The following is a 140,394-nucleotide window of genomic DNA, read 5'->3' as shown; positions in this document are numbered from 1 at the left end:
AAATGAACACTGGATGGGTGAGGGTGAGGTGGCTCATGCCTGTAATCCCAGCACTTTGGGAGGCCAAGGCAGGTGGATCACGAGGTCAGGAGATCAAGACCAGTGTGGCCAACATGGTGAAACCTCATCTCTACTAAAAACACAAAAAAATTAGCCGGGCATGGTGGCACGCGCCTGTAATCCCAGCTACTCAGGAGGCTGAGGCAGGAGAATCACTTGAACCCAGGAGGCAGAGGTTGCAGCGAGCCGAGATTGTGCCGCCGCACTCCAGCCTGGAAAACAGAGCAAGACTCCTTCTCAAAAAAAAAAAAAAAAAAAACACTTCTGGAATAACTAAGGAGATTCCACTTCTGGAATAACTAAATAAGGACTTCTGCAGACCTGTTTCCCATCAAAACAACCATAACTGGTAAAAAGTACTTGAAAACAGCTATTTAAAAGCACTGAAAATTGTCCTTAGGGTATACAGCAAAAGAAGAAATATTCAAGAAAAATTTAAATTCATTAATAAAAGCAAAAACCTATCACTGAACCAAGATCATCTCCCACCCTCAGTTCAGCCTGATGGCAGCTCCACACTAGGTGGAGCTCCTGGCCAAGAATATTAGATTTCCTTTCCACTAACAAGGCCAGCTGGATAGGCTGTGAACATTCCTGGTGTCTTAAGGGTTACAGCAAAGGCTAAATTCCTGGTATACATCACTAAAATGTAGGGGGATCCCTTCCTTCACCGAGCTTCCATGCATAGGGCAGTCCAAGAGTACCAGGAACCCAATTACCCTTTCCCCAATTCATAAGGCAAAAGATATTTTATAGTGATAAAATGTTAATCCATCAGGAAGTTATCGATTATACCTAACAACAGAGCCCCAATATATATGAAACAAAGACACTTTAATGGAGAAATTGGTTATTCAGCAATAATAAAGACCAGTACTCCGTTTTCAATAATGGATAGAACAACTAGGCAGAAGATTGACAAAAATATAAAAGACATCAACACTATAAACCAACTAAGCCTAGCAGAAATCTATATGACATTCCACTCAACAGCAGAATACTGATACATCTGTCTCAAATGCACATAGAGCATTCTGCAGGATAGATAATATGCTAGGCCATGAAATAAAACTAAAAGTTCTGTAGTCATACAAAGCATGTTCTCTGACCACAAAGAACTCAGAGTAACAACAACAAAAACGGAAATTTACAAATATGTGAAAATTTAAAAACACTTCTTAATAAGCAATGGGTCAAGTAAGAAATCACAGAAGAAATTTTAAAATTGTTTTAGGCTGACACCACTTCCCAACAGCCACGTGAAGGTCGGCATCCACAGATAGTCAGCACCCCACTGCTGTGCTGCCATTGCCACTGACATGAACTAACAAGCTGGATCCTGCTGCCACCACCCGACGAAGTGCTTTGGCCAGAACCACCCTAAAAAGTGTTGTGCCCAGCGGTCTGGGAACACCTTGCTATTTCCAGCAGTGAGTTCACAACCTCAAAAGGCCAGAGAACAAAGTCAGGGGCCCGTACCCACCCTTCAGACTGAAGGGTGAAAAAAGCTACTAGAAACAAAGCTACTTGGCTTAACCCACCTTATACTACAATGAGGCCCCCAAGAAAATCAAAGAAAGAAAGAAAAAAGTCCCATCCAACGGACAAGAATTTCAAAGATTGAAGGAACATCACCTCACACAGATGAGAAAGAAGCAAGAACTATGGCAACTCAGAAAGCCAGAATGTCTTCCCTCCAAACAACTGCACTAGTTCCCCAACAATGGTTCTTAGCTGAAATGGCTGAAACGACAGAAATGGAGTTCAGAGCATGAATTGGAATGAAGATCATCAACATTCAAGAGATAGTTGAAATCCAGTCAAGCATTCAAATGAATACAATAAAATGATACAGGAAATAAAAGACAAAATCGCCATTTTGAGACAGAACTTAACTGAGCTGATAGAATAAAAAAACTCATTTCAAGAATTTCAGAATGCAACTGCATATATTGACAACAGAATCAACCAAGCTAAGGAAAGAATTCAGAGCTCAAAGGCCTGCTCTCCAAAATAACTCAGTCAGACAAAAAGGAAGAAAACTGATGAAGGACAGAATCTCTAGGAGATACGGGATTATGTAACACAATCAAATCTATGACTCACTGGCATCCCTAAAAGCCAGGGAGAGAAACCAAGCAATTTGGAAAACATATTCAGCATATCATCCATGAAAATTTCACCAGCCTTGCTAGAGAAGCCAGTATTCAATTCAGGAAGTGCAGAGAACCCCCGCAAAATACTAAACAGGAAGACCATTCCCAGTAAACAAAAGTCATCAGATTCTCCAAGACCAAAATGAAAAACAAAAAAAATGTTAAAGGCCGCTCAGGCTAACAGCAGACCTTTCAGCAAAAACTCTGCAAGTGAGAAGAGAAATGGGGGGCCTATATTCAGCATTCGCAAAGAAAACAATTTCCAATCAAGAATTTCATTTCCAACCAAACTAAGCTTCATAAGCAAAGGAGAAATAAGATTATTTTCAGAAAAGCAAATGCTAAATGATTGTATTACCACCAGACCTGCATTACAAGCAGTCCTGAAGTGGGTACTAAACAAGGATGGGAAAGACCATTACTAGCCACCACAAAAACACACTGAAGTACATAGACCAGTGACACTATAAAGCAACCACACAAACAAGTATCTATAATAACCAACTAACAAGATGATGACAGGAACAAATCCACACATGTAAATACAAACTGAATGTAAATAGCTAAATGCCCCCAATTAAAAGGCACAAAGGGGCAATAGTCTCTGGCCAAAAGCTCCTAAATCTGATAACTTTACCAAAGCTTCAGGATACAAAATACAAAAATCAGTAGCATTGCTATACACCAACAACATCCAAGCAGAGAGCCAAATTAAGAATGCAATCTCATTCACTATAGCCACAAAAACAATGAACTGCCTAGGAATACAGCTAATCAGGGAGGTGAAGGATCTCTAAAATGAGAATTATAAAACACTCTTCTAAGAAATCAGAGATGACACAAACAAATGGAAAAACATTCCATGTACATGGAAGGGAAAAAAATCAATACTGTTAAATGATTATACAGCCAAAAGCAATTTCTGTATTCAATGCTATTCTTATTAAAGTACCAATGTATTTTTCACAGAATTTAAAAAGGCTATTTTTAAATTCATATGAAACCAAGAAAGATCCCAAATATCCAAGGCAATCCTAAGCAAAAATAACAAAGCTGGAGGCATCGTATTACCTCACTTCAAACTTTGCTAAAAAGCCATAGTAACCAAAACAGCAAGGTACTTATATAGAAACAGACATATAGGCCAATGAAACAGAATATAGAGCCCCGAAATAATTCTATACAGCTACAACCATCTGATCTTTAACAAAGTTAACAAAAACAAACAATGGGGAAAGGACTCCCTATTCAGTAAATGCATATGGCTGGGATAACTAGTTAGCCATATGCAGAAGAGTGAAACTGTATCCCTTCCTGACACCATATAAAAAAAATCAACTTGTCTGGGTGTGATGGCTCACACCTATAATCCCAGCACTTTGGGAGGCCAAGGAGGGCAGATCACTTGAGGTCAGAAGTTCAAGACCAGCCTGGCAAACATGGTGAAACCACATCTCTACTAAAAATGCAAAAATTAGCTGGCATGGTGGTGCACACCTGTAGTCCCAGCTACTTGGGAGGCTGAGTACCTGGGACTGCAATAATTGCTTGATCCCAGAAGGCACAGTAATTGCTTGAACCCGAGAGGCAGAGGTTTCAGTGAGCTGATATTGAACCGCTGCATTCCAGCCTGGGCAACAGAGTGAGACTCTGTCTCAAAAAAAATTAAATACAGCAAAATTCAAATAAATAAATAAAAGGCAGGTAATAGTAAGTGTTGACAATGATGTAGTAATCGGAATCTTCATACACTGCTAGTGGGAATGTACAACAGTGCAGCCACTTTGGAAAACATTCTGGCATTTCTGCAGAAGGTTAAACATAGAGTTATTATATAACCCAGTAATTCCATCCATAGGTGCATATCCAGGAGAAATAAAAATTTTGTCCACCCAAAAACCTGTATGCAAATGTTAATAACAGCATTATTCAAAAGAACCAAAAGGTAGAAACAATCCAAATATCTATCATGTGATGAATGAATAATGAAAATGTGGCATATCCATACAGTGGAATATTATTTGGCAATAAAAAGAAATGAATACTGATACAGGCTGCAATATGGAAATGTCCAGAATAGGCAAATTTATAGAGACAGACAGTAGATTGATTAGTGGTTGCCAGTGGCTGGAAGTTTGAGGGAAAATGAACATTTAGTTTTTTGGGGAGGCATTGAATATACCAAAAATCAATAAATTATACATTTATATGAGTGAATTGTAGTATGTAAATTATATCTCAATAATTCAACAAGAATTTAGTATTTAAAAAATACACTAAAACTGTTGATTTCATACAAAAGAAGGGAATAAAGTAGGAACACAGGAATAAAACAATTTGAGAAATATAAAAAACAAATCATAAAATACCAGCTGTATATCCAATAATATCAATATTTATATTAAATATGACAGTCTGAAAAAGGACTTGGCAAGTGCAAGCTATAAGCCAAATTCTGTCTGCTGCTTCTTCTGGGAACTAAAGTTTCTTTGGAACACACCCATGCCCATCCATATATTCTATTGCTGCTTTTGTACTGTAATAGCAAAGTTAAATGATTGCAACAGAGACTCCCCCAAAAAGTCTAAAATATATATTATTTGGCCTCTTATGGAAAAAGTTTGCTGATTCTTGATCTAAATATGCCAGCTAATGAATGAACAGAGATTGTCAGATTAGCTTTTTTTTTTTTTTTTTTTTTTTTTTTTTGAGACAGTCTCACTCTGTCACCCAAGCCGGAGTGCAGTGGCACAATCCCAGCTCACTACAACTTCCACTTCCCAGGTTCAAGCCATTCTCCTGCCTCAGCCTCCTGAGTAGCTGGGATTACAGGCACGTACCACCATGCCCACCTAATTTTTTATACTTAGTAGAGACAGGATTTCACCATGTTAACCAGGCTAATCTTGAACTCCCGACCTCTGGTGATTCACACTCCTGGGCCTCCCGGAGTGCTGGGATTACAGGTTTGAGCCACCACACTGGTCCCAGACTAGATTTTTTTTTTTTTTTTTGAGACGGAGTCTTGCTTTGTCGCTCAGGCTGGAGTACAGTGGCACCATCTCTGCTCAAGTGATTTTCCTGCCTTAGTTTCCCAAGTAGCTGGGAGAACAGATATGCGCCACCACATTCGGCTCATTTTTTATTTTTAGTAGAGATGGGTTTCACCATGTTGGCCAGGCTGGTCTCGAATTCCTGACCTCAGGTGATCCACCTGCCTTGGCCTCCCAAAGTGCTGGGATTACAGGCGTGAACCACTGCACCCAGCCCAGACTAGGTTTTTTTTTTAAGTCAAGATTCAGCTATATTTTATCCATAAGAGACACATTTTAGACCCAAAGACACAAATTGGTTGATAGCTAAAAGATGAAAAAAGATAGACTAAGCATTCAGTCATTTTAATAATTCAAAATGAATCAATTAAGAGCTAAGACCATAAAACTTTTAGAAGTTTATGGCCCACTTCTTGGTATATATCCAAAGGAAATGAAACCAGTATCTCAAAGAGTTATATGCATCCCCATGTTTATTGCAGCATTGTTTACAACAGCAAAAGATAAAAACAAAATAAGTGCCCTTGGATGGATGAATGGATTTTAAAAAATGGTAGAATCAAACAAAATATTACTCACTCATAAGAAACAAGGAAATACACTCATTTTTGGCAATGTGGATGAATCTGGAGGACATTATACTGAGTGAAATAAGGCCAGACACAGAAAGACAAAAACTGTATTGACCTCACTTATATGTGGAATCTAAAAAAGTTGAACTTATAGAAGCAGAGAACATAATGGTGGCTGCTGGGAGGTAGAGGTTGGGGTAAATTGGGAGATGTTAGTTAACATGTATACGCTCTCACTCAAAAGATGAGTAAGTTCTGGGGATCTGATGTACAGCATGATTACTTTAGTTAATACTGTATTGTTTGATAAGAAAGTAGATTTTAAGCCTCTTCACTTTTCCCGAAACACACACTCAAAAAAGGTAGCTATGGATGATGAGGTTGTGTTCATTTGATTGTGATAATCAACATAGAATGTATATCAAATCATCACATTGTACATTTTGAATAATACAATTGTATTTGTCAATTAAATATTTGTAAATTTTAAAAAATGACAACGTGAAACAAAATCCTTGTGCCCTTGGGTTAGGCAAAGATTATTTCGACATTAAAAAGCATGATCCATAATGTATGGGCTGATCATGTACACCCAAATTCACATGTTGAAGTCCTAACCCCAAACACCCCTCATAATGTGACTATATTTAAAGAATGGGGCTCTAAAGAGGTCATTAAAGTTCAACAAGATCATATTGATAGACTCTAATCCAATATTACTGGTGTCCTTATAAGAAGGAAAAGAGATACCAGGATGTGCATGTATGTTGGAAAGGCCATGTGAAGGACAGGGAAGGTGACCATCTGTAAGCCAAGAATAGAGGCCTCAGAAAAATCAAACCCAATAATACCTTGATCTTGGACTTCTACCCTCCAGAACTGTGAAAAAACTGATTTCTGTTGTTTAAGCCACTCATTCTGTAGAATTATATTATGGTAGCCCTAGCAAACTAATACACATAAAATTGATAAATTAGACTTCATCAAAATTAAAAACCTTTGTGCCTCAAAGCACACCATTAAAAAAGAAAAGATAAACACAGACTGAGAGAAAATATTTATAAATTATGCATATGATAAACATTTATATCCAAAATATACAAAGACTTGTACAATTCCAAAATAATACTGCACAATATAAAAAGGGGCAAAATATCTGAATAAACATCTCACAAAATATATATATATGTAGCCAATAAGCACACAAAAAAGGTTATCGACATGAAAATTAAAATAAAAGTCAGATGCCATTTCATACCCACCCAAATGGTTTTAATGAAAAACACCAACAATAACAAATGTCAGCAGGGATGTAGAGAAACTGGAATGCACAGGGTGGGAGTGTAAGACAGTATAGTCACTTTGGAAAACAGTTTGGCAGTTTCTTTGTTAAGCAGAAATAATAATTCCACTCCTTGGACTCTGCTCAAGATAAAAACACATACCCACACAAAGACTTGTATGCATGTCCATAGAAGTGTCATTCGTAATAGTCAAAACTGGAAAACAATTCAAATGTCCATCAACTGGTAAATAGAAATATAAAATGTGATATGCTCACACAGTGGAAAACTACTTGGAAATAAAAAGAAACAAAGAACAGATACTGCAACACGGATGAACCTTGTATTAGTCTGTTTTCACACTGCTATAAAAAATTCCTGAGACTGGGTAATTTATATAGGAAAGAGGTTTAATTGACTCACAGTTCTGCACAGCTAGAGAGGCCTCAGGAAACTTATAACCATGGCAGAAGGCTACGAGGAAGCAAGGTACATCTTACATTGAGAGCGAAGAAAGTCACACATTTTTAATTCATCAAATATTGTGAGAATTTACTCACTATCATGAGAACAGCATGGGGGAAACCGCCCCCATGATCCAATTACTTCCCACCAGGTCCCTCCGTCGACATGTGGGGATCAAAATTAGAGATGAGATTTGATTGGGGACACAGAGACAAACCATATTAAACCTTAAAACCAGTACATACAGTGCAAGAAGCCAGATGCAACAGGTCACATATTACATGATCCCGTTTGTATAAAAGCAGATTCATGAACGACTGTGGCCAGAAATACAAATGGGGAGTGAATGCCTCCAAATCAACTAAAGGGATCTTTTTGGAGTGATGCTTTGCCATGGTGTTTGCACAAATCTGTAAATTTCAGGTCTATAAAAATAATTGAATTTTACACTTAAACTGTGGGTGAACTTTATGGTATGAAAATTATACTGCAATTTGCTGCTTTAAAAGTAACCATAAGAGCACTGGGTTGGCTATATTAATATTAAACAAACTAAATTTAAAGACAAGAAATATTACTAGAAATAAAGATGGACATTTCATAATGACAAAAGGTAAGTACATCATGAAGATATAACCATTATGTCCATCTAACAACAAAGCTACAAAATACCTGAGCAAACATTAAAGAGAAAACAGACCATTCAATAACTATATTCACCAGTGTCAGTGTTCCACTCTCAATGTCTCACAGAGCAACCTGAAGAAAATCAACAAGACTAATGAAGACTTGAACAATATCATAAACTAATCTGACCTGATATTTTATAGAGATCTCCACTCAAAGACAACGAAATATGCATTCTTTTTAAGTAGACATGTGCCATTATCCATCATCGATCATATGCTAGACTGCAAAACAAATCTCAACAGATTTGAAAAGATTTAAATCATACAAAGTATTATGTGAAACTACAATGTGGTTAAATTAGAAATCAAGCATGGAAAGAAATTTGAGACACACAAAAATATTTGGAAATTAAACAGTAAATGACTAAACCTATGAGTCAAGAAATAAAGAGAAAAGTAGAAAATATATTGAATTAAATGAAAATAAAAATAAAACAGCAAGATGTATAGGATACAACAGAGCAATGTTTAGAGGGAAATGTATAGCTTTAAATGCCCATGTTAAAAAGAATAATGGTTTCAAATCAATAAGTTAATCTTCCCTCTTAAAAAATCAGAAAAAGATGAGTCACTTAAACCTAAGAATGGCAATATTGAAGATCAGCACTAAAATCAATGAAATAGAAAACAAAAAGACAGTAGAGAAAAGCAATGAAGCCAAAAATTTGTTCTTTGAAAATATAAACAAAACTGATGCACTTTTAGTAACTCTGGGCAATAGAAAAGAGAGAATAAAAGCTACCAAAATCAGCTGGCTGGGTGTGGTGGCTCACGCCTGTAATCCCATCTACTTGGGAGGCTGAGGCAAGAGAATTGCTTGAAACTGGAAGTCAAAGTTTGCAGTGAGCCAAGATCACAACACTGCATTCTAGCATAGGCAACAGAGTGAGACTCCATCTCAAAAAACAAAAAACAAAAAACAAAAAAAAAGCACAAAAAATAAAACCCTACCAAAATTAGGAATAAAAAGGGAACAGCATTACTAACTCTAGACTCTACAGAATATATTAATCAGATGGCTTAGTTAAAATGAACAAATTCCTAAAAAGATGCAAATCACTGAAACTTAAGAAAGAATAGAAGATTTGAATCAACCTATAGCAAGTAAAGAAATTGAATTCCCACAAAGAAAATCTCAGGTCTAGACGGCTTTACTGGTAAATTCTGTAAACAGTGGTCACCAACCATTTTTTGGCACCAGGGATTGGTTTTGTGGAAGACAATTTTTCCACAGACGACACACAGTGGTTGGGATGTTTGGGGAATTAAAATGTTCCATCCCAGATTATCAGGCATTAGTTAGATTCTCATAAGGAGAGTGCAACCTATATCCCTCATGCACAGTTCACAGTAGGGTCCATGCTCCTGTGAGATCCTAATGCCTCCGCTGATCACGGAGCTCAGTTTTGCTGGCTGGTCCACAGCTCACCTCCTGCTGCGCAACCCAGGTCCCAACAGGTCACAGACCAGTAGTGGTCCATGGCCTGGGGGTGGGGACCCCTGCTATAAATGATATTAAAAAGAAATCAAACCAATCCTAGCTAAACTCTTTCTTTAAAAATTTATTTATATATTTTTAGACATTGTCTCACTCTGTCACTCAGGCTGGAGTGCAGTGGCTCAGTCATAGTTCACTGCTGTCTTAAACTCCTAGCCTCAGGCAATCCTCCAGCCTTGGCCTCCCAAAGTGCTGGGACTACAGGCATAAGCCATCACACCAGTCCTTAGCTAAAGTCTTTCAGAAAGTGGAGAAGGAGTGAACACCTCCAAGCTTATTCTATGTGGCCAGTAGTATGCTGATAATTTCTGGAAGCCGTAACTTAAAAATAACACCCGGCAATAAGTATCTCCCCAATATGTACTACCTGAGACACCTGTATCAATGGGATGGGCTGACTTGAATGGCTGGGACCACCTGGATTTCCTCTGTGAACCACGAAGATAAATGAGATATCAAATATCATCTCTGGCCATATTGCTGGTGGTAGATGGTTATGGTGCGTTTTCTCCTCTTTAATAGCTTTTTGTCCACAATAGGCACTGCCAAGTTAACTGCCAATGAGAACTTGTACCTTTGTGTGCTTTTCTGGATTGAATATGTTAGCATTGTTATCTTTTAACCCTTTATTCTTTGGTGGCTGACTATATTGGGGTCAAGCTATGTGATTTTTCATCAGCCTCTATATGGTGATTGGGTAATCCAGGGCAATACTTAGGGTTCAACCATTCTTTATCTACGTTGACTGCTGACAACCTACAAAATGATGTTTTAGAGACAATACCAACTTAGAATATTTATTTCTATATATTCTACACACAACATTTCTGCTTTACTTAAACCACCACTACAGAATGTATAGGCAACTCATTGCACTCCACCTGAAATCTATTTCAAGGTTATGGTAATTTATACCTAACTGCATTTAAACACTTGATATTTTTGTTTACTAGGAACAAGTACACTACCCAAGGACAAACCTCTGGGGCAAAAATGGGAAGCACTTTCATGTTAGAAGACCACTACTTTCGCTCTCCAGAATGATAGCAACACACAACTTCGTGATTTTGTCACTTTATGCTCTCTCAGATGTTATTTCAATCTATGCAGCACTGCTTCTTGTACCATCTAAGTCTTTAGACCCGTACTTGCTTTCTTATTATAAATGGTACTGTTTCCTGATGGCGAATTCCTTCCCCCAAGAATATCACTTTGCAAATATTTTAGAATTTGATAAATATTTTCTTTATTTCTTTTTTTTCCGAAGACAGGGTCTTATTCTGTCACCAAGGCTGGAATGCAGTGGCAAGATCTTAGCTCACTACAGCCTCAGCTGCCCCAGCTCAAGTAATCCTCTCATCTCACCCTCTTGAGTAGCTGAAATGACAGGCATGTGCCACGATGCCTGGCTAATTTTTATTATTTGTAGTGATGAAGTCTCACCATGTTTCCCAGGCTGGTCTTGAACTCTGGGGCTCAAGCAATCCTCCCTCCTATGCCTCGCAAAGTGCTGGGATTATAGGTGTGAGACATTGTGCCAGGCCTGATGAAATATTGTCTTGGAATGATTGTTCTCTTGCTATACAACCACCCTGCAAATGCCTTCAGTAGGCAGATTGCTCACAAATTTCTTCCGCGTTCCACTTTAAATTGGTATTTATAGAATTAGTCAATTCTATTCCACCCTATCCTCCCTGGTCCTCCACAACGTTTATTGTATTGTATTGCCAGGTTAAGAGTTCCATTTTTATACACTGTTAGCATTTCAACATTTCAATATAGTCTGATACCCATGTACATCCCCAAGGGAGAAAGAAAATAGTGGTATCCAGGGAGATTTTTACCATTTGAAGGAAGGACACCACTGTCCCAATTGAAATTCAGATCTGTAAGTGTATTTGATTTACTTCATATTCTACTTCTTATAATATGGGTTGTAATCTTTCCAGTGTCAATTTCTTTGGCTTTTGCTTCATGTGTGTAATATACCATCCCATGATCCCACTGGCAGTAAGTATGCATAGTCCTGTTATTTGATCCCCCATTGATAGGCCTGCTCTTTTAATAGAGTGTATATCTGGACCAGGAGCAGTATTCTGGTAAAAACAACATAATAGTGTGTTGTAACAGCTTAGATTTTGGCTATTCAAAGTGTGATCAGAGATTACGGAAATGCAAATCAAAACCACTATGAGATACCATCTCATGCCAGTCAGAATGACTATTAAAAAGTCAAAAAACAACAGATGCTAGCAAAGTTTTGAGAAAAAGGAACGCTTTTACACTGTTGGTGGGAACATAACTTAGTTCAACCATTGTAGAAACAGTGTGGTGATTCCTCAAAGATCTAGGCAGAAATACCATTTGACCCAGCAATCCCATTACTGGGTATACACCCAGAGGAATATAAATTATTCTATTATAAAGACACATGCCTGTATTATGTTCATTTTGGCACTACTTGCAAAAGCAAAGACATGGAATCAACCTAAATGCCCATCACTGATAGACCAGATAAAGAAAATGTGTACATATATACCATGGAATACTATGCAGCCATAAAAATGTCCCTGTTCTTTGCAGGAACATGGATGAAGTCAGAAGCCATTATCCTCAGCAAATTAACACAGGTACAGAAAACCAAACACTGCATGTACTCACTTATAAGTGCAGCTGAATGATGAGAAAACATAGACATGTGGTAGGGAACAACACACACCGGGGCCTGTTGAGGGATAGGACCATCTGATAGAGGGAGAGCATCGGGAAGAATAGCTAATGGATGTTGGGCTTGATACCTGGGTGATCAGATAATTTGTGCCGCAAACTGACATGGCACATGTTTACCCATGTAACAAAGCTGCACATCCTGCACATGTAGTCCTGAACTAAAAATAAAAGTTGAAGAAAAACAGCAAAGTGTGATCAGAGAACTGGGGCATTTATATCACTTGAGACCTTCTTAATTATGCAGACTCTCAGTCTCCACTCCAGAATTGTTGAATAAAAATCTACACTTTTATTTTTTATTTTTGAGGCAGAGTCTCCCTCTGTCACCCAGACTGGAGTGCAGTGGCTCCATCTTGGCTCACTGCAGCCTCCGCCTCCTGAGTTCAAGCGATTCTCCCACCTCAGCCTCCCAAGTAGCTGAGATTACAGGCCTGCACCACCACATGCAGCTAATTTTTTGTATTTTTAGTACAGACAGGGTTTCACCATAGTGACCAGGCTGCTCTTGGACTCCTGAGCTCAACTGATCAGCCCACCTTGGCCTCCCAAAACGTTGGAATTATAGGCATGAGCCACTGTGCCTGGCCAGAATTTACATTCCTAACAAATGCACTAGGTGATATGGATTTACATTCAAGTTTGAGTAGCAATGGCCTAGAGCTCTCTGCAGTTTACTTCGGCTGTGGCCCTTAGCGTTGAGTATGAAAACTAAAATTCTCATTAAATATCTACCCAAGATAAGACCCTTAGGCCTCTCTGCTGGCGAGCTCCTATATAGTTTTCTTACCAAATTTTGCCTGTTTTCATCTCCGATATACCCCTTGAGGGTGTGACTTCTTTTGCTGGTAAAGTGATTTTCCACAACAATGTCTATGCCACCTCATTTCACAAACATGTCATTACTAGTGCTGTTTGTATCTGAGTTTCATTTCATTTGAGGTACATTTCATGGCACCATTACGGTTGGATGGGTCCATGCAACTAGTTTTGGCCAATACATTTTTCACTGCAGACATGAAAAGAATCCTTTCTATAGCAGGCACCTTCTCTGGTTTATATACATACTGAGAATGAATTATAGTGGCATCAGTCTTATCTGAGGCTCACCCAATCAAAACATTCTTTTCCCATAGCAATACACTATAGCAGTTTCTTTAGACCAAGGGGTTGCTGTGCAGTTTTCCACCATGGTTCCTCCTTTACAAAACCTGGCCCAGGTTTTCTAAAGTCTAAATTTAGAAGAAAAATTGTTACATCTGCAATTAGACTAAATTTTGCCTTGTCTTCCTTCAAGGAATGTACCAACTGCAGTCATCATACACATAGATTAACTAAGCATGTGATTTATAGATGCAATGTGACTTTCCCCCCATTTCTTTAAACTTTTGGAATTTTTTTTTATTTAAACCTAATGAAATAGTTGCTTCTACAGCCTTCAGAATTCAGGGGTCTAGGTCCAATATCCTAAGAATCTTTGAAATATTTCTAGGATTTCAATCACAGCCTGGCAACATTAACTCTAGTAGACAATTCTTTCAACATGCTTCATGGTTATGATTCCTTCCCTCCTGCCCAGTCCCACCCTGCCATAATCTGCTCTTGTAGTGCCATGGTTTGTGTGTTCATCCATTTTTGTTGCTATAAAGGAATACCTGAGGCTGGAAAATTTGTAAAGAAAAGAAGGCTCTGTGGCTCACGAATCTACAGGCTGTAAAATCAAAGCTCCAGCATTTGCTTCTAATAAGAGCCTCAGGAAGCTCTGGTCATGACAGAAGGCAAGATGAGCCAGTGTGTCACACAGTGATTGACAAAGCAAGAGTGTGAGGAGGAAGTTCCAAGCTTTTAAAAATAACCAGCTTTTGAACTCAGAGTGAGAACTCACTCATTATCACTAGGATGGCACCAAGACATTCATGAGGGATCTGTCCCCGTGACCCTAACACCTCCCACCAGGCCCCACCTCCAACACTGGAGATCACATTTCAATATGAGATTTGAACGGGACGAAACATGCAAACCATATCAGCTTTCAATGGATTATTTTATTTTTGTTAAACTGTTTTTCATTTTCATCTACATACTACTATATTTGTTGGTAATGTACCTGTCTTGCTTTTAGATTCCGTTTTCTTAGGCTATGTCTCATTGAGAATAGGACATGATGGGAGACTTTGAGGATCTGCCTATACTACTTATTTCCATTGTCTTTAAACCTCTGGTGGTGTGAGGAGGGGCTTCTTGATTGTCATATGTTTTTTTTCCTGAATAATGCTGAAGAGAACATCGATTTGTAATTTAAATCCTGGAAAGCCCTTCCTAATCTCAGTATTAACAATGCTGGCATGCATTACCTATTATTTTGTAAACAATACTGAACTTACAAAATCCAGGTACTTGCTCTCTTTAGTGATACAATCTTCATAAAATTTTACAAAAAGGTAGAGTACAAGTCACTAAATAAAACTTAAAATCTCTCTGGTGTGTGAATTATATTTCTATGTATGCTCGACTGTAATCTGCATTTCCTGTTCCTACTTATAGGGTACAAGCTTCTGAAGACAAAGTCTATGCATTTTCTATCATATTGTTGTACCAAGCCTATCATGAGTAGGCAAATACTGATGATTTTTATCTTAACAAAAGGTTTCATAATTGTTGAAACTTATCTTTTTAACTTTTTCTAACCTAGAAAGTGCAGAAGACGGATGTTTGTATGTTGTAAAGTTTTGTTGTTGCTGTTGTTGTTGTTGTTGTTGTTTGAGACGGAGTTTCATTCTTGTTGCCCAGGCTGCAGTGCAACATGCTTCACAGTTCTGGCATGATCTCAGCTTACTGCAACCTCTGCCTTCCGAGTTCAAGTGATTCTCCTGCCTCAACCTCCTGAGTACCAGGGATTACAGGTGTGTGCTACATGCCTGACTAATTTTTTGTATTTTTAGTAGAGACAGGGTTTCATCATGTTGGTCAGCCTGGTCTTGAACTCATGACCTCAGGTGATCCACCCCGCCTCATCCTCCCAAAATGCTGGGCTTACAGGTGTGAGCCACTGTGCCCAGACTATATGTTGCAAGGTTTTGAAAGGAAAAATTGAAAGCTGTATTTTATTTTGACTAACTTAGATTACAGGAATGGAGTATTAGGGTTGATGTAGCAGCCTTTTGATGGAAATGTGTTAGCTCAAAGGGTATCTGAGAGTTGAAAGTTCCAACCGAATGATCACCAAATGGGCCAACAGACTTAGAAAATCAGTCTGCAGGGCTGAGCATGGTGACTCACGCCTGTAATCCCAGCACTTTGGAAGGCCGAGGCAGGCAGATCACTTGAGATGAGGAGTTCAAAACCAGCCTGATCAACATGGTGAAACTCCATTTCTACCAAAAATATAAAATTAGCTGAATGTGGTGGCACATGCCTGTAATCCCAGCTACTAGGGAGGCTGAGGCAAGAGAATCGTTTGAACCCAGGAGGTAGAGGTTGCAGTGAGCCAATATCATGCCATTGCACTCCAGCCTGTGAATCAAGAGCAAAACTCCTTCTCAAAAAAAAAAAAAAAAAAAAAAAAAAAAAAAAAAAAAAAAAATCAGTCTGTCATCATCAGTAAACAAATAAAATTGTGTTGGATTTTCTCAAATATTTAATTACTGGATTATGGCAAAACTTAAATTAAATTGATCCTGAATTGCTACAAAAATGGCATTTGTGAAATTCCACAAATGTTTGGATACTGTAAGTTTTATAAGCTGTGGTCTAATAAATCGTTCTATCTATTTCAAAATATTTAATCTCGCCCTATTAGTTCTGAACTACCTAAGGAGCTACACTTCCAAAACGCAGCTAAAAGAAGAAAATTTAATCAGGGGCATATAAACAATATTATGATAGATAACAGTATCTAGCCAACTAATCAGTGTAATTAATCTGAATTTAATAAAGGATTACTGTAATACAATGAAACATAGTTTAGTTCAGTTTGACTTTTTGTAAGCTTTCTTAAAACATAATAAAATTTTTGTGTAATCTTTTTTCTCTTTTTTTAATTGCATTTTAGGTTTTGGGGTATATGTGAAGAACATGCAAGATTGTTGCATAGGTACACACATGGCAGTGTGATTTGCTGCCTTCCTCTCCTTCACCTATATCTGGCATTTCTCCCCATGCTATCTCTCCCCAACTCCCCACTCCCCGCTGTCCTTCCCCTATTTCCCCCCACCCCCCGGACAGACCCCAGTGTGTGATGCTCCCCTCCCTGTATCCATGCATTCTTATTGTTCAATACCCACCTATGAGTAAGAACATTCGGTGTTTGATTTTCTGTTCTTGTGTCAGTTTCCTGAGAATGATAGTTTCCAGATTCATCCATGCCCCTACAAAGGATACGAACTCATTGTTTTTTATGACTGCAAAGTATTCCACGGTGTATATGTGCCACATTTTCCCTGTCCAGTCTATCATCGATGGGCATTTGGGTTGGTTCCAGGTCTTTGCTATTGTAAACAGTGCTGCAATGAACATTCGTGTGCGTGTGTCCTTATAGTAGAATGATTTATAATCCTTTGGATATACACTCAGTAATGGGATTGCTGGGTCAAATGGGATTTCTATTTCTAGGTCCTTGAGGAATCGCCACACTGTCTTCCACAATGGCTGAACTAATTTACACTCCCACCAACAATGTAAAAGTGTTCCTATTTCTCCACATCCTCTCCAGCATCTGTTGTCTCCAGATTTTTTAATGATCGCCATTCTAACTGGCATGAGATGGTATCTCAATGTAGTTTTGATTGGCATTTCTCTAATGACCAGTGATGATGAGCATTTTTTCATACGTTTGTTGGCCTCACGTATGTCTTCTTTTGTCAAGTGTCTGTTCATATTGGATTTTTTTTTTAAGACAGGTTCTCACTCTGTCACTCATGCTGCAGTGCAGTGGCACGATCGCAGCTCACTACATCCTTGACCCCTGGGATCAAGTTATCCTCTCACCTCCGCCTCTCTAGTGGCTGGGACTACAAGTGCGCAGCACCACACCAGACTACTTTTTGTTGTTTTTGTAGAAATGGGGTTTTGCCATGTTGTCCAGGCTGGTCCTGAACTCCTGGGCTCAAGCGATCCTCCTGTCTCAGCCCTCCAAAGTGCTGGGATTATAGGCTTGAGAGCCCAGCGAGGCATGAACACCTGGTCAGCTTTGACTTTTGTTGGAAAAAATTTTTAAGCCTGTATCAGAAATGGCACAAACAACTGGTGTAGGAATTCAGTCTTTTTAGAGGTATCTCCTTTATAGTCAAAAGGATACAGAAATCAAAGTTAGGTTGCAAAACTGGCCATTAGCAATATTAAAAAACTTTTGCATTATCAATCTCTGATCTTTGTTGATTTTTAGGAAAAATATATATTGCATTATTTTTCATTGTATTATTTGGTGTTTCACAAAGAGTGACTATGTTGTTCATGAGAATTATCTGAACTGTGAAAAATGCAGACTCACAGGTCACATTCTCATATCAAATGCTGATTTGATCCCTGGGGTTTGGATCCAATCATCTGCATTTTTAACAAACATTATAGACGATTTTTCTCCTAAGGTCTGGGAACCCCTGGTATATGTGATTTTTAGCTCTTCAGACAGAAGATTTTGAAGGCTAATTACAATGGCTGCTAATTTGTCAATAATTTCTATTTGAATACCAGGCAATTTAAAGACATGAAAAATTCACGGTGAAAAACACAAATAAAAGTGCAAAATAAATATTTAATTGACCTATTAGAATCACTAATAATATAATTGCTTTGTAGAAAACCTTTTAAACCTGAAATTTAAAAATATATATTTTTTCAAAATTACCAATATAGCTACTATAAAATATGATTACATGCCATGGGCTGAACTGTATCTCGCCAAAATTTGTATGTTGAAACATGCTACATGGTTATGATTCCTCAGTGTGATGGTATTTGCAGGTGGGGCCTTTGGGAGATGATTAGGTTTAGATGAAATTGTGAAGATTGAGCCCTCAGATGGAATTAGTGCCCTTATAAGAAACCTGAGAGTTTACACTCTTTCTCTTTCTCTCTGTTTCTCTCTCTCTCTCTCTTAGTGTGTGTGTGTGTGTGAGGACACAATGAGAAAGCCACAATCTGCCAGCCAAGAAGGGAGTCCTCACCACAGCCCGGCCATAGCAGCCTCCTGATCTTGGACTTGCAGCCTCCAGAGCTGTGAGAAAATTAATTTCTGTTGTTTAAGCCACCTGGTTGATGGTACTTTCTCAAACTAAGACACCATATAAGTACGAGTTTTAAAAATATAAATACATTGGCCGGGCGCGGTGGCTCAAGCCTGTAATCCCAGCACTTTGGGAGGCCGAGGCGGGTGGATCACGAGGTCAAGAGATCGAGACCATCCTGGTCAACATGGTGAAACCCCGTCTCTACTAAAAATACAAAAAATTAGCTGGGCATGGTGGCGCGTGCCTGTAATCCCAGCTACTCAGGAGGCTGAGTCAGGAGAATTGCCTGAACCCAGGAGGTGGAGGTTGCGGTGAGCCGAGACCGCGCCATTGCACTCCAGCCTGGGTAACAAGAGCGAAACTCTGTCTCAAAAAAAAAAATAAAATAAAAAAAATAAAAATAAATAAATACATTTAGTTTTATTAATTCCTGTCCCTGCTCATATAACAGAATGTTCTGTTTTCAAGTTAAAAACAAATTAGACTCTTCCTAATTCAGCATGTTCTAAGAAATAACTATTTGACAACAATCAACAAAATTAATTTGCAAAACTTGTTAACAATTTGTCCCATGTCAAATCACACAGATACAACCTTTTTCAGATACGTTGTTCGAAAGTGGTTGTATCGGCTGAATTTTTCATGTTTCACTTCAAATTTTCAATGTTAAGTTTTGATTATAAAATTATTTGATTAAAATAAAGGATATAATGAATAGGTTATTAACAAAGGTTATAAATAAAGGCCTGTGCCTATGATGTGTTATAAACGGTGCGTTCAGCTTTACTAGTTAATGCTGCTGTTGTATTTGACCTCACTTCAGTGACCCTTTTTAGTTCGTTTACTGTTATTTAAAATTAAGCAAAATCTTTCTTGCATGAAATTTTCTTGATTAATTACTGCCATAAGGAATTTTCATTCACCTAATTTTTTTTTTTTTTTTTTTTTTGAGACAATCTCACTTTGTCGCCCTGACTGGGGTAGAGTGGTGGATCTCGGCACACTGAAACCCCCACCTCTCTGGTTCAAGTGATCTCCTGCCTCAGCCTCCGGAGTAGCTGGGACTACAGGCGGGCACCACCAAGCCCAGTTAATTTTTGTATTTTTAGGAAAAATGGGATTTCACCATGTTGGCCAGGCTGTTCTCGAACTCCTGACCTCAAATGATCTGCCTGCCTCGGCCTCCCAAAGTGTTGGGATTACAGGCGTAAGCCACTGCGCCTGGTTTCATTCACCTAATCGTTATTGTCTACTATATTCAAAGTGTTGAGTGTGACACAAGTCATTTAAAATTTAGTCTGGATTCTCAAGAGTATGTAATATAATGAGGAGAAAACCCCAACAACTTTCTTTTACTCAGATCTCCACGATGTCATTTGCCATGAATGGTTTGGAATATCACTGAAGACCAAGGGCCTCTGACTGCCCAGTATTCCAAATACAATACAATTTGGTTCAATAAAGATATTAAGAACTTTGGTCAAGCACAGGAAAACTGGGATCTAGCGGCATGTCTTTGGCAATTCACAACCTCTCCCTCTACACCTGTTTCTCCATCTGGAAAATAAAGGCTTGGGAAAGGACTGACGAAAACCAGCCCTGAAACTCCACAATGCCTTTTCCCATACAAATATTTGCAAACGATGCTAGAGCTCGAAAAGAGCAAGATAGCAGAAACCGTCCAGTAAAAGTAAGTGACCGACCGCTGATCTCCTGCAGCCCTGCAAACTGAGCAGCCAACCAACTTCACGGCTCAGAAGCGTTTGGCCTCTGGGCATCGTGACTTTCTGTCCAGGTAAAAGTCTTTTTTCTTTCGTCTCCTTTTTTCCTTCCTCCCTGCTTTGCCGCGTGGGATCACCATTCCTCGGGGCAGCTCGCGAACGCCCGGGAGGCGAGTGTGAAACCCTCGCGCCGACGCCCCTCCTCCTCCTCGTGCTCTCCTCCTTCCTACAGAAAAATGTGTTTCTAGGCAACGGCGGGCGGCGCGTCACTTCCTGCCATTTAAACTCAGGTCCCCACCCCTCTCAGCCCCTTCTCGCTTCCACCCCCTCCCCCCTTGGTCGTGGGCCTCATTCACGCTTCCTTGGGCTTGGGGAGGGGGCGGAGGCCCGGGGTGACAAGCGGCCCCGGCTCCCGTGGGCGCCGCACACCTGTTGTTTGCAGCAGCCCGCGACCCGCACTGCAGCTCTCGGAGGGCGGGGAAGCGGCAGCGGCGGAGCCGACCCAGCAGGTGGCCGCGGGCGGGGCCGGCGAGCGAAAGTGCGCGGGGGCCCGACCACCGCGGGACCGGGACGCGATGGCGGCGGCGGAGCCCGCGAGCTCCGGCCAGCAGGCACCGCCAGGGCAGGGGCAGGGCCAGCGGCCGCAGCCGCAGCCTCCGCAGGCGCAGGCGCCCCAGCCGCCGTCGCAGCAGCAGCTTGGGGGCGCTGGGGGCGGCAGCAGCAGGCACGAGAAGAGCCTGGGGCTCCTCACCACCAAGTTCGTGTCGCTGTTGCAGGAGGCCAAGGACGGCGTTCTGGATCTCAAAGCGGTGAGCTCGGGAGGCGGGGACGGGGGCGGACTTCGGAACCCGTGGCCCCCGGGGAAGCCCAGCCCCTCGCGGCGTGGGTCTGGCGGCATGGTGTGGACGCGCCCTGCGGGGATCCCGGACCGGGCGATCCGAGGACCATGTGGCCTGCGCCCGGGTCCGGGACGCCGGGATGGGGGAGGGACGAGGGACCAGGATGGCCCCGAGCGGACGCGTAACCAATGGGGCCCGGCGCCACGCTGGACTCTCGACAAAGAGCCCTGCACCTCGAGCGCGCCCGCGTGGCTTCTGTCTCCCGGCGCAGGGACCTGAGGGCGAACGAATGTCTGTTGCTCCGCGTCCACCTGTGGCAGAGGCTTAGGGGGTAACGGGCGCTTTGCCCGGAGACACTGCGGATATCGATTTTGCTGTTAATAATTGATGGTTTTAATAGGCGATTCCAGTTGGAACCATGTTCCTTTAGTTTAAATAAAAAGGAGGAAAAAAGAATCCAGTCTGCCATCTCTACCGGATGAAAGGGGAAAAAATTTACTTCTTTCCATGCCCCTCCCCGATAAAATAATAATGCTAATAAAAAAATTTCCTCGTGCACTTCATCACCCTGATAGTTAGGAGGGGTATTTGATTTTTGACTTCATTTGGCATGTGTCTTTTTCTAAAAGTGAGATCTACTATCACACGAAAAAGGGTATTTTACAACTTTTCTCTCAAAGAGGTGGAAGTGCTCAGTAAACTCTCTCCCTGCCTCGTCCTTCACTGCGTTCAGATTTTTCAAACAGGAGCAAGCATCAAAAGCTGTTCTAGGCAGGATTGATCTTGGACTTCTAGCTTCCAGACTGTGAGAAAATAAATTTTTGTTGTTTCAACCACCCAGCCTGTGGCACTTTGTTTGGGCAGCCCTAGCAAAACTGATATAATGTGTATAAAGTTTCAGGTTTGCAGGATGAAGCGTTCTGATGATTGTTTGTCCAACATTGAGAATGTATCTAATACTAAACTGTACACTTAAAATGATTAAGATGATAAATTTGATGTTTTATGTATTTTGCCACAAACTATCAACAATGAGATACCATTGCATATTTATTAGAATGGTGAAAATCCAAAAGACTGACAACACTAAAAGCTAGCAAGGGTGTGGAGCAACAGGAACTCTCATTCATTGATGATGAAGAGCAAAATGGTATAGCCACGTGGGAATACAACTTGACAATTTCTTAGAAAACTAAATATACTCTTACCATACAATCCAGTAACTGTGTTGCATGATATTAGCCAAAAGAGTTGAAAACTCATGACTACACAGAAACCTACAGAATGACAACCGATCTAGGCAGGATTTGGAAGAATTCAACGTCGCTCAGAATAAAGAGAATGCGATCACTCTGTGCGCCAAGTTTAAGTAAGAGCCAAAGTTTTAGAAACAAACAAAAAACACTAACTGGTCAGTAATCACTGCAAACCCCTTTGCTGCCTAAATGTGGCCTTACTTGGAGGATTTACCCCAGCAGCTGGGGAGTGCCTGGACCACCTTACCTGGCTTCAGAGTGTCACTGCATCCTCCAGGCTCTGCATAAAGCAATGGAACCTCCCTGAATGTAAGGACTAGGCTTGCAAGGGCCAGCTCTCCCTCTCTTCTGCTAGGGGCCCTCCTCTAGTGTAACCCAAGGGGAAGTAGATCTTTCAATGCCTTCTGCTTTCCCTAGATGTAGTTGGTGTTCAGTCAGTGATTGTTGAATTGAATTATCTAAATTGTTAACTTCATGCAAGTGAGGCATGCTGTATATATTTTGTATTTTGGTAAGTAATTTCTCCTGTTTTCTTTTTGAAATGTTATTCCTGGAATTTTTTCCCACCTCTGGAAGTTCCTCGATCTCTTTTTTACCACAGGCCCTTCTTCCTTTCTCTCCCTGAAAGTGATTTATGGCATATGTAGTATTTAAATTTTAGTGAATTAAAATGGACTCTGTTTAAAGAATTTCAGAAAGTCATGAAGTTGTCAGAGAAAGCCAGAGATGTTACAAAGCACAGGTTGCAAACTGCTGTTCAAAATCTAGAAATTCAACTGTAGCCTGCAACTTTAGTGTAAGAAAATCAGGGAAGTTTGGGGTTTTCCAGATAAAACTGAACTCTGATGGCCAGATTTTGAGGGCTTCTCCCACAATTTGCCTCAGGGTATGGTGGAACTTTGCCCTTTCTTGACTTGAAATTCTTTAGCTTCCTCCTGTTTCATCTGTGGTCATGTAATGGCCCTACGGAAGTCACAGAGTCAGTGAGTAGGATGTACAGTTTGATATTTCATAACAAGTGGGCTAAGGATAGTCGTTGGCTGCTTTTTTTTTTTTTTTTTTTTTTGAGATGGGGTCTCACTCTGTCACTTCAGCTGGAGTGCAATACTGCAGTCTCAGCACCCGGCTAATTTTTGTATTTTTAGTAGAGACAGGATTTCACTCTCTTGGCCAGGCTGGTTTTGAACTCCCAACGTCATGATCCACTGGACTTAGCCTCCCAATGTGCTAGGATTATAGGCATGAGCCACAGTGCCTGGCCCATCTTCAGCTGCTTTCACAGGGCGAACCACGCCAATCGACCAAGACTCCCTCTCCATCATTACATTTATTCAATCAGATTTTATAACGGAGGTTCTAAGTTAACACACCGGTGGATAATTAACATGGTTAAAACAGTGGTTTTAGGAATGATAAAAGCTTTAGGTTCCAGGCCCAGAGTAAAAACTATTAACAGGTAATTCCCCTTTGATCTCCCCCTGAGATGACCATCCAGCACAAAATTTGCATGAGTAAACAGAGTAGAGACAAAGGGATTTGGGATAAACAGACTTAAACTGAGAAAGACTCTTAATGTCCCTATCTTCTCCCTATTTTAATGGACCGGCTGCCTTCAACCTGTTCCAGTAAAACCTTTAGGCCTTCCAAAAGGTTTGAGACCTTTTGAAATCTATAACTTTCCCTAATATTTTCCATAATAATTTGCAAGCCACCCTGAGTGAATCTCAACAGTATAACTTAACATTTAGGAGGCAATAAAAATTCACTGAAAGTGATTTGAGAAAAGTTTATTCATTATCTCTGCAGCTTCACCCACACCATATAGTCTCATTTACAGTAGCGGAGGTGGGCTAGTTATTTCTTTACTCCAGTGAGAGAAGAAATTATATTATGGTTATTTCAAGCTTTGTGGTTTGCCAGTTTATGCTGTTAATAGATAATATATATCAAGAGCTTACTGTAGCCAATACGTTTTCTGCAGAATAGCCCCATTTCACAGCTTAGAAACTGCTAGTTAAGTAGGCCAAGACAGGTTAGATAACTTGCCCAGTGTTATACAGTAGAAAGTGAGAGCTAGGATTTGAACCTAGACCATTTGTTGTTATTCTCTATGTTATGCCACTTTTCAGTAGTCTTCAAAAATAAATGTACATAGGTAGGTTTCCGTTTGTGTAAGGGCATGGAAAAATGCATGATTATTCTTACTCTTCTGCCCATGGTGGAAAAGAGGGAGATACTGTGCTCCTGCATTGAAAATGAGGGTATTGGTGGCAAATTCTATATTATTGCACAAATTAAACTAGGATTCCACTTACAGTTAAGAATTTGAACAACTGTTAAGACAGTCATGACTACGTATCTATGTTGTTTTGAAAATGTAAGTTAGAACTAAATTTCTACATTTTGACATTTTGGTGTCACCTTGAACTTTTTTAAGCATGAGAAAGATTGCTTATCTCCTTTATTATAATTGTTTAACTTACAAATTACCTGAATAACACCTGAGTTAATGTGATAAAGTATTTATGGTGCTTCTTATCTGACAGGTTCCTGACGCATATCCATTTATGATAGCCTGGTTTAGACATATCCTGCAATAAATAAATAATTTAAGACCTTAGTTTGTAATACCAGGCAAACATTTTAAGGTAGAATTAGCCTAAGGAGAGATATGTGGGTAGGATAGCCAGAACTTTAGTGCATGCTTACAAATTCTTGGGACACCTCCACTCCTGGGTGTATACCCAAAGAATTCAAAGTAGGGTCTCTAGGCCGGGCATGGTGGCCCACACTTGTAATCCCAGCACTTTGGGAGGCCAAGGCGGGTGGATTACTTGAGGTCAGGAGTTTAAGCCCAGCCTGACCAACATAGAGAAACCCCATCTCTACTAAAAATACAAAATTAGCCAGGCGTGTGGTACATGCCTGTAATCCCAGCTACTTGGGAGGCTAAGGCAGGAGAATTGCTTGAACCTGGGAGGTGGAGGTTGCAGTTAGCCAAGATCATGCCATTGAACTCCAGCCTGGGTAACAAGAGCAAAACTCAATCACTTACACACACACACACACACACACACACACACACGGCAGGGTCTCACAAAGGTAAGTATACACCTGTGTTCATAACAGCAGCATTCATAATAGCCAAAATGTGCATGCAGTTCCAATGTCCATCAATAGATGAGTAGCTTAATACAATGTGTTATATATACAATGGAATATTCTTCAGGCTTAGAAAGAAAGAAAATGCTGACATATGCTACAACATGGTGAACTTTTAGGACATAAAGCTGGTGAAATAACCCTGTCACCAAAAGACAAATACTGTATGATTCCACTTATATGAAGTACCTAGAGTAGTCAGATTCATAGAGGCAGAAAGTAGAAGAGTAAGTACCAGGTTTTGAGGGAAGAGAGAATGGAATTTATTGCTTAATGGATGTTATACACTGAAATGTGTCCCCCAAAATTCGTATGTTGAAGAACTTCCATACCTCAGAATGTGATTATATTTGGAGATAGGGCCTTTGAAAGATAATTAAGCTAAAATTAAGCCATGACCTGATCCAATCTGACTGGGGTCCTTATGAGAAAGTGGAAATTTGTACATACAAAGAGACACAACAGACGCTGCCACCCAGAGGAAAGACCATATGAAGACCCAGCAAGAAGGCAACTATCTGTAAGCAAGGAGCAAGGCCTCTGAAGAAACCGAATGGGCCAATGCATTGATCTTGGACTTCTAGCTTCCAGACTGTGAGAAAATAAATTTTTGTTGTTTCAACCACCCAGCCTGTGGCACTTTGTTTGGGCAGCCCTAGCAAACTGATATAATGTGTATAAAGTTTCAGGTTTGCAGGATGAAGCGTTCTGATGATTGTTTGTCCAACATTGAGAATGTATCTAATACTAAACTGTACACTTAAAATGATTAAGATGATAAATTTGATGTTTTATGTATTTTGCCACAAACTATCAACAATGAGATACCATTGCATATTTATTAGAATGGTGAAAATCCAAAAGACTGACAACACTAAAAGCTAGCAAGGGTGTGGAGCAACAGGAACTCTCATTCATTGATGATGAAGAGCAAAATGGTATAGCCACGTGGGAATACAACTTGACAATTTCTTAGAAAACTAAATATACTCTTACCATACAATCCAGTAACTGTGTTGCATGATATTAGCCAAAAGAGTTGAAAACTCATGACTACACAGAAACCTACACATGAATATTCATAGCAGCTTAATTCATAATTGCTAAAACTTGGGAAGCAACCAAGATATTCTTCAGTAGGCAAATGTATAAATGCTGTACATCCAGACAATGTAATATTATTCATGAAAAGATATGGAGGAATTTTAAATGCATATTACTAAGTGAAAGAAGCCAATCTGAAAAGGCTATGAACTGTATGATTCCAGCTATATGACATTCTGAAAAAGGCAAAACTAAGAAGACAGTAAAATATCAGTGGTTGCCAGAGGCTAGAGGGAAGGGAGGATGAATAAGACTATTTTTAGAGTAGTGAAGCTATTCTGTGTGGTACCATAATGATGTGTTGAGATTCCCTTGGGGTGGCTGGCAAAATATTAAAGAAAGATTAGGGAAAGTTATAGATTAGTCTCAAAACTTTTGGAAGTCCGAAAGGTTTTATTGGGGCAGACTGAAGGCAGCCGGCTCATTTACATTAGATAGGAAAGAGATAGAGATGATAAAAGGTTTCCCAGTTTAAGTCCTTTTACCTTAGATCCCTTTGTCTCTACTCTGTTTACTCATGTAAACTTTGTGCTGGATGGTCCTGGGGGAGGGGGCAGAGATCGAAGGGGAATTACCTGTTAGTAGTGTTTACTCTGGGCCCTGGAACCTAAAGCTTTGATCATTCATAAAACCGCTCTTTTAACCTTGTTAATTATCCACAAATGTGTTAACTTAGAACCTCTGTTGTAAAATCTGACTGAATAAATGTAATGATGGAGAGGGAGTCTTGGTCGATTGATTTCGCCCTCTGAAAGCAGCCAATGACCTTCCCTAGCCCACTTGAATCATTGTACAGTGTGCGAGTGCATTCATTCATCCATCAGTGGGTCAGGATCTGCAGGCCAGACCTCCAGAGGTGGTGTTTGACGTCTCAATGATGAATACATGTCATTGTGCATTTGTCAAAACTCACAGTGTAAAATAGCAAGAGTTAACCCTAATGTAAACTATGGATTTTGGATGATAATCACGTGTAGGTTCATCAACTGTAACAAATGTACCACTCTGGTGCAGGACACTGATAGTGGGGAAGGTTGTGTATGAGCCGGGGCCAGGGGCATATGGGAGCTTTCTGTACATTTTGGTCAATATCAGTGTGAATTTAAAACTGCTTAAAAATACAAAGCCTGCCGTGCGCAGTGGCTCAAGCCTGTAATCCCAGCACTTTGGGAGGCCGAGACGGGTGGATCATGAGGTCAAGAGATTGAGACCATCCTGGTCAACATGGCAAAACCCCGCCTCTACTAAAAATACAAAACATTAGCTGGGCATGTGGTGTGTGCCTGTAATCCCAGCTACTCAGGAGGCTGAGGCAGGAGAATTACCTGAACCCAGGAGGCGGAGGTTGTGGTGAGCCGAGATCATGCCATTGCACTCCAGCCTGAGTAACAAGAGCGAAACTTTGTCTCAAAAATAAATAAATAAATAAAAATAAAAAAATAAAAAATACAAAGCCTTTGTTAACTGTGGAAATAGAGAAAACTAAAATAAAATATGAAGCCTATCATTAAACATCTATTAAATGCAAGGCATTTGGCTAAATGGAAGAAATAATTCTCAGGAGACAAAAGCTATATAGTAGTAAAAAATATATAATTACAGGGCATCCAAATAAGAAAGGAAGTCAGATTATTTCTCTTTGCTGATGATATGATTTTATACCTAGAAAGCCCTAAAGACTGCCAAAAAGCTCCTAATACTGATAAATGACTCCATCAAAGTTTCAGGATTCAAAAATCAATGCAAAAAAAAAAATTAGTAGCATTTCTGTACACCAGTAACATTCAAGCTGAGACTCAAGAACACAATCCTGTTTACAATTGCCACAAAAAAATTCAAGTACCTAGGAATACAGTTAATCAATAACATGAAAGATCTCCACAAGGAGAACTGTAAAACACTGGTGAGAGACATCAGAGATGACATAGATGAATGGAAAAACATTTCATGCTCATGGACTGGAACAATCAATATCTTTAAAATAGCTCTCCTACCTAAGACAATTTACAGATTCAATGCTATTCTTATCAAACTACCAAATGTCACAGAATTACCAAAAACTACTCTAAGATGTATATGGAACCAAGAAAAGGCCCAAATAGCAATCTTAAGCATCACATTACCTGCCTTCAAACTATACTATACTATACTATACTATACTATACTATACTATACTATACTATACTATACTATACTACACTACACTACACTATAAGGCTACAGTAATCAAAACAGCATGGTATTGGTACAAAAACAGACACATAGACCAATGGAACAGAATAGAGAACCCAGAAATAAATCTGCACACTACACCCATCTAATTTTCAACAAATCCAACAAAAAAAAGCAATTGGGAAAGGATTCCCTGTTCAATAAATAGTGCTGGGATAACTGGCTATTCATATGCCAAAGAATGAAACTGGACCCCTACCTTTCACCCTATAAAAAAAATTAAGATGGATTAAAGACTTAATGTAAGATGTCAAACTATAAAAAATCTGGAAGAAAACCTAGGAAATACGCCTTCTCAGTACGGGACTTGGCAAAGAATTTTTAGCTACATCCCCAAAAGCAATAGCAACAAAAACAAAAATTGACAAGTGGGACCTAATTAAACTAAAGATATTCTGCACAGCAAAAGAAACGTTAGCCTACACAGTAAACAGACAACCTCCAGAATAGGAGAAAATATTTGCTAACTATGCATCTGATGAGGTCAGATCTATAAGGAATCTATAAGGAACTAAAATAAATCAGCAAGTAAGAAACAACCCCCTTGCAAAATGGGAAACGTGGGAGGCAGAGGTTGCAGTGACCTGAGATTGCATGACTACACCCCAGCCTTGGCAACAGGGCAAGACCGTGTCTCAAAAAAAAAGGGGAGTGGGGAGGATATTAACAGACACTTCTCAAAAGAAGATATACAAGTGGCCAACAAACATGAAAAAAATGCTTATCATCACTTATCATCAGAGAGATGCAAATTAAAACCATAGTGAGATACTGTGTCACATTAGCCAGAACACCTGTTATTAAAAAGTCAGATAATAACATACTGGCAAGGCTGTGGAGAAAATGTAATATTTATACTCTGTTGGTGCTAATGTAAATTAGTTCAGCCACTGTGGAAAGTTGTTTGCAGATTTCTCAAAGAACTAAGAATTGAACTACCATTCAACCCAGCAATCCCATTACTGGGTATGTACCCAGAAGAAAACAAATCCTTCTACCAAAAAAACACATGTACTCACATCTTCATTGCAGTGTTTTTTCATAGTAGCAGAGACATGGAACCAACCTAGGTGCCCATCAAGGGTGGACTGGATAAAGAAAATGTGGTATGTATACGGCATGGAATACTACACAGACATAAAAAGAATGAAATTATGTCCTTTGGAGCAACAGGGATACAGCTAGAGGCCATAATCCTAAGTGAATTAACACAGGAACAGAAAACCAAATATGGCATGTTCTTATTTTTAAGTGGCAGCTAAACACTGAGTATATATGGACATAAAGATGGGGTCAATAGACACTATATACTACCTGAGAAGAGAAGCAGGGAAGGGAGTGTGGATTGAAAAGACCATCAGTTGGGTATCATGGTCACTGGGTATCATGGTACAGGATCTGTACCCCAAACCTCAGCATCATGTACCAGTGTCACAAACCTGCACATGTATCCCCTCTATCTAAAATAAAGGTTGAAATTCAAAACAAACAAAAACAGAAAACAACTCAGTTTTGTTGATCTGTTTTTCTAGCCTCTGTTTAATTTATTCCTGCCCCAATCATTATTATTTTCTTTTTTCTACTAAATTTGGGCCTGGTTTGTTCTTGTCTTTCTAGTTCCTTGAAGTACGTTAGGTTATTTGAGATCTTTTTTGATGTAGACATTTGTTGCTATAAAATTCCCTCCTAGTTTTCTCTAACAGTCCAAGCATTAAAACAAACAAACAAAAAAAACCCGTTAGAACTGCTTTTGCTGTATTCCATAGATTTTGTTATATTGTTTCCATTTTCATTTGTTAAAATATTTTTCAGTTTCCTTTTATATTTCTTCATTGAGTCATTAGTTGTTTAAGAGCATGTTTTTTGTTTTAAATTTCCATCTATTTGCGAATATTCTGTAGTTTCTCTTGTTAATGACTGTGGTCAGAAAAGATACTTGTAATTAAATTATCTCAGTCTTTTATAATTTGTTATGATTTTTTTTGGCCTCATATATAATCTGTCCTGGAGAATGTTCCATGTGTAGTTGAGAAGAATGTGAATTCTACTACTCTTGGATGGATGTTAAGTTCATTTGATCTAGAGTATAGTTTAAGTTTTAGGTTTTCTTATTTTCTCTATGATCTGTCCATTGCTGAAAGTGAGCTGTTGAAATCCCCTACTATTGTAGTATTACTATTTATCTCTCCCTTCAGATTTATTAATGTTTTCTTTATATATTTAGGTGCTGCAATATTGGGTTCACACATTTACGATTATTATATCTTCTGTTGCTGAATCGACCCTTTTATTATTATAGTGACCTTCTTTGTATCTTTTTAGTTTTTGAATTAAAATCTATTTAATTTGATATATGTATAGTCACTCCTGCTTTCTTTTGGTTTCTATTTGCATGGAGTATCTTTGTCCATTCCTTCATTTTCAGTCTATGTCCTTAAAGGTGAAGCAAGCTTCTTACAGGTAGCATAAAGTTGAGTCTTTTTTAAAAAATCCATTTAACTATTTATTCTTTTTATTGGAGAACTTAATCCACTTACATTCAAGTTTATCACTGATAGGTAAGGACTTAATACTGTCATTTTGTTGTTTTCTAGTTGCTACCTAGATATTTTCTTCTTTTCTTTCTATCTTCTTTTGTGGCTAAATTATGTTGTCCAGTGGTCTATTTTCATTCCTTGCTTTTTTATGTATCTGCTATAGGTTTTTGCTTTGCTGTTACCATGAGGCTTACAAAAAAAAAAAATCTTACAATGGGGTGTTTCAAGCTGATAACAACTTTGAATGCAAACAAACAAACAAAACAACCAAAAAAAAAAAAAAAGTCTAACAAAAAAGCCTCTACGCTTTTATTCCAGTCAGCTCTCCACATTCTAAATATTTTACGTCATGAGTTTTATCTTTTTATATTTTCTATTGCTTAACAAATTATTGTGGCTATTGTGATTTTTAATTTGTTTTTTAACTTTTACACAAACTCCAGAATACTTTAATTCTGTGATGATGCTGTGTAAATCACTTAAATCTTTGTCAGTGTGTGTTACTCCTTAGCATCCTTGTTTTTTGAGCTTGAAGACATTCCTTTACCATTTCTTGTAAAACAATTCTGGTAGTCATGAATTCCCTCATCTTCATTTTTCTGGAACAGGCTTTATCTCTTCTTCATTTCTGAAGGACAGCTTTGTTGGATTTGGTATTCTTGCTTAATAGGGTTCCTTTCAGCACTTTGAGCACTGGGGCAGGCCAGAAGGTTGGGGCAGATGTGCCCAGCACAGGAGTGGTGCACATCTGAAGCCAAAGTGCATTGAGATATCCCTGGTATTGTGGGCTACCCAGAGCCCTGGGCTGTTGACATCAGCCTGGCATTAGTGCAGCCCAGAGATTGAGTTTGTCATGAAAGCCTGAAGCCTGGGGCTATTTGTTCCAGCTTGGCACCATGCTGGGTCTAGAGCTTCAGTCCCTGGGTAGCAGCCTGGAATATGGGGTTGTGATGTTCTCACCAGTGTTGGGTTTTACTTTGGCTGTCCTAGCATTGGAGCCAAAGGGATGGTGTGTCTCTCTTTGCTGTGCTTCCTAGGGTTAAGGGAGGGATGACATGGGTAATATAAAACTACCCTTCTTATCCTCTTCAGTGTGACTTTCCTTACTATTGTGCTGCAACCAGATAGGGTAATCCCTCACATGGCTTATTTAGCACTCGTGAAGGTATGTTATAGCATAGATACTTGTTCAAATTGATGTTTCTGCTGGGGGAAGTCACTGAAGAGCCCTACTCTGCCATCTTGCTCCATCCCTTTCTAAACTTATCATTGTTTCAATTTTGCCAGTAAAAACTGACTGTCCTCAATTACAAGTCCGTAAGTTTCCTTTTATGTCTTAATATTTTTGTGAAAGTGAGGATATATTTTCTTATGTTCCTTTTCCAACCTAAAATACAATTACTGAAGTAACATATAAATAGTAGAAAACTTGGGATAGGTTAATGTAGTCTAGAGTAGAAGTTGCCCACTGTGCCACCACCCACAGAGAACGACTATCAACAATTGTCAGTATTTCCCATTTCTTACATCTTTTTATAGCTGAGATCAAATGCTTATTTTACCTAATTATTATTACTATTTTTGAGATAGAGTCTTTGTCACCCAAGCTGGAGTGCAGTGGTGAGATCCTGGCTCAATGCAACCTTCACCACTCGGGCTCAAACGATTCTCCTGCCTCAGCCACCCAAGTAGCTGGGATTACAGGCATGCACCACCACACCTGGCTAACTTTTGTATTTTGGTAGAAATGGGGTTTTGTCGTGTTGGCCAGGCTGGTTTTGAAGTCATGGCCCCAAGTGATCCACCTACCTCAGTCTCTGAAAGTGCTAGGATTGTAGGTGTGAGCCACTGCACCCAAGCTGTTTTTCCAAATTGTCAACATGATTTATAATGTCTTTACAATTTTGGTCTGTCATGTTATGCAGAATTAACCATTCTTATCAGTAGTTATATATATGTTTTTGTGTTTTTTTTTTTCCTATTTCATGCAACAAATATGTGTTCATTAATGTGGGCCCCATTGTTCTTTATTTTAATAGCTTCCAGATTATAGTTATAAGAAAAAGTCAGAGAAATGGGCAGTTACACACTTTTCACACATTGAGGGGTGTTTGGAAGTACCTATCTGAGCCTTGAGAATTGGTGATATGAAAGCCATAAAAGGCATCAGGGAGTAGCTGGGAGCTGACCTAGGAACTCCAGGACTCAAAAGCCAAATGTCGCCAGTATATATAAAATGTAAGAGTTTAAGGTTACATTACATCTCTACTTAAAACAACATTCAGACACCTACAAGACCCTGCCTACTCTGGCACTCCTTCCTCTCCTGCCTCTTCTATGCACTCCCTCTTAGATGACTCCAGTCACAACGACTCTCTTCCAGCACTCTCACATGCCCTCTCCTCTCTACCTCATGGTTTCTACACGTGTTTCCTGCTGCCTGAAATGAAGTTCTGCATGTGTGTGTACACACACACACACCACCACCACCACTCTACCACACACACACACACACACACACACACACAGACACACAAACTGGCCACTTTTCTAAACCATCTGAGCTCAGTTTTTTTTTCCTTTTTTTAGATGTTTTTGTAGGCAGAACAGTGGTCTCTCAAAGATGTGCATTTACATAGGAAAGGGGAAGTAAGGTCAGAATTGTTAATCAGCTGATTTTAACACGGGGAAATTTTTCCTGGGATATCTGGCTGGGCCTATTGTAATCAAAAAGTCATTAAATGTGGAATAAGGAAGGAGAGAGTGAGAACCAGAGAGGTGGAAGCTTGAAAATGACCTTTCTGTCATTCTGTTATAAGAAGGGGTCACGACCCAGGAAGTGTGATAGCCTCTAGAAGCTGGAAAGGCAAAGAAATGGATTCTTCCTTAGAGCATTTAGAAGGAGCACAGCCTTGTCAATATTTTGATTTTAGCTCAGTGAGGCCCGTTTTGGACTTCTGATCTACAGAACTAGAAGATAATAAATTTGTGCTACTATTCAACCATAAAAAAAGGAAATCCTGTCATTTTTTGACACTGTGGATGAACCTGGAGGATATTATGCCAAGCATATAAGCCAGGCACAGAAAGACACATATCACATCATCTCACTTATATATAGGGAATCTAAAATAGTCAAATTCATAGAATCCAAGAATGGGATGGTGGTTAATAGGAGCTTGGGGAGATGTTGGTCAAAGGGTACAAAATTTCCGTTAGACAAGAATAAATTTGAGAGATCTAATGGGCATCATGGTGGCTATAGTTAATAACAACATATTGCATTCTTGATAATTGCTGAGAATAGACTCTGAGTGTTCCCCCCACAAAAAAAGATCAGTATGTGAGATAATGCATATTAACTGGCTTGATTTTGCCATTCTACAATGTATACATATTTCAAACAACATTTTGTAAACAATAAATATATATAATTTTTAATTGCCAATTTTATTTTAAAAATGTGTGTTGTCTTAAACAACTAAATTTGTGGTCATTTGTAACAGTTAGCAATGAAAAACTAAGGGAATACAGGAATACAGTTCATATAGATGCTTGTCCTGACTCTTTCCTTAGTCTAAAGTGACTAAAGTAGGTTCCTGCTTATTCTCCTTCTCAGCAACCTGGGTTTTTCCCTTACTATCCTTTATCGCAATATGGAATTATCTATTCCTTTGTTTGTTTGCCCATGTTTTTCTATGTCTTCTGTGTTACCAATGCTGACCCAGCCAGTCCATTATAAGCTTTCAACAAATAGCTATTCATTTTGAGTTAAGTGAGAGGACATTCCTAGTCAGCAAGACAGTATATGCCAGAGCCAAGAGGCAGAGAAAGATGTGAGTACATTTGAGAAATTATAAATCACATGACTGTTGTATGAATAGAATATTGGATTGCAAGCAGATTTACGGCCTAACCTAGTGTACAGACAGGGACTATAAGAAATGGAGAGATTCTGGTGATTTTACACTGTGGAAGTGACAGAACGTGGTGCTAAGTCTATGGGAATAGGAAAAATTATCAATGACTGCCATATTGCTGGCTTGATCAACGGAGTAGATAGTGGTGATTTTCATTTAGAAGTTATCATAAGGGAGAAATAATTGAGAGGAAAGACAAATTAAATTCTGGACATGGATGAGACACCTGTGGGACACCCTAGAGTAGGTCTCTGGCAGCCTATGGGAATTACAGGTTTGGAACCCAAAATAAAGTTGAGGGCTTCCAGTTTGACTTGGATGTGGTTGATTTATGAAGTTTATGTAAGGAACATTGTTTTTGCATAAAGAGGAATAAGAATGGAACTCCGTGAAACACTAGTGGTTCATTAGCAGAGGGCAGAAGAAAGGGAAAATAAGACAAGAAAAACCTGAGGATATGGTAGCAGCAAGACCAGGGAATGGTGTTTTAGGTAAGAGGGAGTAGCCAACCAGTGTCAAGTGCTACAGAGGACACAACAGAACTTTATAGTGTCCACTGGTTTTAGTAACAGAAGTCATGTTCCAGAAAACATTTTGGAATTTTAGACAGTCTATACTAAAGAATTATTGGAGCAGAGCAGAATCATCATTTTTTTTTCTAACCAGTGTCATGTGATACTACATAACCATTTTTAAGTCCTTTAATGTGTCAAATTACAAAAAGATGAAATTAGTTTTCAGTCTAATAGCAGCATATGATTTTGACCAACCATCTCACGGTATCAGAAGTAGTATGGCAGCTCTGAGTTTATGTCTTGACTTTATAATGTTTAGTGCCCTTGAGCAAGTTACTGAGACTTGGTTTCGTCGTTTGCAATAATGGGACAATAATATCACCTACCTGATGTGGTTATGATTAAAGACGTTATCAAAATAAGTTTTTACTTTTAAAGCACTTAAACAGTATCTGGCACACAGTAAATGCTACATTGAAGTGTTTGTTGGATAAATGACAGATGCATAGATGGATACATACATAAAATGTTCAGTATTTTTTCATATTTTGCAATTTAAAAAGTAATTAATAATATTTTTTTCAGTCAACTTTATAGATATAATTTACATACATTAAAATGCTCCTGGACAGGTGCAGTGGCTCACACCTGTAGTCTCAGCACTTTGGGAGGCTGAGTGGGCAAATCATTTGTGGTCAGGAGTTGTAGACCAGTATGGCCAACATGGTGAAGCCCCATCTCTACTAAAAATAAAAAAATTAGCTAGGTCTGGTGGTGGGTGCCTGTAATCCAGCTACTTGGCTTAGGCAGGAGAATTGCTTGGACCCAGGAGGTGGAGGTTGCAGTGAGCCCAGATCATGCCACTACATTCCAGCCTGGGTGACAGAGAGACTCTGTCTCAGTCAATTAATCAATAAAATGCTTCTAAGTGAACAGTTGAGTTTTGATAGATACTTGAACCTGAATGACCATCAATCAGATGTAGAACATTCCTATCACCCCAAACAGTGCCCTTTTGACTCCTCCCAGTCAGCCCTCAACTTCACCCTCAGTTCCAAGCAACCATTGCTCTGCTTTCTTTCCTGTGAATTGGAATACTCTTTTCTAGAGTTTCATGTCAGTGGAATCACACCATATGTACTCTGTGCTTAGCTTCTTTCACTTGGCATCTTTTTGAGATTCATTCCTTCCTATCCTGGAGTGGTATTTTGTTTTAAGGATGTACCACACTTTGTATATGAATACATTTACTCTCCTAACTTTTTGGCTGTTATGAATACTGCTATGAATTCATCTATAAGCCTTTGTATAGATACATTTTTATTGTTTTAATGTGTACTCCTTTGATTATTATTCCTTTATTCACTCATTAAAAGTTTGAAAACTTTTTCAAGCATGTTAACTTTGTGTGTGTGTGTGTGTGTGTGTGTGTGTGTGTGAACTCTAGCTTTTGTCCATGTTTTATTTTGTGGTTTTTATGTTTTCTTTTACGTTTTAATTATTGAGATAGTAAAATAGTTTTATTTATTCTATATATATATAGCATTTATAAGTTCCTACCCAATGAAGAACATTTTTGACATTTTGCTATATATGCATGTGTGTTTGTGTGTATGTGTTGCCAGTAAGTTTGGGGGGTTTTAATCAGTTTTGAGAATGGGCTGTTGGGCAGTTATGAAGGCAGCTAACATGAAAGTTGGGGTAAACACAAATCATAGTTCATATTCACTATAATTTCTTCAAGACTTTTTAGTTATTTTAAAATCCATGTACATTCTAGTAGATTCTGTCTAGCACATTTTTCTTGAATATGACAAGTCTAGGTTCCTGACAACATTTGTTATCTTGTGGGCAATGAGATTTTGTGTATAACTGAGTTTTCTGATTAGCTGAGGTTTATCTTTTTGGGGTTTTTTGGTCTGCTTTTTTTGAGACAGTCTTGCTGTGTCTCCCAGGCTGCAGTGCAGTGGCACAATCTCGGCTCACTGCAACCTCCACCTCCAAGGTTCAAGCAATTCTCCTGCCTCAGCATTCTGAGTCACTGGTGCACCACCACACCCAGTTAATTTTTGTATTTTTAGTAGAGATGGGGTTTTATCACGTTGGTCAGGCTGGTCTCGAACTACTGACCTTGTGATCCACCTGCCTTGACCTCCCAAAGTGCTGAGCTTACAGGTGTGAGCCACTGTGGTCAGCCCTCTTTATTTTTTAATTTTTAAAATTTTTTGTAAAGACGGTGTCTCTCTTTGTTGCCTAAGCTGGTCTTGAACTCCCAGGCTCAAGCAGTTCTTCCACCTCAGCCTCCAAAAGTGCTGAGACTACAGGCATGAGCTACCATGCTCAGCCAAAGTTGTCTCTATTAATAACATTTCTAATTTTCAACATTTAGCCATTTTGGGTTGAAAAATTTTTTAAATGCATTATACACATCCTTGTCTTCTTATGCTGAAATTACTGTATATGATTTCACCTTTTTGGTAATTCAAGATAGTCATGATGAACATTGCTTTTTGTATTCTTTGGAAGTGATAGCCTTGAAACTTTTGAAGTATGTTGGACTACTGCCATGCCCAGTGGCCTCAACTCTGTATGCTTTGCGAATTTTTTTTGGTCCTTTTATAGCTTTCCTCTTGTGCTTTGATTGCTGCTCAGGTGCCTCATAATGTCTCAGTAATTCTTCTATGGACTTAAAATTAAGAGTAAATAAATTCCAACTGGGGCTAACTGTTTGAAGTAGAAAAATATGCCTTTTATATTTAGTTTTGCCCTTCAGAAGCCTTTTTTTCCTGTCACTTTGTGCTTGACGGTATTCTAAATTGTTAGTGAGTTATACCACCTAGATAAGGGATGTTGGGTTACATTTTGTGATATACCTTTTACGGACTGATGTTTCCTTACTACTTTAGGTGAGAAATTGGATCAAAAATAGTGGTAATAGATAATGCAAATTTGCTTTATCTTGTGCCAGGCACTTTTCTTTATTTTTTATTTTTTTATTTTTTGAGATGGAGTTTCACTCTGTTGCCCAGGCTGGAGTGCAGAGGCGCAATCTCGGCTCACTGCAACCTCCGCCTCCCACGTTCAAGCAATTTTCCTGCCTCAGCCTCCCAAGCAGCTGGGATTACAGGCACCCAACACCATGCCCAAATAACTTTTATATTTTTAGTAGACACAGGGTTTTGCCATGTTGCCCAGGCTGGTCTGGAACTCCTGAATTCAGGTGATCCACCTGCCTTGGCCTTCCAAAGTGCTGGCATTACAGGCGTGAGCTACTACACCCGGCCATGCCAGGCACTCTTCTGTTTCAAATATCATACTCATTTAATCCTTACAGAAACAGTATCTTCACAGTTATCGTACAGATGAGGAATTTCAGGCTAAGTAGCTTGCCCAGGGCCACACAGCTAATAAGTGGGACCTACTCAGGGCCCATGTTCCTAAGCTTTATGCTGTGTTGCTGACAGAGTGATGTTAAATATGGAGGTGCAAATCTCAGTAGTAAAATAAGAGATGCACATTTAATCTTGCTCCTGTTTTAGGAAGTTAATACTTAAGAGAATTTTTTTTCTTTTATTTTCTTTTTTCAGACAGGGTCTCACTGTGTCACCCAGGCTAGAGTGCAGTGGTGCAGTCATGATTCACTGCAGCCTCAACCTCCTGGGTTCCAGTGACCCTCCAACTGTAGCCTCCCAAATAGCTGGAACTGCAGGCATGCACCAACATGCCTGGCTAATTTTTTAATTTTTTTTTTTGTAGAGAGGGGGTTGCTCTATGTTACCCAGGCTGCTCTCCAACTACTGGGCTCAAGCGATCCTTCTACTTCTGGCCTCCTGTGCTAGGATTACAGGCATGAGCCACTGCATCAGCCAAGAGAATTTTCAAAGTATGCAACTGAAAACATAGGCAAGCAATCTCTAGATCAGGCGTCCCCAAACTTTTTACACAGGGAGCCAGTTCACTGTCCCTCAGACCGTTGGAGGGCCACCACATACTGTGCTCCTCTCACTGACCACCAATGAAAGAGGTGCCCCTTCCTGAAGTGCGGCGTGGGGCCAGATAAATGGCCTCAGGGGGGCGCATGCGGCCCGCGGGCCGTAGTTTGGGGACACCTGCTGTAGATCTTAAAAATTTATAGATTTCTAAGGTTCAGCATTATTTTTCTAGTTAAACAGGTACTTTGTCAAATATCTTTTTTCATTTGAATCATCTTAGGTGATTTGAGTAAGACCACAGAAATGAATTTCTTTTTAAAAGCTTATGCAAAGCTTATTAAAAATTATAGAAAAAAGGCTGGGTGTGGTGGCTCATGCCTGTAATCCCTGCAGCTTGGGAGGCCGAGGTGGATGGATCATGAGGTCAGGAGTTCGAGACCAGCCTGGTCAATGTGGTGAAAGCCCATCTCTCCTAAAAATTCAAAAATAAGCTGGGCGTGGTGGGGCGCACCTGTAGTCCCAGCTGCTGGGGAGGCTGAGGCAGGAGAATCTCTTGAACCCAGAAGGCGGAGGTTACAGTGAGCCAAGATTGCGCCACTGCACTACAGCCTGAGTGACAGGGTAAGACTCCATCTCAAAATAAAAAGAAAAAAGAAAAAGTAAAGCTTATGCATTTCAAAAATATTGAGTACAGCAGCAGTTAGTATGGATTGACGAGACTCCTGAAGACTTTTTAAGGAGAGATTCCCTTGTCATAGGGTATTGACTGGGAATTGAAACACACTGCTTCCTGAGGGAGCACTTTGTGTCTTTAAAGTAAGTTATTTATTCTTTCATATTTAGTTTCCTTATTGATTTGGTAGCCCCTACAGACCCATTGAAAACACAGAGTGGCCTTCTCCAGGAACTGTTTTCTGCTTGCTCCCACCTTAAGTAATCTCTCATTTTTCTACCTCTTATAATTTTTTGTATACTTTAGGTACGATTTCATTTTTTAAACCTCATTCTATCAGGTGTTGGTCACAGTCACAGAGCTTTAGACAAGTATGCAATTTTTTGTTACCATTTATTATTTTTGAATAAATAAATAAGTGTAAATTAAGATCTTCCTAGTTTTTTTTCAGGCCATTTTATACACTTTATATGAAACTTCCTGTAGACCATTGTTATTTGAATTGGATATTCATTGTAGTTTCAGAACTTGGAAACTTTTGGGTGTGCACCAAATTTATTTAAACTCATTTGAAATTATATAAGTACATTTGAAAATGTTTTACCACAAATGTATTTTGTGAATATGCAGCTAATGCTAAATTTCACCTGGATCATTCATTAGCTCTGTGAATCTGTTTCCAATATAACAGGGAGAACACCAAAGCTGCCATGAGCATTAAGTTAGATAATGTCTCCGTAAGATTCTATTCCATAATCATCCTGTTACTGCCTTATAAAAGGTTCCTCTTAATCGTGGATTGAAATCAAATATTCTGCATTAACATCTAAAGATATAAATTATTTTTAACAGTTTTTAAAATTAGGTAATAATTAGTCCAAACCGCATCATGGAATAGATCAACATAAAGTACCATATGGCTCAGTTGAAAGCAAGTTCTTTCCATTTTTGCTTTTGTAAAATTCTCATTAAAATACTCTATAAGCACTTTGGGAGGCTGAGGCGGGTGGATCACGAGGTCAAGAGATCGAGACCATCCTGGTCAACATGGTGAAACCCCATCTCTACTAAAAATACAAAAAATTAGCTGGGCATGGTGGCACGTGCCTATAATCCCAGCTACTCAGGAGGCTGAGGCAGGAGAATTGCCTGAACCCAGGAGGCGGAGGTTGCGGTGAGCCGAGATCGCGCCATTGCACTCCAGCCTGGGTAACAAGAGCGAAACTCTGTCTCAAAAAAAAAAAAAAATACTCTATAGGCAATTTTGGAACATCATTTGGGGTCCTTCCCATCTTATTTTCAAGTGGAACTGATTGGTTTTATATAGTACTTTAGTTGTACATTTTTTATTTTGGGATTCTGGCCCACTTCATTGTAGTGTTAGTTTCTGAATCACAGTAGCTAACATGTTGAGTGCACATGTATTTAATTTTGTGATTTTGGAAGACAGCAAATAAAGTACCTTCTTTGCAAATGGGGAACCCGAAGGACAGCATGTTTCCTATTATCGTTTTGACATTAGCCTTTTTAATACAACATTGTGCTCCATCAGAAGAACAACCCTGAGCCAATGAGCCTCTGCTAATCCTGACTCAAATAAAGCTAACAAATAATGTCTCTCCCTACACATAGTTAATACTGGGTCTTAGTGGACTCATTTGTTCAAATGAAGAGATGTGGCCCCATGATTATTAAAGCCATTTGTAGCACTTACGGACTACCTGTCCCAGCTTTCCTGGTTTATTTGTCTGGAGTACCTCTTAAAAACATTGCAAGCTTTAGTTTTGTTCTGCCTATAGACATTGCTTTGTTCACCTTTGGTCATCATATTTTCAGAAAAGGATTTAATATTTGGAGGGGAGATCTAATTCTTTCAGAGGAATACTTTTGTTTTTTCTGTAAAGTGAGTTGATGTGATACAATTAGATGCTTCCTTTATGGCTGTATAGGTAAAATCCTATGAGAGTAAATGTAACCTTTTAGAGTAAATGTGATTAAGACACGTGTACTTATTCAGCAGTTAGAGTGGCAAGCATGGGATGGCAATGGTGACTTGACTGCTTCCCACCTACACCTTGTCTGTACTCAGGCAGTTGTCCAGGACTGGAGGAAAATGCCAAATAATGCTGGTAAGTCTCACTTTAAATTCATGACCACCAACTACAAAGAGGCCAGTACTGCTGTCCAGCATTCCTTCCATGCTACCTATTGTCTTGCTTTTTTATGTGAGTATTTCACATTTTCTCCTCTCCTCTCAACTATTAATAGCTCCCTTCCTTTCTCCCCCATCCCAATGCTGATGAGAGAATAAAAAAATAAAAATCAACCAGAAGGAAAGTCTGACCTTTCTCCCTACGTGGTCTGTTAATATGCCCTGTTATTATCTAAGGCCAATTCCTCACTTACTGAATTCAGATTCCACCCCCACCCCGCCCCCCGCCAACCTATGGCCATCTCTTTAGCAGTTGTCCCTTCTTTCTTCTGTATTGTTAATCATTCCTCTTCCTTCTTTACCAGATCATTCCAATCAGCATACTCACATGTTGAAATAGCTCCCATCTTTAAAAGGAAAAAAGGGGGGAAAAAACTAGTTCTTCCTGGAGACCCCCAAGTTCCCTACAAATATTGCCCCATTTCTCTGAACCTCTTTGCAGCAGAAGTCTTCAAGAGTTGTCTACTCTAGCTTTCCTTTTTTTCTTGAAATTTCTCCATTAAGGCTTTCGGCCCCACCTCTCTGCCAAAACAGCTCTGATCAAGGTCATCCATGATCTTCCCAAAGACAAATCACTGATCAGTTCTGACTTCCTCTAACAGCAGTACTTGACATAGTCACACTTTCTTACATTCTCTTCCCTTGGATTCCAGGACCCCACACTTTCTGCTTTTCCTCTGACTTCAGTGGCAGGTTGCTCCTCATTTCCTAGACTTTAAACTTCCCCAGAGTCGGGTTCTTCAGCCCCCTTCCCTTCTATGCTCACCTTCTATGTCAAACTAGTGGATTCCCTCTTGTAGTATAAAATGTCTGTTCACTAAAGACTACTGAATTTATGTATCTAGCTTGGATCTCTCCCCTAACCCACACACTGTCATGTCCAGTGGTCTCCTTGATTTCTCCCTGCCCAAGGTCAGTTTATTTCCAGTGGCCCAAACTGGTTCCTTCTACAATGTTCCTTATCTGTAATTGCTCTTAGCAAAAACTGAAGTCACTTCTGATTCCTCTCTAGGGACCTGCTCCTTGCCTGCCATACATTCAAAATATATCCAGAATCTTACCATTTTTCACCATCTTCATAGCTACCCACTCCATCCAAGCCACTACCATCTCCTGCATGGATTATTCCATCGTCGTCTTCTTGGCCTCCTTTCCTGTCTTTATCTCCTTTTTTCATTTCCCATCTCGTTATTCTGGCTACACTGGCCTAGCTGCTTCTCCTTGAAGGAGCTAAGCACCCTTCACACTTCAGAGCCTTTGTGCTTGCTGCTTCCTCTGACCAGAATGTTCTGCCACCAAACATTCATAGGGGCCTCCTGCTCCATTCAGATGTTCAAATGTCACCTTGTCGGAGAGCTCTTTGCCTGAAAATCCTACTGATATAGCACCTTACTCTTGCCTGCATTCTCTCCAAACATAATTCTTTGTATATTATTAAATTCCCTCCTTTGAGGGCAGGGACTTTGTTCTGTCATGACTCTATCTTTAAGACCCAGAACCAAGCCTGGAACATTCTGGTGTTAAATTAATGGAGGAAAGTAGTGGTGATGATGGTAGTGGTAGAGATTCATGATATGATTCTGTTAGGTATTAAAGCCCCAAATTATTTAATAAAGCTTTTACAGAATTCACACACAACTTTTTCAAACACTGTGTAAAACAAGTTAGGTCTGTATACACATAGACTTTAACCAATCTTTTTTTTTGAGACAGAGTTTCACTCTTGTTACCCAGGCTGGAGTGCAATGGCACGATCTTGGCTCACTGCAACCTCCGCCTCCTGGGTTCAGGCAATTCTCCTGCCTCAGCCTCCTGAGTAGCTGGGATTACAGGCACGCGCCACCATGCCCAGCTAATTTTTTGTATTTTTAGTAGAGATGGGGTTTCACCATGTTGACCAGGATGGTCTCGATCTCTCGACCTCGTGATCCACCCGCCTCGGCCTCCCAAAGTGCTGGGATTACAGGCTTGAGCCACCACGCCCGGCCTTTAACCAATCTTAAGCACAATCTTACCCACAGTCCGTTTCAACCTGTATTTAATGATGAGGCTGACTAGCCAACATTTAAGTAATACTATGCAGTAGACATTGTGCTAAGATTATCCAGTTTAATTCCCACAATACTTCTTTCATACCATTTTATGAAACAGGAAATGAGGTTTAGTGAGCTTACAATGAGGCCAGCTGAAGATAGGAAGTTTTGGCCCTGGGATTGGATCTCAGTGTGTCTAGCTTCAGAACCTCTTAAGAATGATGGGACTGGCTGGGCACAGTGGCTCATGCCTGTAATCACAGCCCTTTTGGGAGTTCGAGGCAGGTGGATCCGCTGGAGTCAAGAGTTCGAGACCAGCCTGGTCAACATGGTGAAACTCTGTCTCTTCTAAAAATACAAAAATTAGCCAGGCATGGTGGTGTGCACCTGTAGTCCAGCTACTTGGGAGGCTGAGGCAGAAGAATCACTTGAACCTGGGTGGCAGTGGTTGCAGTGAGCCAAAATCACACCACTGCACTCCAGCCTGGGCAAGAGAGGGAGACGCTGACCAAAAAAAAAAAGGGGGGGGGGACTTCTAAATAAAAGCCTCTAGGACTTTTACATATGATCTGTACATGTTGGTCATTTACATATTTACATACTTAGATAGTAAAGTATTTGAGAAATAATGTTTAGTTTTAGAAATCAAGGGTTAAATGTTGTGATTGTTAAGCAGTAATAAACATAAATGATAAATGAGATACCTTTTTAAAACTGAGCTGAAAAGTTAAATCTCATGGCAGTTTGTCTAGTGACCTGGGCTAGCTTTTGTGGTCTGGTTCATACAAACATGTTCTAATACCAAAACCAGTGTGCTGTTGCTATGGCTGTGAATGCTTTTGTGTGTGAGTACATAGATACCAATAATACAGAGCCATGGCTTGGAGTTGTCTGAGTTACTTCTCTAGAGAAAGGAAAGTGAGAAATGAAACCTCAGCTTCAGATCTGTACAGTAAACTTTGCAGTTGTCTATTGCTCTTCATAAAAACAGCCTTGAAGTCAAGAGTAAACATTCTATGAAAGTAGATAAAACAAGTAGAGAATTGCTAAGTACAAGGGAAGAAGATATCAGTGAAACAAACCATGGCTAATCCTACTGTTAATTTTCTGGTTCTCTAGAAGAGACAGTGCCAACTTAGAGTTGGAGAACAAAGAGCCCCACTCTCCAATTTTTCCTTCTTCTGCCACCCTGCTTACTCTCCTGGTCCACAGAGTCATGAATCCCCTTCCTGAGGAAGGCCAGAATGATGACAGTAGTAACCCAGGGGTTTTGGTGGCATATATACAAAAATGGTCTGAGAGAACTGACATTTCACTTAAGATCCCAAACGCCTGTACAGTGAGTATAGCTGTCAGTGGCACCTGCTCCTGGACGAAGGCAGGTCCAGATTGCAAATACTGTGCTGTGCTGGGCTTTTGTAGAAGTCTAGGTTTTTACACAATCAAGTAGTGATGCTCTCTGGAGAGCTGTTAACCAATTATGCTAAGCTAAATCCTGTTTATTTAGCTATTTTAGATAATATGCTGAAAATTGTCAGTAGAGACATATTCATAACTACCATGAATATTAAAATATAGCTCCACAGTCAAAATAGGCTATTGTCTAGTACACTCTGAAAACTTCTCTTTGTTCTTTTGGGAACAAACATCAAAAACGTGAATTGGAACTAATCAGAGGAATTGTACAGTGTTCTTTAATTCATTCATGAGAGCATATATTGTTTTTGTTGATCTTATCTAATGTGAATGCAACAACAAAGTTTTTGTGTAATAGTTGCTAGTACAATCTTGAGCTATTGATTCTGATTTCTTGATTTTATGCTTTGTGTTAGGATGGCATAATTCATTCCTGTGTTTTCATTATGAGTTTTAAAAATACAGATATTTATTTCATAGTATTATGAGTATGCATATAGTTCCAAATATCCCAAATATCTTCCTTATGAAAATAAATTGCTGAAATGTAATTCTTTAAAATTTTAAAAAATAAGTAAGGCTGTCTTTAGATGAGACTGTTTATGAACAGAGAAATAAGATAGGAGGTGACATGGATAGACAATTAGTAGCTCCGCCTCAGGATTAGTCCAGAAGGTGACACAAAGTATTCTTATTGTGTTCTTTTATTTTTGCCGGCTTTGTGTCATGACCTTAATTTCTTTTTCTATTCCAACATCTGCTAGCTTTTAAATGGAATAATTTCTTTGGTATTCGCAGTGTTTGGGAGATCCTTTGAACATGCTCAGCTATTGTCCCCAAGCAACTGACTGGGTCAAATTTAGGATTGGACTTGCTGTGGACTTAATAACCCTTTTTGGCTCTAAAATATGATTTGTCCTTCATTTCACTGTTCTCTTTATCTTTCCTAAACAGGCTGCTGATACTTTGGCTGTGAGGCAAAAAAGGAGAATTTATGATATTACCAATGTCTTAGAAGGAATTGACTTGATTGAAAAAAAGTCAAAAAACAGTATCCAGTGGAAGTAAGTTACAAAGCGCCCTCTTCTAAAACCTTTATTCTACTCCAAGTCTATAAAACTTGACCTTTCCAATGTTTATCTCTCCGAAATCCTCTATTTCACTAGGCCCCTCAGTTTTCCCTGAGCACACCTCTCTGGGCCCCTTTGTCACTCCTATGGTGGGGTGTTCCCTTGCTCTCTTGCATGTTGGATTTTCACTGTTAAAGTTCAAATCTTACTTTCTCCCTCCAACTATTACTCATTTGGCACACATTGCATACTGTCTTGTATTAATCTCTCCCTAACTCTTTACTCCTCCTTGAGAGCAAGGACTACTTTCATAGGAATTTGCACTTTGTAAGTAGCAATTGATTGAAATGCATGTTGTCATTAATTATGGCCTGGTTATACGTTTGAATATAACCAAGAATTTCTGTTCTTCTAATGTGTCCCCTTTGACTATAATTTTTTGTTTTTATTTTTTAGCCAAAATGCTACCAAAATACTACAAAAGTTGTAATTTATTTTACCAGCACCTCAGTCACATCCTGAGACTGCTCGGTGTGACTGTGGAGCACACTCTTTTGGCACCCAGTCACCAACCAGTCTGGTCTTCCAGATGACAAAAAAAAAAAAACTCTAGAGAAGATTGAGAATATTTGTAATTTGGTTGTTCCTATCAATAAATTTTCTAAGCAAGAGGTATGGTGTTTAAAATTTTTAAGGATTTTAGTGCTTGATTTTAAATGTAAAGACTTTTGTCTTGAATATATTACTGTTAGTTTTATTACAGTAAAAATTAAGTAATATTAACAGATCTCATACTGAGGATATTAATTCTCATGTTTTTAAGAGGTGTAGGTGCTGGCTGTAATACTAAGGAAGTCATAGATAGATTAAGATATCTTAAAACTGAAATTGAAGATCTAGAACTGAAGGAAAGAGAACTTGATCAGCAGAAGTTGTGGCTACAGCAAAGCATCAAAAATGTAATGGATGACTCCATTAATAATAGATATCCTTTAAAATAAGTCATGAATATACATAAAGCTTTGGAATATGTATGTGTATGTTATTTCAGTCTGAAGGTCACTTTAACTGTTTTTAGACAATTAAGTTTTATAAGTGAATATAACATTTTAATTTTGTAATTTTCTTATATACTAATATTTTTTAAATGTTACCTTAAGTTATATAGTACATATCCATTAGCATTATTACTGTGTTGCACTGAGGGGGAAAAGAGATTAGTCAACTCTTGGTCTACCTATTCATAGAATGCAGTATGCTAGCCAAAGTGCTTAGGGGATCTGTGAATATTAGAAGCCACTGTTAAGTGCATAAGCATTTAAAAATAACTATACAAGTATAAAATTCAGGCAGGGCATGGTGGCTCACGCCTGTAATCCTAGCACTTTGGGAGGCCGAGGTGGGTGGATCACCTGAGGTCAGGAGTTCAAGACCAGCCTGGCCATCATGGGGAAACCCCATCTTTTAAAAAATTAAAAAAAAAAAAAAAAAAAAAAGTATAAAATTCAGCAGCTCTCAAAGTTTTGAAAAATTTTCATTTAAAGATGAGATATGTGTCCACAATCAATCCTTGATACTTTCCGCCTAATATGAACCCCAAAATAGTTCCCACTGGAGAACAGTGGTCTGTCGTATGTACCTATCATATAATATTGGGGGAAAAACATTATTGATATATCCATGTGTTTCTTACAAACTACTGTCTTCTCTAGAGAGAGAATCTGTGATTCTCTTAGTTTATGAACTTACCTGTACTCTTAAAGAAATTAACCACATTTTACCTTGTAGCACCTCATGAAATTTTGACTAATGTATACAATATAATTTACTTTTCATGTTTTCCATGTATTTGGTGAAGAAGTTCATGATCTCATTTGTTATTTCCTTCCTATGGATCAGAGCCACTCAACTGTTTGAAAACAATGAGAGTTTTCAAGCCGTGTCCTGTGGAGCCTTGAAATTCAAAAGCCATTGATCTATTTTATCTTGGATTTTGCTGCCCTGCTTTACAAGATGCTGGCCACTGCCCATGCCCCAAACCATGATTATGTGATTGTGGGGTGTGTGTGTGTGTGTGTGTGTGTCTGTGTGTATTATGGTATATGGTATTTTGACATCTCATTAAACGTTTCTTGCTGAGGAGAGTGCCCATCATGGGACTAGCCACTTCTTAGAAACAGCAAGAGCTCAGCTACAAGCATGCCTTTGATATATAAATGAACCAGTCCAGGTCCAGACCTCCTCTCTCCCACCCATACACCCCAGGTGGCAATATTCCTCTGCCTTAATTATCCCAGGGCCAGGTACCAGACAACTAGGGACTACCTGCATAGCTTAGAGCCCACCAAATTTATCCAAACTAGGCCAGGCGCAGTGGCTCACGCCTGTAATCCCAGCACTTTGGGAAGTCAAGGTAGGTTGACCCAGGAGTTCAAGACCGAACTCCTGAAGTCAGTTCGAGACCTGCCTGGCCAACATGGTGAAACCCCATCCCTACTGAAAGTACAGACATTAGCCAAGCATGGCAACGCATGCCTGTAATCCCAACTACTAGGGAGGCTAAGACAGGAGAACTGCTTGAACCTAGGAGGCAGAGGCTGCAAGGAGCCTAGATCACACCACTGCACTCCAGCTTGGGCAACAGAGCAAACTCCATCTCAGACAAACCGAAATTATCCAAACCAGCTAATGGTAAAGTGTTCGCCCCACCCTGCATTTTTTCCTCCCACCCCTGCCACCCACGGAGTCTTGCTCTGTCACCCGGGCTGGAGTGCAGTGGTGCAATCTCCGCTCACTGCAACTTTCACCCCTCTATCCCCTCCACCCTGCCTACCCCCCGGTTTAAGCAATTCTTCTGCCTAAGCCTCTGGATTATCTATGATTACATGCACTCACCACTATGCCCAGCTAATTTTTGTATTTTAGTAAAGATGGGTTTCACCAATTCTAGACTAGACTTTCTAGACTAGACTTCTTTTTTTTACATGTCCATGTGTGGCAATCCCTTTGTGCATATGATCAGGCTGGTCTTGAACTCCCTACCTCAAGAGATCCATCCACCCACCTTGGCCTTCCAAAGTGCTGGGATTACAGGAGTGAGCCACCACACCTGGCCACCCTGCATTTCTTTCCCCAAGGAAACCCCAATAAAAGCTCTGAGCTTCTGCTTTCCCCTCACTCCTGTCTTCTGCCTCCTGACAACCTTGGTGTCTTAACCACATGGCCCTGAGTAGCCTACCTTGTCTCCTGTCACTAGGACCTGTGAGTATAATAAACTTTGTTTTTCTGAGCTTCTCCTCTAGTGGCCAGACTGGACTGACCATTTCATACAAGAACAAAAAACAATGATCCCAGAAGATCCTTGATGTGGAAGCTGATCTGGTTGCTGATGGCCTTCCTTTCCCCATCCATCCCCTTCCCCCAGTAGCGCTTGCCTCTGTGAAGAATGTGTACTGCTTTCCATCTCTCTCCTTAGGGTCCTCAAATGTTACAAAAATCGGGATGGCTTCTTCTAAGAGCAAAGGATGGGAACTCTTTTGATTGTCTTTGCCTTTCTAAACTAGACTTCTTCTTTTTTTTTTTTTAATGTTGTTTTACTCTTGTTGCCCAGGCTGGAGTGCAATGGTACAATCTCAGCTTACCACAACCTCTGCCTCTGGGTTCAAGCGATTCTCTTGCCTCAGCTTCCTGAGTAGCTGGGATTACAGGAATGTGCCACCAAGCCCAGCTAATTTTGTATGCTTAGTAGAGACGAGGTTTCACCATGTTGGCCAGGCTGGTCTCAAACTCCTGACTTTAGGTGATCTGCCAACTTCAGCCTCCCAAAGTGCTGGGATTGCAGGCGTGAGCCACCATACCTGGCCTAGACTTCTTTTTTAATCTGTCCATGTGTGGCAGTCCCTCTGTGCATATGGTGATTTAGTTATTTTGACCTTCAGATGTATTATCTTTACTTTAAATGCCTAGGGCTTGATATAAATGTTGTTCCTTAACTCCTACGACAGCACATTTTCCTATGTAACTCATGAAGACATCTGTAATTGCTTTAATGGTAAGTACCAGCAGACTTTTCCTTGCATTCTTCCTCTCAGCCTATTTAGTGTAGAGTGATTCAGAATTCCCTGTGTCCTCATCCTGTCATTATTTTCAGAAGTTGTGGACATTGTTCTCACTCCACTGTGCCATGTATTGATAGGCTGCTTTTGTTTCTGTTTTCATGAGAATAACTGCTTTTCACAGTGTTCAGTTCATTAGCTCCACTGGTAGGGATCAACAGTGTGGGGGAGGGGAAGGGAGCAGGGGCAGAGGGGAGGTGAAATCAGAGCAGGATTAAGCAACTTTCAGTGTCACACAGTCACAGAGTTAGTGACCAGACTTGAACTAGAACATGGTTCTCATCAGCACTGTTTATGAAATTATATGCAGCAAGTATGCTGATCATAAATGAAACCCAGAGAACCATGAGGAAAGAATGACATGAATCCGTCTTATAATCAGGAAACCTATTCCAATGCAATTTGCTGCCCTGCGTTTTCTCCTTAAAATAACAGTATCGTGTTAATAACTATAGTTATTAATGTAACTAAAATGGGGGGATGTGTGTCCCAAAATGATAACACAAGTAAAATGAAATCGTGCATATTTAAATGTATGTGTATTATCCACCTGTTAAAAAAATGTCTGCCAAATACCTCATCAAGTAGAATCTGACTTTCCGTGTAAGCCTATGTTGGGAATATGTATGAGCCTATTGCTCTATTTTGCCACTGTATTTCCTGAGTTGTTTAAGGAAGTTTGGAGAGAGTTCGTTAATCAGCAACTCAACAGAGATCTGTTGTAGAATTTGGCTTCAAAAATAATACATTCACTTAAGCTCAAGATTTCACTGTCTCATACCTAATCTCCAGTATCCTCAGACATTTAAATAGTTCTAGTAAACAGTGTTATTTCACTGAGGCTAAAGGGTTTTAGGAATCTGAATTTACAGGAGTCTTAGTGAAAGCAAAATCAACTTGAGCTGAATTTGTTAATGAGAATCATACAGCTAACCCTGGGTATTTTACCCAGTTCTAAGAGCTACTAAAACATGTATTATCTCATTTAATCCTCAAAATCAATCCATGCAGTAGGCTGTGTGTCTCTCACTATAGAATTAAAAACCAAAGCTCAAGGTCACCTAGTTTGGGATTGAACCAAACCAAACATCCTAATTCCGGAGCCCACACTCTTGCCACTGTATTCCATGATCAACAGTATTTTATGTAACTTTTTATATTTATTTTTTTAACCAGGTGATACACTTTTGGCCATTCAGGCACCTTCTGGCACACAGCTCGAGGTACCCATTCCAGAAATGGTATGTTGGGTAACTTTTACGTAAGTGGGAAAAATTAATCTACTGTCTCAAGAAGGACAAATGTATTTTCTTTAGCTGAAATTGAGCTAATTGTTATGTAAACGCTTTTGAGTTACTCTTTTCAAGTTTTATATTTGAAAGTACTGAAGGCTGGGCGCAGTGGCTCACATCTGTAATCCCAGCACTTTGGGAGGCTGAGACGGGTGGATCATGAGGTCAAGAGATCAAGACCATCCTGGTCAACATGGTGAAACCCCGTCTCTACTAAAAACCAAAAATTAGCTGGGCATGGTGACACACGCCTGTAGTCCCAGCTACTCGGGAGGCTGAGGCAGAATTGCTTGAACCCAGGAGGTAGAGGTTGCGGTGAGCTGAGATCATGCCATTGCACTCCAGCCTGGGTAACAAGAGAGAAACTCCGTCTCAAAAAAAAAAAAAAAAAAAAAAAAAAGGAAGTATTGATACCTCAATTTGTATGTCTTTAATACCTTGGTAAAATTATAGAACTAACTGAATCATAAATGATTTTTAAAGATTACTGGGCATACCCTTAGTCATTTGTTGATATCGTTTAGCTCAAATAGTCAGATTTTAAAAAGTAATCGAAATGCTTTAACAAGTGATTTTTGTTTCATACAAAAACGAAAACTATTATGTAAAATTATCTTCAGGCTATGTGAATAAGGTGTGTATGAAACAAATGAATATTGCCTTTAGACTTGGGCCCTAACCCCAAGATAATCTATCCCCAAGTAATCAAATAATTTAAAATGATTTAATATTTTGATTAAATAATAATTTTAGTTTGAATATTTCAAGTTAGAAACAACTAATGATATGGCCAATAATCTATAAAAGTCAGTTAAAGTGACCACATCTACAACTGGTATAAAAATCACCAGAGCCGGGTACGGTGGCTCACGCCTGTAATCCCAGCACTTTGGGAGGCCGAGATGGGTGGATCACGATGTCAAGAGATCAAGACCATCCTGGTCAACACGGTGAAACCCTGTCTCTACTAAAAATACAAAAAATCAGCTGGGCATGGTGTTGCGTGCCTGTAATCCCAGCTACTCAGGAGGCTGAGGCAGGAGAATTGCCTGAACCCAGGAGGCGGAGGTTGTGGTGAGCCGAGATCGCTCCATTGCACTCCAGCCTGGGTAACAAGAGCGAAACTCCGTCTCAAAAAAAAAAAAAAAAAAAAAAAAAAAATGCCACTAAGGAAAATGTTCAATGTAAATATCAACAGTCAATTCCTTAAAATTAGGTCTTTTACAAAACACTGTCTGGCTTATTAAGTCAGACATTTATCGACTCTAAGCTATAAATGAGTCTCATGATTTTAGTTTTCAGATTCAAATTTTTTAAAACAAACTAATTTGAAAGTTATCTACTTCCTTCTCCCACCCCCCTTATTCAAAAAGTTTACATTTAGACATTTGTATTACTAGAGTCAAGCCTCAGGATTCAGATTACTTTTTTCAGCTGGAGGAATGTTACATTTATTTCTCTGTAGGAGAAATTAGTTGTCTTTATGCTTGCAGATGGGAAAAAAAAGAGTTTGATTTGTGAAGCATATTGAAATGACCACATCTGTAGTGGCCAACTCCAGGGAATAGAGTTCCTGTATATGGAAAATGCCTCGAGCAGTGCTGGGCCCTCACATATATAGTTACACATGGTAACAATGGATGGTTGCCAGAATTCTATAACAGAAAGTTTTTGATGATCAGTATCTATGAAAAGCTTGTTGTTTTAGAAACTAGTGGTTTAGGGACATCAAAATTACATTCTACTCTAGGTCTCTACTTTTATGTTTTGACTTAATGACTTTATTGTGTTGTGTGAATTTAGTAAGTCCATAATAGCTCTGCCTATCTTATTTTACTGTCTCAAGTTAGCTAGAAATGTTAATAATTATATATTTGTTTATACCCAATAACTTCAAAGGGTCAGAATGGACAAAAGAAATACCAGATCAATCTAAAGAGTCATTCAGGACCTATCCATGTGCTGCTTATAAATAAAGAGTCGAGTTCATCTAAGCCCGTGGTCTTTCCTGTTCCCCCACCTGATGACCTGACACAGCCTTCCTCACAGTCCCTCACTCCAGTGACTCCACAGAAATCCAGCACGGCAACTCAAAACCTGCCTGAGCAACATGTCTCTGAAAGAAGCCAGACTCTGCAGCAGACATCAGCTACAGATATATCTTCAGGTGGGTTCAGAGCCTTTCTTTTGTAAATCAGAAAGAGAGAAATATAAATACAGGTTGGATATCTCTTATTTTGCCACCAGAAATGTCCCAAGCACTTTGGACATTTTGGAATATTTGCATATACATAATAACATATCTTGAGGATAGGACCAAAGTCTAAACACAATATTCCTTTGCTTCATACACACCTTATTCACATAGCCTGAAGATAATTTTATACAATAGTTTTAATTTTTGCATGAAACCAAGTGTTGACTGTGGCTTGACTGCAGTCTATCACAAGGTCAGGTGCGGAATTTTCCATCTGTGGCATATATAGGGATGTAAGCTTTTATGTGAAGTTTACTTGGTAAGGTTCTTTCATCGCTTGGTAAGTCTAGGATAAATTAGTGAAATATGTTCCAACTACTTTTAAGAAAAACCAAACTAGTATAGACCACAGTAACTTACACCTCCTGCTTCTCCATATTCTTTGTTATGCTTTCTATTTGGGAAGCTCAGTTTTATAGAAGTGATAAATGGTCCCAACTCCAATTACATTGGAAATCTTGCTTTCCTCAATTGTTTCATCTATGAAATTATAAAAAGCTAAAGCCTTTCACACTGGGTATCAGGAGTAGAGAGCACAACTCTTAATTCCGCAATACCGTATTGATACCAAATAAAGGGAGCATAGTAGGTAATCTCTCAGTGACTACTGAATGAATGAATTGTGCCACTATAAATATCATACTGTAAATAATTTAGAACTATATTGTATATAATCCAAATTGTTTATTTTACCTCTGGGATGTGTCTCACTGCTAAAATGGGAGTTCACAAGTTAAAAGGGACGCTAACGAGATCTAATTGGACATGGAATTTCTTAGCTTCTTTTTGCCCACATCTACTCCTTTCCTTCCCCTATAAATATGTCTATACTATAGGCCATTGGGATGCACAATAGAAAATGTAGTCCTAGCTGAGTGCGGTGGCTCACACCTGTAATCCCAGCACTTAGGGAAGCCAAGGCAGGTGGATTACCTGAGGTCAGGGATTTGAGCCTGGCCAACATATAGTGAAGTCCCGTCTCTACTAAAAATTAGCTGGGTATGGTGGTGCACACCTGTAGTCCCAGCTACTTGGGAAGCTGAAGCAGAATTACTTGAACCCACGAGGTGAAGGTTGCAGTGAGCTGAGATAGCGTCACTGTACTCCAGCCTGGGTGACAAAGTAAGACTCTGTCTCTCAAAAAACAGAAAAAAAATTTAGTCCTTAAAAGCTTATAATCTAATTAGAATGTAAAGCAGGCAAGCTTTACATCATTCATCTTAGACACCATTAATACATGGGCTTCAACTAATATTTTTAAAAAGTGAGCATTCAGGTTATATGGTTTCATATTTGGAAATCCTAAGGAAAGTAATTTGGGGCCACAGTAGAGCAGGCCTTGAATTTCAAGTTAGTTAAGACATTTATCCAATAAACCAGTGAAGATCTGTGACCAAGGAAATAGCACAATTAGCTATAATGGTGTGCACAGTAGTAATATGATTAGGAAAGATGCTTTTTGCCCTGGCAAACAGAAATCAAAGGCGATGGATATTGTAGATGTTTGCAGTTATGTATATGGAGAACACTAGAGCTAAACCAAGGGCCAAGTATGGTGGGGCTAATGCCTGTAATCCCAGCAGTTTGGGAAGCCAAAGAAGGTAGACCGTTAGGGTCCAGGAATTTGAGACTAACCTGGGCAACACACCTATCGTTAAAAAATTTAAAATTAGCTAGGCATTGTGACATGTGCCTGTGGTCCCAGCTACTAGGGAGGCCAAGGTGGGAGGACTGACCTGGGAGGTCAAGGCTGCATTAAGCCACAATAGCATTACCACACTCCAGCCTGACTGACAGAGTGAGATCTTGTCTCAATAAAAAAAGAGGCTAAAACAGTGATTACAGTGGGATTGGGAAGAGAAATAATGAATGGATTAGACAAACACTGTTAGGCAAAATGACGTTTGGTATGTAAGATCTGGAGATAAAGTTAACAGGAGGAATGGAAAGTGACACTGACATTTTAAGGTTGAGTAACTCGGAGAATTATGAAACTAGGGACTGTAAAACTGAGTCGGTTTTGGTAGAACGATGACGAGTCTTTTTTGTTTTTTGTTAAGTTCTCACCTTGTCTGCCAGGCTGGAGTGCAATGGTGCGATCTTGGCTCGCCACAGCCTCAACCTCCTGGACTCAAGTGATCCTCCCACCTCGGTCTCCCAAGTAGCTGGGACTACAGGCATGCGCCACCACACCCAGCTAATTTTTTTGTATTTTTTGTAAAGATGGGTTTTGCCATATTGCCCAGGCTGGTCTGGAACTCCTGAGTTCAAGCGATTGGTCTGCCTCAAAATGCTAGGATTACAAGCATGAGCCACCACACCTGGCAGATAATGAGTTTTTGGTCTTCGTCTTCAGTTTGGAAGTTTAAAAGTAATGCCAGGCACAGAATAGGTGCTCATGAAAACAATCTATCCACAAAGAACTTGTAAATGTGCATCTCACTCAAACTGCTGCTGTGACTACTTGTACTTAAATATAAGTACCTTTTACTGTTAACAGAAATGTAATGAAACTTTATCATATTACTGTTTCCAGCAGGATCTATTACTGGAGATATCATTGATGAGTTAATGTCTTCTGATGGTAAGTGGGTTAAAATTTTACTAACTCATTCATCAGTAATGCTTTTGTGGAATTTATAAGAGAAACATGATTTAAAAGAAATGAACGTATATTTGCCAATTCCTTTACTATGAAGATTCATGAAAATTCTCCCTTAATACTTACCGTAAGTTATAGGCATCCTTTAGAATTTATTTTTCTTTGCTTGCATTTTGAGGAAAAGGAATCCATATGGGGATGCATCTCTCCTTCAGTGAAAATAAACTGTTGGTACTGTAGCCCTTTCCACTCCTGAAGGATCTGGCCCAAGAAGAGTAAAATAACTTGTCTAAATCAGCAGGTGATCTGAACACCTGCGTTTGTAAATACTCCTACCCTGGCCAATTTCAAGCTGCCAATGTGAAGTCACAGAATTAGTATTAACATTAACCACGCTGTCTTCTAACCTGAAAAATTCTGAAATACCAGTTAGCTACAATATGCTAATTACTTTAATAATTTCTCTCCTCTCTAAGTTCTTGGATCAGAGTCCTGGTTCCTAACAAACATAGTAGAAACCTACCAAGTGGTAGCAGATAAGTTAGCAAATGTTGTAGTAACTAAAGGTGTAGTAAACATATACGTAGAAGCAGAGAACATCAGCACACTTCATAAGCCCAGTTCATTCTTCTGTTTGCAAAGTGGCAAACAAAACACTCTCATTAGTGTTTTTTGTTTTTTTGAGGCAGAGTCTCCCTCTGTCACCCAGGCTGCAGTGCAGTGGCATGATCTCAACTCACTGCAACCTCCACCTCCTGGGTTTAAGTGATTCTCCTGCTTCAGCCTCCCAAGTAGCTGGGATTACAGGCGCCCGCCACCTCACCTGACTAATTTTTTGTATTTTTAGTAGAGATGGAGTATCACCATGTTGGCCAGGCTGGTCTTGAACTCCTGGCCTCAAGTGATCGCCTGCCTCGGCCTCCCAAAGTGTTGGGATTACGGGTGTGAGCCACTGCACCTGGCCTCATTAGTGCTTTTTAGTCATATTATCTTAGTGACAAGTTCAACCAATGAAAAATTTGACTTCTATTTCTCAATCTAATATCAATAATCAATGTATCAATTGTTACTAAATGAGAATCTTTCAAAATATGCATTACACAAGTCTTTAATTTGGAATGATGTATTTGATAGTATTCTGTTAAAGATCATTAACCATATGTAGAAACCATCTTTAACACTGAATTTTTTTGTTTGCAGTGTTTCCTCTCTTAAGGCTTTCTCCTACCCCCGCAGATGACTACAACTTTAATTTAGATGATAATGAAGGAGTTTGTGATCTGTTTGATGTCCAGATACTAAATTATTAGATTCCATGGAAACTTGGGACTGTTATCTACCTCTAACTGTGTAACATTTTAGACTTCTTAATAACCTAAGTATTTAAAATAATGAATGTAACACCTTTTTAGTTCACTGATTCTGAAGTGTTCTTCCCTAATACTTTCTTTACTTCACAAAACTTCAACCATAAAAACATAGGGCTCTGATTGCTTTAAGGGATAAGTGATTTAATATCCACAAACCTCCCCACTCCCAAAAGTAACTATGTTCTGGATTTCAACTTTTCTTCTAATTGTGAATCCTTCTGTTTTTTCTTCTTACAAGAGGAAAGTTAAAGGACACTACAGGTCATCAAAAACAAGTTGGCCAAGGGCTCATTACTTGTTTGTCTTATATTTTTACTGCCACGAAACTGCCTGTATTTCTGTATGTCCTTCTATCCAAACAGACATTCACTGCCACTTGTAAAGTGAAGGATGTAAACGAGGATATATAACTGTTTCAGTGAACAGATTTTGTGAAGTGCCTTCTGTTTTAGCACTTTAAGTTTATCACGTTTTGTTGACTTCTGACATTCCACTTTCCTAGCTTATAGGAAAGACCTGTTTATGTAGTTTGTTTTTAAAATGTGCCAATGCCTGTACATTAACAAGATTTTTTAAAATAAAATTGTATAAAACATTTAATTTATTGGTCTTTGTGGGGAATCACTACTGTTTTACAACTGAGCCATTAATTTTGTAGCTTCATCAACATTAACTGGTTTGCTTTCATGACGCTGCTGAGGAATCTGAAAGGAGAAAGACTATTTAAAAATGCAGACAACAAGCAAAATGACTTACATAATCTGTTATCCAATTTAATTTTTCTAGTCATACCTTTGGAAGTAGAACAATTAATCTGTATATTCAGACAATGTTTTAGAGACTGGATATGCTATTTACACCATAGAGCCAAGTATACTAGAGAGCCAAGTACTACTAAAAATTACACTCAACTTACAGGCTTTGAAAATTTATTAGATTTCAATTTGCTAGCCATAAAAAAAAGCAAATGATTTCTGCTTACCAGTTCTTTCTGCAGAGGTTCAAGTGAAAGGCCTTTTGAGAAATGTGCAAGTTCCTTTTGTACATCTACAAAAGCTTTATTTACTCTGTTAATTTTTTCTTCGTTCGTAATGTTTATCTTTTAAAAAAGAAAAAGAAATTAATCTATGATATCAAAACATTAAAGATAAGATACATTAAACCTTAACCCTGTTAAATCTAAATCTAAAAACTCTTACCAACAAATTAGGGATAATTCACTCTAAAATCCTTATAGACTTATTGGGAAATTTTAGACAAAAGGTTTTGGTTTTTAAAAAATGGGATTTATGTGGATATGCCTTGCACTTCCTGGTACAGAAGGCCAAAATATGTGACTGTGATATTGTGAAGATATGTGTGTGTGTGTGTGTATGTGTGTCTTCATCCTCATTTTCAGTCAAACAGCTTTTTAAATCATTCTATCAAGAGCAATAAGAGTGTCTTTTGAATGCTAATGAGTTGGCTGGTAGCTGGGAGTCTCTGGAAAGCTTCAGGATGATGGCTGATCAGATAAAAAACACAGGGTTAGAGGATTAGGACTTTCTGTTCCAGGGAGAGGAGTGGGGATAAAAGTTAAGCCCATCACTAATGGCCAATGATGTAATGAATTATGCCTACATAATGAACCCTCCATAACATCTACAAAAGAACTGGGTTCAAAGAGCTTCTGGATAGCTGAACACATGGAGGTTCCTAGAGAGTGGAATGCCCAGAGAGCAGGGAAGATCCATGCTCCTTCCTATGTACCTTGCCCTCTGCAACTCTTCCATCTGGCTATGCATCTGCCTCCTTTGTAATATCCTTTATAATAAAATAAACTGGTAAAAGTATTTTTCTGGGTTCTGTGAGCTGCTCTAGCAAATTAATTGAACCCAAGGAGGGGGTCACGGGAACCTTTATTTATAGGTGGTTGTTGAGAAGCACAGGTAAAACATCTGGGGCTTGCGATTGTCACTGGAAGTTGCGGGGCGGCGGGGCAGGGGTGCTTAGGACTCAACTCTCAACCTGTGGAATCTGATGCTATCTCCAGGTCTGCAGTGTCAGATTTGAAATAAAGACACCCAGCTGCTGCTTGCTGAAAATTCATCTGCAGAATTGTTAGGTGTGGGGGAAAACCCCCACAAATCTAGTATCAGAAGTGTTGAGTGACTGTAGGAGAGTGAGAGTAAGAGAAACTGAGTTTGCTTTTTCCTGTATCCTTACAGTGACCAAAATCTTTCTAGGCTAAAGTGAGGTCATCCCTCATCTAGACAAGAAATCTGGATCAAATACTTTTAGTGCCTTCTACCATAAGTACATCTCTGAATCCTTCCTTGACCTTCTCATCACAATGGAAGTCCCCTGACAACAGCTTCCCTTGCAGTCCTCCTCTTTTGAGTGTAACAGGTAGGGGTGGTGCTCCTGTTCTTCACTGCTGCTGCCAAACAATTTCTCCTTCAAAACCCTTACCTCGGCCAGGCGCGGCGGCTCAGGCCTGTAATCCCAGCACCTTGGGAAGCCAAGATGGGTGGATTGCCTGAAATCAGGAGTTTGAGACCAGTCTAGGCAACATGGTGAAACCCAGTCTCTGCTAAAAATACAAAAATATTAGCCGGGCATGGTGGCATGCACCTGTAATCCCAATTACTTGGGAGGCTGAGGCAGGGGAATTGCTTAAACCAGGGAGGTGGAGGTTGCAGTGAGCTGAGATTACGCCACTGCACTCCAGCCTGGGTGACAGAGTGAGACTCCATCTCAAAAAACAAAAAATTTTTACCTCCTTTTTATGCTGCCTACCCATAGATCTCTCTCTTGTACCTCCTGTCCAAATAAAATAATATTCCTCGAATACACCAAGCTTTTCCCTAGATCAGGGCCTCTGCACTTGCTATTTTCTCTGCCTTGAATACACTATTCCCAATACTTCTAGCTCTTTGCATTGCTAGCTCTCTACCATTCTAGTCTTGGTTTCCATGTCAACTATGAAGACCATCCTATGTAAAATGTCATCCCCAAAACTCCCATCACTTAATTTCATCCTTAGTATTTATAAAATAATCAAACTGTTCAAATAAAAGCTTAACTCAGCTAGCTCATGAAAGTTGAAAGATAAAATGCTAGATTTCTATAGACTATTATACTTAAACTGAGTCCTGGAGAGCTGACTCCACCTACTACCGAAACTTAAAAACATTTTCTTAAAAATTTTTCTTAAAAGAATCTAGTTAATCTTGATGAAGAAATTTCTCAAGTATTTTGAATATAAACAAAGAAAAAAAAAGAAAACTTCAAATTGTGCATTTCAATAAATATTTTAAATCTTCATTTTACAGGTTTTTATCTGAACTGCACATGTCTTCAGAGAGATAAGAATTACTGAGGAGAAAAAGAATAGGTGCTCACTGACATCCCTGTCTTGCCTCTATTAACATATTTTTTTATTTGAGTTCAAAGATAAGAACTGTTTACCATACTATGGTTTTTAAATGAGTTCTATGCCAGTAAAACTATTAAATTGAAGCTTCACACATTTGTAGTTAAAATTTTTTTTCTTTTCAACATTTGTTTTCAAGAAAGGGGTTTATTTCTTCGTTTTGTTTTAGACAAATGCTTGAAACCATCCTTACCTTTCTAGGAAAAACTAAGAACCTTTTTAAAAAGCAATAGCATACAGTTGTTCAGTAGTTTACAATGACACTTTGCTTGTAAACAATGCAGAGTGCTTAACTAATGCTCACCTTCTTAAGATTAGTGGTAACTGGTTTTGCTTTGTTTTTAGCCTTAAAGTTTTTTTGGCTGGCTATGTGAAATACATTCCTGGACTTCGGCCCTCTTAATTTGTTTTTGGCCATTGTCTAGAAAAGAAAACAAATACAATCAAATTGCCCACATTTATGAACCGTAAGTCAATTTTAAGTTTTTAAAGGTACCAATTAAATCTAAGAAATTCCATCTTATTATTATTTGTAAAGTTGATGCTTATGTTATTTCTATGTTTTTCACTCCTACTAGATTTTCCGCTCTTTGAGTACAGAGTATGTATCTAATTCTTCTCTGTATCCCCAGTACCTGGCCTCTAGGAGGCATCCAATTAATAACCGCTGGTTGAATTATTAATATCATCAACACAATAACTGCTATTCTCAGCAGTACCTCACTACCCATCCCTCTACATACTACTATGCTATTCTGGTTCCTATCATTCTTTAGAGACTGATCTGTCTCCTTCTTGACTTCTCTTTTATTCCTTTTTACTCTCCCTACTTTCTCTCCTGTGCATCCCATCAAAATCAGTCCTTAATCCTTCAGTTCCTACCTTCCTCTCTCCCTCTTAAATTATTTTTATGACTTCCATATTAGCTCTATGTGAATGGCTCTTGCCTTGAAATGTTGGATATTGTCTTTGCTACGTAGCTAGAGATGCATTAAGCCAGTAAATTTTACCTTAAAACCTCTCTCAAATCTGCCTTTAAAAATGCATATGAGGAAAAAATTTTAAAATATTATCACGTATTGAGCTTTTATTATATGTACAAGCACTACACTGATGTGCTTTTAACTCATGTACTCCTTACAACAATGTTTTGTAAGAAGTACTATTATCCCCATCTTAAAGATTCAAATTAAAAAACTGATGCAAGCGCTGGGCGCGGTGGCTCAAGCCTGTAATCCCAGCACTTTGGGAGGCTGAGGCGGGCGGATCACGAGGTCAAGAGATCGAGACCATCCTGGTCAACATGGTGAAACCGTCTCTACTAAAAATACAAAAAATTAGCTGGGCATGGTGGCGCGTGCCTGTAATCCCAACTACTCAGGAGGCTGAGGCGGGAGAATTGCCTGAACCCAGGAGGTGGAGGTTGCGGTGAGCCGAGATTGCGCCATTGCACTCCAGCCTGGGTAACAAGAGCGAAACTCCGTCTCAAAAAAAAAAAAAAACCAAAAACTGATGCAAAGAGAACTAATTTGCCCAGTGTCACACTGTCAATAACCAGGAGATGCCAGGACTAAGAGCCAGGCAGACTAGATCAGAGATAATGTTATGTGGTATTGTACCTCATGTATAAATACAAAAGCTATACAAAAACATGGTATAGTATTGCTTTGTTGAGGACTGGGTTACTGCTGAAGTCCCTAAATCCATGTGTTCAGACCACTGTTTGTCAAACTATGCCCATGGACAAAATCAGGCCAAGCACCTGTTCTTCTAAGTAAAGTTTAACTGGAGGCCAAGCACAGGTGCAGTTGCTCACACCTATAATCCTGGTGAGGAAGGAGACCCAGGCAAAACTGTAAACCCAAAACCCTTTCATATGTGATTCCTAAAACTGTAAACTCAAAACCTTTTCACTGTAAACCAGAAGTCTTTTCACATGTGATTCCTAAAACTGTAAACCCGAAACCCTTTCGTATATGATTTCTAAGGCTGTAAACCTAAGGTTCTTCCACGTGTAATATCTAGGGTATAACCCTTATGTAAAGGCAGAACCTCCCTTTGTTAGATGAGCTGAGTTTGGACAAATTACCACTCAAGGCTCCCGGCCGTAATAATTAACTCCTTCCTTTACCATTTGGTGTTTGAGGACTCTATTTCTTGCAGCTGCTTCTGCAACACCAGTACTTTGGGGGTGGATTGCTTCGGCTCAGGGATTCTAGACCAGCCTCGCCATCGTGGCAAAACCTTGTCTCTACTAAAAATATAAAAATTAGCTGGGCGTGGTGGCACACACCTGTGATCCCAGTTACTTAGGAGGCTGAGGCAGGAGAATTGCTTGAACCTGGAGGGCAGACGTTACAGTTAGCCGAGATCACACCACTGAACTCTAGCCTGAGTGACAGAGTGAGACTCTGTTTCAATTAATTATTTAAAAATAAATAAATTTTAATTGGAATACAGTTATGTCCATTCAATCATGTGCTGCTATGGCTGCTTTCCTGCTACAACTATGACCCACGATGTCCAAAATATTTACTGCCTAGCCTTTTACAGAAAGTCTGCCAACCCCTGGCTTAAGCCATCTGCACAGTGGCTATCTGGCACCGAGCTATGCCATCGACCTTCCCAAAGTTAAAAACATTCAACAGCTCTCCCACATAAGGGGCAACATTCCTTGGCCTGGCATATTATTGGCACGCTGAATCTACCCTAAATCTGCCAAACATATCTCTTGCTATGCCTCTATAAACACTGCTCTAGCCAGCCTGGTCTAACTATTCTCTTGCACAAACACCTTGAACATTCTTCCTTTTTTTCCTTTGCTCAGTCATAGCCTTGACTGAAATTTGTATCTTCCTTCTTACCCTTGCTCCATTGTGAATACTTAAGGAACTACTTAAAAGAAACAGCAATGCTTTTGAACCCCAACAGTATTCCTCCTACTTAAAGAATGCAGAAAATACACGATTATTAAAAGAAGACACAAAAAACAAAACACACATAATAAAACTCCTCAAACCAAGTAATCCAAAATCATTCCAGGCCGGGTGCGGTGGCTCATGCCTGTAATCCCAGCACTTTGGGAGGCCGAGGTGGGTGGATCACTTGAGGTCAGGAGTTCGAGACCAGCCTGGTCAACATGAAACCCCGTCTCTACTAAAAAAATTAAAATTACATGGGAGTGGTGACATGCACCTGTAATCCCAGCTACTCGGGAGGCTGAGGCACGAGGAGGCAAAGGTTGCGGTGAGCTGAGATCACTCCACTGCACTCCAGCCTGGGCGACAGAGTGAGGCTCAGTCTCAAAAATAAATAAATATTAAAATAAAAGCATTGCAAGAGTAACCAAAATCCAATCACTCATCTAGTATATATTAATCAATTGCTACATGCTAGGTGTGGTAGAGAACTTATATTTAATACATAAAAAATATATATGGAACATAGATAATGACAAGATATATACGGAACATACGCAGACAAGATCAGTGTTATATTGAACATGACACTACCTATCATATACACACGGACCATGCGCAGGCAGCATACAGTGGAGTTTACTAGAGCTGGAGACCTGAGCAAGTTTCGTGGATAAAGTAACACACTAGCGGGGGTGTGGGAGGGGAGGGAAGTTATCTGACAACCACGTGGAAACTGATCAGGAAGGACACAGCCCATAACTGAGACTCCGTCAAGAGACGAAGGCCCAACAGGAACCCGGGTTTCGGGCCTGCTACCCGGTAAGGCTACCTGAGGCAGAGCGCGACCAAACCGACACAAGGTCTGCCCAAGCTAACCCTGACCCCTACAAACTTCTCGCCAGCTTTCAAGAAAACTTATTAAACTCTCACTGGGAATTCAATACTTGCGTGCAGCTTCTTAAGCTCTAGGTGACGCCATCCGGCACGTACGGCGTCCAGGAAGTTCCGGAGAGAATGAACCAGTCAGGATTCCGCTCACGAAACGTAGCCCCGCCCACAAAGCGTAGTTCCGGTCCACCGAGCGGAGTTTCTGCTCCCCGCCCTCCCGGGAGTCCTGCCCACAGACCCAGTTCCCACCCAACCTGGCATAGAGCCGCCCACAGAGCCGACTCTACAGAGCAAGGTGAGCTAAAAGAGCGAAGGCCCGCCCATAGAGCCCGGTCGGAAGTTCAGTCTCGTTAGCATTCCCTGTCTACCGCGGTGTTGCAGATCTGTCCTCAGCTGAAGCGAGCTCGGGGCCTTAACCCAGCCAAGAGTCGCCTTCCCGGCATGGGTACTTCTGCAGAAACTTCCCGAGGTGCTTCTGACAGTGCACGGTGGAGACAGTCGCACTGGAGGTCAGCTCTCCGTCCCGGACTCCCGGCTGTCTCTGCCACGCTCCCAGGAGGGGGTGCTGTGCACCTCTGGGTGGTGTCCAGGGCTCAGCTGGCGGTGGAGAGAACCTTGAGGTTGGAAAAGGTCTGAAGGTATAATCTCTGAAAGGAAGATTTGTAATGAGCTGCGACTTAGAAATGCTTTTCTCATTGCAGCTTCCTTATTTCAAAAAAAAAAAGAATTTTTGACAGCATTGCAAAGGCACAGGAAACCAGGCACAGTATAAAATATACAAATAAAACAGGTACCAAGGAACTTAAAACATTCAACCCATAACGTCGTCTAGGTTTTTATGTTTTAAGAAACATTCAACCCATAACATCGTCTAGGTTTTTCTGTTTTAAGAAAATTAACTCAGTTCTTCCAAGAGAACAACCGTATAAAAGCTTGAGTTTTCACATGTGTCACTTTTCATTGAGGTCATAAGAAAAGCTGAATTTCAAACAAATGTAGATGGTAAGAATTAAAGAGGAGAGAAACACGAAGGATGACTTTTCAGTCAACAAGGACAGGTTTATTTTAAATAAACCTGAGAGGGGCGGCTAGCCGAGTTAGGTCAGAGCCACACCCTTCCAGACTAAGAGTTTTAAAGGATTTAGGGTGGGAGAGTTTATCAGAGGCTTGGACTGCTTCTGTGCCTCTTCCTTGTGCTTATCTGGGAGGGAGAGTTGCATTTCTGTTCCCATATATCTTTCTGCAGTTGCAGACATATTCCCTGAGTCTGCTTTTAGCTTCCCTATCTTAGTGTACCTGAAGGGAAAGGACTGTGCTTGTTAAGGCCCACGGTTTTACTGGGGCCCATTGTGTGAGGGTGAAGTTTGGCAGTTACCCAAGAGACTTTCCCCACTGCTTCCCTCTGTGTCTGAGCTGTCTTATCTGTTTTACTGTCTGCTTGTAGTTAGAAGAGAAGTGATTTACTTGAAATGCATGAGGCCAGAAAGGGAGCTGGAACTTAAAGTGGCGGTTTTTGTCTGAGATGACAGTGCTTCTGCTCTGTCAGTAGAACTGACATTTATATGCCATTTTGTAGCTTATGCAAGATTTCAGTCTACACTATGCTCTAGGTACCAAGATAAAGTGATAAAACCCCTCCTGTTTTGCAAATGATGATACTACTAAGGTTCAAAACGAGTTTAAGTGATTTACTGGCAGCCACACAACAAACTAGTAGTTGACAAAGCCAGGCATTTTTGTAAAACTGAGCATTTTTTAACACAATTTTTAAAAAGTTTTTGTAAACTTAGCAATTCACAAATCCACATTGGTTAGCACTTGGTCAAGTCCTCTTTCCAACAAACCAGCCATTTACCTACTTACAGAAAGATAAGCAATTTTTGCAATAAGTCATTTTATTACGTTTACACCCATCACAAAAAAAATTAAGGAACACAATAGACTAAGGGGAAAGGAATATAAATTGCTTGCCCATGTATGCTTATTCAAACTTTTATGTTCTTTCTATAGATCCACCTGTTAAAATCATCTTAAAATGCTGGTATAAAATGCCCATAAAGTGTTACAGAGTTATTCACAAATACTGAGGCAAATAAGTCAGGTATAATTATTTGGTTCTTTGAATGTGAGGTTATTGATGTATATACAGAAGCCAAAGAAATAGATGTAACAGAACGGCATTACAGTGTTTATGAAAACTGGTAGGTCTCACTTTTATTTTGAAGTGGTGAAATAATGGTTATTAAGGCAAGAGCAGAGGTCTGAGTGAGGAGGCCTGGGTTTTTGGTTTGCCTCTCCCACTAGACAACAATGTGACCTTGGAAAAATTACTTCATTTCTCTGTGCCTCCTTTTCCCATATGCATGTAGATGGTCATTATATCCACTTGAGAGAACATTGATTATCTGCTCAGCATTCCTTTCTATATAACCACTCTTCTCCCATCAAGTGGTTCTCCTCAAGGATTTTCTAGCTAAAGGGAGTGGAAAATGCTGTCTCTTGCATTTGGTATCTTTGTGCTGGGATGATATAAAATCAAGGTTCCTGGTGGCCATCTCCTCCAGCAACTTGGAGGAAGCCTTCCTACAATGAGAGCAACATACACAAGAAAACAGAACTGAACAGAGAAGAAAACTCTTATGTGATTATTTGAGTCCTTGGATGCAGCCATAGATGGAAGAAAGATCCATCCCTCTATTCCTGAGCTAAAATACTGCTTTATTTGAGCTTAAACTACTTTGGGTTGTTTTTATTTTATTTTTTTATTAGTCACTTTTACCTGAAAGAGTCTTGACTCCTGTCCTACCTACTTAACAGGATTATTGTGCAGAGTTAGTGAAATATAAAACATGAAAGCATAAAGTATTACTAAAACAAAAGAAAGGATCCTGTTAATTTCTAAGAACCATGTTTACCCATGTACCAAATGAACCATACATAAAGAAAATAGCTTAAAGATTTTTCATCTTAAAAATATATGCAAAAATTAAATTTCCAGTTTATCTAACAATCTTAAAGATGAATAAAATCGTAAATAGGAAAAAATCTTTCAGAAAACTTAGTTTTCCTGGGATAGACTCGGCAATGCAGAGTTCTTTATACAAACCTGAACGTCAAACAATTGTCTTGGAAGCGATTCAACAAGTAAAGATAATTAAGGAGAAAAAGAAAATGACAGCACACATAAATTACAAACCATCTATAACAAAACTCATAGTCCTCAAAGAAAACAGAGCCAGCCTTGTATAGATGATACTCCATAATAAATTTCTTTCATCTGTTCAACCTCTGTTGCTACACAATTTCATTCAATTAAAATAGTTTGGGCACCTAGGCTCTGTGGAAGCTCAAAGGAAGTACATAACACATTTCTATCTTTCAGAGAGGGCACAATTGTTTGGATTGTAAATGCACAGGGAACAATGATTCTTGACAAAAAAGTGGTAAGAACAATGATAAATGCACAAAATATGCTATTTATGGGTAGAGATAATTCTGAATTCTGGAAACATTCATGTTGTAAGCTCTCATTTCATTGTCTCAAAGCAGAAATCAGCAGACTTCAGCCCAAAGGCCAGATCCAGCCCACTACTTATTTTTGTATAGCCCATGAGCTAAGAATGAACTTATATCTTATGGGGAGAAACTCAACATAAGAATGATACATAGCAGCTGGGTGCGGTGGCTCAAACCTGTAATCCCAGCACTTTGGGAGGCCGAGGCGGGTGGATCACAAGGTCAAGAGATCGAGACCATCCTGGTCAACATGGTGAAACCCGTCTCTACTAAAAATACAAAAAAAAAAAAAAAATTAGCAGGGCATCGTGGCTCATGCCTGTAATCCCAGCTACTCAGGAGGCTGAGGCTGGAGAATTGCCTGAACCCAGGAGGCGGAGGTTGCAGTAAGCCGAGATCGCGCCATTGCACTCCAGCCTGGGTAACAAGAGTGAAACTCCGTCTCAGAAGAAAAAAAAAAAAAAAAAAAAAAAAAAAGAATGGTACATAGCAACACATACATATTCTATTAAATTCATGTTTCAGGGTCCACAAAGTGTCACTGCAGCATAGCCATGCTCATTTGTTTACATCTTATCTGGCTGCTGTCATGGTCTAACGGTAGTGCCGAGTACTTGGGAAAGAAACTGCATAGCCGGCAAAGCCTAAAACATTTACTACCTGAGCCTTTACCAATTTAATTTTTTTTTTTATAACAGAGTCTCACTCTGTAACCTAGGCTGGAGTGCAGTGGTGCAAACACTGCTCACTGCAGCCTCTACCTCCTGGGCTCAAACGATCCTCCCGCAACCCCCCAAGTAGCTGGAACTACAGGTACACACCACCATGCTTGGCTAATTTTTGTATTTTTTGTAGACATGGTTTTGCCATGTTGCCCAGGCTGGCCTTGAATTCCTGTGTTCATGCGATCCACACTCCTTGCCATCCAGATTCTGGGGTTACAGGCATAAGCCACTGCAACCAGCCACCAATTTAAAACTTTAAACCTTTGCCAATCCCTATATTAGAGTTGAGCAGTGTGGTGGTATTATTCGGAATATTGCTGTTTTATACTCAAATACATGGGCAGTTAAAAGAATTTTCCTTCCAGCATTTCAAGAAGGTAGAAAAGCCTTAATGTCATGAGTTTGGGTTCCCTTTAATCTAATGGTTATCAATAATTTTCATTCTTCTGGGCTAAAAACGGAAGCTTCCAGTTATGTAGAAGATATTTCTACCTGGATCTATCTTAGGAAGTAGAAACCGGAAATGGCTTAACCCTAGGGGAGAAGATAACACTGGAGAAATTACTGGGGAAAGGCAGTTAAGGGCTTTCTACAAGTGTTTGAGACTATTCCTGTGGCACCCCATACCACAGCCCTGGGAGCAGTAGCATAAAATCTTGCACCAATAAATGTCACAGAAGGGATGGAGCTTTTCTGCTTTTAAATATAATCTGGACTTTGTCATTGAGCATCTCAGCAGCCACTGTGACGAATTGAAGACCAGAGAAAGTTTCCTATTTTCTGGGCACTCGGTAAGCCACTTACTTCCATATACGTGAGACTGAGATCAAATTTTTATGCCAAATTAAGAAGTAAAAGTAGGAGTCAGGTTTAATTTGATCTAAAATTTTAAGTTTTATGATGTTTTTAACACACTTATACTCAAGCACTGAAGTGTTACGTTGATCTTTTTTTGGAGACAGGGTCTTCCTCTGTCACACAGGCTTACTGCAACCTTTGCATCCTGGGCTCAGGTGATCCTCCTACTCTTCCTCCTGTGTAGCTTGGATTACAGGCATGTGCTACTATGCCCAGCTAATTTTGTTTATTTTTTTAAAGAGATGAGGTCTTACTATGTTGCTCAGGATGGCCTGGAACTCCTGGGTTCAAGCAGTCCTCCTGCCTTGACCTCCCAATATGCTGGAATTACAGGCAGAAGCCATCATGCCCCACCATGATGTTTCTTAAACTCAAGCATTTTAACTGGCAAAAGTGGAGCTATAAAGCACTCTAGGTATACATACATATATCTGTATACATACACATACATATACATACGGCATAACATGAGCAAGCGCTAGACCCAGAGATGGACATGCTGATTGTGGGAAAGGTCCAATATGGGTGAAGGATGGGGCTATGGAGATGCTTTTGAAGATGAGACTGTTAAGATAAACTAATAAAGGGCCTTAACAACCAGGAAGTGTTCATTTCACTTTAGTATTATAAAATACTTAAGTATTTCTTTAAAATAAGAATATTCCCTCTCATAACTACAATGCAGCCATCAAAACAAAAAATGAATACTGACACATTACTACTATCTAATCATTAATTGTCATTCAGATTCCATCAATTATCCCAATAACATCTTTTATAGCAAAATAATCCTATTCAGGAAAAGTGTTGCATCAAGTTGTCATGTCTCTTTAGGTACCTCTTACCTGGAATAGAACCTCTATCTTTCCTTGGCTTTCCTGGCATGACTCTTTTGAAAATAACCATTCAATCATGTTTTGAAATGTTTTAGAATGTTTATTTTTCTATTGTTTTCTCATGATTAGATTTAGTATATATTGTTTTGGGTGAAAGAGGAGAAGGAAGGACAAAAATACCACAGAAGTGATGCTGTGATCTATCATTGCATCCTATTAGTTGGTATATGATTTTATTTGTCCCTTTACAGAGAAACGCAAATTTTCATCACTTTATTAAGACAATATCTATTAGGTTTCTCCATCATAAAGTTGTTCCTTCTCAGGCCAGGTGCCATGGCTCACACCTGTAATGCCAACACTTTGGGAAGCCGAGGCAGGTAGAACACGAGGTTAGGAATTCGAGACTAGCCTGTCCAACACAGTGAAATCCTGTTGCTACTTAAAAAAAAAACCAAAAAACAAATATTGCTGTGCAAGGTGGTGTGTGCCTTAGTCCCAGCTACTTGGGAGGCTGAGGCAGGAGGATCACTTGAACCTAGGAGGTGGAGATTGCTGTGAGCTGAGATCGTGCCACTGCACTCCATACCACAAGAGTGAGATGCTGTCTCACCGGGTGCGGTGGCTCAAGCCTGTAATCCCAGCACTTTGGGAGGCCGAGGCGGGTGGATCACGAGGTCGAGAGATCGAGACCATCCTGGTCAACATGGTGAAACCCCGTCTCTACTAAAAATACAAAAAATTAGCTGGGCATGGTGGCATGTGCCTGTAATCCCAGCTACTCAGGAGGTTGAGGCAGGAGAATTGCCTGAACCCAGGAGGTGGAGGTTGCGGTGAGCCGAGATCGCGCCATTGCACTCCAGCCTGGGTAACAAGAGCGAAACTCCATCTCAAAAAAAAAAAAAAAAAAATTATAAATAAAAAAAATAAAATAAATAAACTAGGTATTGATGGAACGTATCTCAAAATAATAAAAGCTATTTATGACAAACACACAGCCAATATAACTGAATGGGCAAAAACTGGAAGCATTCCCTTTGAAAACTGGCACTAGACAAGGGTGCCCTCTCTTACCATTCCTATTCAACATATTAATGGAAGTTCTAACCAGAGCAATCAGGCAAGTAAAAGAAATATAGGGTATTCAGTTAGGAAAAGAGGAAGTAAAATTGTCTCCATTTGCAGATGACATGATTGTATATTTAGAAGACCCTATTGTCTCAGCCCAAAAATCTCCTTAAGATGATAAGCAACTTCAGCAAAGTCTCAGGATACAATATCAATATGCCAAAATCACAAGCATTCCTATACACCAATAACAGACAAACAGAGAGCCAAATTATGAGTGAACTCCCATTCACAGTTGCTACAAAGAGAATAGAATACTTAGGAATTTAACTAACAAAGGACATGAAGGACCTCTTCAAGGTAACTACAAAACACTGCTCAAGGAAATAAAAGAGGACTCAAACAGATGGAAAAACTTTCCATGTTCATAGTTAGGAAGAATCAGTATCATGAAAATGGCCATACTGCCCAAAGTAATTTATAGATTCAATGCTATCCCCATCAAACCCCATTGACCTTGTTCACCAAACTGGAAAAAATCACCTTAAACTTCATGTGTAAACAAAAAAGAGCCCAAATAGCCAAGACAATCCTAAGCAAAAAGAACAAAGCTGGAGGCATCATGCTACCTGACTTCAAACTATACTACAAGGCTACAGTAATCAAAACTGCATGGTACTGGTACCAAAACAGAGATATAGACCAATGGAACAGAACAGAGGCCTTGGAAGTAATGCCACACATCTACAACAATCTGATTTTGGCAAGCCAGACAAAAACGAGCAATGGGGAAAGGATTCCCTTTTTCTGTTTAAAAAATAGTGTTGGAAAAACTGGCTAGCCATGTGCAAAAAGCTGAAACTGGACCCCTTCCTGACACCTTACACTAAAATTAACTCCAGATGGATTAAAGATTTAAACATAAGACCTAACACCATAAAAACCCTAGAAGAAATCCTAGGCAGTACCATTCAGGACATAGGCATAGGCAAGGACTTCATGACTAAAACACCAAAAGCAATGGCAACAAAAGCCAAAATAGACAAATGGGATCTAATTAAACTTAAGAGCTTCTGCACAGCAAAAGAAACTATCATTAGAGTGAACTGGCAACCAACAGAATGGGAAAAAATTTTTGCAAGCTACCCATCTGACAAAGGGTTAATACCCAGAATCTACAAAGAACTAAAACAAATATACAAGAAAAAAACAACCCCATCAAAAAGTGGACAAAGGATATGAACAGACACTTTTGAAAAGAAGACATTTATGTGGCCAACAAACATATGAAAAAATGCTTATCATCACTGCTCATTAGAGAAATGCAAATCAAAACCACATTGAGATACCATCTCACACCAGTTAGAATGACGATCATTAAAAAACCTGGAGCCAACAGATGCTGGAGAGGATGTGGAGAAATAGGAACACTTTTACACTGTTGGTGGGAGTGTAAATTAGTTCAACCATTGTGGAAGACAGTGTGGCGATTCCTCAAGGACCTAGCAGTAGAAATACTATTTGATCCAGCAATCACCTTACTGGGTAAATACCCAAAGGATTATAAATCATTCTATTACAAAGACACATGCACATGTATGTTCATTGTGGCACTGTTTACAATAGCAAAGACTTGGAACCAACTCAAATGCCCATCAAAAATAGACTGGATAAAGAAAATGTGGCACATATACACCATGGAATACTATGCAGCCATAAAAAGGATGAATTCATGTACTTTGTAGGGACATGGATGAATCTGGAAATGATCGTTCACAGCAAACTGACACAAGAACAGAAAACCAGACACTGCATGTTCTCACTCATAAGTGGGTATTGAACATTGAGAACACATGGACACAGGGAGAGGAACATCACATACTGGGGTCTGTTGGGGGTGGGGGTTAGGGGAGAGATAGCAGGGGGTGGGGAGATTGGGGAGGTATAGCAGGAGAAATACCTAATGCAGGTGATGGGGGGATGGAGGCAGCAAACCACCATGGCATGTGTATACCTATGTCACAGTCCTGCAAGATCTGCACATGTACCCCAGAATTTAAAGTAAAATTAAAAAGAAAAGAAAAAAATAAGAATTTTTCTGCATATAAATCGTGTTCAAAATTTGTTAGATTTATACCCAAGTAATTTCATTTTGGGGGTGCTATTTTAATTTGTATCATTTTAAATTTCAATTGTAATTGTTTGTTGCTGGTAATAATGAAAACAGTTAAAACCTACAAGATTAATTGTATATTAATCCTGTATCCTATTTAAAAAAATAAAAAAAGTTACTCATTCTTTTTTAATAAGTATTTTTTTAAGGAGCCAATTTAAACTATGTAAATACCCCATTACTCATCAAACTTTTGTATACAGTTTTAGCACACATTGATGTTTCTTGGCTGAATTGTTACTACAATGATTACCAATTTGTAATTTTTGTATTTCCATCTTTTGTGCAGTCATCAGTTGACATTGTTGCAAGTAAAAGGTTTCTCCTCCACCTATGTATTTATTGAGATCAGTATGAGCTCATAGGTTGATATCTTATTCAACAGATTAGTTTTTTTGTTTTTTTGGTTTTTTTTTTGAGAGACTCTAGCTCTGTCACCCAGGCTGGAATACAGTGGCTCAATCTCTGTTCACTGCAACCTCTGCCTCCCAGGCTCAAGCAATTTACCTGCCTCATCCTTCTGAGTAGCTGGGACTACAGGTATATACCACTGTGCCTGCTAATTTTTGTATTTTTAGTAGAGACAGGGTTTCACCATATTGGCCAGGTTGGTCTCAAACTCCTGACCTCAAGTGATCCACCCACCTTAGCCTCCCAAACTGCTGGGATTACAGAGGTGAGCCACCATGCCCAACCTCAGATTATATATTTTTATTATCATACTTTATTTTGATTTTCACATTACCCAGATTTGGCCAGTGAGTGCTTCTTCACCAGCTGCACTATTTTGATCCAGGCCTACCCTGCTTTGACCACTTCTTTACTTTCTGGGACAGCAAAGCATTCTAGGCTCATTTTGGACCTATGCTTTGCTAATTTTAGAATCAGTCATTTCTCCTCAGAGCTCCACAGAGTTCTTTTAGGTGACGAATGATACTTAGAGACCAAGATCTGGGACCAGGCATGGTGGCTCCTGCCTGTAATCCCAGCACTTTTTGGTAGGCCAAGGCAGGTGTATCACTTGAGGCCAGGAGGTCAAGACCAGCCTGGCCAACATAGCAAAATCCTAAAAATATGAAAATTAGCTAGGCGTGGTAGTGAACACCTGTAATCCCAGTTATTTGGGACGCTGAGGCACGAGAATCACTTGAACCTGGAAGATGGAGGTTGCAGTGTGCTGAGATCACGCCACTGCACTCCAGCCTATGTGAGAGAGTAAGACTCTGTCTAAAGAAAAGAAAAGAAAAGAAAAGAAAAAGCAAGATCTGGGAAGCTGATGTTTGCGTGTCTTTTCAGTGAGCATGGCTAGGAAATACATGCATGTATGTACATACTATTTGTCTGTCTACCTATCAATATTCACACAGCACACCAACTGTGTTTATTTCTATATGTACAACCCATGAGTTCATGCTGATATCTCTAATTTCAGTTGAATACCATAGGTTTTATTTTAGTTTTCTGCCTTTCCATGTTTGTCATTTTTTCCTGTCTCCCTTATTTGAAATATATGTACTCATTGAGTTCATCTTCCTGTATGTAACCAGTCTTCCTTCACTGTTACCATCACTTCCCCTACCTCCACACAACGCTGGTGTCCTGGGCTGCATCATCTTCATGTGCTGCCCCATGCACCCCCATGCACCCCCATGGGCGCCCATGGGGGTGCATCGAGCAGCACATGAAGATGTGGGGCATCCCACATGGGCTCCCCTCATCCACCTGAGCTGCTGCCATCTTCATGTGCTGCCTCCTGAATAGGTGGTTTCCACACCCTCTTGAGGCTCTGGCTTTTCCTGGGCTGATGCTGTCTCTGTCCTCCTTATAAGACCTAATGTTAGCCAGGCATGGTGGCTCATGCCTGTAATCCCAGCACTTTGGGAGGCCAAGGTAGGCAGATCACCTGAGGTTGGGAGTTTGAGACCAGCCTGACCAACATGGAGAAATCCCGTCTCTGTTAAAAATACAAAATTAGCTGGGCATGGTGGTGGATGCCTCTAATCCTAGCTACTCAGGATGCTGAAGCGAGAATCTTTTGAACCAAGGAGGCGGAGGTTGCAGTGAGCCATATTGGGCCATTGCACTCCAACTGGGCAATAAAAGTGAAACTGTGTCTCAAAAACAAAAACGAAAACAAAACAAAACAAAAACCCTAATGTCTTTTAGACTGAAGAAGGAGGGAAGGAAGGAAAGAAGGAAGGAAGGAAGGAAGGAAGGAAGGAAGGAAGGAAAGGAGGGGATAGAGGGGGAAAGGAGGCAGACAAGCAGATAGCAGAGTTTGAGATTTTATTCTATAGGCAATGAAGGACTTGTCCTTCTCTTCACCCCGCGCTCCTGACACACATGAGATTGCTTATTGTAGAGAATAATTTTGTTAACTGCATGAAAGTAGCTTAGAAGAAAGAATGGTTACAGGCAGGGAAGCAGTGGTTCAATAAATAAGTGATGAAGCCTAATGAGGAGTTAGAGATTCTTAGATGACTGTGCACCCACTGTGGCTCCTCTGAGTAGCCAATGCATATTTCTGTGTAGTTTCTTCACAGATCAAATAAATATTAGAGCTACTTTCCAATGAAATTTTTATTTCTTGGCCAAGTGCAGTGGCTCATGCCTATAATCCCATCACTTTAGGAGGCCAAGGCAAGAGGATCACTTGAGTCCAGGAGTTTGAGACCAGCCTGGGCAACATATCAACACCTTGTTTCTACAAAAAATACAGATTAGTTGGACATGATGGTGTATACCTGTAGTCTCAGCTACTCAGGAAGTTGAGGTAGGAAGAAGCTGAGCTTGGGAGGTCGAGGCAGCAGCAAGCCATGATTGTGTAACTGTACTTCAACCTGGGTGACAGAGCAAGACCCTGCCTCAAAATAGTGAAAGAAATGAAGGAAGGAAGGAAGGAAGGAAAAGAAATCTACATTTCTCATGAGGAACTAATCAGATGAACATTTTCATGATAATTATGGAAATGGGAATCTTTTTTTACCCCCCCAGTGACAGAAGCACTTATTTTTAGAGTATAAATGAAGCTTTATAACATTGCCTATATAAGAAAATGCAGCAGAATAATCTAGGTCAAATTCCTGGAAATATCTGGAGAAGGGAAACAGTTAATGAAAAGAGATGGTTAAGGCTTTGTAGTGAAGGAAAAGTAACTCAGTAGATTACTATGAAGCTGCAAGAGGTGAGCCACAGGCATTAGCTTTTCATGGTATGGTTTCTGTATTCAAATACCATGCTGTTTTTATGCATGTTTTTCTTTCGTGCTCTTTTCAGGGCCCAGAAAAAACACTCACCTTGGATTTCCATTCATGAATATATATTTCCATGACATGGGAGGTGTGAAAGAAGCATTTGCTGAATGAAATAAAACTTCCTGAAATGTAAAAATCAGGCAAGAGTTTGTAGCCATACACTAAAAATGATCATAAAGCACTATCACTGGTAGCATGGCCACGATATACCTAGAAGAACACTTTTTTCTTCTTGTAGCACTGCTTCTTGGATGTGATAGGTGCTCCACAAATATGCTATTAATTTAATTAAGCAAATTTTGTTTAGCATAATTCTGGCCAAATGCCTAGGGATCTTGAACCTGAACTAATTGCAGTCATAAACAAGACCTTACATTTGAAATATTTGAAGGTTATGAATGATCAAATATGTGTCACAAAGACAATAAAAATATTCAAAGGACTGGCCGGGCACGATGGCTTACTCCTATAATCCCAGCACTTTGGGAGGCCGAGGTGGGCAGATCACATGAGGTCGGGAGTTTGAGACCAGTCTGACCAACATGGAGAAACCCTGTCTCTACTAATAATATAAAAATTAGCTAGGCATGGTGGCACATGCCTGTAATCCCAGCTACTTGGGAGGCTGAGGCATGAGAATTGCTTGAACCTGGGAGGTGGAGGTTGCAGTGAGCCAAGATCGTTGCAGTGAGCCAAGATCATGCCATTGCATTCCAACACTCCAGCCTGGGCAACAAGAGCGAAACTCCATCTCTCTATCTCTCTCTATATATATATTTAAAGGACATGTGTAGTCCTTTTTCACTTTTTTTAATACTTGTTTAAAATGCAAGTAATGGTTAAAAATTAGAGAAACTGTGAAATATTTAGCAGGTGCATATTTAAAACTCAGAAATTTGGCAAAGGCAAAGAAGGCAGTGTGCTATTAAATTTAAAAAAGTGAAAGGATGCAGTGCTTTGCAATTATCAAGTTTAATTGATAATATAAACTCTCAGCTCTCTAAGTCTCAGTATAATTTTGTGTTTCAGTTGAAACTGTTACTTTCAGAATTTACATAGACCAAAGCAGACAGTCAGAAACTGAGAGAATACCTGAAAGAGGTGAGAGTGGGTCTTACAGATATTTAGGGGCAGGGTGCTCCAGATAGAAAGGCCAAGAGCAGGAGAGCACCTGGCATGACTGATGAACAGTCAGAAAACAGCACGGCCGAAGGGGGTCACATCGGGTTCTGCAGGTCATTGCAAGTACTTTGCTTTCATTCATTCATCTTTTCTTTCTTTAATTATTACTATTATTAATTTTTGAGACACAGTCTCACTCTGTTGACCTGGCTGGAGCACAGTGGTGCCATCTTGACTCGCTGTGACCTCCGCCTCCCAGGTTTGAATGATTCTCTTGCTTCAGCCTCCTATGTAGCTGGGACTACAGGCATGCACCATCACGTCCCACTAATTTTTGTATTTTTAGTAGAGACAGAATTTCTTATGTTGGCCAGGCTGGTCTTGAACTCCTGACCTCAGGTGATCTGCCTGCCTCAGCCTCCCAGAGTGCTGGGATTACAGGTGTGAGCCACTGGGCCCAAGTTTTTTGATCTATTTCTTTACAGTATTTTTTTTCTAGGCATATATACTATATTTGCTTATTCAAATTAAATTTCTCTGTAGATACAATTTTGTGATCTATATATCTATATATACACATTAATAAGTAGTTTGGAAATACAGTAACATCTTTCAAAAATTATATCATCTTGATATATATAAGTTATTTCAACTCTTATTATCAGTTTTGTTGTTTCTAGATTTTTTTTCTGTTGTAAATACACTGTAGTGAACATCCTTTTGCATAAATCTTTGACAGAACCTCTTAATATTTTCTCAGGCACCATGTCTATGAATAGGATTTAAAGATATGAACACTTAAAATTCTTGATTTAAATTGCTAATTTTTTTCCAAAAGATCACATATTCTACATTTCTACTAATAGTGGAAGAGCATGCCCGTTTTGCCATATTCTCATTAATACAAATTGTTGATACATTTTTGTTTGTTTGTTTGTTTTTTGAGACAGAGTCTCTCTCTGTCATCCAGGCTGGAGTGCAGTGGTGCAATCTTGGCTTACTGCAACCTTCGCCTCCTGGGTTCAAGCGATTTTCCTGCCTCAGCCTTCCAAGTAGCTGGGAACACAGGCATTTGCTGGCATGCCCAGCTAATTTTGTGTTTTTAGTAGAGACGGGGTTTCACCATGTTGTCCAGGCTGGTCTCAAATGCCTGACCTCAGGTAATCCACTTACCATGGCCTCCCAAAGTGCTGGGATTACAGGTGTGAGCCACCATGGCTGGCCACTCTTTCTTTTTTTTAAGGCAGGGTCTTACTATCTTAATTCAGTAGATCTAGAGCTCTGCCACCAGTATAGTGGCCACTAGCATCATGTGGCTATTGAGCTGTTCTAACGTGGCTACCTTGAATTGAGATGTGCTGTAAGAGTAAAATATATACCAGATTTGGAACACTTTGTAAGAAAAAAAAAGGAAAAAGATATGATAGTATCAGTTAAGATCAGATTAGGAGACAGATCACACAGTAATTTGAACAGGGAAAGTTTACTGTAAAGAATTATTAAGTAGGCTGGGCACGGTGGCTCAAGCCTGTAATCCCAGCACTTTGGGAGGCCAAGGCGGGTGGATCACGAGGTCAAGAGATCAAGACCATCCCAGTCAACATGGTTAAACCCCGTCTCTACTAAAAAATACAAAAAATAGCTGGGCATGGTGGTGTGTGCCTGTAATCCCAGCTACTCAGGAGGCTGAGGCAGAATTGCCTGAACCCAGGAGGCAGAGGTTGCGGTGAGCCAAGATCCCGCCATTGCACTCCAGCCTGGGTAACAAGAGTGAAACTCCATCTCAAAAAAAAAAAAAAAAAAAGGAATTATTAAGTATAATGGGGCAATTGTAAAGATGTAAAAGAAAACTCTAGAGAATATCCTCAGGCTAAGGAAGTTTCTAATGAAGGATAAACTTGGATGCCAGCCTCCGCTCATAACGGATTCAGGTCACTGGAAAAGATATGGGTGCAGCCCAGTTGATGACAGAAGTTTGCTGGGTTGTCCAGGTCAGAGCTGGTCCACAGTTACTAGGCAAGCAAGAAACAGGGTACAGGTGGGCTAAGACCAGTGTACAAGAATGTAGGTGTGCAGAGGGACTCAAAGCATTGGGAACAACTCTGGCAGACAGATGCATAAGCCTACAGTGCACAGTGTCCATGTCAGGAGCCAATGGGAAATACTCTTTGGGGTGCAGGCAGATTAAGGCTGGTGGGCAGGAGTACAGAGGGAGTCAGGGCATCTGCTTGCCAATAGGATGGCATGAGGCCTGGAGTACGTGGAGTTTGTTTTGAGAGGGTCAGTGAGGTGGTCACTGGGTTGGGCTGGGGTTGTCAGCTTGCTAAGAGACTGCATACTCTGGATGTGCTGCTGGGCCAGAGTGCCGGGATGTCTCTAAACACAGCCCCATATGGGCTGCTGAGAGCAGCCCAGCAGGAGCAAGAAGAAAACAAAAGATACAGCACTCAGGAACCAGGAAGAGAAGTTCCTTTCTCCAGTAATGACCTTCCACTGAAGAAAGCTTACCATCGTGCTTGCTGCAAAAAAGAAATGCTTAAAGCTTGATTATCACAGAGCTGGTAATACGTGAAAGATAATAAATTGATAACTGAAAAGCACATTAATTTTTTTATATTGACTAATGTTGAAATGATATTTTGGATGTATTATGTTAAATAATATATATCATTAAGAATAATTTCACTTTTTTTAGTTTTTAAAGTGTACCTAGTCAAAAATTTAAGTTACATATATGCTTAGCACTTGGACAGTGCTGGAATAGATGTCTAAGCTAGAATTGATGTTGAGTGGGCACAGTGGCTCACACCTGTAATCCCAGCACTTTAGGAGGCAAAGGCAGGCAGATCATGAGGTCAGGAGATCAAGATTACCCTGGCCAACATGGTGAAACCCCATCTCTACTAAAAATACAAAAAAATAAAATAAAATAAAATTAGCTGGTGTGGTGGCATGCACTTGTAATCCCAGCTACTTGGGAGACTGTGGCAGGAGAATCCCTTGAACCTGGGAGATGGAGGTTGCAGTAAGCTGAGATCTTACCACTGCACTCCAGCATGGTGACAGAGCAAGACTCTGACTCAAAAAAAAAAAAAAAAAAAATTGATAGAGCGTGTAGAGAGAAGAGAGATGCTGCTAGAAAGCCCCAATCCCCCTAAATTTAAAGGTTGGTGTGATGGTTAATTGCATGTGTCAATTTGGGCCATGAGGTGCTCAGCTATTTGGTAAAACAGTATTCTGGGTGTTTACATGAGGGTGTTTTTTCCAAGTAAGAGAAAATTCCTTCTCCTTGATTGTCTTTGGGATACGGCATTGGCTTTTTCCTACTTGGATTCTAACTGAAACAATGGCTTTACCTGGGGTCTTGAGTCTGCTGGCCTCTGGACTGAAACTACACCATCAGCTCTCCTGGGTCTCCGGCCTCCAGCTCCCCTACTCACTCTGTAGATCTTGGGACTTGACAGACTTCATAATGAAGTTTGCCATTTTTAATCCTAAGTCTCACTTTCTCTCTCAATACATATACATGGTTTTGGAGAATGCTAACTAATACATAATACAATTGACTATAGAAAGAAGAATTCAAGGAATGCCAGAGAGGAAGGGTGGGTAGCAAATGGGAAATGTAAATTCAGGAAGAAATTTTCCTCCTAATAAGAAGAAATTCCAGAACATGTTAGTATGCTGATGGCAGTAATGAAGAAGAGTGAATGGAGTTGGCAGTGGAGGCTATAAAGAATAAAATATGTTTGGCAAGAGTGCAAGGTTTTGCTAGGCACATAGGGCTAGTGCAGCAAGCTTTCAGTAATGAAACGATGGCATCCAGGTTAGAACTTCTTGGAATGACGGTAAATCACACCTTCCTCACAGTGGTGAGTTGGGGATATGAGTACTGCTCTTCATAGAACAAACTGTCAGGCTGGGCGTGGTGGCTCACGCCTGTAATCCCAGAACTTTGGGAGGCCGATGCTGGCAGATCACCTGAGGTCAGTAGTTCAAGACCAGCCTGGCCAATGTGGTAAAACCCTGTCTCTACTAAAAATACAAAAATTAGCCGGGTGTGGTGGCGTGTGCCTTTAGTTCCAGCAACTTGGGAGTCTGAGACAGAAGAATTGCTTGAACCCAGAAACAGAGGTTGTGGTGAGCTGAGTTTTGTATTACAAAATTCTGCACTACAGCCTGGGCGACAGAGTGAAACTCTGTTTCAAAAAAAAAAAAAGAACAAACTTTCCTTTTCTACAGGACCGAAAGGAATAGATAAACCTTACAAAAGTTGGTGATGACAGAATGCCTGTTGTACCCCTAATATGGTTGTATTTCAAGGAGTTGGCAGCAATAGAGTGACATTGACTTACTCATTCTAGGCCAAGGAGCTACTAAATTATTTAACAGATGAATTACTTTGGCGTGAGTTGTCTGGACTTTTCAACACTGATCTGATGTTTATACCAAGTGTATTTTCTTTTAAATAGTCTTGATACTTTCTTTTTGTCTTTCACACCTTACCTACTTTTGTAATATGTTCAAATAAGATATGAAACACTACAAAATAGGGTGTGGATAAATTTTGATTGGAAAACCGTATAAAATTAAACTAACAAAAATGTAGAAATTGGGTTTTAGTAATGTGTTCTTATCTGACAATATAGGACAAAGAAATGTTTGGCTCTAGTTTCTGAAAGCTGTCATTGAGAGGTGACTTTGAGAAGAGAGTTACTGAAGTTACCTTTTCAATTTTGGTCTAAGAATCCTCATTTTTTGCTTGAAACTTAGGTCACCTGAGCAAGTCCTTTAACCCTTTTGGGTCTCAAATTCCTTTTTGGAAGATTACATTATGCAAGTCTAACCTTAGGAAAAAGAAAATAAAGAAACCGAAACCCCATTTAGTATCAGCTCCATAAAGTCAATAATCTTCACAAGATATCAAATGATAAGACATTCTTGTGGGTAATAAGTTCTGGTTGCACAAATCATGGGGCTTAATGAATAAAGGAAGCTGGGCACAGATTGGAGAGCACCTTGGACTTGGAACTTCGCAGACCGGGGCTATGTCCCAGACTGTGTGGCTTGCCTCTCTAGGTACTGGGGAAACTTGCTCATCTCAGTTTCATGCTTGGTAAAAATCAGATGATAATAACTACTTCGGTTCACATTTAGAGTTTTTAAAATGAATACCTGGGAAAATTTGCATCTCAGGGATAATCTGTATACATGCCCTAATAAAATGACATGAACTTATACTTTGATATTTCCTTAATAGATTACTGTTAATTAAATATTTTTATGGCTACATTTGTAACTTACAAGTGCTGCTTTATTATAATACACAGTGTCATTGAAGAGGAGATTGGACTTTGGGACATTTTGTTGCTTAAGGAAGATTAAAACTGTATCTAACCAGCTCAAAAGTGTAGTGAAAAAAAACACACCTCCACCCACCAAAAAAAAAGAGTGAGGGTGAAGATGAGGAGATATGAGTAGGTCATCATTTCTGGGTTATTTGGTTAGCGTTGGTCTCTTTCTTTATGTGTTTTGTTTGAGACAGGTTTTGCTCTGTCTTCCAGGCTGGAGTACAGTGGCATGATCACGGCTCACTGCAGGCTCCACCTCCCAGACTCAACTGATTCTTCTACCTTAGCTTCCCAAGTAGCTGGAACAACAGGTGGGTACTACCACATTTGGCTAATTTTTGTTTGTTTGGTTTTTTTTTGCAGAAATGGGGTGGCACTATGATGCCCAGGCTAGTCTTAGACCCCTGGGCTCAGGCAGTCCTCCTGCCTTAGCCTCCTGAAGTGCTGGAATCATGGACCTGCCCAACTGGTGTTAGTCTCCTTTTACTTGATTACACTTAATGGTTGTCAGCCTGAAGACAGAGCCTCTTTGTTAAGGAGAAACCACACAAGTCGTTACGAAAGATTATTTAGCAAGTTAATGGATTCATTGATTTGAAGAAGTAAAAGGTTTCCATTTCCTCGGTTTTTTTTTTTGAAAAAAATTTCAAACCTACAGAAAAATGGTAAGAATAGTATAATGAGCTTCCAAATATCCTTCAGCTAGATTAATCAACTATTGACTTAGACATTTGGAAGTCAGTTTCAGACATCAAGATATTCAGTCTCAGCACTTTGGGAGGTAGAAGTGGGTGGATCACCTAAAGTCAAGAGTTCAAGACCAGCCTGACCAATACGGTGAAACCCGTCTCTACTAAAAATACAAAAAATTAGCTGGGCATGGTGGTGCGTGCCTGTAATCCCAGCTACTCAGGAGGCAGAGGAAGGAGAATTGCCTGAACCCAGGAGGCGGAGGTTGTGGTGAGCCAAGATCACACCATTGCACTCCAGCCTGGGTAACAAGAGTGAAACTCTGTCTCAAAAAAAAAAAAAAAAATTTAGTTGGGCATGGTGGCATGTGCCTGTAGTTCCAGCTACTTGGGAGGCTGAGACAGAAGAAATGTTTGAACCCTGGAAGTGGAGGTTGCAGTGAGCCAAGATTGCACCACTGCACACCAGCCTGGGCAACAGAGTGAGACTCCATCTTGGAAAGAAAAAAAAAAGATACTTCAGCCCTATAGCTTTAGTGATGAACTCTTAAATCATTCCCAGTACCATTATCACACCTAAGAGAATTAGCATCAATTAATAATATCACAAAAATGCCCTCCATATTTAAATTTCTCCAAATGCCCCCCAAACATTGATTACAGCTTTTATGTAACCTAGAATCTAATTAAATATCATACACTGCATTTGATTGTTACATATCTTTTGTCTCTTTTAATCCTAGATTGTGTGAATATCCTATTCCCCAATAACCTTTCATCCAGAAGTTTTAGTACCCATTACTGATCCTTGCCTGAACGAGAGATTATACAGAGATTATACAGGCCTTGTAAAAATGGTGGTTTTAAAATTTTATCATTTCATCGTATTTACTAGTGGACATAAAGAAGATCTCTCGTTCTCTCTCTCTTTCCCCCCTCCCCCACCCCCGCATCACTATGTACTAATGGATATTTGGTGGGTGGGGAGTTATAATCTATTACTATCATTATTTTTTTTTGTGGTCAAATTGTCCCAAATTTTTCAGCCTGTCCTCCTTCAAGCTAGCTTATTTGTGTGTGTCTGTGTATGTGTGTGTGCATGCGTGTGTGTGTGTGTGTTTCAATGCTTTCTAGCTTTCTGGCATAAGCAATATGTTCTAGGATCATCTTGGTCTTTCTCTGCTCTAGACCTGAAACTGTTGCATAGTTAGTCACACAGACATACTCAGGGCAGGAGAGCCCCTACTGCCCCCAACCAAGAATGTTAGCAAAACCATCAGGTGATAGTCAGGTAGTTATTAAATTGCCCCTCTAAAATAATAATTGGTTGCAACTGGCATCAGGGAAAAGCAGTCTCCCAACAGAAACACTTCAAGTTGGTGATGAGCAGCTTCCCAATAGGATCTCTGGATGAGTGGTCTCAAGCATGCACATTAAGAGGCAAATGGCAGAGTTTAACTGGTATATGACCTTCCTCTAGGAACACTTGACTGGTAAGGGAAAAACACCTCAAGTGAGCATGTGCACAGTTTTGGTAAACAAACTGCACATGCAGCCCCTTTCAAGTGCTGGCAGGCCACTCTGCCTGCTGACAGCCCACCCCAATGAAGAATCAGGGAAGAAGGAATGCAAAACCCCAGAAGCATATCAATGCACAAAATCCCACCCAAGTCAAAAGTCAAACAGTGCACTTGAATCTCTCAAGTTGGCGGCTTGGCCCTCTTCCAGGTGTACTTTACTTCTTTTAGTTCCTCTCGACACCTTTTAGTAAACTTTCATTCCTGCTCTAAAACTTGCCTTCATCTCTCATTCTGCCCTATGCCCCTTGGTCAAATTCTTTCTGAGGAGGCAAGAATTGAGGTTGCTATAGACCTCTACAGATTCACAACTGTTAGTAAAACCAGTCACTTCTCCATGTAGCTCTGGTTCCTTCCAATGGGGAATGGTATTTCAGAACCAAGATCTGGGTGCTTGTGTTTAATGACCTTTGCAAAAATCATAATAGTAAGAATTATAACAGTGAAAGAAGTCTGACCTAACCAACTTCATCTTGCCTTTCACCTCCAAACTGCCCTTGATCATTTCTGGGTGTGAACCAAGCTAACTTTGGGAGAAATTTAGTTTATAATTTAAATGGTAATAACCCTTCCCAAAACAAAATCATCTTTATAAAGCAAATGAAAAGCCTTTAGGTTATGAGGATAAGAGGATAAGCAAATAAGCCATTGTTCTGGAGCTCACAAGATTTGCAACTTCCCCAATTACTCCTATAAATAACATCACTATTGTAGAACCTAAGATTGACCTTTTGAGATGTCTTTTCAGGCTTTTGCATTTATAATAACAAGATGGCCCCGACCAGACCAGCAACTCCTCTGTGGCCCCCACCCAGAAGTAGACTCAGCTCTTGAGTATCATTTTCTATACCCCTATAATTGCATTTCCAACCAATCAGCATCACCTATTCCCTAGCCCCCTCCCTACCAAACTCTCCTTGAAAAACTCTAACCTTGGAATTTGGTGGGAGGTTGATTTGAGTGATAGTAAAATTTTGAGTAGGATGAGGTGGCTCACACCTATAATTTCAGCACTTTGGGAGGAGGCTAGGGCAGAAGGATTGCTTGAGCCCAGGAGTTTGAAACCAGCCTGGGTAGCATAGTGAGACCCTGTCTCTCCCTACAACCAAAAAAAATTAAGTTACCCAGGCATGGTGGCATATGCCTGCAATCTCAGCTACTTGGGAGGGTGAGGTAGGAGGACTCTTGAGCCTGGGAGGTGGAGACTGCAGTGAGCCATGATTGCACCACTGCACTCCAGCCTAGGTGACACAGTGAGACCCTGTCTCAAAAAAACCAACCAAACAAAAAAGCTACAGTCTCCTATTTAGCTGGATCTATTGCAATTCCCCTGTTTTGATCAATAATTGGTTCTGCCTAGGAAGTGGGCAAGATGAACCCATTGGGCAGTTTCAGTGTCTGGTAGCAAGGGGTAGGTCCAGATTTGTAGAGCTTGAGCTACTACAATTTGGGAACTTTTTTTTTTTTTTTAAAGAGAAGAAATGTAAAATTATAAATGCAAAATTAGTATATGGCTTTAGAAATGGTCCCTCAGTGAAGGGCTATAGATTTTAAGGTTTATGGGCTTCATTATTATTGGGATATTATTGTTTTTAGGATCTTTCAGTGAACATAATATTCAAATACAACACCACAGGTTTATTTCTTAGCTTCTGTCATTTTGTATTTTTGTATAAACCAGAATGAAAATCATGGTTCCAGAGATTATCAATATATTTGTTCATTTGTTCTATCTTAAAATTTATACAAAAATGGTTTCCAGCTGGGTGCATTGGTTCCTAATCACAGCACTTTAAGAGGCCAAGGTGGGTGGGTCACTTGTCAGGAGTTCCAGACCAGTCTGACCATCATGGTGAAACCCCATCTCCACTAAAAAGACCAAATTACCTGGGCGTGGTGGTGGGTGCCTGCAATCCCAGCTACTTGGTAGTCCGAGGTAGGAGAATCGCTTGAACCTGGCAGGTGGGGTTGCAGTGAGCTGAGATTGCACCACTGCACTCCAGTCTAGATGACAGAGAGAGATTCTGTCTCAAAAAAACAAACAAATAAATAAACAAAAAATGGTTTCAGAAGCATAACACTAATATCCTACCAAAAACAAACCTACTAGTAATGTTCAAGATTTTCTTGTATTTCTTCTTAATATGTAATATGTCCTACTAAGGATATATATATGTAGCCAAAATACTATATTCAAATGCTATTTAACTTTTTCTTTATGGTTACATTATCAATTCAGTATACAAATAATTTTAATTGTTTCTGTTTGAATTCAATTTCAGGGTTTGCTTTTTATTCTCTTTGATTTAATTTTATTTTTTAAAAATGCAGAACAGTGTTAAAAGAAAAATCTTGGACAAGTTAAATTGAACAGAGTTTAATTGTGCAAAGAACAATTTGCAAATTGGATAGTATCCCAAATCAGAATAGGTTCAGAGAGACCCCGGCCCTACCCTGTGGGTAGGTTGATGGACAGAGAGAAAGGAAAGTAACAGACAGACAGAAAATGGAAGTCAGATACAGAAACAGCTGGTTTGGTTACAGCTCAAAGTTTGCCTTAGTTGAATAGGGTTTGAACAGTTGGCTGCCTTTGATTGGCCAACACTCAGTGATTGGCACAAGAGTGGGCTACAGTTTATTTACACATCTAGTTAGGTTATAGTTCACTATATACAGAGAAACCTTTAACCTGAACTTAAAATATGCAAGGAGGCAGCTTTAGGCTAAAGTTAATTTAAAGACATTATGATTAAAAGTCATAAAGATATACTGAGAAGTTTCACTCATCCCTATCCCTCTGTCATTGAAAAGAGGTCACAATCCAGATCCCAAGAGACGGTTCTTGGATCTCATGCAATAAAGAATTTGGGGTGAGTGCTCAGAGTAAAGTAAAGGCAATTTATTAGAAAAGTAAATAAATTAAAGATTGTCTACTCCATAAGACAGATCAGCCCCAAAGGCTACTGGTTGGCTACTTTTATTGTTATTTCTTGATTATATGCTGAACAAGGGATGAATTATTCATGAGTTTTTCTGGGAAAAGGGTGGGAATTTCCTAGAACTGAGGGCTTCTTTCACTTTTAGACCATATAGGGTAATTTCCAGATGTTGCCATGGTATTTGTAAACTGTGGGGCTGGTGGGAGAGTCTTTTAGCATGTGAATGCATTATAATTAGCATATATTGAGCTGTGTGGATGACAGAGATCACTTTCGAAGCCATCTTGGATTTGGTGGGTTTTGGCCAGCTTCTTTACTGCATCCTGTTTTATGTCTTTACTGCATCCATAAAGCAGAGTCTTTATGACCCGTCCCTTTTGATACCCTTCCTGCCAACCTCCTGTGTCATCCTGTGACTAAGAATGCCTAACCTCCCGGGAATGGAGCCCCCCCAAAAGATCCCAGTCTTATTTTATCCAGCTTGAATTCAAGATGGAGTTGCTGTGGTTCCATTGGCTCTGACACTTCCACCCCATTCACACTCATCCTCAATAAGGAACCATTTTAATTAATTTATGGCTTATCCTCTACATCTTTTTGGTAAAAATCTGAAAACATGTATGCAGTTTCTTATTTCTCTTTTTTTCTTAAACATGTAGTCTATTATATACACTCTTTTGCACCTTTGCTTCTCCCACCCCCTATCATCAATACATCCCAGGACTCACTTTATATCTGGTCTGCTCATGGAGCTCTTCATTCTTTTTATAATTGGACAGAAGCCCATGGAATGGCAGCTGGACACAGTGGCTCACATCTGTAATCCCAGCACTTTGAGAGGCTGAGGCAAGTGGATCACCTGAGGTGAGGAGTTCAAGACCAGTCTGACCAACTTGGTAAAACCCCATCTTTACTAAAAATACAAAAATTAGCCAGGCGTAGTGGCACATATCTGTAATCCCAGCTACTCCAGAGGCTGAGGCAGGAGAATCGCTTGAACCTGGGAGGCAGAGGTTGCAGTGAGCAGAGATCACACCATTGCACTCCAGTCTGGGCAACAAGAGCGAAACTCCATCTCAAAAAAAAAAAAAAAAAAAGTCCATTGAAGGATGGATGCTCTACAGATGATATAACCAGTTTTTTATGAATGGTAATTTGATTGTTTCCAAGATTTAGATTGCTGTTTTAGAAAATTATATAGACTGCCCTATGATTTTAAACAAGAGGGAACTTGAAACTGCTACTGCAAAATTATAACGGACAGTGAAAAGACCAGACCTAAGCAACTCCTTATTTCTTTTTCTTTTTTCTTTTTTTTTTTTTTTGAGACGGAGTTTTGCTCTTGTTACCCAGGCTGGAGTGCAATGGCGCGATCTCAGCTCACCGCAACCTCCGCCTCCTGGGTTCAGGCAATTCTCCTGTCTCAGCCTCCTGAGTAGCTGGGATTACAGGCACGCGCCACCATGGCCAGCTAATTTTTTGTATTTTTAGTAGAGACGGGGTTTCACCATGTTGACCGGGATAGTCTTGATCTCGTGACCTCGTGATCCACCCGCCTCGGCCTCCCAAAGTGCTGGGATTACAGGCTTGAGCCACTGTGCCCGGCCACGCAACTCCTTATTTCTAACTTCTAAGCTGTCCTTATTCATTCCTATGCATAGGCTGAACTAACTTGGAGGAGGAACATAGTTTATAGTTTAGAACAAAGATGATAACAGCCCTTGCCCAAAACAAACCCTCTTCTTGCCTGGGGACTAGACTGCCTTTGTAGGACTAACAAATTGGCCAAAAGATTAGAAATTATGGTTTAGGAGTCATGCAGCTGGAGGCTACAAGATTCTGACCCTCCCCAAACTGCTGCTGGGAATAACATCACTATGGTAAAGCCCAAGATCAGAGCTTGAGATATTTTGCAGACCTTGCACTTGATGGATCAGCAGGCACCACCCAGATTGATAAACTGGCTGATCTGACCCTATGGCCCTATCCAAGAACTACCTTAGTGCAAGACAGCTTTGCCTTCCTATGATTTCATCTCTGACCCAAACAATGAGCACTCCTGACTCCCCCTACCCACCAAATTGTCCTTAAAAACTTTGATCCCCAAATGCTGGGGGAGGCTGGTTTGAGTAATAATAAAACTCCGGTCTCCTGCACAGCTGGTTCTACGTGAATTACTCTTTCTATATTGCAATTCCCTTGTCTTGATAAGTAAGCTCTGTCTAGACAGCGGGCAAGGTGAACCCATTGGGTGGCTACAAATTGTGTACCAAGCAACAAAAGTAACAATTTGGGAAGTATTTGAAGCCCACTGACCAGAATTTCTTTAACAATTTTGGTCTACTCATTTATTCATCCATTCATGTAACCACTATTATTGTGTATCAGGAACTGATATTTACTCAAAACGTTAAGAACATTATTCATCTTGACATGCTAAATCATCTGAGTTACTGAAAATGGGCATACTAGGTTTCTTACAAAGAAGTTGCTTGGATTTATAAAATAGGAGGCAGTTGACCTGAGACAAGGCAGTAGAAAGTGGTTCATGTACATACTTCTCATTTTTCACTTTGAACCCAGAACTCCTGCTACTCCAGGCCAGAAATTCAAGCTCTGCACAGCTAGTTCTGCCTCCGGTCGTAGGGTAGCAAGCCCACCAAGCACCCAGGAAAGATGATCTGAAAACCTTCTTTCTTTCGATGTCAGGAGGGCAGCAGAATTTGGGGACCAGATCTCAGCAAGCCTGCAGGGTGAGAGGAAGAGGTAAGGAAAGGATGAATGGGCAATGAAGCCAGCCCAGGGCGGGGAGCTCGTCCTCTCCAACAGCGATTCCGCCGGCTTTAGCTGTGCGACCTGGGGTGGGTTACCTAGCGCCTCTTAGGCCTGACCTCCTCATTAGGGGACACAAGTCTTTCTCGAGGGAGTGCTGAGAGCCTTTTATGGGAAAACGTGGGTAAACGTTTTAACTTAGCTAAGAACCTGGCCCACGGTTAGCCTTTAATATGTCGTTATTTTTCAGTGGTGGTGATTACCATCGTCATTAATGTTTTGTATTTGTAATCACCACTGCCACGGCCATCTCCGACCTCTTTTACGCCTCCACGGGGATCCCCACCTCGGCCTGGCAGCTCCCGGCTCTGGTGACTCATTCATTTCCTGGAAGCCCTCTAGGCAGCCCTTTCCTCTCCGGAGTGACTCCTTCTCAGAAGGCAGGGATCCCCTCGGAAACCTTTCTCTCTCCGTCTCGCTGTCGAACTCCATCTCTCATTCCCGAGTCCAAACTGAAGAGACTCAGCCAGCGGCTCGGGCGCCTTCCCCGCACGCCTCTGCCGCCTGGAGGGCGCGGGCGGCAGCGCCCCTGGCGGGCCGCGTAGACGGGCTCCCGCTCGGCCGCCCGCGCCCCGGCAGGCCTCCCCGCGCCCCGCCCCGCTCCCGCCGCGCTCTCGCTGTCCAGCCACATCTTCCTCTGCCTTCCACCCCGCGGGACCATGTCGAGGCTCAGCTGGGGATACGGCGAGCACAACGGTGAGCGCCTTTGCGATCCGAGGGGGACTTTTCGCGGGGTCGGCGGAGGCGGGGCAGAGGGCTGGCGCCACGTCCCCGCGCCCGCCGACCACACACTCGGCTCGCGCTTTGAGAAACTTTTCGGTTCCTCTTTAAACTGAGCAGCACTGCCCGGAGCCCAAGGCAGGAAGCGGAGAGCAGGCTTGTCAGGGTAGACCGGGTGTTGGTAGTGCATAGGAGTCTTGGTGTGTGTCGTCTCTGTCAGGATTCCCCAGATTCCCAAATGTTCGTACGAGTTCGTTCACCTTCATCTGAAAAGCCAAGGACTTTGCCTAGTAACAGCCACTTATCAATTATACCCTTGGAGATTAGAAGTCTGATGACACACTTTAATGAAATAAGGACAAGTTCGCTTTCAGTCTTGGAAGCTCACTATTATTCACTTGGGAGAAACAAATCGTAGCAAATCTTTGAAAATATATTTAGGAAATCTTATTTATTTTTATTTTTTATTTTTTATTTTTTTGAGACGGAGTTTCCCTCTTGTTACCCAGGCTGGAGTGCAATGGCGCGATCTCGGCTCACCGCAACCTCCGCCTCCTGGGTTCAGGCAATTCTCCTGCCTCAGCCTCCTGAGTAGCTGGAATTACAGGCACGCACCACCATGCCCAGCTAATTTTTTTTGTATTTTAGTAGAGAGGGGGTTTCACCATGTTGACCAGGGTGTTCTCGATCTCTTGACCTCGTGATCCCTCCGCCTCGGCCTCCCAAAGTGCTGGGATTACAGGCGTGAGCCACCGCGCCCGGCCCAGGAAATCTTAACTTGCATCGTGACACTGAAGATTAAGTTGGCTTCTTGGCAAACAAAATACTGCATGTTTCCTAATAGCTGTTAACTGTTAATATTCCCATAGCAATTTGCAGTTGGTTGACTACTACTGGGGACTTTAGTAAGGCTTCAGGTTCTTGCTGGGAAATGAAGTTATATTGTGAGTTACTTCTCCACTCTTCTCTCTTTCCACGCTTGTCAAATGATGAGTAAACGGTTACTAAAATTGTAATTCTTTGATAGAAATATATTAATAGGATGAACAATAATGAGACACACTTCTTGTATATTTCACATTATCAAAAGTAAAACATTTTTCTTGTTTTTACAAAGTTAAACTGAACTGATTGTTTTAAATGATAATTACTTGAAATAATTACAGTGACACCAAAAAGCCTTATAATGAATAACTGTCAAAATTAAGGTTTGTGCATATATTTCGGAACATCATGTTGTACACATAAATATATACTTATTTTTGTCAATTTAAGAAGTAAATACATAATAATTAGAGAAAAAATTAAGACTGACTAATAATACTTTTCTTCTATTAGCATGTACATGATTGAACAGTATAGTATGGCCAAGTTTTATAGCAAGTTTTATTTCACAAACTAATAGAAAAGTTCCATTTCTAATTGTAGCCTGTTTAATTTCTAATTGTAGTCTCTTTTCAAACATGCTAGTTTAAAAATGGCGGCAGGTAAAATTTATAACTTTAATAATAAAAGGTATATAGGCAGATTTCTTCTTGATTAAGGCCATAATTATCTTACATTTTGCTAATTTCCAGTGTGTGTTTAGGGGGGAAAATGACAAAACAAATCTCCTTTAATTTTCCTCTCTGCTGAAGTTGTTTTTATTATGGTTACTTAGTAGTCATTGAATCCCAACTGTGCCCCTATGATAGGAAGAAGAAGGGTATTTCAATCAATGGTTATTGATTACTCTTTAGTAGGTTAGAAATTATTGGCCAGAATGAAGCTTATCTTCAGGAATTTTAAAAATTCATCTTAGAAAAGCCTTTAATAAGGAGTGATTTTGTATATCGGTTAGGAATTGTAGAGCCATTCCCTTCTTTTAGATGCAATCTGTCTCTGAAGACCACATCCTTACTTAAAGATGTGGTCTTCAGAGAAAGATTGGCAAAATCCTATTGGAAATGTATTATATACTATCTAGGCAAGTTTTTATTTGTTTGTTTGTTTTTGAGATGAGTCTTGCTCTGTCACCCAGGGTGGAGTGCCATGGTGCAATCTCTCAGCTCACCTCTGCTTCCGGGGTTCAAGTGATTCTCCTGCCTCAGGCTCCCAAGTAGCTGAGATTACAGGTGCATGCCACCACATCCAGCTAATTTTTTGTATTTTTAGTAGAGATGGGCTTTCACTGTGTTAGCCAGGAGGGTCTCAATCTCCTGACCTCGTGATCTGCCCTCCTCAGCCTCCCAAAGTGCTGGGATTACAGGCGTGATCCACCATGCTAGGCTCCTAGACAAGTTTTGTTGTTTTTTTTTTTTCTCTGTTTAAACATTGATAAAGCCAGTGACTGAGCAGATAAAAAGAGGCTTAAGCTGGGAATAGCAACGCTGATAAAATGGAACATCAAGACCTGAAGCCCTGAAAGGGTATTATCTTCGCAAATAACTTAGTGACTTCCTCTAACCTTTGACTACCTTATTAGTTTAGTTTAGGGAATGTGACATCTCTGAAAAGTGTATGTCACTTTCCTACATCAATTGAGCAACCACCGTATATCTATAATTAAGAATTGTGTTGGCCGGGTGTGGTGGCTTATGCTGTAATCCAGCACTTTGGGAGGCCGAGGTGGGCAGATCACCTGAGGTCAAGAGTTGGACCAGCCTGACCAACATGGAGAAACCTCATCCCTACTAACAATACAAAATTAGCTGGGCATGGTGGCGCATGCCTGTGTAATCCCAGTTACTAGGAGGCTGAGACAGGAGAACCCCTTAAACCCAGGGAGGAAGGTGAAGGTTGCCATGAGCCGAAATGGTGCCATTGTACAAGAATTATGTTTAGGCCAATTATGGTGGCTTGCTCCTGTAATCCTAGCTACTCAAAAACTGAGATGGGAGGATCTCTTGAGGCCAGAAGTTCCAGACTAGCCTTAGAGGTTAATGGGGGTCAGAGAGGAGGAGGAGGAGGAAAATTTTTTGGAAAAATTGATAAAGGATACGTTTTTAAGAGGCAGGGTACTGAACTGACTATGGTAGTTAGTAGATAATATTGGAAATGTGATATGAAGTATTATTACTTTTATTTTATTTTGGTTTGACTCTTCTTTTAAAAATGGTTCTGATTATAAAGGACTGAAAATAGGAGAGCAAAGAAATTAGAAGAAAGCAAGTCTTTATTAATTGGAAGACTGTCACCTGCATGTTGTGACACATGCATTGCATGTTTGAAATTTAATTTTCTTTAGATTAACTCTTATTTGGTGGCAGCAAAATAGAAGACATTTTCAGAATTAAGGAGAAAAAATGGTCTAGGTTATGTATAGAAAGAGTACTCAGAAAGATGGTAAAAGTATTAAATAAACATTTTTTTTTTCTGTAATAGGTTCTAAGTAAGGACTTTTGATGCTCAAGTGGCTTTGAAGTCCAGTTTGTCAGATGACACCTCTTAAGCTGAGTGTGTAGTTATATATTTATACTATGATTTTGTGTGCCTGAAGGATATATGAAAGAAAGAATGTATGTATGTATGTGTGCACTCTCTTTTGCAAAAATGCATGGTGGCTCATGCCTGTAATCCCAACACTTTGAGAAGCTGAGATGTGCGGATCACCTGAGCCCATGAGTTTGATACCAGCCTGTCTAAGTGATATAGTGAGCAATATAGTGAGAATTTCTCTCTACAAAAAATAAAAATAAAAAAATAAAAATAAAAAAGTTTTTTAAAAAAAATTAGCTGGGTATTGGGGTGCACACCTGTACTCCTAGCTACTTGGGAGGCTGAGGGGGAAGAATCATTTGAGTTTGGGAAGTTGAGGTTGTAGTGAACTGAGCTTCCACCTCTGCGTTCCAGCTTGGATAACAGAGCAAGAGCCTGTCTCAAAAAAAAAAGATTTAGAGTTTGAAGCTGTTGATGATTGTGATATATTGCATTTATTTAAATATCACTCTAAATTTTATCATTTTAAAATGTTTTTTAGTTGTTGTTAGTAACATGCTTAATTAATTGTCATGCCGTGATGTTTTAATTAGTACTTGATTTTTAGTAAAAGATTGGTAAGCAAAGTAGGTGGGGAAATCTTAGTCAGTAGCCAGTGCACTGCTCACCTGGTGCTAACCTTCTAAATTTCACGAATAGTAGAGAGAAGAGATTAAGAACCTATAACCTACAAGGTGACTCACATCTGTAGAGTGACATGGAGCTTACATGAAACTACAACTTTGTGGCTGATTTTGAGAGGCAAGACTTTATATAGAGTCTTCCAAAGAAATGAAGAGGATTGAAAAGGGAACCGTCAGCTGATTGGCTCATTTCAATTTCTCTTGTCTGATTTGTGAACTTGATGTAATTTTGACTTTTTGAATAGAGGACCAGAATGACACTTGTCTCTTGTGTTGAAATTCAAGTGTAACATTGGCAAAATAACCATGGAAAAACCTTCTGAAATGAAGAAAGAGAAAAATAAATTACAACCTCACTCCACTTCAGATAATCAACAATATTACATTTCCTGACATGGTGCAGCCATTTTATTGGGATTATCCTAGGTGAAAAATTTGTATGTATTCTTGGCATGCCTGTTGCACAGGTAATTGAGTGGAGGCCTGAGTGACACCAGAAGGTAGCACTGAGTGATAGAAGGAAGAATAAAGGACACCATCTTTAAGAATGATACCCTTCCTTTGCGTCACGGCTTTCTCAGCTTTTTTGACTCTCTCAATCTGCAAACTTGACCTCTGGAGCAACCACAGCTCATTCCTGGACCTGAGACTGAATGCTATTGTTTTCAACGATGAATTGTGTGATTGTTTTTAGTTTGGTAGAAGGTTACCTTTGGAGACTACTTTATAAAATTTACGGACTCTGCTGTCTATAAGGGTTATTTTGATTCTGAAAATGATTTAAGGCACACCAAGAGTTTCCTACCTCTGTAATAAAAACAACTAATCTTGTAAAAGAAAAATTACACTCAAAGTTCCTGAGGATGAGAATCTCATTTTATTAATCTTTGCATTTTCTTCAATTTCAAGTACAGTGTGTTATACTCAATGAATGTTTGTTGAAAGAAAAACTTATATAATAGTTTTCTTTTGGTCCTGTATATTTAAGGTCCTATTCATTGGAATGAATTTTTCCCTATTGCTGATGGTGATCGGCAATCTCCAATTGAGATTAAAACCAAAGAAGTGAAATATGATTCTTCCCTCCGACCACTTAGTATCAAGTATGACCCAAGCTCAGCTAAAATCATCAGCAACAGCGGCCATTCCTTCAACGTTGACTTTGATGACACAGAGGACAAATCAGGTTGGCTTTGTGTGTGTGGTCATGAGTGAAGCGTTTGGATGATTAGACGACACTCTCTTATCTTTCATGTTTTGTTTTTGCTAGACCTGGAATTTGTGAAACTGAAGTATATTTTTTCTTCATGTGAATTGAGATATCTTGTTATATATTTGAGCCTTCAGATAATCTTACCTTAAAATAATAAAAATAAGTATTTAGAAAAGAGTATTTAGAAAAGTATTTAAAATAATAAAAAGGAGTATTTATAACTTCCCTTAGCATTTACCATTATAAAAATATTGAAGTTTAATAGTTTTTATACATATTTCATGATTCGTTTCTGCAAAGTTTTAGCTATAATTATTTAGCATTATTTGCAAACCTGTAATGCCATTTAGTACATGCTTGAATAGAAAAAGGTTAGTTTTTAAAAAAATCTTATTTTTTTACTTTAATTGCAAAAGTAATATCCATATATAGTAAATAAAACAATATGGAAACATATGACAAATATTAATGTCTTTCTTCTCACAATCTCTCCCGAAGTAACTAATGTTATATTCTTTTTTTTTTTTTCCTGAGGCAGAGTTTTGCTCTGTTGCCCAGGCTGGAGTACAGTGGTACGATCTCGGCTCACTGTAACCTCTGCCTCCCAGGTTCAAGCGATTCTCCTGTCTCAGCCTCCTGAGTAGCTGGGATTACAGGCATCCACCACCACACCCAGCTAATTTTTTTCTATTTTTAGTAGAGATGGAGCTTCGCCATGTTGGCCAGGCTAGTCTCAAACTCCTAACCTCAGTTGATCTACCTGTCTTGGCCTCCCAAGGGGCTTGGATTACAAGCATGAGCCCCTGCGTCCAGCCTAATGTTATATTTGTCTATAATATTTTAGTGCTTAGTTATGTATACATACATGTGTATCATCCTTGTTTTGCATTTTCTTATTAAAAATACATTTGGAATAATGCTATATAACTCTGAAATTTTTTCCCATTAAAAATATTTTATAGACATCTTTCCAGATTAAAATATATCTTGTTAAAAAGCTAAACTGTAGCCAGGTGTGGTGGCTCACACATATAATTCCAGCACTTTTGGGAGGCTGAGGTGGAAGGATTGCTTATGTTCAGGAGTATGAGACCAGTGTGAGCAACATGGTGAGACCTCATTTCTACAAAAAATAAAAAATTAATTAGGCACAGTGGGGCATGCTGGTAGTCCCAGCTACTGTGGTGGGTGAGGCAGGAGGATTGCTTGAGCTCAGGAGGTCAAGGCTGCAATGAGCCATGATAGCGCCTCTGTACTCAACCTGGGTGACAGAGCAAGATCCTGTCTCAAAAAATAAAAATAAAATAAAATAAAAAGTTCAATAGTATTACCTATGCTTACATCATAATTTATGTACCATTCTTCTAATAATGGACATTAAAGGGAGGGAAAGTAGAAGTTAAAAATTTTTTAAAAAATAAATATTTGAAATACTTTTTTTACTGCATATTCCCTATTAGTACTGTTTTCTAGAACACATGATAAAAGTTTCATTTAGTGATGAGTTGTTGGGATAGTGTCTTTCACACTGTATAAATAATGGACCCACAGGTTGTTTGTTGATTTATTAAGTGATGAGAAAAGCATTCTTGAAAAGAATGTTTAATATCTCTTCAGGCATATCTACTGTCCAAGCATAGATTCTGTCTAAGGTATCAAGTTTAAATGTAAGATGAGATGAAAGATTAGAGAGAATCATATATGGAAACACTTTTTAGGGCTTTTGACAGATTGATTTTATTTTTAGTCTAAGATTAGGATGATGGTGTATTTGCTTTATTAATGAAAATATATAGTTAAATTTTAAAAATCCCCAATTGAAAGGAAGTTTTTACTTATCAATTGGGCCCAGATTTAGGTTAGTTGTAGTATCTTGTATTTATGTAAAGCTTTATTATCAAAAATTACAATTTTTGATAATAAAGCTTTACATAAATACATACTTCATCCTCATATTTGTCAAATTCATAAAAGTGGTAAGTTTTTTTTTTTTTTTTTAAGATAAGATCTCGTTCTGTTGCCTCGGCTAGAGTGCAATGGTGCGATCATGGCTCACTTAGCCTAGACTTTCTGGGCTAAAGCAATCCTCCTGCCTTAGCCTCCTGAGTAGCTGGGACCGCAGGCATGTGTTGATTTTTGTATTTTTTGTAGAGACAAGGTTTTACCATGTTGCCTAGGCTAATCTCGAACTCCTGGGCTCAAGGGATCTGCCAGCCTCAGTCTCCCAAAGTGCTGGGAGCCACCACACTGGCCTAAGTAGTACGTTTTCATCAAAGCATTGTAGAAAATGCATAAAGAAAAATTAGTACATGGCATTTTCAACTTTTTGGAGGAAGTGCAAGTAAGGAGGAAGGAACCTGGCCTTTTATATAAATATGTTCAACTATATTTCCTTCAAACCCTCAGTTTTGTGAATCTATGTTAATGAAAGTGGTTAGACCAGGCATGGTGTCATACGTTGGTAGACCCAGCTACTGCGGAAGGAGGATGATTAGTTAGGCCCAGGAATTTGAGGGCTGCCTGGGCAATAGCGAGATCCCATCTCTTGTGGTTAATGTAATATATATATATATAGTAAAATTGTCCAGGTATTCTAAATACATAGTTTAAACCACTCGTAATTGTAGTTTGATACTGTTTATGTCAAACATTTAAAAAGTGAAACTGTCTCAAAAACAAAAATAAATAAAAAAAGCCAAACATGGTGGCTCAAACCTGCAATCCCCGCACTTTGGGAGGCTGAGGCAGGTGGATCACCTGAGGTCAAGAGCTTGAGACCAGCCTGGTCAACATGGTAAAACCCCATCTCTACTAAAATACAAAAATTAACCAGGTGTGGTGACACATCCCTGTTATCCCAGCTACTCAGAAGGCTGAGGCAAGAGAATGGCTTGAACTTGGAAGGCCCAGGCTGCAGTGAGCTGAGATCATGCCACTGCACTCCAGTCTGGGCAACAGAGTGAGACTCCATCTCAAAACAAAACAAAACAAAAAAAGTGAGGCTACTCATTCCTCGGTTTAGAATGAAAAATGATTACATTTTACTTCATCTAAAACTTCAAGTCTTTTCTTTATAAACGTAGACATTCATAGTGTAAAAATTTTCTACTCTAATTTGCTCTATGAGAACCCAGGTTTCTCTCTCTCTCTTCTTTTTTCTTTTCCTCTCATTTTCCCTGTACTTCGGGTTAATCAGTGAAATCAATTTATGTTTCCAGATTTGACACTTTGTCATCAGTAGTATGTGCTCTTTCTTTTAAATGAAGATCCTTTTTCTATCTAGTTCACAATAAAATTACCAGGATTAATTGAAAATATCCATAAAGTACTTTCTGAGACAGAAGCTTTGTAAATATGGGTCGTGATTCTTATTCTTTTTTTCTTTTCTTTTTTTTTTTTTTTGAGACAGAGTTTCGCTCTTGTTACCCAGGCTGGAGTGCAATGGCGCGATCTCAGCTCACCGCAACTTCCACCTCCTGGGTTCAAGCAATTCTCCTGCCTCAGCCTCCTGAGTAGCTGGGATTACAGGCACGTGCCACCATGCCCAGCTAATTTTTTGTATCTTTAGTAGAGATGGGGTTTCACCATGTTGACCAGGATGGTCTCGATCTCTTGACCTCGTGATCCACCCGCCTCAGCCTCCCAAAGTGCTGGGATTACAGGCATGAGCCACCGCGCCCGGCCTCTTATTCTTTTTCTCTCAAGATAAACCAAAAGAGATTGTTTTATGGTGATTCAGGGGATTAAATCAGTTAAAAAGAAGAAACCACAATAGTTAAACAAAATAAGTTTTTGCTGTTTTTTTGATTTTTGGTAAACTATTAAAAACACAAAGATACTTCCTGTAGCAAAGCACATTAATTTGAGTAAAACAGTTTCCATTTTTTGAAGAAGTCATTCTTGACTGAGATTAACCCTGAATCCCAACTCAGGCATGTCAATAAACCACAGGCATGAAATCCTCCTCATAGTCCTTGGAGGGTGTGTTTGGGTGAACATATCCATGCTCCATAGTTAAACTTGAGAGAACTACTAAAATTTCATAGTCCTTTTAAAAGGGAGCAGAAGAGAGCAGATGGCCATTAATTATTTTTCTTTTTCTTTTTTTTATTGCATTTTAGGTTTTGGGGTACATGTGAAGAACATGCAAGATTGTTGCATAGGTACACACGAATTTTTTTCTTTCTTGTCTTTTTTTTTTAAACTTTGAACAAAAATTTTTTTAAGAGAGGGACACTTGCTTTGTCCCCGGCTGGAGTGCAGTGGCCCAGCCATAGCTCACTGTAACCCAGAACTCCTGGGTTCAAGTGATTTTCCCACCTCAGTCACACACTACCCACACCTGGCTCATGATTTTTTTTTTTTTTTTTTTTTAAATAGGGTCTCACTCTGTCACTCAGGCTGGAGTGCAGTGATACAATCTCAGCTTACTGCGATCTCTGCCTCCCAGGTTCAAGCGATTCTCCCATCTCAGCCTCCTGAATAGCTGGGATTACAGGTGCATGTCACCATGCCTGGCTAATTTTTTGTATTTTTAGTAGAGATGGGGTCTCACTATGTTGGTCAAGCTGGTCTCAAACTCTTGGCCTCAAGTATCCACTTGCCTTGGCCTCCCAAAGTGCTGTGATTACAGGTATGTGCCACCGTGCTATTCCTGGCTCATGAAATTCTTTAAGAAGACTTCCTATTGACTATAATATACAGGTGAAATAGTAATCTGATGAATAAAGACAAGGCTGTTCTTGCCTCAGCTCCTGGTCTTTCTGAACTCAAACAGGATCTCGCTTCTTTGGGAACCTCACCTGAGGCCCTACCACCCTTATTGTGGCTTCCAGGGCATCCTGGGATTTTCGTAATGCAGAACTCTCCACACTATCTTGTAACTGCTAATTGGCTTCTCTGTCTTTCCATTGAGCTAAAACTCTCTATGAGTAACAACTATGCCTTACTTACCTACCTAGCATGGTACCTGGCACATGGTAGGCCCTCAATACGTGTGTGTTTAAGTTACAAAAAATATTTTTGTGTGTGTGTGATGGAAGGACATGGAAAATACTATGACATAGCATTAGGGTACACTAGCATACATAGATTAACTCCCAATAAAATTACAAACCACAAGAAATCAATTAATATTTACCATTTAACACTTAAATAGTTAAACATTATTTATTGTTGGAACCTTTATTTTTAAAAATATATGGTACTAATTTTTGTATTTTATAAATGAAATAGTTCTTGGATTATAGTAAGCACTCAATAACTGTTAGTAACTACTACTACTAACAATAATAGTATATCTTCTTTCCGTAGATAAAATATGTGTGCCAAAATGTTAAACAGATGTTCAAAGGAAAATTGTCTCCTGATTAAGAAAGTCCTGCTGGGAAGAGCAGTAACTTGATGAATTCAGTGATGATTCTTGAATTTCATCTCTAGAAAATATCAAATTCTCAGTTATGCTTCCATTATCTAGTTCTAGGTAACTTCCTGAAGTCAAACAAATTATTCACAAGATCTTACATTATATATTCCTTAAAACACACACAACAAACAGCAAAAGATTTAGTAGGTGGACATGCCATAGGTATGTAATCCGAGGAGCTAAGATAGCTAGGAAAATGAATTGGTAACCTATGACAATGTGACAATTATATAAAGCTCTATTATGATTATCTCTTTTCTTTACTACTAAATTTCTTGAGAATAAGGACAACTTTTGCTTATCATTGCATGTTTGGTATTGAATAGTTGCTAGCCCATAGTAAGCTCTTAATAATTGTTGAATTAGAGAGTAGCTTGGTGTGTATATGCTCTGAATAAAATAAGCCAGATTTAATGAAGGTTCTTCTGGCTTCCTAAGTAATACAAGGTCCTACTGAGTGGGAACATCTATGTCCTTTGGTCTCTGTTTTTCTCTCGGTATAATCCTGGAAACTCTATGCTCTTGGCTCTTGTTTCTCTAGATTCCAAGCAAATTGCAGATGTGCTGTTCTTGTAGCTTTACCATAAAGCAAGTTTACCATAAAGTGATTATTTTTAGGTTCACTCTTCCTAAGAACTTAGTTGTTGTTGTTTTTTTTTTTTTTTTTTTGAGATGGAGTTTTGCTCTTGTTACCCAGGCTGGAGTGCAATGGCGCGATCTCGGCTCACCGCAACCTCCGCCTCCTGGGTTCAGGCAATTCTCCTGCCTCAGCCTCCTGAGTAGCTGGGATTACAGGCACGTGCCACCATGCCCAGCTAATTTTTTGTATTTTTAGTAGAGACGGGATTTCACCATGTTGACCAGGATGGTCTCGATCTCTCGACCTTGTGATCCACCCGCCTCGGCCTCCCAAAGTGCTGGGATTACAGGCTTGAGCCACCGCGCCCGGCCAGAACTTAGTTTTTTAGTGATTCCCAGATAACTTCAGTAGCATGCTTACAAACTAGTTTGTGGAGGAGTACTTTAACAGGTGAGGCCTCTTACCTTGGTAATGTTAATTGATTCAAGTACTTTCTGGGCACTGGAGATACAGGGGACCACAATAGTTTCTGTCTTAAAGGAATTTGTATCCTAATTGTCAGACAGTAAATGCGTGAGCAAACAGATCCTGTTGCCAGGTTGCTTCTCATTCAAGACAGCTGACTACAGTGTAGTTTAAGAAAATGGCTAGGGTTAGCAAATTACCAACAATTTTTAAAAAGTCGAATTCAAGGCTGGTATGGTGTGTCACACCTGTAATCCCAGCACTTTGCGAGGCTGAGGCGGTAGGATCATTTGAGCTCTGGAGTTTCAGACCAGCCTGAGCAATATGGTGAAACCCTATTACTACAAAAAATACAACTAGCTGGGTATAGCCAGGTGTGCCTGTAGTCCTAGCCACTGGGGATGCTGATGTGGGAGGACTGACTGAGGCTGGGAGTTTGAGCCCCACTGCACTCTAGTCTGGGCAACAGAGAGACACCTTGTCTCCAAAAAAAAAAAAAAAAACAAAAACAAACCCAAAACACTGCAACCTCTACTTCCTGGGTTCAGGCGAGCACTTCTGTCTAATCTCTTGTTTGTTTTGTTTTTATAGAGACATGTTGGCCAGGCTGGTCTCGAACTCCTGACCTCAAGTGCGCCTGCCTCAGCCTCCTAAAATGCTGGGATTACAGGTGTGAATCACCACACCCAGCCAAAAAATACATATTTACTATCTGTATATACACAGATAGTAAATATGAAAATATATAAAAATTTATATTAAATATATACATATTGAATTTACATAAATATAAATATATATTTAAATAATAAGATGGGGGTCTCACTATGTTGCCCAGGCTGGTCTTGAACTCCTGGGCTCAAGTGATCCTCACTCCTTGGCTTCCCAATGTACTGGGATTACTGGTGTGAGCCACCGTGCCAGGCCTGTTATTAGAAATTTAATAATACTTACGGTATATTTAGCATCCAATGCTTCCTGATTCTCCCATGTGCTTTAAACATGCCCACTAACGATTAATTAGGATGAGACAATTTAGGACTATGTTTTCTATTAAGAAGCTTTTCTGTATACTTAAGATATGGTTTATTGTCATCGTTTTAGAGATCGTATTTATTGAGTAAAAGTACTCAAATGCACTTTGTCAAAGTGACAAAGATATGACAGATTTTTGAAAAATTATCTTTGTCCTGTATTTCGCATTTCCCCAAGAATATAGACTTTAAGTACAAAAAGTGTGCCTGCTTTGCCTATTTTTACAGTAAAAAACTGTGTTGATTGTGTTGACTGTGTGTCAGGTAGTGATAAGTGCTTTGTGTTTAATTTTTCTTCTGTTTTAATCATAGTATTAGGAGGAGGTTCCATTACTATCTTGTTTTTACACGTGGAAGATAAAATTTAGATGTTAGGTTCTGTGGCCAGGTATGGTAGCTCATACCCATAATCCTAGCACTTTGGGAGGCTTATCTGGGAAGATAGTTTGAGGCCAAGAGTTTGAGACCAGCCTGGCCAGGTATGGTAGCTCATGCCTGTAATCCTAACACTTTTGGGGGTTTAGGTGGGAGGATCACTTGAGGCCAGGAGTTTGAGACCAGCCTAGTGAAACCCTGTCTCTATCAAAAAAAAAAAAAAAAAAAAAATTAGCTAGGTGTAGTGGTGCCCTCCTGCACTTTTAGTTGGGAGGCTGAGGTGGAAGGATGACTTGAACCCAGTAGTTAGAGGTTGCAGTGAGCCATGATTGTGCCAGCTTGGGCAACAGAGGGAGACTTTGTTGTCTTGAGAGAAAAAAAAAAGTTAGAGTTTGTTCAAGATCACATAATCAGGAAAAGATAGAATGAGTGCAGGCCTTCTAATTGCTGAAGCCTGTGCCCTAAGCACAATGCTGCCCTGCTCTACCAAGCTCAAACTGGACCTCTCTCTCTGCATGTCACATCCTTATTCGGAGAGGCTGACTTTTCCTCAGTTAAACACAACAATTCCTTATCTTTCAGAATTCCTCATTTCTACACCTTTCTAACCAGTATGTCTGTTATGATTTCACAGGTGTTCCATACAAATCTGTATTGTGGACTCTTCAGGCTTTTAAAAATGTTCCATTTTCACTCTACACATATTTAAAAGTGGTATTCTTGATGGCAAAGCAAATGACACATTTGTGAAAAATTTCTTGGAGAACATGGATGTATGGAGTAGTTCAGGGAGATGTTGTGAGTTGGGCAGCTTATGTACATACTTTTTTCTTGCTAACAATATAAAACATGTTGGTGTTTAGTTCTACATGGTGGTCCTCTCACTGGAAGCTACAGGTTACGGCAGTTTCACCTTCACTGGGGATCCGCTGATGACCACGGCTCTGAGCACATAGTAGACGGAGTAAGGTATGCTGCGGAGGTAAGACATCAGACACACCTTTTTGATACATGGTTTTACTACATAGTGGGATTTAAGGGGTACAGGGACAACTTTATTGACTCCGAATAGGTCCTGAGCCAATTAGGTATCTTAGTGTCTGAAATTACTTTATTCATTCAATGTGGGAGTTCATCAATATGAGAGCTTCAAATATTGCCCTCCTAAGCCTTAAACCAACCCTGAGAGCTTGGAGTTATATGTTCCCATTTGAGAAATGAATAAACTGGTTGCTGGAGAGATTAAGTAATTTATCCAGCTAGGAAGCATTGAGACATGTTTAAACCTAGATCTGTCTGACACCAAATTACAAATTGTTTCCAGCCACTGAAAGGCCAGTGAGAAGAGAGAGAAAGAAACATTTTTTTGTCTTAGGTCCAAATGTGGTCATTCTTCATCCAGATACCAAAATCCACTAACGTGTAAAGACCACATTAAATAGGTGATATTTAAATAGGTAAATAGCAAAGTTTCACTTAGAAAAAAAAAAAGACAAATTCTTCTAAACTCTATATTTACAGGCATAAAATGAAAATCTCTGTTAATTATTCAGCTTATTCGTAAATCATAACACAACAAAGCATTCATTGACTTGTTTTAACTCCCTTTTCCTTATAATTATATTCACTAAAAATACTCTTTGTGTATGATCTGGATTAAAAAAAAAATTCTACATTTTTTAATCCTCTGGTTAAAGAACAAAGCAAAATAAGCTTCAAGTTTAATATGATTAAATATTACTAACACCCAACATTGTCATGAGATGAAAGTGAATTAGATAACTTAACCAATACGATTCAAGTGAAAATAATTTGGCTTCTGAGTCACCTAGGCAAGACAGAGCAATGTTATCAGGAAAGCACAATTTTTCATCATGTTCTCATGGTTACTGAGCTGTAGAGTTTAGATGCCCGGAATAGCCCTACTGTTCAGAGAAATCCAACAATCGGAACTTTTTTGCACTTTCACTCTTCCATTGACATGTATCTCTGCCCTTTGTGGCTATGGTCCAACGTTTGCTTTGCAACTAAATCCCTTGTGTTTGAAGCCAAATAGCTTTAGGGTATGGAACCTGCTCTGTCCTCAGGGTAGAGAAAGAAAATATACATATGAAGTGTTTTATGATGGTGAACAAAATATGTCAAGAAGGTAGAAAATGGGAATATGTGTGGTGTCTCAGTTTGGATAATTTACTGAATAGTTTTCATGTTTGCTTTCTGAAGTTTTATGTTCTGAATATAACATGTTCTAAATCTCTAAAGCACCCTCGGGACTAATTGCTGGTTGCTTTGGATCACTGGTCTCTCATTTTCCTTAGCAATTCTGGAAAGTTAGTCAAAATGCTTTGTGTGGCTGCACCTTATACTTTAATACACTTGAAAGTACTGCATACTCTCAGACAGGCTTAGGTTTAGTGCCAGTTGGCAAGTAGTTTCCTGAAAAGGGTCCTCCTGACACACGTCAGAGGCTCAGAGTCCTGCCCTGCAGATCAAGGTGCAGTTTTGTAGATGAAGATTTGTTGTTGTTGTTGTTGTTCTGGAATAAATCATTATTATTTATTTATTTAGCAAACCAGTGAAGGAAAGGACAAAAACCTTTGGTTCACTTATGTATTTATGAATGGAAAAAATTATAATGCAAATTTCACTTATTAAAAAACCTAGGTACAAATTACAACATTACAGATAACTCTTTTGTTGTCCTTCTTTTGTTTCACATGGAGACCTCAGAGACTCAATTCATGTTAAGTCTCCCAAGTATGAGTCCTCCAGGTAAGTATTACACAAATTGGAAGCATCTTGGAATTTTTAAGTATATTTTAAGACATACATTTTTATGCATGCTGTAAACAAACAATATTTTTATTTATTTATTTTTTTTGAGACAGAGTTTCGCTCTTGTTGCCCAGGCTGGAGTGCAATGGTGCAATCTCGGCTCACCGCAACCTCTGCCTCCCGGGTTTAAGTGATTCTCCTGCCTCAGCCTCCCGAGTATCTGAGATTACATGCGCCCACCACCATGCCTGGCTAATTTTGCATTTTTAGTAGAGACGGAGTTTCTCCATGTTGGTCAGGCTGGTCTCAAACTCCTGACCTCAGGTGATCTGCCCACCTTGGCCTCCCAAAGAGTTGGGATTACAGGCATGAGCCACCACATATGGTTGATATTATTTTTATTTTTTAAATAAGAGAATCTAACACAAAAACTATGACCAGCACCAGAATTTAAAGATAAAGTTTTGTGGATAAAGCTTTGAATGGATTTCTCTTTTTTTTTTCTTTCTCTTTGAGATAGGCTCTCGATCTGTTGCTCAGGCTAGAGTGCCATGGTACAAACATGACTTACTGTAGCTTTGAACTCCTGTGTTCAAGGGATCCTCCCACCTTAGCTTTCAGAGCAACTGGGACCGTAGGTGGGCACCTTAAAACCTGATGGATGAGGCCGGGTGCGGTGACTCAAGCCTGTAATCCCAGCACTTTGGGAGGCCAAGGTGGGTGGATCACGAGGTCAAGAGATCGAGACCACTCTGGTCAACATGGTGAAACCCCGTCTCTACTAAAAACACAAAAAATTAGCTGGGCATGGTGGCGTGTGCCTGTAATCCCAGCTACTCAGGAGGCTGAGGCAGGAGAATTGCCTGAACCCAGGAGGCGGAGGTTGTGGTGAGCCAAGATTGCGCCATTGCACTCCAGCCTGGGTAACAAGAGCGAAACTCCGTCTCAAAAAAAAAAAAAAAAAACCAAACAAACAAACAAAAAAAACTTGATGGATGAAGGGGTTTTAAGTTAAACCTGGCTTAACTTAAAACCTGATAGATGGAGGGGAGGAACAAGGTCAAGTGGGGAGACAGCAGTGGTTTTGCATAAGGTCACATTTGAGGATTTAGATTGAGAAGAGGGCTTACACACGTGAAAAACAGTATGGTCTTCAACAGTGTAGTTAGAGCATGGAGAATAAAGGGGAGAGTTGTAAGAGGCAGAGTTGGAGAGGCTGGGAAGGGCCCGATCTTACTGAGCTTAATTCCTGGTAAGGATGATGAACATGATTCCAAGTGCAATGGGAAGCCACTGAATGGCTTTGAATTGGGAAGTGATGTTATTGCATTTCAGAAATAATTCAACTACTGTTTGAGAATAGATTGGATGGAAGCAGGAGCGGCTAAGGGGAGCTTTGAAGGAAACTTTTGGGGAAAGTTCCAGGCAATAAATGAGAGTGCAATAAATGAGGTTCCAGGCAATAAATGAGGCAATAAATGAGGTGGAGGCTGGCTAGCTGGAAAAGGCAGCTTTATTGGGATTTGTCGATTGGTGGGTTGGAGAGTGAGGGAGGGCAGGATCTATGTTTCTAGGTCAAGATAGAAAATGTAGATAGAGAAAGTCTAGGTCAAACTTCAGGGTTGGTGGGGTGGAAGAAGTAGACAATAAACAAATAAATAAATGGTGCGTGGTAAGTTCTTTGATGGGAATAATACCGTGTGATCTGGTAGAGTGGCTGAGGGCTTAGGAAAAACCTCTTTGAGGTGATACATGAATTGGGACTGAATGATAAGAAGAAAGCACTATGAAAAAAATCTACAGGGAGTTTTCCAAGAAGTGGGAGCAGCAAGCATGAGTGATCTAAGGCAGGAGTGAGGGCTGGCATGTTCAAGAGGAGAAAGTCATTGGCCTATAGCATTGAAATTAATGAGAAAGGAAAAGTTATGCGCTCCATCCCAGAGAGACAGGCAGGGACCATGGCACATCCAGAGCTGTTGGGCATGGTAAGCAGTCTGAAGTTTGTCTATGATGCAGTGGGAAGAAGACAATGGAAAGTTTTGATCAGGGGAATGACATGTTCTCCTTTGTATTTTATAAAATATAACTAGCTGCTATGTGGAGAGGAGGCTGTTGTCAGGCAAAAGGTCTTAACATCCTTATCAGTCCTTCCCTAACAGTGACCGTGAATTAGGTTATGGAAGTCATTCAAGTGAGCAGTAACAGTAATTTGGACTATGGGGGTGGTAGAGACGAAGAGAGCTGGGCAAATCTATGATGTTTGGGAGATAAAGTCAATAGGGTTTGCTGATGAAAAGGATGTTGTGATTGAAGGAAGGAAAAGAGGAGTTCATAAACACTCTCAAGGTTTTGATGTGAGCATCTTGGAGGCTGGTGGTACCATTTACTGAGATGTGCAAGTCTGGGAAGGAGCAGGTTGCAGAGAGGAATTCACTCTGTTTTAGACAGGTTACGTTTGAGATGGCTGTTAGACATTCTAGGCTCATGTTCAGGCAAGCTGTTGGATAAACACTTCATTTAAGAAGAGGACAAGGCTGGAGATGGGGGCACTTGGGAGTCCTTGCATTTGGTTTCACGTTCAAAAGAACCTCTTTGTGCTCAGTTCCGTGATTCCAAAGGAGTTGATTCGTTTTTCCAGCTACTTTTGTACTGAGTTCATGACTATCATCATGTTATGTTCCCTTGTGAGTAAAAAGAAGTAAAAAAGTAAAATAAAATAAAAAACATTTAAAGTTGCAACATATACAACTTTAATTTTAGGCCTAATAGGAGGGTTTGTGATATTACAGAGGGATTAAAGTGATCTAAATCAAGAAACATTTTATTCTAAAGTTAGGTATCTACAAAACTAGGCTAATTGTCCATTTTGTGTTTAGGACTTTATCTAATGACAGTTTAGATAGAATAATAAGCATTTTAAATATGTAGCTAATAGTGAAACTATGATTTCAACATTCATCATGGATTTTTGGCATAGTATTTGGCAGTATGTTTTGCATATCAGTAATAGGCAGTTTGAAACTACTTAATTTTAATATTATTATTTAGAAACTAGTTGCCAGTAGGGAACAATCTAATTTTCATTTTTGTAATGGCTACAACAATTTCTTGTCATTCAGCTCAGATTACTGCTCTTGTAATTGTTAGGAAATGTGAGTTTGCTATTTTGTTTTTCTATGTTTTAATTCAAATGTAATGCTAATAGAAATGGTATCAGTTCCTCTGTGAAAGTATTGCTGTCAGTTGAGCAAGGTGTGTAGGAGAGAAAAAAAAAAGATTTTCTTGGCCTAGTTTCCCATCATATTTTAAGCAATTGTATTTTTAACTAGCAAAAGAATGGTTATATATAGGATATATGTGTGTGTGCGTGTATATATATATATATATATATATATATATATATGTCCATTCGTCTCTCTTTAGTTACACATTTATTTTTTAATCAGTTCTCGTTGTGACCCTAAAGAAGTCATTTTCTATCTTTCTCTCCAGTGTCATCTCTTACTAAGACATCTGGTACACTGGCACGGAGCCACTTGAAACAGTCTTAACATCCTTATCAGCCCTTCCCTGCAGTGAATGTCATTTGTCTCATGTGAGCCAAATGAATTATGTTTCATCAACCAGTGTTCTCAGATTCTTTCCTCCCCCAGCTATCTCACACCAACTTGGCACATGGCACTATAGGGATCCACTTTTATATTACTTGCCTGATACCGCACAGTCTTCCTTGATTGCAAATGGTGCACTGTTTTATGGTTTTATAGTTGACTGTTTATGATAATTGTCATCTATCCAGAAATTATCTCCTATAAATTGCCTGTAAGACAGAGTTATATTTAAAGGATGAGATAAACATATGTTTGAATATACTAAATTATCTCTGTAACATTCAACTAGGAAGATGATTTGGGCATGAAGGCCCGCATAAGTATTTCCTCTCTGGTAAACAAAAGGGATTCATTAGAAGAGATACTGTCTGAAGTCAGTCCCTTATATCAGGTCCTTGGACACCATGTCCTGATCACCATTTATTATTGTGGCTAAATCTTTGGGCGTGTCACGTTACCCTTTGGCTTCTGTCTCAAGACTTCTGAGACAGAAGTCTTGCTCTGTCAATTTGTCCTTCCCTTAACCAGGGCTGAAGACTCCTCAGAAGTGGTTTTCCCCTTTGTCGTCATTCTGAAATCTTTCACGAATGTGCGTATGTTTGAAATACTGTATTGCTTGTAATGATAGAACATTTAGGATACCTTTAGGTGTTGCATAAGGTTGCTTGCATATGGGTAGAGTTATGAGGTGAGTTTTCCAGAGTTCCAGGCCCCTCTACCTCCTTCGCTTCCCGTTTGTCTACTTATCCTCCAACTTAGTACCACCAGCTACCCTCCCATTTTCTTCCTCTGATTCCTAGACTAACGAAGCTTCTTTTTCCCCCATTGAAACTTGCTCTCAGCAAAGTATCTAAACATATTCATAGAAGGTGGTAAATGTATCAAAATGATAAGCATTTTTATGTGTGAGATGATGAATATGTTAACTAGCTTGATTTAATCATTCCACATTTAAATATATGTTAAAACATTACATCGTGTCCCATAAATGTATACAATTATGATTTGCCAATTAAAAATCATCTTAATAATAAAAAAGCTTGAATGCTGCTTAACATGATTACTCATAAGGAGACTTTGTATTTTCAAACCATAAAAAGTCTTAAAACAACAGGTAGTAAACATTTAACTGGGCAGTTTTAGAAACAGCCTCACTGTCCTTGGTAGCGGGATTGTCCTTGAAAACCTACTGGGTAGGAGATTGACTTCCCCACCCATCTGTGAGCTCAGGCCTCTTCCTTGGACTTTACTTTCAGCTGGGATCTGATCTGAGGCTACTCCATTGCAGTCTCATCTGTGGAAGACAGGGAGGAGCCTCCAGTTATTTGGGAGCAATAGCGGGAGTTTGTTAGGGATACAGGGGCTGTTCACAGGCTTTTTTTTTTTTTTTTTTTTTTCCTGTTCACAGGCATTTTTTGTGTTCACAGGAATTTTTTTCCTAACACAGGCATTTGTTAGGGATACAGGGACTTGTTCAAGGCATTTTCTTTTTTTTCCTTTTATTTTGAGATGAAGTCTTGCTCTGTCAGTCAGGCTGGAGTGCTGGAGTGCAGTGGCGCGATCTCAGCTCACTGTAACCTCCACCTCCTGGGTTCAAGCAATTCTCTTGCCTCAGCCTCCCAAGTAGCTGGGACTACAGGCATGCACCACCATGTCCAGCTGGGATGCTTAAGGCATTCGATATAGTCTTTAATAAAGTGCACCACAGGCTAGTTAAGTGACCATGATCCTTCACTGCATGAACTTTCACTTTTGGACAAAAGTAAATGAGAGGATTCTGTCCAAGATTCTTAAACATTATACATATGAGTGTACCAGCACTGGAAAATCTGTAAATGTTTTATTTGCATTTATGTTTTTCAGGATGTCTAACAAAACATTCCAACCATGTTGTCTGTCTCCCTTTCAGCTCCATGTTGTTCACTGGAATTCAGACAAATACCCCAGCTTTGTTGAGGCAGCTCATGAACCAGATGGACTGGCTGTCTTGGGAGTGTTTTTACAGGTGAGAATCCATTGATTTCATTTTCAATGATCAGTCTTGTTGAAGAGAGAGCTTCAGTCATGAAGCAGACATTCAACCATCTTGTAATAGTAAACTCCTTTTAGGTATAGCATTTTCCTTTTGAAATGAATATTAAAAATTATATATTCATTTAGGAGCATTGTCTTATAAGTCTTCTTATTGTCCATTGATGATTTTTATGTGAATAACAACAAGATCAAGAATAACATCAACATCAAGAATAGCAGAAGAAATAACAACTGAGATACTGGCAGAAAACATTTATTCTGGGCTCTTCCTAATTGCATACTATTTAGGACAGAATAAAGTTCAAGCTCCTGATTCTTGAAACACTGATCTTACCACAATGACATATTGTCCCGATGTACTCACTGGTTTAAAAAAAATTTTTGTTGTATTTCCTTTAATGTTCACATGTGGTTAGACAACTATTGTCATCATACCTGGGAACAGGTTGGGCCTTTCACCTCCCACTGCCTCCACATTCTTGTAGGCGTACACCTTTCTCACACCCCATACTCTCTATGTTTTGTAACTCATGAGCAGAGATTGTCATGGATGGCAGCAATCCCTTGCCTTTAAGGACACCAAATAGGGGTGATTGCAGCAGGATCCAGGTGCTTTAAAACCTTCAGGTAGATTCAGAACACCTGTAGTGATGAAAAGAGGATTCATTTATGTATCTACAATTTATGATGAGTTTGCTTATGATGATACATTCCCTTTGGGATCTCAAATCATTTTAGGCTGCAGGTGTGAGATGTTTGCATCTAGTATTTTGATGCCGCCATTGTCTGTTTGAATTTAGGGTCTGACTGTCACATCTAGCTTAGTAGTGCAGGCTATTTGTTAGACTATCTTAAGCAAAGTTTCTCACAAGTTAACCTACATCTTAAATATTGACAAAACTTAGCAAATATTAAGCTGTTACTATTAGTTTTGCAACCAAACTGAAAGTTCAGTACAGGAACCCTGTAATATTATCTTGTTGTTCAGATTCTTCTGGCATGATAAGGCCGGCAGGTAAAAGAGAAGCTTTGTTACAGAACAATCATTGTATGTTCTGTGCTGGCTAAGGTTTTTTAAAAAATAATTTTAAACTAGTGGCTGAAATTGAGTGATTCAGACTTGATCTGCTACAGTAACCATTTCTTTTGAAATTTTGTGTTTTTAGATTGGTGAACCTAATTCCCAACTGCAAAAGATTATTGACATTTTGGATTCCATTAAAGAAAAGGTAAAATGAATTACTATCTGTTAATAATTAACATATTTCTTGTTCTCTCCTACATTCTCTTATCTTCCTTTAAAGACTTAGATCTTAGACATATACTGCCTGCTTTGAAGCAAGTTTGAAACATACTTGATGAAAAAAGTAGAAGTAACCTATTACCACTTATATTTTCAATGGAAGGGTCTTACGTTACCTAAAAAAACCATGAATAAATATATGTATGCATAATTAGTCTCTGGTATTATATTACAGAGTAAGCCTTTAATTGTAGCACATTAAGGGACTACTTATATTAAAACAAAACTTGTGCTTTTTAAATAAATCTATATGATATGTTACTTTATCTAAAAATTTTAAGATGAAGATAGATGCTTTTTTAAAGATACTAAAGGAAGATAATAGATAATTCTAGATACAGATACTCTATATTATTTATGGAATTATAATGGATGTACACGGAGGTATGTTTTTTGAGGTCTATGTAAAGCTATCCCATTCTAATATGTACGAATTCTTTTCATTCCTCCAGGGTAAACAAACTCGATTCACAAATTTTGACCCATTATCTCTACTTCCACCATCCTGGGACTACTGGACATACCCTGGTTCTCTTACAGTTCCACCTCTTCTTGAGAGTGTCACATGGATTGTTTTAAAGCAAGCTATAACCATCAGCTCTCAACAGGTACACAATCTCTTCCAGGTTGATACTGATTCCCTCAGAGGAAACTGGGCTTCCTTTTTAAAACCATGCCCTTGATTTCTGCTGCGTTTCCAAGTCTGTGTTTTCTCTTTATTAATCATATGGGTGATTGGGCTAGATGAGATCTATGATCCTTTCTTATTTGACCTTCTATGATTAGACAATTTCTTTGCTACTTCTTAGAAATGTACCTAGCGACACTGATGCAAGTGAAACATTATTTGAGCACTACAATTGTTTGCTTTTGTTTTGCTGCTGTTTGTTTGATATGTTTGTTTGATACAGGCTGAGATACAAACAAAAAAATCAGAGAGAGGCTACTTACAGAAGGTGACATTTTTCTTTTTGATCTTAGTCTCCACACCTGCTTCTACAAATTTCCAAGTGAAACTTGAGGACAGTGATTGGTGCACTGCCCTAAGAAATGTGTGCCTGCTAAGTGTAAGAAGTTGTTACGTTGTAAACTTAAAAACTTGTAAAGTGGGTAGGCTGAGCACAGTGGATCCTGCCTGTAATCTCAGCACTTTGGGAGGCTGAGCTGGGTGGATCGCTTGATCCCTGGAGTTCAAGACCGGCCTGGGCAACATGGGAAACCCTGTCTCTACAAAAAATACAAAAATTCGCCGGATATGGTAGTGTGTGCCTGTAGTCCCAACTACTGAAGTGGCTGAGGTGGAAGGATCGCTTGAACCCGAGGGGTTAATGCTGTAGTGAGCCAGGATTGTGCCATTGCATTCCAACCTGGGCAACAGAGGAAGACCCTGTCTAAAAAAATTTTTGTTAAGATGGTAGATCTCATTTAAGTGTTCTTACTACAAGTATAAGAAGAGGAAGGAGAGAGAAAGAGGAGGAGAGTGATACTGAGAGGAGGAGTTGTTGATCTTTTTGCATTTGTTGGCAAAACTTTTGATGAGTTTTCTGAGGGTCTTAATGCTTAAGCATTTGCGGAGAGGCTATGGGATAGCTCTTTTGTGTAGATATCTACTCACTCATTCTTATGTTAAATGGTTATTGAGCTTCCCCTATAGGCCAAGAGTCTGTCACTTAGGCTGGTGTGGAGTTGGTGCAATCATAGCTCACCCCAGCCTTGAACTCCTGGGCTCAAGCCATTGGTCTTCCTGCCTCGGCCTCTCAGGTAACTGGAACTACAGGTGTATGCTACCATACCTGGCTTACTTTAAAAAAAATTCGTATAAACAGGGTCTCGCATTATTGCTCTGGCTGGTCTTGAAGTGATCCACTTCTGGCCTCAAATGATCCTCCTGCCTCGGCCTCCCAAGGATTACAGTGCTAGGATCTTGTTCAGTGTATTCAACTTGGAGCTTGGAGCACTGAGCCATGGGGCTGACCCATCTGGCAGGTGGATACTGTGTTTTTGGATGCTGTACTTCTTCATTGGTTTTGTTTTTGTTGTTCTTTTTGCATTAGGTGCAATATCTTAGCATGAACATAGTCTAGTAATTTTTGCAGCTAATGAAGTACACATGTACTGGGCTTGCCCACCTGCCTAGCTGTTTATTTTTTCTCCTAATAATACCAGAGCTGGCCCACCTTTACCAAGATCATTTCAGGCAGCATTTCCCCTTGGGGCATTGAGCACATCCTTCTTTCTGTTGGGTATTTGTTCTTGTTGACCTTGTCTTTAGTGTCAAAGACAAATAATAACCTAGTGTATAGTTTTTAAAACTTTTACAAAAGTCTGCGTAGAAATCCAGAGCTTGACTGACATGAAAACTCCTGTGAATTTTTTCTATCATTGTGTCTAGAGAAAAATGACCTGTAACTGATTCAGAGTCCTTATTAAGGGAATTCATTTTCTCCTCATCACATGCTAAATGGTTTACTTTTATATTTGTTTATTAAATTTGAACTGAATAATATTAAGAATGAATAAACTATAACATCAAGGTAGTTAATAAGCGGGTCATGTTTTCCCTCATATTTCATGGGCATTTTTATTTCTTAAAGCCACTTGGAAAAGAACTTTTTGTTTAGTTTTGTTTTTTTGTTTTCAATCCACCAGTGATTTGGAAGAAAATATATCAAAATATATAGTTTAGTTTCTTAAAAATAATAAAGTTAACCTTATTAAAAATATCTCTTTGCAAGTTTAGGAGTTATGACTCCCTAACTGTGGATTCACTACTTTTTCTTATTTGAGGCTTAATGATTAATATGATTAATATAGTTTTTATGTAGAGCAATATATAAAAGAATAGCTGTTTTTTAGAGCTCTGAAGTGATTGTTAATTCACTTTGTAGCATTCACTTAAATCTGCTATAGTAGGAACACTTTCACTTATTTTAGAAGGAACACTTTCACATATTTTAGTTTTTAACCAAATTGAGAAAGTTATTTGAGTAACGATTCAATATATTAAAATATGATATTATGGTGGTTTTAAAAGTTAAAGAATAAGGCAAAAGAAAAAAAAAATTCAGTCTCAGTCAAACCAGGAAAAAATATCAGGCAAAACCCAATTAGGGGACATTCTACAAAATACCCAGTCAGTACTCTCAAGGTCATTGAAACTGTCAAGGTCATAAAAAATGCTGAGTCTGAGACACTGTCACATTTGAGAAATGCCTAAGGAAATATGAATACTAAATATAGTGTTTCCTGGATGGGTTCCTGGAAAAGAAAATGACGTTAGGTAAAAAGAAGAACATCTAAATAAAGGAAGGACTTCAGTTAATTCTAACATTTTAATATTGATTCATTAATCCTGGAAAATGTTCCGTACTAATATAATATATTGTTAATAGGAGAAACAGAGTTTGGGGTCTGTGAGAAATATTTGTAGTATCTTTGCAATAATTCTGTAAATTGAAAATTCTACAATTGAAATTGTACCAAAATAAAAAGTTTACTTAAAAAATAAAAAACAAGCTGGGTGTGGTGGCTCATGCCTGTCATCTCAGCACTTTGGGAGGCTGAGGCTGGCGGATCACAAGGTCAGGAGATCAAGACCAGCCTGGCCAATATGGTTAAATCCCATCTCTACTAAAAAATAATAATAATAATAATAATAATAAATAGTTGGGCATCGTAGTGGGTGCCTGTAGTCCCAGCTACTTAGGAGGCTGAAGCAGGAGAATTGCTGGAATCCGGGAGGTGGAGGTTGCAGTGAGCCAAGATTGCGCTACTGCACTCCATTCTGGGTGACAGAGCAAGGATCCATCTCAAAAAACAAAAAACAAAAAACAAAAAAAAAAATAAAAACATAGCTAGGCACGGTGGCTCACATCTGTAATCCCAGCACTCTGGGAGGCCAAGGCGGGAGGATCACTTGAGGTCAAGAGTTCTAGACCAGTAAGGCCAACATAGCAAAACTCTGTCTTTACTAAAAATATAAAAATTAGCTGGGTGTGGTGGCACGCACCTGTAGTCCCAGCTGCTGCAGAGGCTAAGGCAGGAGAATCACTTGAACCTGGGAGGTGGAGGTTGCAGTGAGCAGAGATCAAGCCACTGCACTCCAGCCTGGGTGACAGAGCAAGATTCCACCTCAAAAAAAAAAAAAAAAAAAAAAAAAAAAAAAAAAAATCTAAAATATAAACTGGTCTATAGAATTAATCCATCACTTAACTCTTTTATGTAAAATGTCTTTTCTATATATCACTGACTTAAAGACTTTCCTTGCTTCCTTTCTTTCCTCCTTCCTTCCCTCCCTCCCTCTCTCTCTCTCTTTTTCTTTCTCCCTTCCTTCCTTCCTTCCTTCCTTCCTTCCTTCCTTCCTTCCTTCCTTCCTTCCTTTCTTCCTTCCTTCCTTCCTTCTTCTCTTTCTCTCTTTTTCTCTCTCTCCCTCTTTCTCTCTTTCTTTCTTCAGGATCCTACTCTGTCATCCAGCTCAGAGTGCAGTGGCACTATCTCGGCTCACTGCAACCACCGCCTCCTGAGTTCAAGCTATTCTCTTGCCTCAGGCTCCTGAGTAACTGGGATTACAAGCGCCTACCACCAGGCATGGCTAGTTTTGGTACTTTTAGTAGAGATAGGGTTTCACCACTTTGGCCAGACTGGTCTTGAACTCTTGACCTCAGGTGATCCACCTGCCTTGGCCTCCCAAAGTGCTACGTGATTGCAGGTGTGAGCCACACCGCCCAGCCAAGAGTTACTTTTCAAAAGATAAATTTTTATCTCAATTTTGGACTGTCTTTATTTTTTTTGGGTCAATGAAAAATACTGTCTATATTCATTTTCCAGTTCCATCGTATAATGTCACTGGCTGTAAAGACTAAATCCTTTTTTTTTTTTTTCTTTTTTTTTTGAGAATGAGTTTCGCTTTTGTTACTCAGACTGGAGTGCAATGGCGCGATCTCGGCTCACTGCAACCTCCGCCTCCTGAGTTCAGGCAATTCTCCTGCCTCAGCCTCCCGAGTAGCTGGGATTACAGGCACGTGCCACCATGTCCAGCTAATTTTTTGTATTTTTAGTAGAGACGGGGTTTCACCATGTTGACCAGGATAGTCTCGATCTCTTGACCTCGGGATCCACCCGCCTCGGCTTCCCAAAGTGCTGGGATTACAGGCTTGAGCCACCGCGCCCGGCCAATCCTTTTTTTTTTTAGTGAATTGGCACCAGATTATTTTCTCAGAATTTCTCTGCAATTTCCTGCCAAGTCATAGTTTGACCTAGGGAGCAAATCAGATGTTTTTCATTTTTTTAAAATTTAAATCCATTTTTCTCTCTCAGAGTCACTCATCAAAGACTAAATTCTTAACTGCCATGCCACATTAAGATAAATGTACTATCTTCTGATCCTTTTGAAGACAAATCTGTCATTGTCTCTGGAGGGCTAACTTTTCTTGCCAAGTCTCTTTGCGTTATCCTGAATCATGAACATTAGGTTACTGAGCTGAAATTCAATGTGCAAAATACTTGGCTTAGTTTTCACTCTCCTTAAACAAACAAACAAACGAACAAACACCTCTTTTTGTTTATTATGATATTATTTGCATGCAATAAAACTCAGGAATTTTAAGTGTGTGGTTGCTGATTATGGTGACTGTATATAGGCATGCTACAACTACTATAATTACGATATAGATCTCAACCAGTGCATTGGCTCCCACCTCTAATCCCAGCACTTTGGGAGGTCAAGGCGGGTGGATCATCTAAGGTCTGGAGTTCGAGACAAGCCTGGTCAACATAGTAAAACCCAGTCTCTACTAAAATATAAAAATTAGCCATGAGTGCTGGTACGTGCCTGTAGTCCCAGCTACTCAGGAGGCTGAGGCAGGAGAATTGTTTGAACCTGGGAAGTGAGGTTGCAGTGAGCCCAGATCATGCCACTGTACTCTAGCCTGGGTGACAGAGTGAGACTTCATCTCAAAATAACTAAGTAAACAAAGCTGTAGATCTCAGCCAGAAATTTTCTGGTGCTCTTTTTCAGTCCTTCACCTTCTCTGCCATAGCCCTAGGGAACAACTGGTATGCTGTCACTAGAATTTTACTTTTCCTATAATTTTATTTAAATGAGTCTAACACTAGATTTTTGTGTTTGAGTTCTTTTACTGGTATAATCTTTTTAAGATTCACCCATTTCATTATTTATTTATTTATTTTCCCTGAGACAGAGCCTTGCTCTGTTGCCCAGGCTAGGGTGGAGTGGTATGATCTTGGCTCACTGCAACCTCTACCTCCCAGGTGCAAGCAATTCTCCTGCCTCAGCCTCCTGAGTAGCTGGGACTATAAGCACTTACCACTACACGTGGCTAATTTTTGTATTTTTGAAGTGATTCTCCTGCCTGAGCCTCCTGAGTAGCTCGAACTATAGGCACCCACCACCATGCCCAGCCAATTTTTGTATTTTTAGTAGAGAAGGGGTTTCACTATGTTGGCCAGGCTGGTCTTGAACTCCTGGCCATGATCCACCCATCTTGGCCTCCCAAAATTCTGAGATTACAAGTGTGATTCACCGTACCTGACCCATTTCATTAATTTTTATTACTGTGTAATATTCCATGGTATGGCTATATTATATTTTTAAAAATATATTTCACAATTGATGGATATTTGGCTTGCTTTTAATTTTTGGCCTTTATGAATAATAGCAATCCATGTTTGGATATTAGGAGTAATTAGCATACACACTTTTGTATTTTTATATGTCTTGTTTCAATACCTAGAACTGGAATTACTAGGTCATGTTTGTTTAATTTTGCAAAGTGCTCTTATATTGTTTTCTTTCTTCTTCTTCTTCTTTTTATTTTTCCTGAGGAGTCTCACTCACTACAACCTCCAACTCCTGGGTCCAAGTGATTTTCCTGCCTCAGCCTCTCAAGTAGCTGGCATTACAGGTGTTCGCCACCACACCCAGCTAATTTTTATATTTTTAGTAAAGACAAGGTTTCACCATGTTGGCCAGGTTGGTCTCAAATTCCTGACCTCAAGTGATTTGCTTGCCTCGGCCTCCAAAAGTGCTGGGATTACAGGCATGTGCCACTGTGTCCGGCTGAGTAAAGTACTACTATATTGTTTTCTAAAGTGGCTGTGTCATCTTACATTCCCACCAGCAATGTATAAGATTTCTAGTTGCTTCATACCCCTGCAAGTAATTGGCATTGTCGGTTTTTCTAACTTCAGATATTCTAGTGGGTATGTGTGTATGTGTGATTTTAATTTGCATTTATCTAATGACCAATGATTTTGAACATTTTTTATATGCTTATTGGCTATGATTGTATCTCCTTTTGTTAAGTATCTGTTCAGATCATCTGTCCATTTTTACACTGGGTTGTTTGCAAGAGTTCTTTATATAGTCTGGATAACAGCTCTTCCTCAGACAGCGCAGTGGCTCACTCCTGTAATCCCAGCACTTTGAAAGGCTGAGGCAGGCAGACCACTTGAGGCCAGGAGTTGAAGACCAGCCTAGCCAACATGGTAAAACCCTGTCTCCACTAATTAAAAAAAAAAATTGATTGGGCATGGTGGCACCTGCCTATATTAGCTACTCTGAAGGCTGAGTAATATTCCATGGTATGGCTATATTATATTTTAAAAAATATATTTCACAATTGATGGATATTTGGCTTGCTTTTAATTTTTGGCCATTATGAACAATAGCAATCCATATTTGGATATTAGGAAGTGATTTGAGAATCACTTCAACCCAGGAGGTGGAGGTTGCAGTGAGTTGAGATTATGCCACTGCAATCCAGCTTGGGTAACAGAGCGAGACTATCTCAAAAAACAAACAAAAAAAAAGTGAACCCTTGGGACTTAGAAATTCTGATTCACAAGTTTGGGATAGGGCCCAGGAATCTAAATTTTTAAGAATTAACTCAAAGTATTTTCTTTTTTTTTTTTTTTTTTGAGACAGAGTCTCACTCTGTCCCCAGGCGCCAAGCTGGAGTGCAGTGGCACAATCTCGGCTCACTGCAACCTCTGCCTCCCGGGTTCAAGCAATTCTCCTGTCTCAGCCTCCCAAGAAGCTGGGACTACAGGCGCATGCCACCATGCCCAGCTAATTTTTGTATTTTTAGTATAGACAGGGTTTCACCATGTTGGCCAGGCTGGTCTCGATCTTTTGACCTCATGATCCGCCCGCCTCGGCCTCCCAAAGTGCTGGGATTACAGGCTTGAGCCACCGTGCCCGGCCAGTATTTTCATTCAGATGCTTTGGGAACATCCCTCCCAAAACTGGCTTAGAGCGAGAATGCCTGTGGACGTAATAGATCAATCTCGGAAGGTTAGTTAGAACTGGGTCGTCAAGGAGCTTGGAAGCCACACTGACACGTTTGTTTGGGGTACCTATAAAAATGTTAGAAATGTAATGTATTACAGGGATGTATTTGGAGATGTTTAAAATGATATCATGTTTGGTAATTGCTTAAAAATAGCCTTCTGTGGGTAGCATGGCCAATGGAAAGAGAGCTTAGGTGTGAGAATGATTGGAAAAATTGGCTGCGTGTTGATGATTGTTGAAATTGTTGAAGCTGGGTCATGGATTCCTAGTGATTTATGACGTTGCTTTTTCTACCTTTGTGTACTTTTGAGTATTTCAATAATAAAAAGTAAATTAAAAGGATAGGTGAAAATGTGAAAACAGAAAAAAAGTTAAAGATGTTGTATAGTCTGTGGTTAGTGCATGGCTTGTTTGTCAAGATGGCTTATTTATTGAAACTTCTCAGCTACCCCTCAAGTTTCTCATCTGTGAAATGGGCATTTTGGGGATTAACTGAGGTAATGTAAAGCACTTAACACAGTGCCTAGTCCATCATGTTTCATAACAGGAATTATTTTTATTATTACTCAATTTTAGCAGGCAGTGGAGTGCTATTAAAGAGATTTGAAGGCTGGGTATGGTGGCTCACACCTGTAATCCTAGCACTTTGAGAGGCTGAGGCAGGAGGATCACTTGAGATCAGCAGTTGAAAACTGGCCTGGCCAACATGGTGAAACCCCTTCTCTAAAAAAAAAAGGTTTGAGCATGAGAGTGACATAAAGCTGTTTACAGAACCATAGAAGAAGTGTATTTCAGCTTATTAGAGTTGCTACACAATGAAATTAAAATTTCATTATTAGAGTCAAGGAAACCAGCAAAACAGGTCATACCTGCTTCAGCCTCAAAGCTGAACTGGGGACATTCCTACTGGGAACCTGTAGGTGCTGAGTCAGCCTTAGTGACAGAGGGGCAGATTTGCTGCCTGAATAAAGCCTGGAACCACATAAGGGGATGAGACTGGTGAAGAATCAGCCAGGGATGTACATTTTAAGGCCAGGACAGTGGTGGAGGACACCAGAGCCAATCTCAGTGGAGACTGGCAAATATAGGGTCGATCTAGCTGGGCCTAATAATTGTGAGACACAGAGACATAAGGGAATGCGGTTTGGCGAGACATCAGAACAGGTCTAGGGACTCTTCCCAAAATGCACAGGCTGGTCAGAGAAAGAGCTTGTCAGATCTAGTTCTAGACTGGTGAGCTGAATGTGCTGCTGGGGCAGGGAGCCATGATCAACTTCCAGAGAAGTTGAAGAGGGGCAGGAGCTGGGGCTGTGGGAGGAAAATCAAGCCAATGTCTTCAGAGGAATGAGCAGTGTCACTGTGGAGGCAGGTTACTTGATGAGGCCTGTGGACCTGTGCTTTGATTCAGGACTCAGAATTCCTGCACAGACACTCACAATGGCCACTGCAGGCAGACCTGGATTGTCATGATCTGCAGAAGGCTAGGTGTCTTTCCTGTGGTCCCAGAGGTTACATTTTATTAGCCTCTGCTACTTGACCAGAGATTCTCTTAAGTCTCATGTGGTTATAGCTACAATGATCTGGTCTAATGAAACATGAGTAATAGTACATTGTAAACATATGTCTCCTTCCCATATCTGTACTTAAAAAAAAATAAGCTCAAAATAGCACATGTGGAAAACACAGTTGCTTGTATATATGATGGTTTATCCTATTTGCCATAGAGCATGGTTATAAACTGTTGCCTGTTTCTTATAAAGGACTTCTCTCCCCTCTGCCCCCATCTGGTTAGTACTATACATGAAACATTTTAGGCACAGGTATTTGATGAAAACCTAAAGGATGTGTCCTAGTCTGAATTTGCTTGACTCTGAGATTAGGTGGTTAACAAAGTTTAGAGAACAGAGGTTCTCATTCCTAATAATTTGTCTTCATCAAAATAAAACAAAACAACAAACACCAAAGATTTGCTTTTATTAATTGACAATATAATTTTGGTGCATATTTTTGAGAAGATAATATTTCTTTAATTTTTTCAGCTTCACTTTAGACCTGTACTAAATATTAACAAATAATATTAAACCACCAAGGGATTGTTAAAAATTTATAAGACATATTTATAATAGAAAATTTTCAGCAATACACAATAATGATGTGGGTTGATATTTATTGGCATGCAAAGATGGCTAGGATATATACTAAGTGAAAAAATTAGGCTTCAAAACAGCATGTATAGTTGAGTTCATTTTGTCATAAAACGTATGTGTGTGTGTTTATAGGTTGAAGAACATTCTCTGATTTCTAAATATTTACTCTGTAAACCACACTCTAGATGTTTCGTCTTGTTACCTTGATCATCAAATTAAAAACGCTTATATATTTAATTTTGGAACCTGCAGGTATTTGTACAGTGATGAGAATTCAGCAGAAGAGTTGCTTTATTATATATATGACATGTAAGAGAACATTTTCATTGCAATTTCTTTTTGTTCCTGGTTGTAAACATATCTTAATTCTTTACGCAGGGTAATTCATTAATATTGGTGGGGATTTCAGTGCTGAAGCTAACTCCTTTCTTCGTCTACAGCTGGCCAAATTCCGCAGTCTCCTGTGCACAGCGGAGGGTGAAGCAGCAGTCTTTCTGTTGAGAAATTACCGCCCACCACAGCCTCTGAAGGGCCGCAAAGTGAGAGCCTCTTTCCGTTAAAAGTTGTCACCAGTGAACGCCCCAAAACATGGCTGTGGAGAGGCAATGAAGCAAAACAAAAAACAAAAGTCTCTGCCAACAGCTTCTTTGTAGAATTCTAATTTATGGGAACCATTTGACTATCAGCTTCAGTGTCACAAACACAAAGTAAACCAGATCGCTCTCTCCCTTTTTGTTTTTTTTAGTGATAGGGTCTCATTCTCTTACCCAGGCTGGAGTGCAGTGGTACGATCTTGGTTAACTGCAGCCTCCAGCTCCTGGACTCAGGTGATCTTCACACCTCAGCCTCCAGAGTAGGCAGAACCACAGGCATGCACCAGCACACCTGGCTAATTTTTTATTTTATTTTTTATTTTTTATTTTTTTTAGAAATGGGGTCTTGCTATGTTGCCCAGGCTGGTCTCAAGCTTCTGGCCTCAAGTGAGCCTCCTGCCTTGGCCTCTCAAAATGCTGGGATTTCAAGTATGGGCCATCATGCCCAGCTGACCTAGATCTCTTTACTAACTTAACTTGTCTGTCTCATATTTGCATTCATGGATATTTACAGTTAAGCATTATTTGACATATACTAAAACCCATGAAATATGTCTACTTCAACCTGCATGAAAATATGGTCAACATTGCAAACTTCAGACTGTATTAAAAATTTTATCTTGCCATAGAGACTGAATTAGTCACAGCTGTCAGTGATGTTAGGTGGAAATTTAAATTTATATCTCAGATGATAGGATTGTGATGCTTTTTTCAAAACAAGTGATTCTGCTTAATATTTTGCTATTCCAATTCATAAAAAGTAGATCATATTTTCTTATAAGGTGAATTTTTGCAGTGATTATGTTGCTAACTCTCATTGCATGATACCTTTAATAAAATGAACAATGTAAGAGTTATGGGCAATGGGACAAAGCTACTTAATGTGTCTCCTTCACTGATCAAAAATATTCCATATAGTCTTGGTGAGGAATTCTTCAGGATATAAATACCTATTTTTACACTGTAATGAATTATACCATATGTAATATTCACTTAGTAATGTTAATAATGAACTGGCTAGTAATTGACAAGATGCAATGCCTGCCAGTTTATGACACTAACGTGGTTTGAAGCTAACATATTACATAGTACCAGTGGAGTCAGAGCTGCTCTCAGGAATGATGAACACGTTGCCTGTTTTTGCCTGGTGTTTTGGCAGCAAAGCAGGAAGCAATCTTGTGTGGGTCATTGTTCTGTCAATTTCTGGAAAAAATTAATTGAGTCTCATATAAATATACAGTGGGTCCATGAATCCTTCAACCCATTTCCATGGCAAAACTCACTTTTCCTTTTATACATGTCCCTCAGTCTCTTAATTTTGTCAGGTGGAGCTTGATCTTAATTTTAACCTGTGATCTTTTATTTTTGTTTGTTTTTGGTGAAGAAGGGTAAGAGTGGTATTTCTTGTCTCCTTTCTGGTACAGATGGAGGGACTTAATTAACTTAATAACTACATTTAAGACTTGAACACATACAACACTTTTGTCATCTTCTAACATAAGTTTGCCTGCATTTCCTTGATTTTGATGATTTGTTTTCATATAGCTCTCTTCCTCTGGATGTAGATTTTTTTTTTTTTCTTTTAGACAGAATCTTACTCTGTCACTGAGGCTGGAGTGCAGTGGCATAATCTTGGCTCACTGCAACCTCCACTTCCCGGGACGATTCTCTTGCCTTGGTCTCTTGAGTGACTGGGATTACAGGCGAACACCACCATATCTGGCTAATTTTTGTATTTTTAGTAGAGATGGGGTTTTGCTATATTGGCCAGGCTGGTCTCAAACTCCTGAGCTCAAGTGATCTGCCCATCCCAGCATCTCAAGTTGTTAGGATTACAGGCATGAGCCACCATTGCCTGGCCTGAATGTAAATTTTAATAATTGAACTTATTCTTCAATGTTCATCTTGATAGAATAACTGAGTATCAGTAAATTGTGTAATGATGATGTATACTGTTGCATAAGGTGAGCTCCTGAAGAGTGAAGCTGATATTTTAGTCAATATTCTTTTCCCCTCAGTGTCTAGTTTGAGGCTTTTTAGAAGATTGATCTGCAGCAATTATTTAATGAATTTAATATTTAAAAAAAATTTTATTTGCTATCTTTGGTAATTATCTCTGTTTGAAATAAAATGCACTACAAGTTAACATAACAAGTAAAATACATCATCTTTTGAAAATAGTTTCTTTTTAAAGGAATACTTACTAATTGTAACTTGTAAAACCAAAAGTTCTAATGGTTTTTAAAAACCGGTGTTGAGTGGAAAAGTGTTTCTTTGGTTTGGTAAGTAAGACCTGTGGAGTATCCTAGTCAGGGAAAGAGCCTGTTTTCTCAAAGAATCTAAGTTGCTATATCTGGAGGGGCAAGGATTCTAATTACTGTCTGTGACAATTATCACTTTGTAACTTATGGTTTCTGCTGCAGTATTGTGTCGGTTCCGTTCTATAAATTGCACCTTAATAGATCAAAAATATCTATACAGCACTGATTTCCTTGAATATTGTCTGTTAATTGATGTATCTCCTAGACGCAGAAGGTTTCAATGTGTGTTAAAATTGTTATATTGTCTCCTTTTTAAGAGTTGTAAATACTAGTGTAGCTCTCTTTTGTTTCCTGCTGCAAATATTGACTGTATGATTGTTAAGCATTTTGTATTTTAATTTAAATTGGATTCAACCACAATGAAAAAAATGAGACAAGCTTTCAACTGTATTAGGGCAGTGTACTTGAAAGACGTAGAATGTGATTGCATTTTACATTTCTTCTTTACTTTTCTTTTTGAGACAGAGCAGGCATCCCCAAACTTTTTACACAGGGGGCCAGTTCACTGTCCCTCAGACCATTGGAGGGCCGCCACATACTGTGCTCCTCTCACTGACCACCAATGAAAGAGGTGCCCCTTCCTGAAGTGTGGCGGGGGGCGGATAAATGGCCTCAGGGGGCTGCATGCGGCCCACAGGCTGTAGTTTGGGGACATGGCCTCAGGGGGCTGCATGCAGCCCGCGGGCCGTAGTTTGGGGACGTCTGAGATAGAGTTTTCCTCTGTCACTCAGGCTGGAATGCACTGGTGTGATCTCAGCTCACTGTAGCCTTGATCTCCTAGGCTCAAGCAATCCTCCCAACTGAGCCTCCAGAGTTGCTGGGACTATAGGTGTGAGCCACCACACTTGGCTAATTTTTATATTTTTTGTAGAGACAATGTCTCCAACTATGTTGCTCAGGCTGGCATTGAACTTCTGGGTTCAAGTGATTCTCCTGCCCCAGCCTCCCAAAATATGGAAAGACAGGTGTAAGCCACCACACCTGGCCACGTTTTATACTTTTAATTTAGAAAATAATTTCATACCCAGAGAAAAAATACACAGTACAAAAGAATTGTTTCCTCCCTGAAATGTTTGAAAGTAATTTGCCAGTCTGATTCTTCATCATTTCACAAACTTTAGTGTGAATTTCCTACAAGCTGGGACATTGTCCTACATAATCATAATACAACTAAATACAACTAAAACAACTGTAGGATTAGCATGGCTTTATAATTAACCACCCAATCCATTCAAGAAATAACTTGTCCATATAGTTTTTATGTTTCCTTCAGTTAGGACCTGTTTCCCAGTCTTTCCTTGGTTTTTGTGAGCTTGACACTTTTGAAGATTATAGGTCAGCTGTTTTATAGAATGTTTCCATTTGAGTTTGTTCAGTGTTTTGTGATAGATTCAGATTATGTGTTGCTGGCAGGAATATCACAAAAGTGATGCAGTGCTCTTCTCCTTGCATCCAATCAGGCACCCAAATTTGATTTGGCTCTTAAACAGTACGTTCATTTCATCACTTGATTAAGATGGTGCATTAGTCTGTTTTCACGCTTCTGATGAAGACATATCTGAGACTGGGTAATTTATAAAGAAAAAGAGGTTTAATGTACTCACAGTTCTATGTAGCTGGAGAGGCGTAACAATCGTGGCAGAAGGTGAAAGGCACATCCTACGTGGTGGTAGGCAAGAGAGAGAATGAAAAATCAAGTGAAAGGGGTTTCCCTTTATAAAACTATCAGATCTCATGAGACTTATTCACTACTGTGAGAACAGTTTGGGGGAACCACACTCGTGATTCAGTTACCTCCCACTGGGTCCTTCCCATAACACGCGGGAATTATGGGAGCTACAGTTCAAGGTGAGATTTGGGTAGAGACACAGCCAAACTATGTCAGATGGTGTCTGCTGGATGTTTTTGTTGCAAAGTTATTTTGTTCTTTGTAAATATTTGTTGGGAAGGGATTCTTTTAAGAGCATGTAAATATTCTGTTTCTTATTAAGCCTGTAATTTATTCATTTACTTCCAGCATAGGTTTAGAGATACCTGTTTTATTTAACAGGCTGTAATCTGTTATTATCATTATTTATTCTGATGCTCAATTCTTTTACTGATTTGCCCAGCAGGAGCACCTTCAAGCTGACTTGTATGTCCTTTTGACATGTCCCCATGTCCTTACTTTTGGGCAGCTATACTGTGTTCCTGGCTCATCTTACACTTTTCTTCCCCCAGCCCTAGAAACAAAAAGCCCTGGTTTTCTTTTAGTAGAAAATAGTATTGAGGAAACCAAGATCTGGGTGAGCTCACTGCTCAGTTGGAACGTTGCTACTCTGAGGCCCTCCTGTTAAACAGTGGTTGACAATGTATACATGCATATGTGACACACATGCATGCACACATATAAACATCTACGTGTCTATACTTATCTATATTAAAACATCATTTCACATTCAAGTCTCCAGTTCTAATCCAGCACTACAGTGTTCATTCTAGTTTTCTCCATTTCTTTATTTGTAATTTCCTTCTCTAACACTGAGAAACCTGGCTTCCATTATCCTCAATGTAGTTTCTGATTTGGCTCATTCTTCTGTGTGTAATGAATACCTCATTACTACCTCACCTCTCACTCTCACACTGCACAGATGCCTGTGTCACTCAGCTTGGGTTCTGGCATCCTTGGCCTGGCTGCCTCGTCCCTCCTGTCATCATGTAGTGGCTACCTTGCTTGGCTCTATCTAATAGACATTGGACTAAATTTTCAAAAAGGGAAGAGGTAAGGGAAGGAGAAGGGAAAGTTAGGCTAAGAGTCAGATTATGCTTTGAAATATTTGCTGAGCTGTTCATAAGAAAGTCCTTTTTTTTTTTTAACATAAGTTCACTGAGAATGTAGCTTTACTTACATATATTCTATCAAAAATGGTATTGGAATGGGATATTTTGTAAAAGGCTTTCAGTACCTTCTGGGTGGGGTTGCAGAAGTGTAGGGCAAGAAATAGTGGTCTTATTTCAGAGGCTGGGAAAGCATCCTGGTCCTCAGATTACTCCCTCACCAAGGTCTTTCACATTTTACTGAAGAAGACTAAATCCTTTATGTTAAGGTTTCAATACTCACTGAAATGCAAACTCCACTTAGGATAATTTTCCAAGTTACTAGCAGTGATTCACTTTAATGTGACTGATCTTCATATGTCAAGTTTTGGTGGGACTGAAGACTCTGACAGAAGAAAAGTTAACATGATATAAGAGTAAATGATGTGAGTGTTTGGATTACCAAGGTGAACTTGAACCACTTCACAATTTAGCCTATATGTGTACTGTAGCCTAATGCCCTGCACCAAGACTGATCTCTAGTAAATACTCAATTTTGATAGATACAAATCACTCTTTATTGAGTCGAATTAATTGACGATTTCTGTGATATTTCTGCTGGAAACCTGCCTTTCCCTTCCTAAAGAGAAATTATGACAACCAAGGAACTCCATCTCTGTCATCGGCTGGTAGCAGTCTTCCTGCCTGAAGATCATCAACATTTCCTTGCTTCACCACTCCTGCCAGAATAAGTTTCCCAGTGGAAGAAAGTGGGTACATTAAACTTCCTTGTTTCAAATGAGTTTGCTTCCAATATAGCTCTTCCGGGTGAAGAGGATGGTCAGTTTATCTTAGCTGTGCTCAGAGAGTGAAAGTTGCAGAAACTTTGTGGGTTTGTGTCTCAGTGAGGTCAAATGAACCATAACTCAGCTCTAAGTTATTTATGGAAGGTATGACTTAGGAAAAATATGTTACACAAAGATTTTGTGTTTTAACAAGGACTCCTGGAAATAACTGCGTTATAGAGGTCATTGTAGGCATCTATAATTGGCCGACGATGGAGGGAGTTATGGTATAGGGAGTCTTTCTAAATGCTCTAGACACAAACACGTAAGTAAATGCTCTTGGCATTTAAAAAAAAAATAGGTGGCAATGTATCAGTCAGGTTCCAACAGGAAGACAGAAATGACTCAGTATTCCAAACAGAGGGTGTAAATACTTGGGATTAATTATACAAGTGATGAAAGATGCTGAGAAGCCAGAGGACAGTGAGGCAACCGAGGGATTAACAAGAGCAGGAGGCTCGCACCTTGCATAGGAGGAGGCAGTGTTCCTGGATACCAGGAGCTGTGGAACAGCTAAGTGGAAATGAAAGTATGCCTGTGTAGTAGGATTTGATGATTTTTTTTTTTTTAAAGACGCAGTTATTATCTAAGATCTTACTTGAGGCAGAGAGAAGGGGAGAAACACTCTGGGTTCTCCCTTCATAATATCTACTAAATTCTCACTAGTGCCCGTGGATGGACCCTCACCAGAAGTCAGACACATGAAAGGCAATCCCCTTTGTGACACAGAACAGATTAGTGGAACAGTCTAGGATGAATCTAGGAACATATGGGTTTAAGACTAGCCAAGACACCATGGCTGGGAACCTCCATTACTAGGTCAGACAAAATCTATGATGTGAAGCTGTAAGTCTCCAGAGAGAGAGAAAACTATTGTTATACTTCTCTCCCACTCTGTAAATTTAATTTGACCAACATTTATTGGACGTGTTAGTTGCTAAATGTAATGCTAGGGGTTAGAGATATAAAGACGATTAAGATGTTGTGTCTGCTCTTAAACAGCTCAAAACTTCCAAGGCAAGTATAAAAACAAATGTCTCCATACAAAATATTAATTTTCTTAGTTTTATGCATCTATAGAGTGCTGTGGGAACATGGAGAAAATGAACAAGTTATTAGTCCTGGAAAAATTAACAAAGGCATGAAGATTTCCAAGTGTGGTGTATTTGGAAATTGAGTTCTTTGGTTCCATGTACCTAGTGTCTGAAGACAGGGAGATGTGTCAGTGAGGACTCTCGTTTGATAATAATAGGAACGCAGCTCAAAATAGCTAAAGCAAATAATATAATTCATTTATTTACTTATTTAGAGACAGGCTGTCTTTCTCTATCACCCAGGCTGGAGCGCAGTGACTCAAACATGGCTCCCTGAAGCCTCAAATTTTTGGGCTCAAGTTATCCTCCCACTCAGGCTCTTAAGTAGCTGGAACTACAGGCGTGTACCACCATGACTGGCTAATTTTTTTCTGATAGAGATGGATTCTTGCTATGTTAATCCAGACTGCTCCTGAACTCCTGGCCTCAAGCAAGCCTCCTGAATTGGCCAAATGCTGAGATTACAGGCATGAGCCACCACATCTGACCAATAATGGAATTTACTGATTTACACAATTGGAAAGTCCAGAGGTAAAGCTGGCTTTCATCATGGCACAGTCAGGGCCTACAATCAGAGTCTCTCTACTTCTTGGCTACCCCCCACTTCTGTGGGCTTGATTAGCAGTGAGACTTTCTCCTCATGTTGGCAGATAGATGCCTGCACCTCTGTACCTATACCACCTTCTGTAAGCCACACCAGTGGTAAAGGAGAGCTTTTATGTCTGAAGACTTCAAAAAATGTCTGGCTTGAATTCTCACTGGCCTGGATGGAGTCACACGTCCATTGTCCATCCTTCATCAAGTCCTCATGGCCAATGGAGAGAATATTGTCTCAGGGCAGCAGGGGGAGTCAGATTATTTCAAAACAGAGCAGACTACATATACACCATAGAATACTATGCAACCGTAAAAAAGGATGAGTTCTTGTCCTTTGCAGGGACATGGATGAAGCTGGAAACCGTCATTCTCAGCAAACTAACACAAGAACAGGAAACCAAACACCGCATGTTCTCGCTCACATGTGGGAGTTGAACAATGAGAACTCATGGACAAAGGAAGGTGAACATCACACACCGGGGCCTGTCAGGGGGTGGGGGACTAGGGGAGGGATAGCATTAGGAGAAATACGTAATGTAGACGATGGGTTGATGAGTGCAGCAAACCACCATGGCCTGTGTATACCTATGTAACAAACCTGCATGTTCTGCACATGTACTCCAGAACTTAAAAGTATAATAAAAAATTAATAAAATTCCTCCTTGAAAACAAACAAACAAAAACTGAGCAGACTAAGAGTGATGGGGTTGAGAGGGACACTGCAGTGAAAGAAAATGAGGGCTGGGACCTAAAGATTGAGAAAATATTCTGCACAGCAAAAGCAACAAATATCTATTTAGGCCTGAAAAAGTGGCTTGAAATAGGCCAGAAAATAATAAAATTTGTAATTCAGAGTTTCCAGGAAATAACCATCATTCAATTAAGAAAACGATGTTTCTCAAGCCAAAAGTAGAATCGGTATTTCAATAAGGTCTAAGATTTAAATTTTTTTTTTCTGTGAATGCTTTCATAAAGTGATTAATTGGCATGTGGAAGAATAGGGATGGTCAGAACTCAACCTCGAATTGGCAAACCTGGCAGTTCAGCAGGACAGAGCTACTGGATGACCCAGTCCTGTTGCTGTCCCATGTGGGATTCACATGTAGACACTGGGTTCTGAGCATTGTGGCCTGTCTCTTGCTGGCCTCTCAAGTTCCAAGAAGGCAGAGACATGTCTGTTAGATCTCATCCTCATCTCTCTTAGCCTGCTTTGAACTTGCCTGGCAGCCAGCATAGAGTGATCATGGCTCCTATTCACAGTGCCTTGTCCTGCAAGTGGTTCAAGAAGTATTTGTTGATAACCCTGATGAATGAACACATGGATAAGCACTCTGATTATGTGTCAAATTAGCATATCCTGCAACCTATTCTGCCTCAATAAAATAACGAGTGTCCACAGATTATTCACCTAAAAACTCAAGCAATTCATTCCCTCAGGACATGCCAGTTTATCAATTGTGAAATTACTCCAGGAACTGGTGGGGTGGATTGCACTGTGACAAAATAGGTAACCTCTCTACTCAGGATGATCTCCATGCTTTTTGTTTGTTTGTTTTCTGAGACGGAGTCTTGCTCAGTCACCCAGGTTGGAGTGCAATGGTGATCTCGGCTCACTGCAACCTCTGCCTCCCGGGTTCAAGCAATTCTCCTTCCTCAGCCTCCCAAGTAGCTGGGACTACAGGCTTACGTGGCCATGCCCAGCTAGTTCTTTGTATTTTAGTAGAGACAGGGTTTCACTGTGTTGCCCAAGCTGGTTGCGAACTCCTGAGCTCAGGCAATCCACCTACCTCAGCCTCCCAAAGTACTAGGATTACAGGCATGAGCCACTACACCAGCCTCTCCCCAAGGATTTCAACCAACGGTTGCCGTTTTTTGTTCTGAACAAGGTTCTTGCATCTCTCCTTTGAGTAAAACCTTTTGCTGCCATCATCTGGACAGCCAGGACAATTTCTTTCACAGCCCATGCCATAGACCAGCAGTTCTGAGTAGGATTGGCAAAGCCCTGGGGGTCTTGAGACACTTTCATGGAGTCAGTGGGGTCAAAACTATTTTATAATAGTGCCAAGTGTTATTTTCATTATTATTATTATTATTTTTTACTGTTTTAGTTTTTGCACTACTGGTACAAAAGTGTTGATGGATAAAACTGCTGGTTTCTTACATAAATCAAGGCTGTGGCAGTACACAGGAATAGTAGTCATTATTGTCTTCACCACTGTGAAATTGCAGTTTTAAAATGCTAGTTTCTCTCAAGAATGATCTTGTTCCTAAGTAAAAATTACTAATTTTATTAAATCCCAAGCCTGAGTCTACATTCTTTTAATTTTTGGTGTTACGAAATGGAAAACCCAAAGGAAGAACTTCTGCTGCATATTGGAGTGTGATGGTTACCTTTAGGGAAAGCATTTCTGTGATTGTCTGACTGCAAACTGAATTAGCCATTTTCTTTCTTTCTTTCTTTCTTTCTTTTTTTTTTTGGTAGTACACCATTTTTATTTGACAGAAAAACTGACAACTATGGATATTTAGACTTGGGTAATTGGCAAATATTTTCTTGGAAATAAATGAAGTGAGCTTGTCACTTCAAGAAAAAGAAGCCAAAGTATTTGTGGGCAACAGTAAAATAAGATTTTTCAAGAGAAAATTTGGATTTTGGAAAGTTTGTATCTGCCTCTGCAGCTTGTCTCTTTTCAAGGCATAGAGACTTTTCTATTTAGACCACTGGTTATTTGAATAAATGTGATTGGGGGGAGGATATTTTATAATGAATTGTTTTAAAATTTTGAAGATATGCCTAATTGGTGGACTGATATTTTCTAAATGACCAGTGCATGATGTTACACAGTCATGCACAAAAAATCTATTTGAAATTCAATATACAACAATAGTTGTTACTGGAACAAAGTATGAAAAGTTTATTTGTATGGTTTATTCACAAAGTTTACTCAGATGGTTTTAAGAAATGATCACTTGTGGCCAGGCACAGTGGCTCATGCCTGTAATCCCAGCACTTTTGGGGGGCTGAGACAAGCGGATCCTGAGGTCAGGAGTTCGAGACCAGCTTGGCCAACATGGTGAAACCCTGTCTCTACTAAAAATGCAAAAATTAGCTGGGCATAGTGGTGGATGCCTGTGATCTCAGCTACTTGGAAGGCTGCAGCAGTAGAATCACTTGAACCCGGAGGCAGAGATTACAGTAAGCCAAGAGTCACATCATTGCACTCCAGCCTGGGCAATGAGAGTGAGACTTTGTCTCAAAAAAAGAGAAGCACTCCAGTAAAGCACGCCCCATGTTTCAGTGTCCCACCAGTTCTTCCTGCACTCCTTTCCTCTAAAGTAGTGATCAGCTGTACTGAGCAGAGTGTCATATGCTGTAATAAAACCACATACACATACACAAATATATTACCCAGATACCAAAGACAGTAGTATTCACACTGTCTCACACTATCAGACACAGCACTCGTCACTCTATTCCAGGCACTTCTAGGTTCACTCTTCCTTTGTGAGCCTTCCTCACTTTTACTGTTACCCCTTCCTTGCCACTTTACTTCCTCTCATTAAGTTCAAGGCCTAGGGATCTGTGTTAATTCCTGTTTAGATGCTGAAGGGACAATATAATTTTCTTTGTGTTTGAGTTAATTCCTTGAATTCAATTCTCAACAACTTGTTGTATAGTCTCTTCAGGCCCTGGCCAAGTAGTTCCCTGGGTTCTATCCACAACAATTTCCGACCTAGTTTTGCTCCTAGCAAATTGCCACCCCTCCTGTTCTAAGCATTCAGTTTTGAAAACTTCCCCCTAGCACCTTCTCTTTCCTTGTGTGGTTCTAAATGATGCTGACTATGAGCTTCAAGTTTCTTTGCCATGCTCTTTCTCAATCTCCACTTTTACACGTATCGGCCTCCCGCTTCTTCTCATCCTTTTCTTCTACCTGTAGGCATTTACATCTCCAAGCTCTACCTTGCATTTTTTTCCCTCTGCTTTTGGAAAAGAGCAGAAATCTATCCTGATGGATTTGTTACACTTTAGGTTTTTGGTGTTTTTTTTTTTTTTTTTTCTGGATTATAGCAATGTAATAGGTATATGTGGCCAGGAGTAGACCAGATGGCTATTTTCCTAGGGAGTCTCAGGAGTGAATGAACCTTGATGAAGTCCTCTAGATCGAGAGTCAAGCCCTCAGCCCTGCAAAATCAGAAACCTGATTTTTAAGCACAATGTCTCTTTCTCATGGGTAGACTTACCATAAGTGAGTTACTAAGTGAAATGTAAAATAAAAAGTCAAGTTATAATTTATAATGAGTGATATGAGTCTTACATTATCTGGAACACTTATCAAACATGAAGGTTCATTCAAGGAATATTTCTTGAGTACCACTAGGAAGGCCACCGTACACAGGAAACCAAATGATATATTTGTTTGGTGAATATGGATCTCAGAAAAAATATGACAATAAGAGAAAGAGTCTGAAACAACCAACTCATCTAAAGAATGATTTTCAAAGTGGGACATAATAATAACGTTTTGTTGGCTATACTTCTCAACATTTTCTTCAAAATATGTATAGTTTTTCAAAAAGGACTAAGATACTTGGCCTGTTGACTAATGTTTTCTTAAACACTGCGTTATATTTGGATTGACTAGAAATATGTGCTTCTATGGTTTTCAGCTTTCTATTCTGTGGTAAATCAACATTTCCATAGTCGGCACATCCTTATATTGAACATATTAACACATGCACTCAAGTAAGATTTTCAAATCTGGAGCCACTCTGCCCTTGAAGGAGTGTTTTCATATTTTGGTTCTTATTCATAAGGTATATATTTAAAGTCCAACTCTGAGAGAGCAAACATATAATACAAAATTTTAAGCTCATTTTACTTATTTTCAGGTTCTTGTGGGAA

At 39.7% G+C, this 140,394-nt stretch overlaps 3 protein-coding genes across 6 annotated transcripts; 2 read left to right on the top strand and 1 right to left on the bottom strand.

Annotated features, from left to right (window-relative positions):
• Positions 1-20,736: 20,736 nt before the first annotated feature.
• Positions 20,737-59,588, top strand: E2F5 (E2F transcription factor 5). 2 transcript variants are annotated; one of them, XM_074386914.1, is made up of 8 exons: positions 20,737-21,260; positions 47,237-47,346; positions 48,176-48,339; positions 51,362-51,403; positions 52,644-52,708; positions 54,659-54,926; positions 57,556-57,600; positions 58,819-59,588. In XM_074386914.1, exons 1-8 carry the CDS (start codon positions 21,027-21,029, stop codon positions 58,926-58,928), a joined length of 1,038 nt encoding a protein of 345 aa, XP_074243015.1. In that variant the 5' UTR covers positions 20,737-21,026; the 3' UTR covers positions 58,929-59,588. The 2 variants fall into 2 exon arrangements, with proteins under 2 accessions (XP_074243015.1, XP_074243014.1); XM_074386913.1 differs by having other exon boundaries at positions 57,553-57,600.
• On the bottom strand, positions 59,572-66,391 carry RBIS (ribosomal biogenesis factor). The gene is made up of 4 exons (XM_010351198.3): positions 66,255-66,391; positions 62,708-62,824; positions 59,971-60,087; positions 59,572-59,692 (listed from the first exon to the last, which is right to left on the bottom strand). Exons 2-4 carry the CDS (start codon positions 62,819-62,821, stop codon positions 59,621-59,623), a joined length of 303 nt encoding a protein of 100 aa, XP_010349500.1. The 5' UTR covers positions 62,822-62,824; positions 66,255-66,391; the 3' UTR covers positions 59,572-59,620.
• A 28-nt stretch (positions 66,392-66,419) lies between these two features.
• CA13 (carbonic anhydrase 13) lies at positions 66,420-135,989 on the top strand. Of its 3 annotated transcripts, none has more exons than XM_074386915.1 (8): positions 66,420-66,507; positions 85,329-85,426; positions 98,961-99,158; positions 107,928-108,046; positions 115,360-115,455; positions 116,651-116,713; positions 117,240-117,395; positions 127,686-135,989. In XM_074386915.1, exons 2-8 carry the CDS (start codon positions 85,345-85,347, stop codon positions 127,803-127,805), a joined length of 834 nt encoding a protein of 277 aa, XP_074243016.1. In that variant the 5' UTR covers positions 66,420-66,507; positions 85,329-85,344; the 3' UTR covers positions 127,806-135,989. The 3 variants fall into 3 exon arrangements, with proteins under 3 accessions (XP_074243016.1, XP_074243017.1, XP_039320569.1); XM_074386916.1 differs by having other exon boundaries at positions 107,928-108,033; positions 127,686-127,770; XM_039464635.2 differs by lacking the exons at positions 66,420-66,507; positions 85,329-85,426 and adding an exon at positions 93,470-93,848.
• Positions 135,990-140,394: the final 4,405 nt, after the last annotated feature.

This window comes from Saimiri boliviensis, chromosome 15, assembly GCF_048565385.1.
Source record: "Saimiri boliviensis isolate mSaiBol1 chromosome 15, mSaiBol1.pri, whole genome shotgun sequence".
NCBI classification, from domain to species: Eukaryota; Metazoa; Chordata; class Mammalia; order Primates; family Cebidae; genus Saimiri; species Saimiri boliviensis.
The sequence above is the reverse complement of the archived record's forward strand: the minus strand, read 5'-3'. Positions and strand labels throughout refer to the sequence as shown.

Coding starts and splice junctions, on each gene's coding strand:
- E2F5 (XM_074386913.1), top strand. CDS start 21,027: ATGGCGGCGGCGGAGCCCGCGAGCTCCGGCCAGCAGGCACCGCCAGGG. Junction 51,404..52,643: donor CATCTGTAATTGCTTTAATG/GTAAGTACCAGC, acceptor TTTTTTAACCAG/GTGATACACTTTTGGCCATT. Junction 57,601..58,818: donor TGAGTTAATGTCTTCTGATG/GTAAGTGGGTTA, acceptor TTTTGTTTGCAG/TGTTTCCTCTCTTAAGGCTT.
- RBIS (XM_010351198.3), bottom strand. CDS start 62,821: ATGGCCAAAAACAAATTAAGAGGGCCGAAGTCCAGGAATGTATTTCAC. Junction 60,088..62,707: donor TTACCACTAATCTTAAGAAG/GTGAGCATTAGT, acceptor CTTTTTTAAAAG/ATAAACATTACGAACGAAGA. Junction 59,693..59,970: donor AACCTCTGCAGAAAGAACTG/GTAAGCAGAAAT, acceptor TTCTCCTTTCAG/ATTCCTCAGCAGCGTCATGA.
- CA13 (XM_074386915.1), top strand. CDS start 85,345: ATGATCACGGCTCACTGCAGGCTCCACCTCCCAGACTCAACTGATTCT. Junction 99,159..107,927: donor TGACACAGAGGACAAATCAG/GTTGGCTTTGTG, acceptor GTTGGTGTTTAG/TTCTACATGGTGGTCCTCTC. Junction 116,714..117,239: donor TGGATTCCATTAAAGAAAAG/GTAAAATGAATT, acceptor TCATTCCTCCAG/GGTAAACAAACTCGATTCAC.